The 144,179-nt window shown below is 42.5% G+C and overlaps 1 protein-coding gene across 3 annotated transcripts; it reads right to left on the bottom strand.

Moving 5' to 3' along the window:
• Positions 1 to 61,950: 61,950 nt before the first annotated feature.
• Positions 61,951 to 138,999, bottom strand: NNT (nicotinamide nucleotide transhydrogenase). Of its 3 annotated transcripts, none has more exons than XM_084881669.1 (22): positions 138,771 to 138,999; positions 132,683 to 132,884; positions 128,803 to 129,032; positions 125,227 to 125,444; positions 120,576 to 120,663; positions 118,104 to 118,192; positions 116,694 to 116,881; positions 104,318 to 104,451; positions 103,838 to 104,029; positions 102,245 to 102,398; positions 98,738 to 98,899; positions 97,360 to 97,470; positions 96,423 to 96,568; positions 94,805 to 95,000; positions 92,368 to 92,601; positions 90,760 to 90,920; positions 88,367 to 88,546; positions 80,436 to 80,595; positions 78,793 to 78,874; positions 66,234 to 66,352; positions 64,887 to 65,002; positions 61,951 to 62,905 (listed from the first exon to the last, which is right to left on the bottom strand). In XM_084881669.1, exons 2-22 carry the CDS (start codon positions 132,828 to 132,830, stop codon positions 62,756 to 62,758), a joined length of 3,258 nt encoding a protein of 1,085 aa, XP_084737795.1. In that variant the 5' UTR covers positions 132,831 to 132,884; positions 138,771 to 138,999; the 3' UTR covers positions 61,951 to 62,755. The 3 variants fall into 3 exon arrangements, with proteins under 3 accessions (XP_084737795.1, XP_084737796.1, XP_084737794.1); XM_084881670.1 differs by having other exon boundaries at positions 138,674 to 138,994; XM_084881668.1 differs by lacking the exon at positions 138,771 to 138,999 and adding an exon at positions 138,258 to 138,401.
• Positions 139,000 to 144,179: the final 5,180 nt, after the last annotated feature.

Genomic DNA, 144,179 nt, shown 5'->3' with positions numbered 1-144,179 from the left:
TTAGCTCTCCAGAACTTACTTATTTTATAAGCTGAGAGTTTGTACCCTTAGACCAACATTTCCATATTTCTTGGTAAATACCAAGAGTCTTGGGAATGAGTTAAGTATGATCGACTCAGAAATCTGAGTTACATAAGTTTGACTATTTTAAGTTTTCTCTATTATTTCTTTTTCTTTTTTTCTTCTAAATTTTTTAAAAATTCTAGTCTGCCTAATGTGGGCCACAGGAAAATCCAGTAGTAGGATTTTAGTTTAGACTTGAGTCAGAGATTTAAGGGAGGAGCAGCAAATAAAGGGGCCAACAGAGAATTGACAGCAGGGCTAGAAGGAGAACCTCGAGGAGATGGTAGGGTTGGCTGGAGGAAAGGGAAAGAGGGCACCTGCTTTCATAAAGTGTTGATAAGACAATAATTATCTAGTTTTTTATGAAACTTATTTTTTTAATACTAGGTAATACCATGATAAAATCACCATTAGAAAAATAATTTTAATTAAAAATCATGGGCTTTCAAATAATTTAAGCAAATATTATAAATATCTACCTATATAATAAAAGAATAATATGCAAATCGACCAAATGACCAGTCACTATGACACACACTAGTCAGTGCACTCCCATAGAGGGAGCACTGCTCAGCCAGAAGCCCAGAAGTTTGGCTCATGACTGGTGAGCACAACAGTGGTGACAGGAGCCTCTCCCATCTCCACGGCAGTACTAAGAATGTCCGACTGCCTACTTAGGCCCACTCCCAGACTCTGAGAGGGCACAGGCTGGACTCAGGGACCCCTCCCCCCAAGTGCATGACTCTTGTGCAGCTTTGCAGAGTGCCCTCTTGCACTCTGGGACTCCTTGGGGGCTGTCAGAAAGCCTGTTTTGGCCTGATCCCTGCAGGCCAGGGCGTGTCCATGCCCATCTTACCCAGTCCTGCGCCATCAGCCACCTTCTAATTAATTTCCTTTCAATGTGCACCAGGCCACTAGTCTGATTTGAAAGAAGGATATGAAGCTCAAGATTTAAATTTAGCACCAACTTTTTAAATTATATACATGAAATGTCATACCTACTCAATGTGATTATGCAGAAAGCTCACTTTATGTTATAGTTATCAAAACCACCTATAGAACAGAGACTGGGTGTCTCGAAAAAATACTTGGACATAGTCATAAAAACAATATCACAGATTTTTGCTATCAATAAACTGCTAGTTTATAATCTCCTGCATATCAATAAACTGCTAGTTTAATATTTATAACTAAGTGGTAGATGGAGAGTAAATGTATGGATGAATAGATAGATAGACAGGCAGATGGATAGATAGGTAGATAATCTGTCAAATAAATATTTTTTACTGTCATAAGAAATACATGAGATAGACCTTCTTACCAAAATTTTAAGTGTACTTTACATTATTATTATTATTATTATTATTATTTTGTTAATCCTCACCCAAGGATATTTTTTCCTATTAGTTTAGGTTGTTTTTTTGTTTGTTTGTTTTTTTGTTTTTTGTGTGTTGTTGTTTTTTTTAGAGACAAAGAGGGAGGGAGGGAAGAGACAGAAAGAGAAAAACATTGATGTGAGACCCATGGATTGGTTGCTATAGCCTGCAACCTGAGGTATGTGCTCTTGGCTAGAATCATCATCCTTCAGTCATCAGGCTGATGTTCTAACCACTGAGCAACCAGTTAGGGCTACTTTACAGTATTTATTTACAATCAATACAAACTTGAATAACAGATCTTCAAAGAGAATATCTTTAACATATATTGAATTCATGTAGGACCAAGTGTGTATATTTAATAATGCAATCTCTGAAAGTCAAGAAATTTTGTTCTATGCAGAATAGCTTTTTTTTCTTTACTGTCATACATCATTATTGAAATTTTAAAAAAAACCACCTCTCTAACTACTGGAGATCTTATACATATGTATTTGTTTATTCATATATTCCTATACTATAATATATATGTATATTTCCCTTCCTTATAGCAAAAAATATATATTATTAAAGACTTTTCTGATATAAAGGTTGAATTATTTAATAAAACTCATTAGAATCCCAAACCAATACATGTGAGTTGAGAACATTTTGAAGAATTTTTCTTTACAATGGAATCATTGATTCCAAAAATGGTTCATCTCTTAATATATCTGTTACAGTTTCTTTAATCTCTGAAAATTAAGCTTTAGCTCTAAGAATAAATACAGAAACAAATGGTAAATGATATTGTATTTTAATATTGGTATCTTTTGCTATTCTCTCAGATTTTTTTCACTTTCAAAATGTGTGCTATTTTGAAACATATGTTTTCACTGATCTGAATTCACGTTTTAGCTACATTTAGCTGGCATTGTTAGCATAAAAATTGGTTTTAATTCTCATTAGCCTCTAAGACATCAAGGTAACTTTCATTTTCTATGTCCTCTCTTAAGACATCTTAAGATTAAAAGATTCAAAGCTAAGTTTACCATCACCGTGACTCCAAATGTTATGGATTTGTGTTTTCAGTTAGCTTCGCATTAGAACATACAGTCTTCTGGGAGCAAGTTTCAATCTGAGAGAGAACCTATAATATCGATAAGCTGCTCTAGCCACTCAGCCCCTAATGACCATTTAATGCACTCAAGAGTCACATATTAAGAGATTCTCTGTCAAATAAAACTGTCCCAAAGTCCCTAAATGAATTTAGACCTTGATCACTTCAGACTAATTAAATGGAAAAAAGGGAGCTAGCAATCTGGGAAATGAAGCTTGCTAGACAGTCTTAAATATATATATAAAATAATGTAATTATAAAATTCCTTCCACCAGTCTCTAGACTCTAAAGATTTCAAAAATAATTTGAAGCATTCTATCCTGAATCTGCTTTTGTAGTAAGAAAATTGCATTTTTGGTTCACTGGTCACCTTACCCTATAAACCATGCAGATTTTGTTTTTCAGGAAATGCTACCCACCTAGCTGAATATCACTAGAACATTCCTTTTTCAGTAGAACTTTGATTTCCTGCATACAGTCTTTTTGAAGAAACAATTACACATTTGAGAATAAGTAAGAAATTAGTCCTTTATACTCATTTGACCTTCTCTAAGTTTCTAGCAGATAGCCAGTAATTAAATGGCTAACCCATAATTTCTGTCTGCAAACTTCTGAGTTCATTTTGCTTATTATTACCTTCTGTCATAAATAAAATCGTTAAAAGGTATAAAGTGCAAAAGGAAAGAAAAATTAAAGCCAAATCCCTTAAGGCCAAATAAAGTAGAATGATTTTTTCAGTATTTTTAGATATATCACTTATTTACTCATTCATTCACTCATCAAATGTTTAATGAACTACTATCATTTCCAAGGTACTATTGTAGGTACTGACAATAAAAAGCAATCAAGGCAAAATGTAATTCCTACTGTAATGGGGCTTATATTCTAGAAGAGGAGATAGACAATGAAAGAGTAAATAAATAAATGAACACTAACACCAGAAAAAAAATAGCTTTAATATATTGAATATTTAACATATCAATGCAAATAAACCTATAAGCATAAACATATAAATAGATATAATCATATATAAAAATAAACATGTATAAGAGATGGACATCTGCTGCTCTAAATGACTAGGATATCATTATCATCAAACATTTATAACTAAAGAAATGGTCTGGTTCTCAGGAAAGAAAAAAGGTTTAAGGAAAATGTCTCAGCAAATTTCTCAACTTTTTTTAAAAATGGAAAAATTAAAAATGAGAATATTTCTTCGGATTCTTTCAGTTCTTTGGATGATATATATATATATATATATATATATATATATATATATATATACACCTGCTTGAAATCCAACTAAATGTATTCATTATTAAGCTTCTCCTCAGTTGCTACCACCTAGACAGAATAACTTTAATGCAACTTAAGCTTGTAAGTGTAAAAATTTTTTATAAATATTGAGGAGTAAATAAGTGGCCAGATGCCACTTTTAGTGACAGTCTTCTATTCAGTGATATGCCTCCGCTGGCTCATATCAGCCCACAAAAGCCAATAGTTAAATTTTCAGAAACGTGGTCATCTGGCTGACTGCATGTTGGTGGTAGCTTGAATCAGCCACAGTGGTAGTTTGCAACACAGAAGTCAGCAAACACTAAAAATCAGGACCTTTTTTTTTAAGATCCACTTGTGAAACAATTACCACTTCTTCCAGTTAACAACAAAAATAAAAAAATCCTATATTAAAAGCTGCCATTTTTCAAGCCTAACTTAAATAGTCAGCATGCTAGGCCATGTCAAGTGATATGATAAGCACACATCCTAATTTAATATTCACAATTCCCATGTGAGCTGAGACTGTAATTTACTCCATTTCACAAATGAGAAACTGAAACATAGGAAGATAAGTAATGTGCCCAGTGTCACATAACTAGGTAATAATGGTGGCGAAAGGACTCAAACCTTCAGGTTCTATAGCCCTTACTCGTATTTAGCCCAAACAAATAAACTAAAGAAGTGACCTGAGTCAGGCTCTAAAGAGAAATAGCCTCTCGGTTCCTTTTCTTGACTTTTCTCCAGGGCTTGATACTAGAGCTCCAAAGATGTCACAGATATTGTTGATGGTTTATCCAAAAGCCACCCACCACCACCACCACTCACACGTCTATGTTAGTGCATAATGTGGCAGCATATGACATTGGCTGAACAGCTGTTGTAAGGAAAGATCAGAGAATGCTGAAAAGATCTTTAATGTACAAAATTTGCATTAGTCAAAAGTAATAACGCTGATATTTAAGAGGCCAATGTTGGGAGTTTTTAATTTTGCTTTCAGCAAACCTTTAAAAAGAAAAATAAACCCACAGGACTGGAGGGGAGAGAATAGGTCAAGAAATAGAAACAGATCACTAAGATCCAATCCCAATGCCTCAGTACCCAAACAATAGGTCTCCTACCTAGAAAGTCGTTTATTTAAAACATTGATTATTGGTATCACAGTAGAAGCCCAGTGCCCAAAATTCGTACAATGGAGGTGGGGATCCCTCAGCCGGGCCTGCGCCCTCTGGCAGTCCAGAACCCATTGAAGGATGACCGGGACACCTCGCCCCTTACCATCTGCCTGCTTGCTGCTCCTTACTGCTCGGCTCGCTGCTCCTTACTGCTCGGCTCACTGCTCCTTAGTGCTGTCACAGAGGCGAGAGAGGCTCCCGCCACTGCCACTGTGCTCACCATCCGTGAGCCTGGTTTCTGGCTGAGCAGCGCGCCCCCTATGGGAGTGCACTGACCACCAGGGGGCAGCTCCTACATTAAGCATCTGACACACACACACCCAGATGGTCAGTGTCTGGTCATTCCACTGTTTAGTCAATTTGCATATTAGCCTTTTATTATATAAGATTCCTCTGAGCAATTTCTACCTTAGCCTGTCTCTCATCCTGTCCTGTCTGTGATGCTTGTTTTCCTCAGATACTGTTATTATTAACCATCTATATAGCATTGTATCACCATTTAACCATGATCTGAGGTATATAGTTTAACTTTATTATTCTTGAACATGTTGAAAATAACATTACCAATGATCTTATCTTGATACTTCTATTTTAAAATATTAAAAACTGCCTGGTTGGTGTGGCTCAGTGGTTGAGCACTGACCTATGAACCTGGAGGTCACAATTCAATTTCATGGTCATTTTCCTCAAAAAATTAAAAATAGAACTACCATGTGATCTAGCAATTCCACTTCTGGGAATATATCCAAAGGAAATGAAAACACTTACTAAATAGATATCTGCACCAAGACATGGAAATAACCAAAGAACCTATCAACAGATGAAAGAATAAAGAATGTGGTACATATATACAATGGAGTAAAATTTGCCCATAAAAATGAGGAAATCCTACCATTTAGATGTAACTTGAAGGCATTGTGCTACATGAAATAAGTCAGAAAGAGAAAGACAAATATGATATGATTTCACTTAAATGTGAAATCTAAAAAGAATATAAAAAGCAAACTCACAGAAAAAGAGATCAGACTGTGGTTGCCAAAGGCAGAGAATGAGAGAAGAGGGAAATGGGAAAAGGTTGTCAAAATATCCAAACTTGTGATTATAAGATAAGTAAGTGCCAGGGATATAATGTACAACATGATGACACAGTCAGCACTGCTATATGGTATCTGGGAAAGTTTTCAAGATATTAAATCCTAAAACTTATAACAAAGAAAAAATATTCTTTTCTATTTTCTCTTCTTTCTTTTCTTTTTCTTGTATCTATATGAGATCATGGGTGTTAGCTGAACCTATTATAATCACTTCACAATATGTATAAATCAAGACATTATTCTGTATGCCTTAAACCTATACAGTGATGGCCCGGCTGGTGTAGCTCAGTGGTTGAGTGTTGACCTATGAACCAGGAGGCCCTGGTTCAATTCCCAGTCAGGGCACATGCCCAGGTGGCAGGCTTGGTCCCGGGTGGGGGCCATGCAGGAGGCAGCCCATCAATGATTCTCTCTCATTGATGTTTCTAGTCCTCTCGCTGTCACCTTTCCTCTCTGAAATCAATAAATACTAAAAAAAAAAAAAAAACTTATACAGTGATGTAAGTCATTTCTTTTTTTTTTCAATAAAGCTGGGGGGAAATTATTACCTCTTACAGTTTCTTGGGGAGAGAATTTGGGAAGGGAGTGGCTGGGAAGTCCTGGTCCAGGGTCTCTTAGGTGGTTCCAGTGAGATAGTGGCCAAAGCCCAAACACCGCGGGGGCTGGCCAAGCACCTCTGTCTCTCCCTGTGGTTTTCCCCTGGGTTAGTTTGAGCTTCTGCACAGCAAGGTGGCCTTAAGGCAATCAGATCCCCTTCCTGGCTGCCGAAGGCTGTGAGAATGAGCACACAGGCTTTTGGTTGAAGCAACGAAAGCCCACCTCCCTCCAAGGAGAGGGGCCATAGATTCTACCTCTCAATGGGAAGCGTGACTAAGAATTTGTGGGCATATTTTAAAACTACCACATCTTGAAAATCTTTGCATTATAAATGATTAATAAGTAAAGTGATGGCAGTGTGCTATACAATTCAAGATCAAATAAAAATTCTTTGGGGGGAAAAAAGCTCTTTGGATTCCATATTATGCAAACAATAATATTATGCCTCACTGCTTTTACTAAATATAGTCTGCAATAGCTGTGACTGATTTTGATTTTTGGTTTGGAAATATTTGTATATAACATATTACATATAAAAATAATTCTGTAGTTATTTTCATAAAAATGAAAGCTCCTATTCTAATCAAGAATAATCGCACCCTGATTTATCTCATGTGTCCAAATTTTAACTATGGAGTTTGATCCTTTGTCATGACCTAGAGGGTAGCACACTTTTGGCAAATTATCTGAGTGAATACTATACTGTTGTAAATTAAAACTTTTTGGTCATGAGTTATTAATTTGTTTATCAATGAAATGTAAAGTTTAGCTGATAATCAACAATTCTGAGCTACACTTCAAACCATGAAAAAATTGGGCAACCAAGTATTTGGAAAGTTCATTTATTTATTCCTCAGCTACTTAACCCCAGCTTACTCTGCCCAGCATTTAAACACTTATTAAGTGAAATCCATAGACAAGGAGCATATTATCACATAATATTTACTATCTATTAAGATATCAAATATTGTAAATCTGACAATGAAAGCCAGTTCAAGAGAACACGAGAATTTGAATCAGGCCTATGACTCATACAGCTTAGTTGTGACAAAAACCTTCAGTCCTAAAAGAGTCATCTTCTCTGAAACACATTTCAAACATTTAAACATTCCTAAATAACCCACTTATTACTTATTATACATTAAGTTATTTAAAGCTGTTGTTCAGTATATTTTCCTTCTGTAACTTATTCCCTAAATCCTTACTACTCTATTCCTCTTTTTCCTCAAGTTTATTGCTTTCACTCTTCAAGGAGCTTCCCCACTTTTAATATGCTGAAATATTAAGCCTGCAGGCAGTGAATCTGTCATTACTGAGAAACCCACACCCACCTCAGCTTCACCCACTTCAAGATGTGTCTGAATCTTCCTAGCCCATCTTCCTAAATTTGTTTCCTCCCCATGTTCATTCCTCCTAGCTGATGTAATTGCTTCCCCCCTTTCCCATCATCATCTCCAACAACCCCGCAGACCTTCTAAGGCTCAGAATTGAACATGGAACCATTTGGGACAGTGAGATAACTTTTTCTGTCTCTTTCCAAAACACTTTCAACAGGTTATAAACTAAATTTCCAGGGGCTCTTAAATTTCGGTGGAATGATAAGGCATCGATGGCTGGGAAAGGGCAGCAACAATAGAGTCATCAAGATATAGGCAATGTCCCAGTGCCTACTTTAGGCCAAGGAAGCAGATGTCCCATAGTTTGCATTCCATCAGAGCTTCCCATCACTAATTGATATCCTACTAATGCTCCCATTTTATGTTGCAGTAACTCATGACCAATTGCATGAATTCAGAGACACCTCCAGTAATAAATTCCAGATGGATCTTGTAGTATAAATTTCAAAAACATAATTCTAACCAAACTTTTTAGAACATGTGCAGATACAGAGGAGACAGGTCTGTAGACCTTGTGGCATGACGACTGCCTTATTCATCTGTGTCTATAGCACCCAAGGCTCTCCAGGATTGAATAGCCCTCATGTTGAATTTGTTAATTATTAGACAATGAATGTAATAACAAAAATAGACCTCAGAAATCATCTAATCTAGCCTCTTTTTTTTTTCAATGAAGAAGCTAAAATCTAGAGACTTTATCTTGGCAGAGCCTTGGGAACTTGCCCAAAATTAATAGCGAGGTAGTTGACACAACAATTCATCATTTTTCCATAACAGTATGCTTTATCTTAAAAGTTTTATAAAAACTTTGGTTTATATAACACTTTAAGGAGATAACTTTCCAAGCAATAAATATCCACACTGCATAATCTAAAAAATAAGCTCCCTTGAAACAACATATTAATTTAGTTGACTATGTCCTCAGTCTCACACATATTATAATTGCTGGTATTAAATTGGCTGGTGTTCTCCTCACCACACCCCCAACTCCTGCCCCACACAGAGTCCTGGACCAATTGCTCTGTATAATCTGGCTTTGTTTATTGAGCCTAATGATGCTGTGCCCAGATATTTTATGCATTACTAATCGTGTAATATGTTAACATTGACAAGGCCACTAAAATTTCAATAGAAATTCATAAACCCACTGAGCAAACACCATGTATCACTGTCATGTGCAGACCCACATTCACTGCTGTTGTGTCGGGTTCCTGTGCAGATAATTCTCTGCCTTAAAAGAGAGTAATTTTGAGAGCAATTAACTCAAACCACTTGAAAAAGTGAGATTCCATGAAGACTCATTTGAGTGCCTCCCTTGATCCTGTGTGTGCCTCTTTCCTATTCCCACTTTCCTCACTGCCTTGTGCACCCCACCCAACCCATCTCTTTTGTATGTGCTTCAGCAAGAAGTGGATGAGAGTGAAGGAGAGATGGAAATACAAGGCCACTGAGGGGATTTGAATCCTTGTCCTTTGCACACAGTTCTGAAGTATAGTATCTGCAAACCACTAACATCTGCCTAGTAACATCTGGGAAACAGAATTAACAGCATTGAAAAAGCCTCCAGATGTCACATAGCCCCTTGTTTTGTACGGTCCCTGATGATAACAAACAGTTAAGTATCTCCAAGGAAAGAGCTGCTTTAACCTCCTTTGATATCTATCATACTAACTATGATAAACTGATGGAGTGAGTGTGGTATAAGCCATGTTCTCATGATCCAGATGGTTCTCTCTCAACAAAACAAGAGTGTGGATGTGTTTTCAGAGGCATGTGCAAGAAAATACACAGTCTGGCTTGTGCAAGAGTTGTTAAGGGAGAAGAGGAGAAGGAAGAATGGAGATGTGGGGAGGGGGCTTTATTTGGTTAAACATTGATTCTCCTGTGACATCAATGTTTAAAAATGATGTGTCCTTACCTGGCTCAGCAAATACTATTGGGAGGTATCTATGTAAACAAAGGCAACCAAATCCCATACATTCTGGCCATTTACTGGTAACGCACCAGAAATAAAACAAATCAGAAGTCTCACTCCTCATAATAATAGATTCTATCAACTTGAAGTTTTGAGGGTTTAGCCGATATTTTATTTAAGGTAAAGAATAACTAGTTATTATTTTTTGTCCCCAAAAAAATAATAACTATCTAAGCTTTTAACGATATGGTAATGAGAGTAGCTTCCTCAACAGAAAATAGGTAACTATATGCATAAATCAGGTAAACAAATAAATAAAAATATGTGTTTTGTTGACTATGAAAGGAAAAAAACAAACATTTATTGAGTGTCACTTATTTTTAAACTGTGCCATTATATGGGGCAAGTACTATTACCTCTATTTTTACATAAGAAATAATTACACATTTGGTGATAAGAAACAGTGTTCAGATGAAAAATCTGGAGTTTCTGGTCTTTCCATGGCACCACACAGAAAAAAAATATATATTATTTTCTGATTTCTTCTTCAAACAAGAAGAGGGTTGTTTTTTAGTGAGGTAATTCTTACACTTTGTGGTTATTGGAAACTTACTTTTTAAAGTAGATTTATTAAATAAAAGAGACCAAAGTTTAGATTTACCTTTTGTGATACTGAAATGTGTTATCCCCTTGATTTACTACTTGATGCTTGACCAGGGAGTTATTCTTTTTCTTTTTATTATATTTTTATTTATTTCAAAGAGGGAGATGGAGAGAGAGATAGAACCACCAATGATGAGAGAGAATCATTGATCAGCTTCCTCCTGCACACCCCACACAGATGATCAAGCTCACAATCCTGGCATGTGCCCTAACTGGGAATCCAACCATGACCTCCTGGTCCATAGGTCAATGCTCAACCCCTGAGCCACCGCAGCTGGTCCAGGGGCTTATCATCAAAAGGATCTCCTTATTCTCTCGTCATTCTACATCTCACATGGAATTATGGAAAGATAACCTGGCCAAGAAGAAAAGGAAATGGAGGCAGAAATTTTCCTATGTGAATTCCTACCGTATGGGTAACTGGGGAGTTAGTAGCACTTAACATTCTAGCACATAGTCATTCAATGTCTTAGATCTCCTACTGTGCTATACTCCTTTTATAAGCAGGAATCATACCTTAATCATTTATAGATTCCCATAGTAGACATAAATAATCTTTTGAATGTATTCATTTTAGCCAAATAATTCTACAAAGATTGGTTGAATATTGAAGCAAGACTTTTACACCAAATATATATATGTTAAATCTAACCAAGTATCTTTTAAAGAGCTGCTGGTGCCCTGGCACCCAGAACTAAGAGTGTTTATTTCTAGAGTCAGCCACTTGAAAGCCTTTCTGGAGAAAGGAAGGCAGTAACAGTTGCAGATCAGTATTGAATGAATGTGTCAACCACAACATTTTTTTTTTTTAATGAGGACACCTTGGTCTCAAGAGGCTAAATAATTTGTTTAATGTCATGTAAGCTCATGGTGGGCCAATACTAAACCCAGGCCTCCCATTTAGGAATGAAGTGCCCTTTCTCTCCTGTGACTTGGATCATCATCCTTCTTCTCGTATTTCTGAATGAGTAAATATACTGACAAGTCTTACCAAATATGGAAGGAACTGGAAGAATACCATGCTATGGACTAACAATATCAGAGCCAGCCTTTACGGGAATATGATTTTGCTTCCCCAAAAGACATAATTAGATAAGTGCTATATAAGTGGATATTTATAATAAGCTACAACAAAATTATACTGCATTCCCCCGTTACCTTCATCTGTTTCGGTTACCTCGGAGGTTGGATTTGTTGTGTTCTTGCTTGTGTTTTTCAAAGATGCCATGATGACAAGTCAAGCTTCATCCAAGTTCCTGAGATGCCTCGGTACCCATGTCTGAAAATTACAAACCCCAAAATATGTTTTTCCTTCCTGCTGCTGCTTTCCTTCGATTCTGCAGGTTAGTTTACAACAGAAGGGATTCGTGAATCATGATTTGGGATGGAAAGTATACTATTTCAAGACATTCTCAGTGCTTTGTGGCTGCTGGGATGAGCATGAAACAGACCCTGGGAGTGGGGAAGACTGAGGAAAGAGAGGCTCCACTGATATGCTTGTGACTCCATTTGTTTGTTAGCAAGAAACAAGAAGAAAACCACAAAAGCCATAATTTGCAGGTCTCCTTTGCCAGGGACACTCTCGAAGGCAGCACATCCCACTGCCTTCATAATCTTGTGACTAGACTGAATTCCCTTGGGAGGATGGAACGTCAGGGCACCATGACGGGCGCCCCTGCTCTACCTGGGTATTCCTTTCTCATCCCCTTTTTTCCAACATTTACTAGCTGCTTCTTCATTCAATGTTGTTTTTCCTTTTGTCCTTCTTCCTCTACTGGTTCACCCTGGATCAAGTTGGCGGGGGGGGGGGGGGGGGGGGGGGGGGAATACTTCTTCTAATCCCTGCTTCAGGTCATAGCCTCTTTTTTATTTCAGTTGAAGTAACTGATATAAAAAGCTGCAAAAGAAGCAACTGCTGTAGAATCAACCTTCAAACCAGGAGGTCACGGTTCGGTTCCTGGTCAGGACATATGCCTGGGTTGTAGGCTCAATCCCCAGTGGGAGCCATGCAGAAGGCATCCAATCAATAACTCTCATCATGGATGTTTCTCTCTCTCTCTCTCTTTCTCTCTCTCTCTCTCCCTTCCTCTCTGAAATCAGTAAAAATATTTTTTTTTAAAGCAATTGCTATAAACAGAAATGACAGCGTTGAACAAAGCATTTTCTGAAGAGAAAGAAAACTGTTCTTGCATAGGTCACATTAATTCTAAGGCAAAGGTCTAATAGGCCACTATAAGCTATGTGGTTCTCTTTCCCTGGCTCATACTATATTATATTTCATAGCTTTCCTTGCATTTAGATGGGAAAATGTATTCAGTTCCAGCAAAACAGAAAAGGAATGGAAATTATATGTGCCACCTTTAGACATAACCTATGTACTAGTAAACATTAAATATGTCCCTCCATGGTTTTTTTGCCTCTGTCTGTCAGAGAAGGAAGAAACCACAATGATCTCAAGAAACGTGGTTGAAAATGCCAGCTCCTCAGTCAATTTAAGTCCCTGAGGAAAAGAGAGGCACCCTAAAAAAATCTACTTCTAGTATTTTTCAGTGACTGTACATTTTGTCTCTTTAACTAGTACATGTTTCTTTGTAGGGCCTATAATCAGAGAACAGATATCAAAATACCGATATATCACTCCAACTCCAAACTCAATACAAGTTTTTATACATTTTTATTGATTTCAGAGAGGAAGGGAGAGGGAAAGAAAGATAAAAACATCAATGCTGAGAGAGAATCATTATCGGCTACCTCCTGCACACCCCACACTGGGGATTAAGCCCCCAACCTGGACATGTGCCCTGGCCAGGAATCGAACCATGACCTCCTGATTCATAAATTGATGCTCAACCACTGAGCCACGCCTCATGCTGCATTAAATACAATTTTTACCTTAGGTTTATTCCTTCATTTCTTTGTATCTCCTAATATTTACTAGGAGTAAAAACAATAAAGGTAAATCAAAGAGTCACAGAATTTTAGTCTTAAAAGATCCCCTGGTCCAGTTTCATTATCATACAGATGAGAAAAGTGCAGTCCAGACCAACTCACCAATATGACAGATCTCACTGCCAATGAGAGGCAATGTTGGCATCAGAATCCAGGACCATTCTTCCAGTCCAGGTTTCTTTTCTCTAAAAGCTTATAGTGAAATGACCTCCAAAAAGGAATATTTCCATGAGCAGGAGGGAAGAATTCACATATATGTTAATTGGGATTCTATTTGTAGTGCTAACATTTAAATAAGTGTCATTTGATTTTGTAAGACTCTGTGCATTGATTATATTGTGCCTAACAGGACCCCCTACTGCATAGTAAAGGAAATGTTATGAATCACTGATTAACATTACTGACTCAAAAGAGAGTTTTTTAAAGTTATGCATCTTGGACAATAATGGCACAAAGAATTTTTTGCTATTTATCTCCATACTAATCAAATCCAAAATTCTGGAAAACAAATACTTGAGTCTTTGGACTATCTACAATTTTTTGAAACCAATAATCTTATTTTGTTGATGATTTATTCCCAAAATCTAGCAAAGCACTTGACACAAAGAATATCTTTGATAAATGTGTGAATGAACTCATTACATTTATCCCATAGAACTTGTATGCTATAAATATTTACATCACTATCATTAGCTACAGTAAACTATCCATTAATTATCCTGTGAAATGTAATAACCTGCGTTGCAAGCTTTTTTGCAGAAAGCCCAACACATGCTTAAATCAAGAGGCAAAAAAACATTGTCATGGCTTAAAACACAAACTAGTCAGACAGCCTAGATTTTCATCCCAATTCTAAGGATGACCTTGGACCCTTTATTTAACTTCCCTGTTCCTTAGAAGTCAAGTATGGGTGCTGATAATGATAGAACATACCTTGTTCAGTATGAGTATTAGCAGGAAAACAATGGCTCTCTCAGTATTTCAGGAGAGTTTAATGAAGAACTATTTATATATTTGTGAGCAAGGAGTCAGAGCACCCTGAGCTAGCAATGGCATAGAGGCTTTGCCACCCCTAAGTTTAAGTCTTTGCTATCCTGTTGCTCTACTCAAAAAAGAATAACGTAAGCACTTTCATAGTGGTAGACACTACTGTCAGAACTTTATGTACAATAGCACTTTTAGTCTTCACAAAAAAACTAGGCTCATTTTCTATATATCCCTCAGGATATTCTCTGTTCTTCCAGACACCGCTCTGTTCCTTGAGAGGCTGACCTTTGAGATTAATATTTTGTCTTGTGATTTCTGGTTGTGTTTGGCCAATAAGGGTTTCTAGCATGAGATCAGGAGGTGGAAGCAAAGTGAGGTCATGATACTACATTAGTTCCATCTTGTTCGAAGTCATGGTCCTAGTAAGAGGCAGAACTAGGACCATGACTTTGAGCAAGTTTTTCTAACATGGGGATAAAAACAAACACCTTGTGGAGTTATGTGATAATTAAGTGAATAATACATGTGAATAATTAAGTGAATAATACATGTGAATAATACATGTGAATAATTAAGTGAATAATACATGTGATAATTAAGTGAATAATACTTAGAACAGTGCCCAGTACATAGAAGCATGAAAACATTTTTATTATTCTGTTTACTCAAAAACTGTTGACCTAAATGAAATTTTGATTAATTCTGGTGCAACAAAACCTGAAAAACAATCTCTTTTCAACTGAAGTATTTCCCTATGTATTCCAAAGAATTGTGGAGAAGGCCTGTCAATATACCCAGTGCTACATTATCCAAGAAGTCAATGAAACACATGTTTAGGGCAGGCTCTATGTAGGGATAGAGAAAATAATGGGAGAAATAAGGTTAAAAGAGAGAGAAAAGTTGAGTTTTGATGGATTTATCAGAAAATCTAGAGAGAAGCCATACCTCTAAATTTCAGGTGACTTAGCACTAGTTTGTTTTGAATAATATACAAAGGATGGGAAAGGTGAAGGGCATAACATATTCTTTCCAGCACTTGAGGCGTCTTCAGGTCTTCATCTAGTGCTAGGACACCATCATTTGCCTAACCTGGTGTGTGTGTGTGTGTGTGTGTGTGTGTGTGTGTGTGTGTGTGTGTGATTCAATTTAGAGATAATGCAATCTCTTTTCAAGATGCAATGAAGAACAGGGAAGCCTAGATGAGAAGGGGATATAATAATTGGACACTATATAAAAGCCATTGTGTTGGGCTCTGTCCAACATGTAGACCTTTATCAGAATTGCTTTTATTTTTTATTTGGCAACGATTCTAAACAAATCAGCCCCTCACACTCAACTTTAAACACAGCTTCCCAAGAAAAATATCTCACTATTTCATCTTTCAGGAAAACATGCTACGCACAAGAATTTTTAAATACTTTGTATTTCAACAAACTAAAAATTTCAAAAGCAAACATTCCATGATTTCTCCATTGAAAGGGGAAGTGTACATTTTTTATAACTGGATGTTGGCATTCCCAGATCTCTATGAACTTTATGGTGACAAGAGAGCACACCTTTTAAGTGTGTGGGTATGCTTCTGCTGACCCTCTGATTAGTTATGTCCTTGTTGGCCAAGATTAAGAAAGGGCAATTAGATTGGGTGGGTATTCAGAGACAAAGTAACTGAAGAGTGGACTGGCCAAGCCTACACTGCAAGGTACCTACCCAGTTTGCCTGGAGCCCTGTCTTCAGCCTGGTCAAATACAGAACCTAAAATATTCCTATTCCTCTTTCTAATTCTTGGATACCATCAAGGAAGAAGCTCTGACCATTTAAAACCCAACAGCCACATACCATCTCCAAGGGAGGACTTGGGTCCCCTCATCTCCTAGAGTTAAAATTTTTTGAAATACATATTTTGAGTTCTTAAAAAAAAAAAAGTTTAGTTCTCAAAAACACTGTTTATAATAAATCATATGCCTCTGTTTTTAAATTGTAATCAACTATATGGTGAGAGCAGCTCTTTTATAAAAACTCTAAAATTAAAACAACCACTTAACACTCCAACCTAATGCCTGCAGTAAATCAAATGTCTTTGTTGTTTAGATTGTAGCTGCACAGGTCCATATAAAAAGGAGTTTTAGCACTATTTATAAGAAGAATTGTCTCTCCAAACCCATCCAACGATTTTTTTTTTTCATTCTTTAGGTAAAAACTTCAGCAGGAGCTTAAGTGGGGTATAGGCAGGCTACCAATAACTTTTTGTGCCAGAAGTTATATAACAAGGTCAAATTTTAATGTACACACAAATGTACAGCAGCTTAAAAGAAGCAGTTGTTCAAAAAGGTATCTGATAAATCATTGCCAAAGGGCTGGGAGGGGTGGCAGGGTAGTTGTGTTAAACCACAGCTTTGTCACTAGTATGCTGTGTGACCTTGGACATGTTACTTAACCCCTCTGCCTCTCAGCTTCCTCCTATAGGATTGCTCTACTACTCACCCTATAGATCCGACTCTTTATAAAACAGAACTTTGTCTCATGACTCTACAAATCTGTTCTAAGAAGAGCATTATTCCATGACTGTTCTATAGTCAATGCAGTTCAAGTTCACTATAATATGAGAAATACAAACTAAAACTACACTGATATCCTATTTTTCTCTCATCAGACTGATAAATATTTGAAATCTTGATAATATATTTTGCTGGCCAGGCTACAAATGAAAAAAGCTTGGAAACGATAGGCCCTAGTCAGTAGCAATGAGTAGCACAGCCAGTGCTCCATCTTGTTTGCTAAATACTATTCCTTACTTGATGAAAATAGAGCTGCTAAAGAAATTGCTGGCTTCAAGGTTGTCCAGGAAAGTAGAATATGAGCCTGAAATATCTTATTAGGTGATCCTCTATTGAAATGGGGAAAATAGTTTTTAAAGGGCATGATTGTGCAGTAGAAAAAGTTGAAGTATAAACCGTAGATTAAAGTATCATCTCAAAGTTTGACATCTGTACTACCTATAATAATAAAAGTATAATATGCTAATTAGACTGGATAGCTGAATGACCTTCTGGACATCATTCCAGACATCCTTTTGGACAAAACCATGTGGGGCCTGAGGCAGAGTGATTAGGGGCAATCAGGCAGGCACACAGGCAAGCGGTTAGGAGCCAATGGTCCTGGATTGCTAGAGGGATGTCCGACTGACGGTTTAGGCCCGATCCTGTCCATGTGGAATCGGGCCTAAACCCAGCAATCAGACATGCCCTGTGGGGTCCAGAATTACAAGAGGGCACAGGAAGAGCTGAGGGACCCCCTTCCATCCCCCCACTCGAGTGCACGAAATCTGTGCACCGGGCCTCTAGTGCTTATATAAGAGAATAGCCTTTTCCTTAGGATATACACAAGAAGATTATGGGAAAGAAAGGGACATGATGCATGTTACCTATTCTCAAATCATTTATGATAAAAAATAAATTATAATATTTTTAAATATACAATTTATCACATACTAGAAAGGATAGAGCATGAGGTTTAGACACAGCCTTTGGTTCAAATCCTTTCCTCTCCACTAACAATAACTGTGCCTAAATTATAAATTTAACTTTATCATAGGTAGGTATGTATAGGGGTGGGAAACCTAGTATATATGGGTTTGGTTCCATCACAGATTCAGGTATCCACTGGGGGTCTTCAAAAAAAAAGCCCTCATGGATAAGGAAGACTACTGTGATTGCTATTCAAGGAAATAGCAACCAAGTGGAACCTGGATTCTGATTTATTAATTTATGGGAGAGAACCTAATAATCTATGATTCCAGAAACTGTGCTGATATTAGGGATGAAAAGGTAGCTAGTGAGATAACTAAGAACTAAAGAGAGAGGAAGGATTGGGAACAAAAGACTTTTAATTTCCTGACTTAAGAGAAAGTGGATAGTAATAGACTAAAAATGGGAAAATGGCCACTCAGATAAAAGTCATGAAAAATTACCAAATAACTTGGAAGAGCATTCTCATGAAAAAAAAAAAAAAATGAGGAGGGATCTCTGGAGAAGAGTCAGACATCACTAAAGGCTTCTGGGTTTTTAAAACTGGAAAATTTCTTGGCTTCCTTTAGTGGCCTGAACGACCACAGATACCATTCTAAGATGGACTCTCAGTTTCCATGTGTACTTCAGGGCTTCACTTTTAGGAATGGTAACCAGGAGACAAGGGCTTTCTGCTAGCTTCTAAAGCACTATTTATAAGCTATAGTACTAAAGCTACCTCTCGGGTGGACTTTTCCCAGATGGGCTGTATGGGGACTGAGCCAATAATGTGTGATTTTTCCCATCCACTAATTTATTACCACCCCTTGGTCTGAGGATAAAAGTGATTAAGAAAGTTTGCAAAGTAGAAGACCAAATTTCATGGAACATTGAAATCCCTTGAACCAACCATGTAATTATAGGTTCAGAACAACTAAAGAAATTAAATGATTAAAACTGAACCCCAGAATCTTTGAAATATCATGTCCAGAGATATCACTCCTATTGATGCAGACAGTAGCACCATAATAAAGCAAGTCAAGTGTGATATGGAACCCAATGTTGAAATTTTGAAAGTACATTCACTTTCCAAATGTCAATATAACAATATTGCTGAGTCCCTCTTCCAATCCAGTTAGGAGAGGCCCAAACCCACTAGATTTCTTGGACTGCCCCAATCTCAGCCAGTCTAGAGGAGACTTTAGGAGAACAGACTTTTGCCTTTTCCTACACTATAAAGCTGTTTCTTTTAAGCAGTGATACCAATTAAAAGAATAACTGAAGCAATATTATGACATTATGTACTAATATTTGATCAGTCAACAGGAGAAGCAAAAATTTCCCAAGAATTTCCTGATCAAGTAGGCATGGTTGCATATACTTCTATATAACTGCCTCACCTCTTTCTCCTGTACTTTTTTTTTTTACTTGATCTACATTTCTTCCTTGTACTTCCTTTGAGGAGGTTATACAGTCACTCAACTTCGTCATAACTAGCCCCGTTCTTCCAATTACTTATTTATATTATCATTTTAATAGAGAGAGAGGTTTGGAGTCCCATTTAGTTAGGCACATATGTAGGCCTTCCTTGGTAGCAATGCAACACTTAACAAATAACCTTTTTTTAAAAAATCTTTATTGTTGAAATTATTACATATATCCCCCTTTATCCCCATTGACCTCTTCTAGCCCACCCCCACCCCACACCCCAGGCCTTCACCACTCTATTGTCTGTGTCTATGGGTTAAGCATATATGCATACAAGGTCTTTGATTGATCTCTTCCCACACAGCCACCCCCCACCTTCCCTCTGATATTTAAGCATGACAGTTTGTTCCAAGCTTCTATGTCTCTGGATCTATTTTGTTCATCAGTTTATTCTGTCCATTACATTCCATGTATGAGTGTGTTCATGTGGTACTTGCTTTTCCCTGACTGGCTTATTTCCCTTAGCATAAAAGGAATGTTTATGGACACAGAAAATAGATTAGTGGTTGCTTGGGCAGGAGGGATCATACTGGATGAAAATATTGTTAAACTGATTTATGGTTATGTTTAATGTTACTAAAAATCATTGAATTGTATATTTGAAATGGGTGAATCATGTATATGTAAAATATACCTCAGTATATGTAAAGCAAAAATAAATAAATAAATAAATCACCTTAAAGCCTTTTTGTTTTTGTTCTTGGGGTTTGTTTGTGTTTTGTTCTATTTTGTTTTGTTTTTGTTTGTGTTTTTTTGGTCCACATATTACACTCCTATAATCCTTTGGTCAAAAACTTTATAAGAGCTAAGTAGTTCTTGCATTATATCTTGAGATGCCAATTGGCATTAAGCTATTTCTCACTGCCCTGTACTTTTGTTTTGGTTTCTTGGCAAAGGTCTCTTTTCTTAACTTATCCTTCTACCTTATGCACTGATTTCTAACATACTATGAGACCTGCTTTTACATTTGATCTTACTCCCTGTCACATGGGACTCTCCCAATACCTTTGATCTGTTAACACTGGACTCTGGGTACACCAGACATTCTGTCCACCTTGGGCCAGTTAGAGAAACTAAAGAAGTTTGAAATCAGAGACAAGCTTCCAGGAGAGACTGGAAAAGGTAGAAAATAGGTCATACTGACAGAGTATTGCTAAGCAGGACCCTGATCTGGGTGCCCACTGCTTCACATACTTGAATCAGACCTCGAGCAAACCATGGTCATCTTTGTTTCCAACCAAGACAGCTGTATTATCAGCAATCCTAAAGATAAGAATTCCTTCTTGACTTTCTGGACCAAGAGATCATCATTCAAATAATGTGATACAGACCAAAGAAATGTTAATAGTCATAAAGTTCAGAGCCGAGAGAGGAGAAATCCACATTAATAAGAAAAAATTGAACCATCTGAAAAGGAACGATACAAATAAGTTACCTTATATGTAATACTTTCAACAAGAAAGATTTTTTAATAAGAAGGTACCTTTTAAGATGTTTAATTTAGCTGCTAAGCCATGAAAAATACCACATTCAGAGGAAACACATACAAGAAAATAAAAAGAGCTTCTAAGGTTCCAAGTTTCCAGCCAAGATCAGTAAGATAAGTACATGAAATATTATGGCTGTGAAATTTTAACCTTTTAACAGTTCAGCTAAAATATCTTGTGCTAGAAAGTGAATGATTCTGGAGCAGAAAACCTCAGGCCTGCAGCTCATGTATTTGTTCCCACCCATGTACAAGGCATTGTCAGTTCCCTGGAAAACCATTTACTTTAATTGTCAAATGTTTTCCTGTAGTTCTTTGAGAATATCATCACTACCCATGATTTTGAAGCAGATTTTTTCAAAAAATAAAACTGTTCTAAATTCAGTTTGGGTAAAACATACTGCTTTCTAACGGAGATTCTTTCAAGACCTCCATCTAACCCTCGTAATTCACAGGTTCTCCTTATTCTTTCAGAACTGGCTATTTATCAACCTAAAGTCAAGAGTAAACAAAATTAATGAAAGAAAAGTGAAAGCATGGGCTACATTAGTACCTAAGATACTTCCTAGTATGCTAATCATCAAAACCACAACCCCTAGCCTTCTTCCCACAACTTCATTCCTCACAAATTTATCTTCCATGATCTCTCTCTCTCTCTCTCTCTCTCTCTCTCTCTCTCTCTCTCTCTAAGAGTTAAACAACTTTATTAAGACCAGAAGAGTTGGGAGAAAAAAGAAGTAAAGCATGGAGTTTCTATATTTACTTAAATGTTGGTATTCCTTCCATTGGGTTTAAGACTCTGAGATGGAAGAATATTGCCATATGTAGGACATGTTTCCAAACATTCGGTTGTTGGGCAAAACACACCAGAATTTTCGTAAATCCTTATGGTTTCAAGTGGACAACGATGTCACCCCCATGTGCAGATCTAACACAGCCACCAGCTTCGCATGCTCACTGCCAGCAGGGTCCACTGCTCAGCACCTCAGAGCAGCGGCTGTCCTGGTTCCACCATGCCTGCCATTGTCCAGGCAACGTGAGCTCCCAGGAGACCTCCTCCATGATCTCTTATTCTTGAACCAGCTTTCTCCACAAAACCTATGCGATCAGACCCCAGCCCTTATTGGATTCCTTCATCACTCACTATATAGCAAACAGTGTAAAGATCCACTTTATGTTGGTCTTTAAGTTGAAGAAAATAAAACAAGTTTCTGTTGTCCATGCCAAGCATTATTGTTGAGTATAACAGGGTTTCCTATTATACTCATGGGTGAAAGGTATAGCTGTATTCAGAAAATTGTTTCATATCTATTAAACTCTATTCCTATATCACAGATATTTTGTTATTATTCAAAAACACACATGGTAGCAAAGCTTACCCTCAATATTCAACCCATCTTCCATGCCTCTTCTTTGAGCAGGGTCATATCACAGTAACAGAGAATCAGACAAGAGAAAGCAGGACTTCAGCTCTGGAAGATTCAGGAATATTGCTTCTCCCAGGCAAAAGTAGGGGTGAATCCCAAAAGAGAAAGCGTGGGTCCTGTGAAACAAACCCATTCTTCTCCCAGTACCCTCAAACCTTGATCTGGCTGTAAGTTTTTCATGGAAAAATGGCAGCAACCTGTGATATTGTGATTTATAATAAGAAAAATATATTTGGTCTTCATCCTTTTTATTTTTTTCTGGCAAAGAGCTCCTAAAAGTCTGGAATTTTCTAAGTGATGAAAGTAATAAAGGTGTCTTTTGTTATTATTAATGAGGTGGCTTTTGAATCTCCCTTAAGGATGGGGGCTGGTTGCCAAGAGACCCAACCATGTGATTAGAGAGTTTGAATTTGCAGTTCCACCTCCATACCACCACCTCCTGAGATTGAATCAATTATCAATGGTCTATCATTATTATGTAAGGAAGCCTCCACAAAAAAAACAAAAGGAGAGGTTCAGAGAGCTTCCGGGTTGGTAAGAATTGAGTCAAATGTGCCTGAGATTGCTTGGTGTTGAGCTGGAAGCCCCCATCCACCCTCACCCTACCAAAACCCTGCTGGTTGGAAATTACATCTCAGAGCACTGAAAGGAATCTGTACCCTTTATTTTCCTTTTCCCTCTTATAGAAAAAAAAAAATAAAAGAGAAATTTATAAAACTTAAAGATCCAAAATAATTTATTAAGTTAAGCTCACTCCAAGAAAAAGATTTTTTTAAGTACAAAAGAGAGATTAACCCTGTCTTGAGATTAATATGATATTGCATGAACTCACCCAATGGCTTGAGGTTGGAGAAAATTTTCCTCATCTCCTGGACCTGTCTTTTTTTCTTATCCCTGGATAATGCCCTAAGTTGTTGTTGTCATAATTAGCTAGCTAATATTAACAACTAGAGGTCCAGAGCATAAATTCATGCACAGGTAAGGTCTCTTGGCCTAGCCAGTGATTGAGGCCTATCAGGGGGGCCAGCTGGCCAGGGGCAGGGACCCAGGAGGTTGGCTGTGGGAGTGCACTGACCACCAGGGGGGCAGCTCCTGCGTTGAGCATCTGCCCCCTGGTGGTCAGTGCACATCATAGCAACTGGTCCACCAGTTGTTCTGGTCATTCGGTCATAACAGTCACTGAGGCATATATATATATATATATATATATATATATATATATATATATGCAATGAAGAGGCCAGACATAAACAATAAAATTATTTATATATATATATATATATATATATATATATATATATATATATATATATATATATATATACACACACACACACATACATACATATGCAATGGAGAGGCCAGACATAAACATGGTCATCTGGGCAGCTTCATAAGGAAGCTGCAACTTCATACTCCCCAGGGAACCACAAGTCCATTCCCTATAGATCACTGGGGGAAGGAATTGAATAAAGGAGATGGGCACATGTGCAGTGAAGTTGGGGTGGCATAGGGAAAGTACTTGCCTGTCAGTCTAAGCTGGGAAAAGGATCATTGGCTAGAGGGAGGGTGCTACTGCAAGTGCACAAAATCCTGAAGGGCCAATTAGCTAAGCTCCTAGGTACAATCCCCAAAGAGTGCTCTCTCTCTGGCACACCTATTTCTCATTTTCTCCATGGCCTGCACTCCTCCCTGTGCTAGCCTACCATGTGGCCTTAACCAGCAGCATGGCTCATGGGCATGTGGACCCCACACACAACAGACTACAACCGGGAACACAAGCCAAGCGAGCCAGATGCTAGACTGGACTGTGCTTTAATATGGAGTGGAGACTCTGGGCAGTGGCCTTAATTCTAGCCCAATTGAAGACAAGGCTAGACTTTCTGCATGGCCAGACAGAGGGAGATGGGGCCTTGGAAGAGAATCCCCTTAATGTTATATCATTAGTAAAGCATTCCATGATACCTCATTCTTCCCTGGGGGCCTCAGGAAATTCTTTTCCCAGCGGAACCCTAATAATTCCATTTCCACCAGTAACAAGTGGGGACCCAGAGGGCTCTCCACTGATAACAAAGTTAAAATTATATGTTTGCCTATGTCCGACTGCTTCAGCTAAACCTCTGTACTAATCCCTACGTGGGACCTCTGAATACCAACCCGTTTCCTCCACCCCACAAGGCTGCAGCCAACACTGAGTTCTGACACCTCAGTCATGGATTTGCCTATAACCTCTGCTCCTTTTGAACCTCTGAATATCCACCCCAAACTGCTCAAAATCCAAAAAAGCCCAGCTTGCCCAACCTCTGAGGCTCTAACCTCCAGTGTATCCCTAAGACTCTCGTTAGTCCCTCCACACTCAGCCTTGCCTTCTTCTGGCCCTCCTCCCTCCTCACCTAACAATGTTGACAGCTTACCACCAACTCCAGATGCTAACTTAGAACATTCAATGGGACTCTTCAGCCAATTCTCCAACTTAATGAAGAAATGATGAGAGGGCGAGGGATAGTTTCCATCGATTCCCACATCGAGCTGATGGGTTGAGAAGAGTTAGAGTCGATGTGATTTGAGGACACAATCGACAGAACCATATTTTTTGCCAAACAAATTTACCAGTTTGTAAAGTTGGGTTGTTTTCTTAATAATTCAAGGAGGGTAACCTAGCCACATGTGTCTATACTTGTAAGAATCAGGTTTTAATTATTGTTGCATTTTAAAGTGTCATTTTCACACACACACACACAAAAAAATGTTAATCCTGTTTAGGGAATTGGCATTACATAATCAGCAAATGTTTCACCCTCGTAGATCATTTAAGACAGTTTTTAAATCTTGCTGCATTCTTCCACAGTTTTCTCCATGCCGATCTTAACATCAAAGGTGAAATTCCTAAAAGTGTAAGACTTAGGCCTTTACATTAAGTTTTAGTAAGACCTCTACACAACATCACTAAATCATTTCTTCCTCAGAGTTCACCCCTGGTCTTGGCTGCGTGAATAGTGAAATATGCGGTGTTTTTGCAAATGGCACAATACTCCAGTGGAAGACTTAGTGCCTGAGCCCCTCATTCCATCTGCCTCTGGTTTGTGTCAAGCTGACACGCTGTAGGTCAATTCACTCATCCTTAATACAGTGTTTAAATATACAGTAAGAGCAATATTCATAGAGTGGTATAAATATCATACCCCCAAATTACAACAGTTTTATTTAAATACTTCCATCTTCTACAGAACTCCTGGAGACTTCAATGTTTCCATAGCTTGAGATTAAAACAGACCAAAAGAAATGCTCTGAGATGGATGATACAAAAGCCAAATATGACAAGAAACATAAGTGCTTTTCCTTTAAGTCTCCTTTTCAGGCATCATTGCTTTGCAACATTTGGAGGCATTCCTTGGGAATATATGGATCATTATAAGGGGTAAGATGTGGTTCTAGAAGCTACTTCTACTTATAAAATCCTTCTCCAATCCCACTGAGGAAGTCGGGGGGATGAAAACAATAGATGTTGTTAGCAATACCAGACTGCATTCATCATTGAGGCAACAAAACTAAGAATTAAACCTCTCCATGTAGAATGAAACTACAAAGGCTATTAATTTTCTGTGCTAACTTCATACAAGGTGAATTATTATAAACAACCAGAAAGTAATATATATTATTAATTACTAGTCTCACTAGTGCAAAGGACTCCCAATTTCTATTGAATATATCCCTGCTGTCTGTATTTAAATAATAGGAAGTTGATTCTGGATCTAGGGCGTGCTCTGAAAGGGGAAAAAGAATCTTAATTTTTATCACAAATAATTGCTAAGTAAATGTGTAACTTGGCTCAGAAATTAGAGAATGATTTTTAAGACTTTTCTTTTAAATGTTTATCGAAAATAACCCCCAAATCCAGAAAGGATAAGGTGTTTTCTACAATATGAGAATTTCTAAAGTCAATACCTGTACTTCTGTTTCAAAAAATTGCTATAATATTTATCATTATGCATAAAGAAAGAGATACTCAGTTGGAAAAAAATGTAACCAAAATCAAAATAAATGTGAATCTCAATATTTCATTTAATTATTAGTACATACATTACCCCTTACTTATGATCATTTAAACAAAGATGCTAAAATAAATAGCTTGACTGAAACAAGGCGTATTAAATGCTGTTTTATTTTGATGGGAATGCATGGCATAGCTTCACAAATGGTTTCAGTAGATGAAGTTTCCTGACATGAGAAATGGCAACAAAGCCAATAACACCAGGTAATACCGAGTCATAAACCAAAACTTTAGCTGAAAGCTTCAAAGCCCCAAAGAATTACTGGTGAATAACATTTAAATCCACTGATATGCGAAGAATTTCAAGTATTTTTCCAATGCAGATGTCTGTAGAATAACGAATTCAGTGAATACTTGACTTTTATTGAGAATTTTTTTTTTTTAAAGAAAACCCATCTCCCGATGGCTCAACAGCAAAATCAACTGAAATTCAATTGTTGTCCAGGGGGCTCCATTCCTCTGCTTTTTGTAACTGTGGGCAATCTAGACACAACATTTTCCTCAAGTGTAAGCCAAAGCCCCAGATGCCTGCCAGGATTCTATCTTTTCCAATTTACTTTGACATCCTTGGTTCCTTTCAGAGGAAATGAGCATTAGCCTCTTGTGCCTCTCAACTCTTTGGTGACGTCCCATCTGAAAGACCATCGTCAGAACCCAGCCAGTTCTTACCTGACCCAAGACACATCACGGAAATACGGTGCTACAGGTGTTTGGCAGATGAGCTGAGAGAGAAGCTTCTGCAATTTCCATTGTCATTCTGTAACCCTACTGTTTGGTTCTTCAATCATTTTTCCCTTCCTCTTCTTGAATGTAAGTGAATGTAAGTGAATGTTAAAACATTGTAATGTTTGCTATTTCTTGAAATCTGCCAAGTTGATGTGTTGTTTTCATCATTTTGCGACCTATTCCATACTCTGGCAAGGGCTTACTCCCAGTCTGACATGATGAGCTGGGCCATCATTCACGGAAGGATGAAGAATTTGTCTAACAATCAGTTCCCTTATAAGATGTAACGCCTGGTAGGATTTGGCCTGTCAGCTTCCGGAAAGCCAGTGAAAGAAAAAAGCTATATATTGGCTCCCTATGTACAAGTCACCTCTGAGACAATTTCCTTAGGAGCTTGCTGGAAATTCTCAAGGCAAAGTGACTATTTGTTCTTCTGTGGAAATTTTCATAGCCACAGGATAATGGTTTCAAAGAAAGGAATGGAAAATGATGAAATAGCAACAATGCTATTACCCTTTCAAGGAGAAAACTACCAGTATACTCTGGGTGGTCTAATTGTTATAAATGAATATTCATTTTTTATTTGTTTGTTGGTAGTGTGACTTATTCCAGAAAGAATTTAAAACAACTTCCAAATAGACTTATGATACAGCAAGATAAAATAACTTTAAAATAGATATGGAAATTAATAAGTAAAGGCTCAGAGGATAGAAAATGAGTGGGAGAAAAAAATTCAGTAAATAAAATTCATGTATATACTTTGTCTTGCTAAAGTATGCCATATATTATTACTATTATTCATTGTTGACTAACTATAAATTACTAAATCCACAAGTAACAGAAGCACTGCTTTTAGAATGAGGATATTGAAAACCTCTAAAATTTGTTCTTGAAATGAAGATTGTGGAATTCTTTGTAGGAGAGGCATCGGTGTCACTAACAGGTGGATTCATGTTACATTGGAAGCAAAGATGCATATGCTATGACTGATATTCACTTTTAGTCCCTAAATTCCTAAAAACTAAAGCTAATCAGAAAGAGTAGCTTTGTTGAAAGTTTATATTTATCTGTAAAGGACCATGGCTTGAAAATTCCCTACACATGGAAAACATAAGCACCCTATGTTCATTGCAGCATTATTCTTGGTAGCCAAGGCATGGAAATAACCAAAGTGTACTTTTATAGATGATTTGATAAATACATGTACATATATCCAATGGAATACTACTAAGCCATAAGATGAAATACTGACATTTGCAACAATATGGATAGACTTGAAGGATATCATGCTAAGTGAAAAGGTTAGACAAAAAAAGTTAAGAACCATATGATTTCACTCATACATGGAATATAAAACTAAAAGTAATAAATGAACAAACAAGAAAAACAATCAAACAAAAACTCATAGACACAGACAACAATATGGTGGTTACCAGAGAGATGGGGGTAGTAAAAGGTAAAGGGGAAACAAATACATGATGACGGAAGAAGATTTGATTTTGGATGGTGGGCACACAATGCAATCTACAGATGATGTGTCATGGAATTGCACACTTGAAACCTATATAATCATGTTAACCAATGTCACCCTGATAAATTTATTTTTTAAAGTATTCACAATTTGCATCCTAGTACTTCATGACAATCACAGAGGAGCAGTGGCACCATCAAACACTTGTAATGTGGACCCAGCTCTCTTTGTCTCCAGAGCAGTTCCTTGCACACCTGTGGACGAAAACTCATGACTGAATGAAGCAGTGGGGGTGGAATTACTTCTTTTCCAAAATGAGCCGTCAACACTCCATGGAGTTGGATGATTTATTACTCTGCACCGTGAAGTTGGCATTAAGGAAACTGACTCACTATTCACGGAAGTCTTCTCGTCGAGAATCCTGTGCATGATGTGTTCTGACAAGGCAGGGTGATTTTTCAGAGTCTCTGGTGGCTGTCTTTCCCTTTCCCCCAAGTGGCAAAGAGTTGAGAATTGTATTGGCTTCATCCCCATGGCTGCTTTCTTTAGGGCCAAACTGGACATGTACAAAATTGGACAGAGAGAGAAGTTTAACTGATTTTTAAATGCCTGTTGAGGTCTTCTATGCTACTCTATCCTTCCCTGACACCAGGGACCTTTCTATACCCACCAAAACACTGGCAACACTTTAGGCTAATGTTACCATTTTCATCTGAAGGCACTGGTGGGTTGCACTGGCCTTTTCCTTGGCCCCAGCGGGGCAGGGTGTCACATGCTCCAGTGAACATCAACATGCTGAGCAGTGTTCTTGGAAACAATGCTTCATTTCACGGGGTGGAATTGAGAGTTCCAAAACTGCTTCAAGATTGGTTCCGGCCCAGAGTTAGGATATGTCACAGAAGATGGCCAAGTTCTCTTCGCTATGAATGAAACACTCTGGTTATTGGAAGTGAAGTAAGTATGTCTCCAGAATCTCTCACTTTCACTTCCTGAGGCCTCTTTGGTGTATCAATGACCAGAATAACAATATACATACAGGCTCTTTCACCCTTATCCAAATTCCCTCATCTATCCCTTATATCTATGGAAGTAGAAACAACCTAGCCAAAGCTAATCAAAACACCAATAACAATAGCAGCAGGTCCTATTTACAGAAGACCCTCTGGTATGACCGGCACCGAACTGGATGTGTGACTGTGTTATTCCATTTGATTTTATTACCCTCATTTTACAAAGGAGGAAATCAAAAGTTAGAGAAGTGGGGTAATTTGTTCAAGATCACCCAACTAGGAAGTGCTTAGGTTTAACAAGTGTGAGGCTGGTTGAAAATTCCTTTCAACTCCTTGGAGAAATGCACCATTTAAATTATAAATTTTTTGAATCTTCTGAAAATTTTTTCCCACACCAACCATGAAATTACGAGGCAATAAGACTAATAAAACACAGAAAGCCACGTGGACAGCACAAGCATGGTCTCCAGTCCTCCAGATGAGCTGCCAGCCTGGGACTACATGTGAGGATCTGTTGTAGCTCGCTATTTGTTAGTCTACACCAGCGATTTGCAACCTTTTTCATCTCATGGCACACATAAAACTACTGAAATTCTGCAGCATCCCAAGAAATACATGTTTTGCCTATCTGACAAAAAAAAATAGGTATAATTTTGATTCTTTCACACCAGATGGCTGTTGATATGTTGGCTGTTGTTATTGTTTTAAATATATTTGTATTGATTTCAGAGAGGAAGGGAGATGGAGAAAGAGAAAAAGAGATAGAAACATCAATGATGAGGGAGAATCATTGACTGGCGGCCTCCTGCACACTCCACATTGGGCATCCAGCCCACAGTCTAGGCATGTGCCCTAATTGAGAATCAAACTATGACTTCCTAATTCATAGGTTGATGCTCAACCACTGAGCCCTGCTGGCCAGGCGGTTCTCTTTTTTTTTTTTTTTTTTTTTTTTTTTACAATCTAAGGGGAAAGAAGTCAGTGCCCCTGACTAAACAGGCAGATATTACATGTTTAAAAATTATTGCAGCACACCAGTTGAAAATCTCTGTTCTACACAGATTAGATAATGACCAACTAAGTTTCAGTGAGCTCCAGGTCTTCCCAGGAAGGTGGGGCCCACGGGGCGTAAGCCACAGTCATTTGTTCACTCACAACCCACCCAGATATCCAAACCAGCTCAAGCTGCCTGAAAACACCTTGTTTGTTTCAAGGAACCCAGCAAAACTCTATCCAACTGAAGGCTTAGCAAAATGCCTACAAGTAATCCAAGGCCTGCGGGTTCATTGGGAGCTAGTTTGAGAGGTCAAAGCTTACACACAAGGGAAAACAAAACACGTGCGAACGTGGCTGAATCTTTCCTTCCAAAGCAGTGCTGGACAACTCATGTAAATATACAAATACGCTGAGCTGTGTTGTGAAAGGAGCCATTTGTTTTACTAACACAAGTTGGTATGGTGCAAGATTTTTCTTGGCAAATAAACAGAACACAATGAAAAAATTTGTAAACAATGGAGTTTTCTGGCAATTTTTCGAAAACTGAATGGGCAGCCTTTCCAGAAGGTATAAACCTTTTCCTTTTCCTCAATCCCCCATGAGTTACTACTCACATATAATCACTTTAAAAGTCAAAGCAGATGAAGAAATACAGCTCAGTGATCCGCAGAGCTCGTTAAAAGGACCATTTGGTCCCTAATGAGCTAACCTGCCAAATGCTCAACGTGGGGACTATCTAGGCCAAGGCAGCCTGGCCAGAACGAGAAGGTTTTCAATGACGGTCGCATGCTACAGTTCAGGAGGTGAAGAAACCACTCCTCTTCCCAGAATTCCTCTGAAGTGTAGTCACCATCACAGTGACGGAGGTTCGAATGCAGAGACTACTTTAGTTACCGAATGTTACTACAGAGACCAAATGTTCTTGCATAAACATGGGTTTCATTGGGGAATATCGGCTGACGGTCAGAAACATAGAAAACTTCCCCACAGAGAAGATATGTGACATTTGCTTAAGAAATTTCAGCTTACAGCCGAAACCGGTTTGGCTCAGTGGTAGAGCGTTGGTCTGCGGACTGAAAGGTCCCGGGTTCGATTCCGGTCAAGGGCATGTACCTTGGTTGCGGGCACATCCCCGGTAGGGGGTGTGCAAGAGGCAACTGGTCGATGTTTCTCTCTCATCGACGTTTCTAGCTCTCTATCTCTCTCCCTTCCTCTCTGTAAAAAATCAATAAAATATATTTTAAAAGAAGAAAAAAAGAAAAAAGAAATTTCAGCCTACATATCACGAGCAGATTCCAGACCAAATGGGTGGTATCTGTCTTTAGCATGCTGTGCATCTTTCTTTCTATGTGGTCATTCAAATAGTTAAACGCACTATTTTGGAGTTACTGTCTGACTCATGACATCATTTAACATGATCAGAAAGTACATTTACCGCCGAAACCGGTTTGGCTCAGTGGGTGGAGCGTCGGTCTGCGGGCTGAAAGGTCCCAGGTTCGATTCTGGTCAAGGGCATGTACATTGGTTGCGGGCACATCCCTGGTAGGGGGTGTGCAAAAGGCAGCTGATCAATGTTTCTCTCTCATCGATGTTTCTAGCTCTCTATCCCTCTCCCTTCCTCTCTGTAAGAAAAGTCAATAAAATATATTTTTTTTAAAAAAAAAGAAAGTACATTTACAACATCCATGTGTTAAAGATACAAAGGACTATGAATTAAATCTTTTTTTAGATCGATTTATATCCAAGCATTTTTCATTGAGAACTTTCTATACTTCCCCATACTTAGTTGTACAAAGCTGTACAAAGCTACACAAAAAGATAAACATTAGGTTTTGCTATCCAACTCCAAAGCCCCCTCCCTAAAGCACTGGTCGGTAATAGCCCTTAGTTATTATGATAAGGAACTAATTCTGTATCCTCTTCTCTGTATTCCACACTAGGCTTATTCCACATGCTTTGTTGTAAGATATATCCTTACTTTAGGGTTTCTGCCATCAAAGTTCATAGATGCTATTTAAGTCTTATCTGCTTTCAACCAACTAACCAATATTGACAGTCTGTTAGCCTGTCTATATATTTTTATACTTTTGTGCATTCACATATAAGCACATATGCTTTGATTTTTAAGAATGAGGCTACATGCAAACATACAGACATACTTTTTTCTCACATAAAGGTATATCATGGAAATCCTGACAAGTATTAATTTAGTTCATTCCTGTAATGGTTGTTTCTAAGTTCATAGTACTAGTATTTGCCACAATTTAATTAATCATTTCTCTGTTGACAGTGCTGCACTTTGTTTATAAAGCAGTTCTATCCCATCAGAAGCACAGCACAATGGGATATACATAAAAGATTAACCTGCATAGCTGGGATATGTGAAGCCAACTACAAATGAAACACAAAAGAGGGATTATTCATACACACTTTCTATTCTTCTGCCCTCCTCATTGCAATAGTCCCCACCTGATCTCTCTGTTTCCACTCCTGCCCCTCTACATTCCATTCTTCACACAGCAGCCAATGAATTGTGAAGACAATAAATCATCTTATTTCATTCCCCTGTTGAGAACTTTCCAACAGTTTCCATTCACACAAAGAATTAAGTCCATAGCCAACCAAGTCCAACGTGATCGGGTCCTTGGCCACCTCTCCCACCTCATCACCAGACACTCTCCCCACACCCACCCCACTTGTTCCTTAACTGCACCAGGAACCCTCCAAATACTGACGTTTGTCCTGGTGTTCTTTGTGCCTGACGCTCTTCCCGGGAGTCCTGGGCTCCCTTCTCCAGTTTACCCAAGCCTCTGCTTCAATGTCCTCTCCTCAGGGAAGCCTTCTCCAACTATCCTATCTAATAAAAGGGTAATATGCAAATTAACCTTCACTCCATCACAAAGATGGAAGCACCCGTAGCCACAAGATCCTCTCAGCCCAATCCTTTCAGCCCCGCTGGAGTCCCCCAGTCCTGGGGTGGAGGAGGGGGAGGGGAGGCGGCCACTGAAAGGAGGCAGTGTGAGTGGCCTGATGGAATGCTTGTTTCGTGACCATGTCCGGCTCAGGCCACTTCCCAGAGCCGGAGTGGACGTGGACAGGGACAGGGGGGCTGTCCCACAGGCGGCCTACTGAACATGGTATTGCACAATGGGCTACTAGTCATATATAAAATAGCCATTTGCCTTACTTTGATATCACAGATCACTAGCTGACATTACATAATTATATAATTACTAGTACATCTTGTCCTCCTTTGAAATGCAAGCTCCATGCCCTGTCCTCCACAGTATCCCCAGGCCTTAGAATAGGGCATAGCATGTAGTAGGTGCTAAATAAAGACTTGTCAAACACAATTAATCAATCAGCAAATGAATGAACGTAAAGGGTTAAAGGTGGAACACTATGATATAGATATAATACCCATAGACTGAGTCTTTTAGGAAGGCAATAGTTGAAGGCATTTTGGTTGGATTGGTTCTGGCATGCATCATACATTAGTAACTTTTTGTTACTAAATCTTCTCCACAAGCATCAACAGTTAAAATTTCCCCTGAAAGTGGACAATTGGGTAATGGCCCTGAAGATTCATTATGCCACTTGAACTATTGCACACAGTTGCCTGAGCTGCCATTTAATTTCACCCTTTACGATCTCCCCAAGCATGAGCTATAGTTATTAGTGGAGACCAATGACAACACTGGAGAGAAAACAATCCCTACATGTGAAGGGCCTTCTGTTTCCCTTTTGGAAGTAATGTGAAAAGGAATGATGGAAAATGGGTGCTGACTTGTACTGTTTCTCACTTCCTTTGAATCAATATAATTCAATAAATAGATACTCCAGTTATCTCCTATTTACACATATGCATATGCATTTGAGCTTCAGTCAAAAGAGCTACTTAACTAGTAAGGTACAAACATTCTGTGAAATGGAAAGCGGCCAGGGATTCCATTAAGCAAAATAAGGGTATAGAGGGCTAGCTCTAACAATCTTCCATGGACCAGCCCTATGGTCAGCAAACTGCGGCTCTTTGGCCCCTTGAGTGTGGCTCTTCCACAAAATACCACGGCCTGGGTGAGTCTATTTTGAAGAAGTGGCATTAGAAGAAGTTTAAGTTTAAAAATATTTTGGCTCTCAAAAGAAATTTCAATCATTGTACTGTTGATATTTGGCCCTGTTAACAAGAGTTTGCCAACCACTGGACCAGCCTATCTGCTGACTTGCCATGATTTTACTGCTGTCTCTGCTCCAGGGCCTCCCTTCAGAGGCAGCACTCTGAGCTGACTGCCTCCACCACAGACTCTGCGGGGTCCCACCTCTTCTGCTGGAAAGATTCAGAGAACTTTTCCAGCTGATGGAAAGAAGTAGGTTCTCCAGACTTTGGAGAAACGTGGGGCTCACATGAGAACAACCGCCTGTGAATCCTCCACCGTCTACAACAAGGGCAGAGGGGCCAGGAGCTGTGCCTTTCCTGGCGGGGGTTGCCTCCATCCCTACCCCTACCTGAGGCATCTTTGGTGATGATATTGATTTAACTTCATCTGAACTAAGATACTGACAGAGAGTAAATTGAAACACATACATTTCCTTTTTACCTTATCTGAGTTAGATAGCTTACCATTTGCCAGACATTGCTCTAACAATTTAAAATGATATCTCATTTCATCTTCATGTCAACTCTGTTAGGTCAAAGGCATGATTAATTGGTCAACTGATGTGTCCAAGTCACACAGCCAGGGACTGGCAGACCCAGGAGTGGACCTAGCAGCGTGACTCCAGGGTCCACACTTACACCCAAGACTGCACTGCACTGCCTTGCACACCACCTGCCTCTGAGCAAAATCTCATCCACAACTTTTTTTTCAATCAAAAATGCTATGCCTGATAATTGTTCATTTAAAAACAGAACAGCAACTTTCTGTTTTAAAGCATATCTACTACTTTAGCAAAACCCAACTTGAGGAGGAAACTCTGTATTTGAAGGGAAAAAGAGGGTAAAGTATTCATACTTAATGTCCTGGCTGGGGGCTCCACCACAACTACTTGCCAATGGTAATTTCACTTCCACTGAGCCTTTAAGAGCCTGTTCCAGAAAGAAGTTCGATTTCACAGGATGCCCATTGATAAGCCTTGTAATCTGTGGCTAATTCCTCCAGGTTGCATTTACCCCCAATTTGTACAAACAAAATTAGGCTGGGTTTGTGATGTATATGCATTTGAATTGTATGTAATTAACAAAACGCATAGAAGCTCAGTTTTACTATTATAGCTAATATTATTTTGTAGCAATTTTTCAAAATGTTCTGTGCTGTGGGGCATTTGTCTCATGGCATGTGATAGGAGGCAGGAATTGAAACAGAAATTATATGATTTGGGAGAGGAAAATGTTAAGAAGAAACTGTTTAGAAAAATGTAAACTGAAAATGATGAGTTCAAGAATATCATCCCACTAACTTACATTTTATAGTTCCTCTCATCTCAAAGTCTGCGATTTCAAACAAAACCTGCTCTCTTTATTCCAATCAGGAAAATTTGGCCACAGATTAATCGGTGGAGAGTCTAGGGTGTTCTGACCAGCATGTGATAGAGGAAGGACTCAGAATTTCCACTAATTTAAAAAAATCCGTAAGAAATGTTTTCTGCCTTATCAAAACAGCAATAGTCCAAAGCATCCTTTTAAAGAAGGTTAGAAGAAATGTTCAAAAATTACTTGAGAAAAATTATAAAATTCTCTGCAACTCACAAAAGCAGAACAAATGGAAGACATACCATGTTCTTGAAGGGAACATCACATCGTATACATGTCATGTCTCCCTATTTATTTGTAAATTATGGAATTCAAATAAACAGAGCTCTCAGAAATTGTTTTTAAAAAACCTAGACAAGTATGTTATAAACTTCGGAAGAAGAGCAACAACAGTAAACATTAATCTTAAAACAAGGGCAATGAGAACAAGTGCCTTACATAAATTAAATATATTTTAAACCCCTGTAATTAAAACTATATGATATTGGTTCGTGAATAAACAGACCAGAGAAATAGAAAACCCAGAAATAGATCGACATACATATAGAAATTTAATATATCACAAATAGTCTGGGGAAATGAGTTCTTAATAAGTATTGTTTGGGGGAAAAACATACCCAGCTCTCACACCAAGTGAGTTAGGAATATAAACGTAAAACAAAACATAAAAGTACTATATGAAAGCATAGCTGAATTTCTGAATAAACTGGGAGTCAGGAAAACTTTCCATGACTGAAACCCCAGAAGCAGTCAGGGAAAAGACGGAGAGATTTAAGTATATGTTTTACAAATTTAAAAATAATAATAATAATAATAATAATACAATTGTCTCCCTTACCCATGGGGGAGCCATTCTAATACCCCCAGTGGTTGCCTGAAACCTCAGATCTATGTTGTTTCCTACCCATACACACCTGTGATAAAGCTTAACTTATAAATTAGGCCCAGTAAGAGAGTAACAGTATCTAATCAACGTGAATGACCTGTCTTGGCAAACCAGGATGGTTTGCTTTTTCCTTCTTCACAATTTCAAAGATCGAAGCTTGTTTCTTACCGGTTTTTAGCAGCTGCCGCCTGCAGTTGTTTCTCTTCCTTAGCAAGTCCAGAACGTTCACCTTTCCACCTGAAGGAAGCATCGCAGCTTGTCTTTGGTATACGTGAACTGCCAGCATCCCTACTCTTGTGCTTTGGGGCGACTATCAAGTAAAATGAGGGGGGCTGGACCGCCAGCACCCACTGGGTGCAGTCTGAGCACGCGCAGTGGCCACGCAGAGGAAGGGCTGTCTCGTGGACCAGGACTCGCGAGATTTCATCACAGGACTCAGAACGGCCTGCATTTAAAATGAAGAGTTGTGGTTTGTTTGTTTGTTTGTTTGTTTGTTTGTTGTTTGGGTTTTTCTTTGTTTTAATCTTCACTCGAGGATATTTTTCCATTGAATTTGAGAGAGAGAGAGAGAGAGAGAGAGAGAGAGAGAGAGAGAGAGAGAGAGAGAGAGAGAGAGAGAGAGAAGACAGAGAGATACATCCATGTGAGAGAAACGCATCAATTGGTTGCCTTCTGCATGAGCCCAGACCAGGGCCTGGGCCAGGGAGGAGCCTGACACCCAGGTGCATGCCCTTGACCGGAATCAAACCCAGGACACTTTGGTCCTCATGCCAATGCTCCATGGAGCCAAACGGATAGGGTTGTATGAGTTGTTTATCTCTGGAATTTTCCAGCTAATATTTTTGGGCCACAGTGGATGGCAGATGGCTGAGACCTCGGAAAGTGAAACCATTGGACAAGGAGGATCTACTGTAATTTTTGCATGGCAACACACTCCATAGGCAAAGTAAACAAGAACCAATAAGCTGGGGAGATTGTTTGAAATTTCTGTCACAAAGGGTTAGCTAACATCTTTAATATAAAAGGATTACAGCCCTGGCTAGTGTGGCTCAGATGGTTGAGCATCGTCCCATGCACCAAAAGGTGACCTGCCAGACTCCCAGTTGAGCTCGATCCCAGGAAAGGTTGCAGAAGGCAGCATCTCAAATCTATCCTGAGATCTGAGCAACTCTACCCTCCAGTGGTGACAATCAAAATGTGTCCAGATGCTGCCAAATGTCGCTTGGGGGTGAAATCACCTACAACTGAGGACCAACGGTTTCAGAAAATGAAATGCAATTGACCCTTGAACATAAGGTTATCTGCTCAATCCACCCACAGTAAGAGGAATGTAAACCAAAATTACAACATATCGCTCTAGCCGAGTGGATAGAGCATTGGCCCTCAGACTGAAGAGTCCTGGGTTTGATTCCCATCAAGGGCATATACCTTGGTTGTAGGCTCTATCCCTGGCCCCATGTGTCTCTTTCACATCAATGTTTCTCTCTGTGTGTCTCTCCCACTCTCTCTAAAAATCAATGGAAAAATATCCTCGGGTAAGGATAATAAATAAATAAATAAATAAATAAATAAATAAATAAAAATACTACAGCATACCATTTACTATGTCTAATATTGAATACAATCAAAAACTTGACTAAAAAAAAAATCTTTTCACAAGGCTATGGGGAAACTCCAACATGTATTACATGGAAAAAGCAAGGTACAGAAAAATATTTAAAGTATGCTACCTTTTATCCAAAAAAAAGGAGGAAATACAAATGTGTGTTTACATTTTTTTAATATATTTTATTGAATTTTTTTTTACAAAGAGGAAGGGAGAGGGATAGTTAGAAACATTGATGAGAGAGAAATATCAATCAGCTGCCTCCTGCACACCTCCCACTGGGGATGTGCCCACAACCAAGGGTACATGCCCTTGACCAGAATAAAACCTGGGACCTTGTTGTGCATTCTTTCCAAAAATAAGGACTTTTTTAAAATGCCATGGGATGTGGGACAAATTGTTAAAAATCGGGACTGTCCCGCCAAAAGCGGGATATCTGGTCACCTTACTTTTATTATATAGGATAATATATAGTCTGGGGTTTTCTCCCAGTGGGAAAGGAAAGCAAGCTGAAGCATGAGGCAGATATAAAATAAAATTGCTGACAATCTGAAGGATGGATATACTGGGGTTCAGTATACTAATTACCTTTGCTTTTATGGGTGTTTGAAAAGTACCTTAATAAAAAGATTTTTAAAACATTTGATCAAGTTCAGATATGACACTGTCAGTTATCAGCAGCTCCCCCCAGAACCTAACTGGCCTTCCCTGGTATGTCTAAGAAACATATGCCTCATGTACTGACACACTCACGTGATGCTCTGCCCTTACTCTCTGAATGTCCCCATTCTACATCACCTGCAGTCCAAGATATAAGGGATTTAATGCTTTCCTAAAAAACGGCAGGCAATGTGCATCAGCTGGCTCCACGAGCTAGTGAGATCGCAAAAGCATCTGGTGAAGGCCAGCCTGGGTTTAGGTAATATTGGGCTTTACTTTGTCATATGAGGGAGGTGTATTTGTCAGGGCCCTTAATGCAGATGTTCCAGAACAACAATATTCAGATCTCAAAGCGAAGTGAAAAATGAAGCATTCCCAAGATTCATAAACTGGATTTACAGCCCCCTTCTGACACCACTGCTTTCCCTAAGGACCACATCACAGGAGGATGTTATTAGAAATACAGCACACAGATGGGTCATGTGATGGCTTTTCTGTCCTCTGATGCTTCAGGGCTAGTGGGCTAGTTGTGCAAACAGCACCACCAAATAACCCCCAAACGACATCTTAAACCCTTTATGAAATACTTGGTGCTGTTGGAAAAATAAAATTGTGACACTAAGATTATTTGTAAGAACACTGTTTTACCATTTTAAAGGATAAAAATTAAACATCCAAAAATACACTGTCATAGAAAACACACAGATTTTTGGACTCAGGCCAGCTGCATTCAAATCCTAGTTCCATCACTCGCCCAAGTGTGTATTCCATGGGCAGGCTGCTTAAGTTCTCTGAGCTTCACCTACTTCGTTTGTCAAGTGGGTATGAAAATGACTATTTAACAAAGCTGTTGTAAGGATTAAACAAAGTTTACACACACACACACACACACACACACACACACAAATGTTTAGTAAAACACATAAAGAAGACTAAATAATAAGTATTACAGTTAAACTAGAGGCCTGGTGCATGAAATTAGTGCAGGGGGGAGAGGTCCCTCAGCCTGGCCTGCACCCTCTCTAATCCAGGACCCCTTAGGGGATGTCCAATTGCCTCTCACAGTCCTGGACCACTGGCTCCTAACTGTCCACCTGCCTGCTCACCCCTAAACCCTTTGCCTGCCTGCCTGATCACACCTAACTGCTTCCCTAACCGCCTCTGCCTCGCCCCGTACCCAGGACCCAGGATTCCCTCCTCCGGCCAGTCACAGGCACCCGAGACTCAGGCTTCCCTCCCTTTGGCCGGCTACAGGCACTAAGGACCTTGACCAGCTTTACCCAGGCCGCAGCCCCTGGTGCCCTGGACCTCAGGGCAGGCAGCTCGTCCCTTTCCCGGGCCACAGATGCAGCCGCTGGTGCCCTGGACTATGTATGGGGCATGCGGCTTGTCCTTCTCCGAGGCTGCAGCCTGGCTGGTCCCATTTCTCTGTCCCCAGTGTTGAGTGTCTGAGCTGTGACAGTATGAGGACATGATGACCATTTGCATATTATCTCTTTAATATAGAGAATTATTATATAGGATGAGTTGGAATGACAAAATGTTGTAGCCATTTGAGATGAGAGGCTCTAAACCTATCTGGCTACAAAATTAGGGGGGGAAAATGAACAAAGCATTTTAAAGACTACTTCAGATGCATAGTAAAACATGAGTATCTTTTGTATCATCTATCAATACTGAATACACATCTCCTCCCTTCCTCCACCTCACCCCCCAAGGTGATAGGAACAGATCTCTAACTCTACATACAGAGGCCAAGATTGCGTGACTGAAACGCCTTAGGTAAGGAGGACAGGTGGTCAGTGGAAACGTCAGTCCCATTTCCTGCTGCCTCCCAGGAAATGTCCTTTGGTCCGTTTGCCACATCACTTTGATTGCATCTCATTAATTCCGGCTCAGCCTGGTGTACAGTTCCTGTGGCTATGCCCACCTTGAGTGCTCACCCACTATCTCATCTCTGAAAGGCATTTACCATTTTCTTTGCAAATGCTTGCTCGTCCATTTTTTATAGCATAACTTTTCCTTTTCTTGAAACATTTCCTTCTCTTGCTTATGAGACATCACTGCATCTTGGTTCTTTTCCTACTTTAGGGACTCCTCTTACTCAGTCTCCTTTCCTGATTTTCCCTTATCTTCCAAAACTTTAAATGTTGGAGTACTAAGACCTCTTCTGTTCTCTATCTCTGATTCTGCCAGGTGATCTCAAGTATATGATTAACAGGGGGCTAATGAGTGTTAGCTTGGGCAGTGTGATTTAGTGGTTGAACACCGACCTATGAGCCAGGAGGTCATGGTTCAATTCCAGGTCAGGGAACATTCCCGGTTGTGGGCTGGATCCCCAGTGCAGGGTGTGCAGGAGGCAGCCAGTCAATGATTCTCTTTCATCGTTGTTATTTTTATCTCTCTCTCTCCCTCTCCCTTCCTCACTGAAATGAATAAAAATGTTTTTAAATATTAAATAAAAACATATTAGCCCAAAATGGAATTTTCTGCTTGATGTATTAGAACATCTTCTAGAAGGCAGTCAAGTATATCAGATCCTCACTATGAGTTGACACTACTTAATGATGTGTATGTACCACCTGTATCATCTTGTTTATGCTCCATCCTTTACGGCTGGGATGATCAACACTTAACCAAAATCAGCCCTACTGCCCTGGAGATAGAAGCATCAATGAGAGAGAATCATTGATTTGCTGCCTCCTGCACGCCCCCTACTGGGGGGAACGAGCATGCAACCAAGGCATATGGCCTTGGCCAGAATTGAACCTGGGACCCTTCAGTCCTCAGGCCAACGCTTTATCCAATGAGCCAAATCAACTAGGGCTGCCCTGGTGTCTTGATCTCCTCAGTAGATGTAACTAGCAGACAAACTGGACGCTTCCAGGGACCAGACGGGATCCACTTTAGGCCTGGACAAGGCCAGGATGGATACCGCCAATGGTTGTTTCTAAGCTTATTTCTATGCTTCCAAGCCCTTTTCTAGTGGTCAAATCTTTTTCTTTCACTGTGGAAATCATTTCATGAAGAAATAGTCAAATCTTTTCAACCAGGAAATAATTAGGTACCTTCAAAGTAACTTTGTAAATCTCTAATCTGATACAGTATGTATTTATTACACATTTTACCTCTCAGAAGACAATGTTATTTCTTTCTCATATTTTTAGAAGGTCATTCACTGTTACATGTGTTCCTACTATAAATTCATAATACTATGGAAATTGTTGGAGCAGGAGTGGGTAGGTGTATGAGCGGTGGCTGGGTCTAAGACGTAGGAGAGGCAGTGTTAGAATTCAGATGCATTGGCTTTCTCCATATGGACCGATAAGCAAAGCTCATCTAGGCAGAAGGAACAGCATGTGCAATGGTGTAGAATCATGAAAAAAAAATACAATATATTCAGGGATGGAAACTACTTAAATACAGTCCGGGAAGTGATGATTTCAATTCAAACAGTAGGTTGTCAGAGGACACAGCTTCTGCATAAATAACAGAACCCAAAACTCACACAGTAATAAATAGTATGGCGTAGAGGTCAAAGACATCAGAATTTGGGGTCCGATTTGGGCTATTACCTCGGCTTCAAAAATTATTCTTTGTATGACCCAGGGCAAATGACTTAGCATCATGCGCCTTCACTTCCCAACTTGTCAAATGGGAAATAGTACATAATTCTACCTATTTCATAGAGTTATTACAAGGGTTAAATTAGACAGTATCCTTGACCAGTGGTTCTTGACTGTGGGTCATTTGGGCCCCTGGGGACATTTAGTAATGTCTGGAGATATTGTTGATTGTCATGATTCAAGAGGTTGCTAGTGGCATGTAGCAGATAAAGGTCAGGGGTACTGCCTAATACCCTACAATGCACAGCACAACCCCCACAACAAGGTTATTTATCAAAGGTGCTTAGCTTGTTTAATGCTTAGTTTCTAATGTTCAGTCAAAAAATGCTATCCAGAAAGAGGAGGAGGAAAAGGCAGAGGATGGAGGATGGATGCTGCCATACAAAGGAGCTAAGTTCACTGCAGCTGCTTCATGTTATGGGGAATGTCAAGCCATCCAGACCTGCTGTCATCAGTGCACCCTCTAATCCCAGAGCCAGCTATCTTTCTACATGGACAATTGGTCCTAGGGTGCCGAAATGAGAATTACAGACTAATGGGCCTAGAAGAGCAGTCAAGCATCTACCCACAATGAAGTTCTTTAACACAAGGAGTCACCAAACTTCCTGGCCCCTCTAACACACAGCCACCACCTCCTGTCCCATGGACAAGTCTCTCAGGCCTAAGAACAACCAAATGACAAGATCTGGTAACTACGGTTGGCAGTTCACTCGATCCACTAACCTTGATATAATGCTTCATCACAGCTTAGGTCCCATGGACCAGATCTGTATTTTAAAAAGAACCACAGCACACTGTCCAAACAGGTCTTACATATAAAACCTGAGAGGCTCAAATACTTCAGATGATTCCCCCAATCCAAGGGCTAGGAATGGCTGCGATGAGAATGGAGGGTGCCTGATGAGTGCAGGGTTAGCTCCAGCTAACCACACTTTGGCAGAACAAAATACAGAAGCGAGCCTGTGCCCACAGAGGCTGGAGCCACAAACCCAGAAGCAATCTGCATGTATACACGATGTGGAAAGAACTGCTTGTCAGATGTTGGTTTTTCTCAGCCACAGCCTCGCAGGCAGTGGTATCATCTTCAAATTATGAAGGACAGTTTGAGTCTTTAACTACCCAGGCATGAGAGAAACTAATGAAGGAGAATGCCCAATGTTGACAAGTTAATGTCTCAGCAGGGAAGGCCAATTAGGAAATGTGTCATTTAGGGTGCTGCCTATACTACCGGAATCCACTCCAACAGCTTCTCTGTTTGAATTGGCATCTCGGGGTAATAGATAAACGCCGAGGCTCTGGAGCCAGACAGAGCAGGGGTTGAAGACCAGCTCCGCGGCTCACAGGCCGTGTAATATTTTCTCGATGCTAGAAACAGGAGGAGAGCAATGGCTATTTCACTGTGAAGATTAAATGTGATAGTTCGGGTGGAATTCCAATCACCGCACCCAGTCCAGAGGTACTCTTGGTTAAATTGTGCTATAGGCGTCCATCAAAAAAAATCACTTACCTTATTTTCACATATCATCTTCTACATTTGGGAGCAGAGGACAGAAGTCCGGTCAATCATATCCATGTAGATAACTGTGAATTGGGGCGCAGGGGCACATGTAGAGAGAGCTGTAAACTAGAACTGTGACTCGTGAATTTATGATTCTTCCTAGTGGGGACATAGCCCTTTTTATGTTTTGATATATCTACTTGAACATTTGTCCTCCTATGTTCTTTTTCACATCCATATGGCCACCATTTTGAAAAGAAAAAAAAAGTTTATTTTGAATCATTTCTTCCTCATACACTTTTCTTTCTTTGCCATGATATTGAGCAACCATTGTGGTACTGCAGATATGTGTTAGCAACTGAAGTTCCACTTGGAGAAGTTGGTATCCATCAGTGCAATGATTTAATCTCAGGGACTATCATGAGAAAACAAAACCATCTTTTCCTAAAATTCAGAAGAAGCTAAGCTACAGTCCCAAATACCACATCTCAGAACATTAATGTTTCAATTTGAACTTTAAGGGACAGTTTGCTCCATAAAGAAATGCTTTTGCCCTAGCTGGTTTGGCTCAGTGGCTACAGAGTCAACCTACAGACTGAGGGGTCCCAGGTTCAATTCCAGGCAAGGACACATGCGGGGATTGTGGCTCAATCTCCAGAAGGGGGCGTGCAGGAGGGAACCAATCAATGATTCTCTCTCATCATTGATGTTTCTCTCTCCCCTCTCCCCCCCCCCCCCACTTCCTCTCTGAAATCAAAAAATAATTTTTTTTAAAGAAATGCTTGGGAAAATATTAGTCAGTTTTGTAGATGAAGCACAGGAGGAATAGATTAGACTATTGCAGTGAGAGATAGGCAAGAAACATGAATTTAATGAACTAGGCATTTCTTGAGACAGATCTGTGACTACGAATGTATCAGAGTTCATTAGTAAGTGAAACCTAATGAGAAGTGACATGAAAGTTAACATGTTTTGGAGGGCTCACTCTGTGCCCGGCACCGTTTTAATCTTTATGTGTATTGTCACAACAATCTTATGAGATGGAAACTGTGGCGCCCACATTTGGCAAGTAAGAAAGATGGTTAGAGAGATGTATCAAGATAACACAGCCAGTAAGTGGCAGACCCGGGGTTTCAACTCAAACGGTGTGAGTCCGAAGCATTCCCTTTGAATTTCCACACTTTAATGCCTCTGAATCAAAGAAAGAAAACATTGCCTATCTGACACCATTCAAAATCTATACACCAAAATCCATTTCAGCCAATCACATGATGAAATGAAACGATGCTACCCTCATAGAACAACTCAAATGGCTTTGCTTCCTGCCAAAGACAAATGCTGTATTTTAACGAGAAGAAAGAGAAAATTTTAATTCACTGAGTTTAAACAGTGACTCTACAAAACATTCAGGATTTGGTAACTGTAATGATCTTAACGAGGTGTTTTTTTATTCCAAGTGTTTAACATTTTTACTAGAAAGAAAGATGACATTTTCTCCAAGTAGTTGAACAACTATAATGGGCTGTTTTAAAGTTTTCTGATTTTTTTCATTGCCTTATTCTATTTAATTCACAAATTTCCCTTGTATCCCCTGAAGTGAATAAAGCATAAATTCAATCTTTTTTTCTAATTGGTTCACAAGCACCATCTAGTGAAGAAACAGAATAATTACAGAACAATTCCTACTGGAGATCACGATTTAATCTGTACCGAATACAAGCCTCGACATGCCCTAGTTTACCATTGTTCTAAAACAAAATGAGATTTGTTGAATGCGAGCAATGTGGATGAGGTTAAAAACAATATGTACTTGAAGTTCTGTTATTGTTTTGAATTTTTAGAAATTGAGAATTAGCTTGCTTACTTTATCCCACCCCCACTGGCCTTTCTACTACCAATGATGTGGGTGCACAGGAAGCAGTGCATTCATTTTTTTAAAATATGTTTTTATTGATTTTTAGAGTGGAAAGGAGGAGAAAATTATCAATCAGCTGCCTCCTGCATGTTCCCTACTGGGGAACAAGCCCACAACCTGGGCATGTGCTCTGACCAGAATTCGAACTGGTGACCATCTGGTGCACTGAACCAACTGCACAAGGCCACAGAGAGCATTTTAAATGGCAAATTTCACTGTACCAATATCTAGAGTGTGTGTGTTTTTTTAATTTGCTTTTCTGTATCAGTCCAAACTCTGCTTTCTCTCTCCTCCTTTTCATTTATCACACTAAATTTTTTAAATATATTCGCCTAATCATTAATCAAAGGCAACCTCTTCCCTCAGGAAGCGCACAATCCAGTAGACAGAGACTTTAGGGAAATAAAGTATCACAGGTGTTACAACAGAGCACAGTACAGAGTAGAGTTAGTCCATTCTAAGGGTCAGGAAGAATGGCTACCACTTTGTAATTTCTTTGGAGGGCAAGGGGCACATCTTTTTCTACGGCAGGAGCTCTCCTAGTCAACCTCCATTTAACCAACCCGCCAGGTTAACCAGAGCTGTCCATCCCATCCCATGCCCATGGCACGCTGACCACAGAGGCCTAGCAGGCTACTCTAAAACATTGGTGAACTTCTGTCCCCACCAGCTGAGTAGAATGCTTAATGAGAGGCAAGTGAATTTTGTTCCCAAATACATACATACATGCCAGTTTAAGTTGCAGTTACACAATATTAATTACATCATTTAAGTAAATACTCTGTCAGTTGATCAAATATAAGTTAAAAAATCGGTCTCAAATTAAATACAGAAGATTGGAGAGGAATCATAAAAATCTGGAAGGAGTCTGCATCCAGTTTGATTTGAAGATGTTTTTAGATTGATTCTTGCTCTAATTTTTTATTTTTAAAACTAGAAATCTTAGCTGATACTTAAATGCATGTTTTATGCAAGCAAGACAATCCACAGCATCGCTCGGATCTCAAACTTTAAAAGGAAGTGGGGGGGGGGAAAGATGACAAAAGGATTCATTACCAAGAATAATCTTAAAAAGGCATAGAGGTAGAAGAAGTGTGCCAAAGAAAGCAACAGTACAAAATGAGCTCAAGATTGTGGAAAAATAGAACAATAAACTGGGCTCTTTAAATTGTATTCAGGAAAAATGAGCTCATGAGAGGCCTCTGGAAAGGATTGCCATAATAACAAGAAGCAGAGAGAAGGCTGATTTCCTCAAATCCTATTCTCTTCTCTTCTTCGCAGAGTGAACTTGATCTGAAAAAGATAGAAGAGAAGACTTTATAAAGAACCTCTTAACTCCTCCAAATGTGATTTGTACATGCAGTTTCCGAGTACAACTCCAAGATGTGCCTTGAGGTGACCAAAACTGTCAGGCCTTTTTGAGGAATCTAGATAAGCAGGATAAATGCTAAAAGAATGATAGTAACCTTCCAAAAAGGGCAAGAAGTATACACTAAGTGGCTAGATTATTATGATCTCTGAATGCATAATAATCTGGCCACTCAATATAATAAAAGGCTAATATGCAAATTGTCCCCTCAACCAGGAATTCGACCAGCAGGCAGGCCGGCCAACCACCCAGGCCAGGCTGGCTGGACCCCACCCATGCACGAATTCATGCACTGGTTGATATATATATATATATATATATATATATATATATATATATATATTCTAATACATATATATATTCTAATACATATATATATATTCTAATACATATATATATATTCTAATACATATATATATATTCTAATACATATATATATATATTGAGTGGCCAGATTATTATGCGTTCAGAGATCATAAATAATCTGGCCACTCAGGGTATTTTGCACACGATGGACTAGAAAATATGCTTACCATCCTCAACCTCATTCTGAACAAACTATTAAAATCACAGGCTACAAACATTTAAAAAGGGAACAGTGTTGGGTGTGAATCATGATTTGTTCATAGGAAACAACTCCTACCAAAACGACCTCATTTGTTTTTGTATGTTTATTAGGTTAGTCAGTTTCCTATTTCTGTGTATGTTTAGAAGACATTTGACAAAGCTTTTAAAGTTACCCTTCTGGACAAAAAGTGAAGAAATTGCAGTTTGTATCTAAATTGGCCTGAATAACAACAGATCAGAGTCAGCCTTGGAAAACAGTGTGTAGTGTGGGCTGTCCAGTTTTGTCCTGAGCCCAAAATAATAAGAACATTTTTTTCCTCAATGAATTTAATAAGGAAATTGATGCCATGCTTGCAGGTGACACAAAGTTAGGGCTCGTCAACCCATTTAGATGGCAGACTCAGGATCTGATCCCAAAGGATAGACTATGGGCCCAAATGAGTCAAGATTTAAAAAATAAAGTAAGAAAACTCTAGCATATAAATGGTACAGACATTATCAGCAGTATGTGTGGTGAAAGAGTTGAGGATCTTAAGTCTTTTTTTAATTTTAGGAACAGCGTCAAAGAGGTCATATGCTCGTAGACTGTATTAATTATGGTAGCAGTACCCTAGAGCTGACATTTTCCATAGTGGCTGGTCAGTGGTATCAAATGTTACGGAGATGCCCAAGAAAGTGAGTTCTGAGATTTACATCTGGATATACACAGGCCATTGTTGACTTCCAAGAGAGTGATTTCAGCTAAGTAAGTAGGTCAGCATTCAACAACAAAGGCTTTTGAGGAATGTAGAGAGTGTGAGCAAAAATAAACTACCCATTTGAGGCTTTTGATTGGTAAAGGAAAAAAATAGCTTTTAAGTAGAGAAGATAAAGTAATATTGAATGAATGTCAAGTTCTCCTGTTTTAGAAAACTTGGGTAATTTCATGTAATTAAGAGCAAAAATTATAATTAAAACTCAAGAGCTGTCTGGGTAGTGTCCTTAGACTATTGTCCAGCTTCAGCTATGCTCTGCCTCTAAAAACAATTTTTTGTATTTTATATTATTTCTACATTTATTATACAAATAAGCATACCAGAAAGACTAGCTCTGGAATAATATAGAAGACCTAGACTATAGAGCAGAATTATTGGGCTAGTAAAAAGACATTGAGAGTGGTTTAAATTATGAGCGATTATAGACAGAATGACAATTTTCTGCAAAAACTCAATCAACTCTAGAGTAGAGAAATGACCTCTCCAGGGAACATGGACCAATATTAAACAAAGGAGAAGATCAGACAGTGATGAAGAACCCAGATAACAACAAAGAGCAAGATCAGAAATAGAGGCAGGATGAAGATGCTGTCCCCACCAGACTGGACTACTGACTCTGAAACTGGCTAGTAGAAAGGAGTGGCAATCGATACCACAAATATGATGTTTACTGGTGCTGGATTCAGAAACACAAGATTTAGTATTAAAATTAGACTAATTTTTTAAAAATATTTTTGATATATTTTTATTGATTTTAGAGAAGAAGGAAGAGGGAGAAAGATAGAAACATCAATGATGAGAGAGAATCATCGATAGGCTGCCTACTGCACACCCTCTATTGGGGATAGAGCTAGCAACCTGGGCACGTGCCCTTGACTGGGAATGGAACCAGTGACCTCTGGTTCATAGGTTGACACTCAACCACTGAGCCACACTGGCTGGGCCATGATGTGATTTTGTAGTGGAATTATTTGTAGTTTGTTACATGGATATGTATGCTAAGTACAATAAGGTCTACAGCTACGCCATTAAAACAGAGAGAGAGAGAGAGAGAGAGAGAGAGAGAGAGAGAGAGAGAGAGAGAGAGAGAGAAGAAAAGGAAAACTCCAGAGCAGCCAGCACTGGAAAATGAGTAGCTCATCCTAGAGTGAAGCACATGAGTCTTCTCATGGCACCTCCCCAATATGACAAATTCTGTATTTCTAAAAGGTGAAGAAATCTCTTGGAAAAACTGACTCTGCCAAACACATGCATGAAGTTAAGCAAATGTCAAATTGGTACATTAAGCTGTGCTTCTTTGCTTCTTTGTTTAGCAACCAAAGCGTTCACAAATTACAAGTAGTTCCCAACTTACCAAGCAGTTGTTTTCTAAAAGTTCGTTGGCAAATCAATCCGGTGACAGCATCGTGTTGTGGTTCAGAGTGGAGCCAGGCCGCCCAGGTTCAAATCCGGACCCCACCACCTACTTCATTTACTGGACTCCAGCTTCCACCGCTACAGAATGGGACACCTACTCAAAGCATTGTTTTGTTGGGATTAATGACATTGAAAGTTCTTAGACTCTGGCCTGGTGTCTAGTGAGTACTCTAGCTTGTTGGCTGTTGTTATCATTAGCACATGTACAGGCACTCAGGAACTAGTTCCTACAGCCGGGGGGATCAGAGGGACCACAGTTACGGAGAAGGATGGAAGAGAAATGTGTCCCCAGGGGGTTGGTAAAATGTCTGTACCTCTCCACATGCATAAGAGGAGACTCCTCTCTAGTTTACTTTTCCCAGCGTGTTTAGCAAAACACATTTACATTCCAAAGAGAATGTTAATCAAAAATAAATAAATAAATGTAAATGCTTAATTAAATTTAAAAGTTCAGTAATCAGATGGCAATGAGGTATGTTGTCTGTTATATCCTTTCCTCTTGGAGAAACCAGTTTGGCTCAGTGGATAGAGCGTCAGCCTGCAGACTGAAAGGTCCCGGGTTCGATTCCTGTCAAGGGCATGTACCTGGGTTGCATGCGCGTCACCAGTAGGGGGTGTGCAAGAGGCAGCTGATCTATGGTTCTCTCTCATCAATGTTTTCTAACTCTCTGTCCCTCTCCTTTCCTCTCTGTAAAAAATCAATAAAATATATAATTAAAAAAAAAAAATACTGCCCTAGCCAGTTGTGTTCAGTGGATAGAGCATCGGCCTGCAGACCTAAAGGTCCCGGGTTTGATTCCAGTCAAGGGCATATACCTTGATTGCAGACTCTTCCCTGGCCAGGGCCCGGGTTGGGGTATGTGCAGGAGGCAATGAATTGATGTGTTTTCTCACACTGATATTTCTCTCTGTCTTTCCCTCTCTCTTCCACTCTCCCTAAACATCAATGGAAAAAATATCCTCGGGTGAAGATTACAAAAAAAGAGAGAAAAATACTGTTGAATATTAACTCAGTATTTTCTAAACTTTTGTGATCATCATATCCAACTTCCTCTTACCTGCGATTAGCGCCACATTGTGGGAGGCGCTTCTATGGGTCAGTTGCTTCCCAGATATTCTCAATTAAAGAATGAACGGCAGTTATGCCTAAGGAAATAAACGTGGAGGCTTTGACTCAAAAGCCTCAGAGAATTGTGAAAATGCTACCCATAATTTGAATATTGCTTAAATCACGATTGCTATTCTTGCTCAACCCATCCAAAGTCAGAACAGCAGTGTTAAAACAAAACATAAAGCTCCAACATTTCCTTCTCTCTGTTCATTGTAGCAAATCCACTTTATATAATTTTTCTGTTTCATTTTATGGACTTTAATGAAGATAAATCTGAGAACTCTAAAGTGCATTGATGCATTATAATTCTTCCTTAATAAATTCAGAATTGTTTCATTTTAAAAGAAAGGGAAGCTTTTAACTATAATTGCATGGAAAAACAGGTAATATTAATGACAGCTCAGTGAAGTTTTTACAATGCATTCTAGTACTTACGCTAGCTAGCTCCTACTAGTTTTCTTGCTTCTGGTAAGTTTTTTTTTTTATCTATGGGTGAGAATTAAAACGAATCAGATGTAGCAAGGGGGCACACATTGCTCCAATAAGCCTTAGTTTCAACACAACTCTCTTAGCTTTAATTTCCCCTTTTGAAACATCTCATAGATGTTTTAGAATACCATGTGCCTGTTTTTCTGCCCACGGTGGTAATAAAACAATAAGCCTAGGCACAAAAATTTCTAACATAAGAAGAGAGAATTTGATTGTTCAGAATCTCAATTCATTCATTTTACAAATACCTGTTGCATGCATTCCATGTGCTAGAATATATACTTTTTGAAATACTATGGCAAACAAAAATAGATAAGATCTCTAGCCCCTTGAAGCATCTAATCCCAGAGGGTGTATATATCTGTATGTGTGTATATATATAATATAATTACATATAAAAATATTTATGTGAAATTGCTCTGAAGAAGAGATATTTGGTTCTATGAACACCTATAATAGAAAAAAATTGACTTCATCAGGAGGACCCAGGACACCTCCCTAAGAAAGCATTAATGTAATCAGGAACTGAAAGAAGAACAATCGTTAAATGGGGACAAAAGAGAGGGAAAGCCTAGCAGGCAGAAGCCTACAAATGGGCAAGACCCTGGCAAGCAAGGGCCTGGTGCCCATCCCTCTCACTTAGCCATTTCCTAGGAAAGGAAACTGACAAGCTGACCCTGACTCAATGGGGAGTGACAAAAAATAATGCCATGTGTCCAGAGGTAGTTGCACTTTCATTCTTGAAGACGGAGAATCTTAGCTTGATAGTGGGAGTGGGGGGGGAGGGGTATATTATAATTTAAATAATGTTGAGGCTTAAGGTACTAGCACAGGCTGATAAGGAAGCTATTCTTGAGTAAGCAGGGCTCGAAACTAACACTGCCTGGAAGAATGACCTTCTTGCTCCAATGGGTAAAGAGGAAGTGGAGACAATGGAAAGAAGGAAGAAGGAGTCTAAGAGGTGGAAGTAAATTAATGCATAGATTTAAAAAAAAAAAAAAAAAAAGATAAAACCAAGTTTGTTATTAATGCTCTGTCATAGCTAGTTTCAGACTTCCTCTACTGTGTAACAAACCGCCCCTGAACAACAATTTACTTCTCAGATCTGGTGGTCAGGATTCCAGCAAGGCTCAGCGGGGTCCTCCTGCCCACGGAGGCAGCTGCCTTCAGCTGGGAAGTCCAAGACAGACTGGAATCCTACCAGACTCTCCAGGTTGCCTCTCGCAGTTGGGTCCAAGCTGCGTTATACAATGGCAACAGGCTCCCAAGAGGAAATTTTCCAAAAGGCCCCGCCCCAATGCTCAGCACTAATCAAGCCTCAGGCTGCATGTCACTTGCTAATGCCCCACTGGCCAGCACAAGTCACAAGCCCAGGGTTAAAGAAGGGCTGATGCACAGATGCAAGAAAAAGAATTCCGAAATGGTGCCTTTTTCTGCATGTGTACAACTATTATTGTCAAAGCATCGTTGAAAAGCTTTAGCCTTGCTGAAACTGGTTTGGCTCAGTGGATAGAACCCCGGCCTGTGGACTGAAAGGCCCCAGGTTCAATTCCAGTCAAGGGCATGTACCTTGGTTGCGGGCACATCCCCAGCTGATCAATGATTCTCTCTCATCGATGTTTCTAACTCTCTATCCCTCTCTCTTCCTCTCTGTAAAAAATCAATAAAATATATTTAAAAAAAAAAAAAAAAAAAAAAAAGCTTTAGCATTCTCCTTCTATCATATCTGCAAACATTTTCCACCCACACACCCTCCCTGCTACAAAGAAGACAAATCTTACAGGGTATTTAAGTCCCTTGTGGCATTAAACTCTGCTCTTTAGAAAAAAAAAAAAAAAAAAAAAAAAAAAAAACACAATCATTTATATGGGAGAATCACCAGATCAATTTATCACTGGATTCATTTGTAAAAGGGGGTGAAATCGGAGTCACCCAATCTGGCCATTTGGGAGGAGAAATGGTTGAAGTTATTGAATACGATGTTTAATCGCCTGTGATTTCAATGATTCATGCCATCCCAGTTCCTTATCACAAATGGGCTGTGCTGGAATTCATGACGTGTGATCGGGGAACTGGGCCAGCTAAGGTTCGATCCAGGAGGCAGAACTGCTGTGAGTGAAAGGGGAAAAGCGATTGGCTAGGGATCGGCTCCACAGGAGTGCTAGTGCCGAGGACGAAGGCTACAGGCTCCGCCGTGTGCAGGGACCAGGACAGCAGGACTGACCCCTCAACAAGCACCTATTAGGCTAAACGCCACCTTATTGCCCACGCCCTCCCTTCCAATCAATTCAATTTCATGCTCAGGTGATGGCATGGAAATATAAAAATCATGGCAGTTAGAAACATATTTATCTTCTTTGTTCTATTTTAGCTCGCCTTCCTTGATTTCTGTGGAGGGAGAAAAAAAAATATTACTCCAGAGGAGCAAAAAGCTTACGCATAAAATAGGAACCATGACATTTTTTGAAATGACCAAGCACTTGTAATTTAGAAAGAAATATAATTAATTGGCAGAAAATATGGTTCTTGTTGTTCCATCTGCCACAGGGTAATTAGGGGAAGATTGTGATATTTGTTTGTGCTTCAAATTCTCCAGTGAAAAGTACAATTAATAACATATACAGAAATTAGTATTTTTTAGTGTATATTGTATTAGTACAAAAAAATTAGATGGGCTAGGAACACTAACTTGTGAGCTTAAAAAGACAATAATTATCAAAAGAGCTGAGCTTAGACTTTTTTTTTTCTTTGTTTCAGATGTGCTCCAACTATGAATGAATGGTTCTTTTCAACTTCTGGCTATAGATTTAATACCAAAGCACTGCAGATAGACTAGTAGAAATTGGACGTTAGAGCATTTTATTATTCCTCACAGAGCAAGGGGCAAGGCGAGAAGGCGGGGGGGGGGGAACCTTCCCAAAACAACTCAATGACTCGCTAAATTTTTAAAAATACAGATATCTGAAGCAATTCAGTTAGTCTCAGGAGAACAAATGGCTCTTTCAAATGCTTTGACTGAAAGCATTTGGCTCAATTCCCTTTAAAGTTATTTAAATGATAGGGCACCTACTACTTTCTTTGTGGAAATAACATTAATATTCTATTCTCACATAAAAATCTTTTAAAAGTTTCATCCTAGAACAAAGAGATACATACAGAGGCAGTAAAGCATAGAACAGACTGTCAAATTACAGCGGGAAGGCTGGGGAGTGCTGGGAAGAGGGGGAAAGAGATCAACCGAAGGACTTGTATGCATGCATATAAGCACAACCAATGGACACAAGACACTGGGGGGATGGGATGAGGGCATGTGACAGGGGACAGGGGAGGCTGGGGGAAGGTCAACGAGGAAAAAAAGGAGATGTTTGTACTATTATATGTAATACTTTAAACAATAAAATAAAAATTTTTAAATAATAATAAAAACAAAAAAATAAAAAGTTTCATCCTAAGTATAGATAGTGGTAACGGGATGTTTTATATAGTGAGACTGCCATATCCTCTACTTTATTGCTCTAAACATCCTGTAACATCTTTCTTCCGTTAAGGCCAAAGAAGAATATGAGATAGTAACCAAGACTAGATAGGACAACATACATCTCAGAGGATGCCAGCCTGGACAGGTGAAGACCAAGCACCCAATCACTCCACTCATCCTTTGATGTTGTATAATCCACTTTGCCTCTGAATAAAGATGTGTCCCCAGGAGCAGGATGAGGAGAATAAAACACCCTGAATGAAGGTCAAATTTCCATCACCCAATAAATGGGCAGAAGACCTAAATAGACACTTCTCCAAAGTAGACATTCTAGTACAAATGGCCAAGAGACATATGAAAAAAAATGCTCAATGTCACTAATCATCAGAGAGATGCAAATTAAAGTGACAATGAGGTATCACCTCACACCTGTCAGAATTACTACCATTAACAAATCAACAAACAAGTGCTGGGGAAGATGTGGAGATAAGGGAACCCTAGTACACTGCTGGTGGGAATGCAGACTGGAATAGCCACTGTATAAAACAGTATGGAGTCTCCTCAAAAAATTAAAAATGGAACTGCCATTTGACCCAGTGATCCCACTTCTGGAATATATCTCAAGAAACTGGTAACAACAATTGGAAAGGATATATGCACACCTATGTTCATAGCACTGTAATTTTATACCTTAGATCTGGAAATAGTCCAAGTGCCCATCAGTAGATGAGTGGATAAAATAAGTTGTGGGACATTTACACAATGGGACACTATGCAGCAGTAAAAAGAAGGATCCCTTACCCTTTGAGACAGCACAGAGGGACCTGAAGAGTATCTATCACGTTAAATGAAATAAGTCAGTTAGAGAAAGACAAGCATCACATGATCTCACTTATATTTGGAATCTAATGAATAAAACAAACTGATTAATAAATAGATCCAAAGACATAGAAGCATAGAACAGACTGCAGAAACTCAGAGGGAGGGAGTTGGGGGTTGGGGAGAGATTAACCAAAGAGCTTATATGCATATAGGCATAACCCATGGGCACAGACAATAGTGGAATGAAAGCCTTGGTGAAAATGAGATTGGGAAGGAGGGTCAATAGGAAAAAAGGGGGGCATCTATAATATTTTAAACAATAGAGATAAATTTTTAGAAAGAGAAATATATATATGTGAAAAGTGTATATATATATATATATATATATATATATATATATATATATACACACATATATATAAATATACACACACACGTATTTGTGCGTGTGTGTGTGTGTGTGTGTATTTTTTTCAAATAGTTTGGTATAATATGGCTCTTCCCTTCCATGAGTGGCATCCTTTCCTTCCCTATTTTTAACAGAGGTCAACAAAGTGGAAAGTGGACCTTGCTAGCAGCCAGATCGAAGTTTGTCTCACTCTGCTGTTTTCCATTGATGTGTGGACAGGAATTTGTTTAGCACAAGATTCGTACTCATTAACTACAATAGTAGCTACTGTTACTATTCCCCACCCATTGAGCAACTAACATGAACAGGGGCAGTCTTTCTATCTTTAATTTCTTGAAAGCTAAGGTAAACTTTCAGTTAATGATGAGAACTGCCTACAAGAGGTCAATGTGGAACACACATAATAATGCATTCCCCTTTCCCCACCCTGTATGTTATCAGAAGGGAGATATACACTGTAGAAATGTGTAACCAACAGTGATTCATGATGTGGAAGCCAGCAGCACCTTCAGGATGATGCCATCATCCAACTACTCATCGTGGGCTCATCTCTAGAATCCATGCTTTGGGGCTGCCTATCGAGTGTTCTGGGTAAGATGCATTACAGCAAAGACCAAAACCCGTGCAGGCACTCTGAACTTCTTACACGTACAGCATCCTCATAGGGTTTTTTGTTTCAGCCTCTGAGCGTTCTATTGGTCTCATTTACAATGATGACTCTAATCGCTATAAGACCATGCTTCCAAGTTACTGCATTTATACCCAACACGAATGAAGCAGTTCTCCCCAATCAGGGTGGACCTGAAGGGTGTCTAAATGTGTGTCATGCCCATTTATATTTCAATGGGACAAAACCACAGAGCTAGCTAGCTAGCTAGCTACCGTTTGCAAGAACAAAATGTTCCATGAAATGAAAGCTTTCAAAAGCCTTTTCCAGGAGTAATTTCTGACACATAGTATTCCAGTAAACTTGAAGAGTGTGGTAGTCCCCACTAATCCAAGAGGGATATGTCCCAAAACCCGCAGTCGATGCCTAAAACCATGTATGTTATCAAACCTATGTAGACTGTTTTATCCTATACGTGCATACCTTTTCACTCAAAAGGACTTTATACCTTCTCTTTGAAATATCTGAATTGCCAGCGTCACCACTCTTGGGCTCTGAGGCCATTCTTAAGTAAAATAAGAGTTCCTTGAACACAATGTCAATCTGATAACCACAAGTCACAATGTGTGCAGAGTGGATATGCTAAGACAAAGGGATGATTTGCATCCAGCAGGGGGGGGGGGGGGAGGACCAAAGTGGGACCCTCGAGAATTCATCCCGCTACTCAGAACAGCACACAATTTAAAACTGATCAACTGTTTATTTCTGGAATTTTCCATTTAATATTTTCAGACCACAATTGATTGCAAATAACTAACTCCATGGAAAACGAAACTGCAGATAAGGGGGGATGACTGTAGTGATAAAACATTCTAAAGATAAAACCGTGACATGGTTCCATGCCGTGGGGAGAAAATCAGCTCCCTCCTGACATAATAAAAGGGGGTGATTTAGTCACTCTTTCTCCCAGGTCTCTGGAGTTTCAGGTGTGGCTGCTCACACTCCTTGGTGAGGCTGCTACCTGTGTGTGTGGCCGGGGACCAGACTCACAGTGTCTGAAGGGAATTCACGGGGCACAGACCTGCTGTGCTGGTGTGAGCGCCTGCTCTTGTGGGAGGTGCACTCCCTCCCTGGGACAAAGAAGGGGAAACAAGGCTGGCTGAGAGCCACTCACTGGCTTCGGGAAAGCAGTTCCTGAAAAGGGCTGGTTTATAAAGAAGTTCCCTGGCTAACCCTAGTTGTCCCCTTCTGGGAGAAGCTTCCCAGTTCTGCTTTTCCAACAGTAAACCAAGAAAAAGGAAGATGAGAACAATGGCCTACTTCATGGCTACATGGTCCCTTCCCATGGATCATTGCTATTCCCTACACCGCATCCCAGTGCTGCAGTGTGGTCTTCATCTCCCGGAACCCAACAGGAAAGGGGAAGAAAAGGGTGGGTCTTCATGTGCCACCTTTACAACAGGAGGGCTAGGAGCACCTCAGACCCCTTTCTCTGATCTCTCATTTCCCTTTCACTTACCTCCACGGTGGGGGTCAGGAACTAGTCACCATCATCCCACGTCACCCACGTACTCCAAATCCACAGCCCTCCTCAGTTCTCAAAGCCCAAGGCAACCACTTCTGCTCTACACCAGCCTATTGCCACATGCGCACTTGCCCCTGAACTCGGGCGCCTTGCGTGGCTGCATCCCTTTGCCCTCTCCATGCCTGTCCCTCCGTGCCTTCGCTATTCACGATGACCCGAGCAATGCCACCCACGGACCCGGCTCCCTGAAGGTCTGGCTTGTGTCTGTGGGTGAATGTGAACTGTCCAGCAACAAGCCAGACTCCGCATCCTCCCGGCACCCTTTCCATTGGTTTTATTCTTCACAAATAGGCTTCGGAAAGAACTGGAAAGCAAAGTTCAAGGTTGCAATCTTTGGCAAGAATATGAAGTGCAAATATTTTATACAGAACAAGGCTTTGACATCAACATGACAGAGATGTAGTATCTCCCCATTAGTTAGGGCCCAAGCTTTCCAAGTTCTCCATAATCTCAAACTGGTCTTTCTCTACCTATCCAATATGATTTTCTACTCTTCCCCCAAAGAAATTATCTACTCTGACCTAACTTTTTTCCTCCCACTATCTTAGTCATTATATGTAAGGGTTTCGCATATCTAATCACTGTCTCATCACCTACATCATTCTTTTACCAGCATCCAAAAGATTTCCATCCAGAATTACAGTATACACCATGTTAAATATCCATAACCATTTAAGTAGTAGGAAAAAAAAAAAAAAAAAAAACAGTTCAATTCCTTAGCCCAATATGTAACTTCTAAGAAATAAGAGTTTAAGAACAGCTATCTTGAGTGCTTTGAAATTCAAACGTTACCATTTCTGCTGCTTTACTAAACAAACACTTTAAAAGTTTCACTTACAAAAGTATTCTTTTCTCTTTGTTAATTAACTTAATTCTTCTTTCTTTTGAGAATCTAAAGAGCAGCTGGATTATGCAAGTTGCTGCCACTGGAGTGAAGAGTTTGGGGTTGTTGTTTTTACCATTCTGACCCAATAACATTTGTTGGCAAAGACTCTCCAAAACTGGCAAGAGCTATAAATTAGATATTTGAACTATTCTCCCTAGTTGCACGACAGAGCTCTCCAACTTTCCAGTCCTAAAACGCTTTCATTCGCAAGACTCATGTCTTCAGGGACTAGAAAATGTGCCTCTAAGTCAGATGAACACATGGGTTATGGGTTATTAATTATACAGAAAAGTCTATGGGATCACATAAATTGAACTAAACCCTAAAACTGACTGGTGCATAATACTTCCCATATTTGCTTTGGATGAGACCATAGCAAAATCTAAAAGTCAGGGTGGTCATGACTCAGATAGAATCCACAAGGCCAAGGCCCACTTTCCACATCCATTACCACAAATTTAACTCTATCCCCTGACTCGGTGAAGGCTGAGCACCCCCTGCAAGAAGAGATTATTCCTCTTTCTTAGTCCTTTCTATTCTAATCCCGAGAGAAAGAAAAAAAAGAGTTACAGCATAAGGTTTATATACCGGAAAATGTCCAAAGTGACATAAATAGGTAAATAGAAACATGTATAATGCATAAATACTTATACTTTACTTACATATGCTCTTTCCTTAAATAAGTAACTCAAACACAAATTCTCAATTTAAGACAAACAAGAAAAAATAAAGGACAATTAGTAAGACCTAAAAGACAAGTCAGCAATAGCACTTCACTGCCTAAGTGAAATTCCTATTTTTTGATACCAGACTACAGGGTACAATGGAATAAAAAAAAATGTATTTATATCTAAAAGATATAGTGAACAATACAAGAATAAAATTAAGTCATTTATTCTCAGTTGTATGACTAATCAGAAAAGGAAGGATGATAAATTGGATGGGTAAAAATTATCTTTGTTGATTTAAGACTTCACTGTAATTAATAATCTAAGACCACCAACCTTTGGTTTTAAGAAATTATGTTTCAAAAAAATTTCAATATCCTATCCAAAAAGTAAAATAAAACCAACTACATCATAAATTTTCAATTCAATTAACACAAATGAATGAAAAGGATTACTATCAAAGATTGAGATCACCCTAAATTTTAAAAGTATTTACTATAAATGATGAAAATAAATTTAAAAATCTAAGCATAACTATTTTTTATTTAAACTGAATGCAGGAATTTCTCCAAGAAAAAATTTCAAGTCACTGCTTTCCAGGTCTATCTACAACTAGAAAAGAAAAAGGGCATACAGATACTATCTATTTGCTTCTAATAGGACTTTAATTATATAATTCATTCTTGGGGTTCTTTATAACCTGAGTCCCATTAACAAATTGCATTTATCCCTCAAAAATTAAAAGGGATCTTTTAATCTTTTCTGCTTTAAAGCACACATACACACACACACACACACACACACACACACGATCTTAATTGCAAGCACAGCAAAACAGAAATTGATTACCAAACCAACAAATATTGTGAGTTGTAAATTCAGTAAACATGAGCATCACAGTAAAAAAATTTCACACCAGTTACTTATTTTTCTGGTTTAGAAATCATTTTTAGGTGTTAATAATTGTTTCAAGGAACTCATCACACATTCGTCCTCTATAGAGCTCTTGGCAATGTAGCAACATCACAAAGGAAATATACACTTTTCCTGCAAAAGACATGGTCTTGACTAGTGCTTAAACAAAGCACTAGTAACTAAAGGGGGGAAAAAATGTGCCGCCATTTCTCCCAAATGTGATCAGTTACGTAAGACCTCAAAGCACACTCTGATTTGTGGGTGGGGGGAAAAAAAGTATTTCTTGCGGACCTTAAGACAGATTAATTTCATCTACTTTATAGTAGCAAGTCTTCCCCGGATATTACTAACAAGCAGAGCTATTCAATGTTAGCATTTTGTCGCCAGAGACAATTGCTACATCAATGTGCAAACATAATGAACTCATTTTATTAGGCAAATAGTTGAATTCCATTCAAGTGCACTTAGTACAGTACTACACATTATAAATTGATTGAAATTAAAGAGATCTCCGATTAGAAATGGGGTTTTAAAAAATACAACTAATACTGATTTCACATTATGTTTCATTGGTGTCCTAATGAAACAGACAAAGCAAATGGCTTAACTGTTTCCAGCATCTCTGGAAGGTTACCTAGTCCTTGAACGTATTAAAATAGAAGTGAGAAAATACACCCCTGAAATCGACAATTGAAAGTACAGTTTGAAAAACCAAACCCAATTTGATACGGTTGGTTCAGGTGATAGTTAAAGGTCAGAGGTCAGCTCCGGAGTTGATGCAAGTTTCAAATTAGTCACATTTGTTGGAAAAACCATCGACCCAGGTGCCTGTAATGTTTACACTGCGTCAGATTTTTCAGATCTGTGTTTGGTTAAGTCCCAAATGCTAGACTTAATGTCTTAAAACATTACTGGCTACCGAGCAGGAATTTTAAAAAATCTAAACAGATTACATTGAAAATGAGGCTGTTCTTTCTCCTTTTATAAAATGCTTTTGATTTACAACACCAAAAAAATATGCACAGAAAGACATGTCGAATTTTTTCAATCCTTTTTTGAAAATGCTCTTGAAAAATCTCCCTGTGTTTGCTTTGCTTTCTTCAGGGTCTTCCTTTCCGTGCAAGAGCTTTGCACCAGCGGTCTAGAGTGATACTTCCGTTGCCTGTTCCCACAAGTTCCCCCGCTGCTAGACAACCGCTTGACCTTTGAGGTTTACTTCTGGTAGGATTCTCGAACTTTCGCCTGCAGTGCATCACAGGTCTTCTTGGCATCGCCTAGCAGCATGGCCGTGTTGGGCTTGTAGAAGATTGGATTGTCCACCGCAGCATAGCCAACGCCCAAGGACCGCTTCATAACAATGACCTGGGAACCGAAGATGAAGGGAGAGAGTGCATGTAACATCTGGACTGGGTGCTAGGCACACAAACATTGCCCTGCCCGCACTCTGAACAGGCATCTGCCTCTCTACCAGTTCTCTAGTTCACAGACTCTTAAAATACACAAGGAGTATTTTTTAAGTATATTTTTTTTTCTTCAGAGAGGAAGAGAGAAGGAGAGAGAGATGGAAACATCAATGATGAGAGAATCATTGATCGGCTGCCTCTTGCATGCCCCTATTGGGGATCGAGCCCACAATCTGGGCATGTGCCCTGACCAGGAAACAAACCGGTGACCTCCTGGTTCATAGGTCAACGCTCAACCACTGAGTCACACCAGCCAGGCCCAAGGAGCATTTTAATGCACATTTACATTGCATTAACTTTAATTTTTAAAATGTACCATACTTTTATATCAATGAAAGAAAAGGTCATGTGAACAATCATTTATCTCTGAGTGAGCAGACTGCTACTTTCTTCTTAGTGCTTTTGCCCACAAAGACTATGTGCCTCTTTCCATGAATGGGCTAAAGAGAACAAACACGGTGATTAAGCTTCTACTACAAACTTTAAAATAAAGGTAGCTGAGTGGGAAAATGGTATCAGTCCTGCTCCCTCACTTTAAGGGAAAAATATTGATACATCGGAAAGTTCTAACACAGAAGCCCAAAGAGCACCCTAGCTGTCACAAGGAGAGGCTCAGAGCTAATGCTGCGGTGTCTCTGACGCTGATGTGCTACAGACATTTACAATTACGCAGATCACAGCTGGTGCTGTCCTGCTGAGTATCAAGTCAGGTCTCAATGAAAATAAAGCCTTCCCATGGTCTAGGTCCTGCCATCTCTCCAAGAAGGAAAGCAGTACAAATGTGTTCACGCTTCAAGTAGCATTCATACGACAGTGTACTCTGCAAACTCTTTGTTTTGTTTTGTTTTGTTAATCCTCACCCGAGGATATTTTTTCCATTGATTTTTAGGGAGAGTGGAAGGGAAGGGAGTGAAAGAGAAGACGAGAGAGAGAGAGAGAGAGAGAGAGATCAATGTGAGAGAGACACATCAATTGGTTGACTCCCACATGTGCCTGGACTGGGGCAGGGGCCAAAGATTGAACCTGCAACCCAGGTATGTGCCCTTGACTGTGAATTGAACCTATGACCCTTTAGGGCTCAGACCAATGCTCTAACTGCTGAGCCACACTGACAAGGGCTGTGCAAACTCTCCAACATTAATGACCAGTGCAATCATTTCTCATACCCCATGACCCAGTGCATGGCTTATCTGCTCACATACCACAAACACTAAGTTTTGACCTCATGTGTACAGTAAAGAGAAACAAAACAAAGGGGAAATGTACGTTCTGTAGCCATGGTTCTGAAAACGCAGATCTGACCTAGGGGTGGTAAAGAACGTGCCCACGGCTGGGCAGAGGACAACGGGCCAGCACCGAGCTCCCCACGACCTAGCAGCCCGCCCTTCGGGAGCGTGAGCACGTGCAGAGCCTGCTTCCTCATGCCACACTGCTGTCCGATTTCCAAATCACCTCCCTTCCAGACACCCCATAACGACATGCAAACTCCCTTTCGATAACATTGCATGAAAAAAATGTGCTCGTCTTCATATATGGAGGCGAGGAACTGACTCACTGTCCCGGAGGGAAGCCATCTGCTCCACGGGACTCGACCTGGAACTCGGCCAGACTCATTCCAAAAGCCCTTGTTCAGCTGCGGTTACAGATCCCATTAACGCAGCTGCACAGTCCCCTCTGGTTCTGCCGTGACCGAGGCATCCATCAGATTCCCCAGGGGCCACAGAGCACAGAAGCTGCCTCGGGAGAGCCGGGCCTAATCCTCCTCCAACTCCTGGGCCTCCTCAAGCCTTCGTCACTGCTCATCCAGGGACGAGGGAAAGCTCCGTGCGTGCATTCTAAGAGTTTTGATGGCTAGGAGGAAGCACGAGCCTGCAACGTACCTGCTTTGACTTCCAGACCTCAAGAACCGGCATGCCTGCAATAATAGAGTTGGGGTCTTCTTGAGCCGCTGAATTGACAGTGTCATTAGCTCCAATTACAAGGACCAAATCGGTGTCTGCATCGTGAAAGAAAAAAAAAAAGAGGAAATATAAAACTCAGGGGAGTCACATGCACTTCTTTCCAGGAAAATGAGACTGATCTGGCTTTATAACAAGGATAATAACAAAAGCTAATATTTGTAAGACCCACACTTGTGCCAGACACCGTACTGAGGGCTTTATCAGAGAGGTTCAGGAACTTAGCCAATGTCACACAGCTGAAACGCAACAGGCCTGCATCTAACCTGAGCATCCTGGCTGGAGCTTGCGTTATTATGCTTTCCTTTCCCCTAATGTAACTTTATATAGTTCTTTCATTATCCCGAAGTGATCTTGCCAATTACAATATTTTATAATATCTGTGTTCCATTTTCAACGTCTAAGATGACCACATAAATGCAACTTGATGTCTAAAAGAAAATGGTCTATGAATCTGTACTATATTAAAGCTGTGTCCATAGTTCCTGGAACTGGCAGGTTTCACACATAATTTAGCAACAGTGAAATCTGAAAAGGAGGCATAAAATTAAAAATGGCCTAAATTCCCTCTTTAAGCATTATAATGTGAACTACCTTAGAACGTTGCCAAAATGCCATGTGAATCTAGACATACACACGGTTTCATTATTTTTCTCTAACAAACAGTTTGTTTGTTTTTTATGTGAACCGTGGACACTTGCCAGAGGGAACTGGTTTAATTTTAACAAGCATGATCTTGGGCCAAATATCATTAGCATGCAACCCATACCCATGACAGCCACACAGGACAGCACCATGTCCAGTGAAGTCTAGCACTTGAAAGGGGACAGAAAACTGCCATTCTGATCCCGAGTTGGTACAACTGGAAACCAGTAAACACGGCAGAAATCACACTGAATGTTCAACAGCAATTTGATAAATGAGGAACCTGAGCCTGAGTAACTAGTTCAAGGTCATGAGAAAGAGAGTCAGGGCCTGGATTCCAAAGTGTTCCGAGTCCCCAGGCAATCCACCTCCCTACATCGCCTCCCAGGGCCTGCTCCATCCCTCAGCTCTCCTCACGGGAGCAGAGTTACCTGTGCTGCTTACAACCCGGTGAACCAGTCAGCACTATTTCATTTATGTCATTGCGACTGCACCCCCACCGGGGGCAGGTTGCCCCCCATCTGACGAGCAGGTCTTCCGTGATCCCCCAGTTTCTGCCCTGGACTGGCATTGCTTTAGTCCCTCTCAGAACGAGTCAGTGTCATCATCCGCCCCATCACTTACCTGGGAAGTCCTGGTTGATCTCGTCCATTTCCAGCACAATATCATATGGCACACCGGCCTCAGCCAGCAGCACATTAAGCTGGCCAGGCATCCTGCCTGCGACTGGGTGGATTCCAAACCTAGATGGGAAACGAACGAACAGCTGGCCTTACTGGATGGGCCAAAACGTACAGAGACCCCGAGATCACCTCCCGATCGGCACAGTCTGTTCTTGGCCCCTCTGCTCCTCCTGGTACTGCCTCGTCTCTGCAGGCAGAAGTAGAATCAGCACGGATATGAGGTCGATTTACAAATATTGACGTTGGAGATTCGGAATCTCAGTATCACACACACTAGGACTCCCCTCGGAAAAGTAAGCATAACTTTGGAGCCTGAGTCCTCCATATCCGTTTGAACTACAATGAACTTCCAACAACATTCCTATGTAGTATCACCTTACGTTCCATAAGAATTCTGCTTTCATTATACTTTTTGACATACCTTGAGTCTTTAAAATAAATAAATAAATAAATAAACATACGTAAGTCAGCATGGAATGAAACATTCGCCATGAAAAATCAACCCTACAGTCAGCTTTCACTTCTATGTTCAAAAGTGGGGAAATAAAATATTGTCCTGTGCATGAGTGAATGGCCCACATTACTCCATGTCACAAAAGAAATATGACAGAAACACGCTGCAGTGTCCACAAGGCGGAAGTATATAGAGAGCAGAGCTCCACACTTTATCAAGAAAAAGGAAACCCAAGCAACAAGCAATTTCTTCCAGCCCCGGCCATAGAGGATCTTACAGTCATGTAATCCTGCCTCTTGCCTGTCATACTGACCTGTGTCTCCTCAGCATTGGGCACAGTCCTCGTCATATAAGAAGAGCTCAATAAAAAGCAAACGCAGGGAGCCGAAACCGGTTTGGCTCAATGGATAGAGCCTCGGCCTGCGGACCGAAAGGTCCCAGGTTCGATTCCGGTCAAGGGCATGTGGTTGCAGGCACATCCCCAGTAGGGGGTGTGCAAGAGGTAGCTGATCGATGATTCTCTCTCATCGATGTTTCTCTCTATCCCTCTCTCTTCCTTTCTGTAAAAAATCAATAAAATATATATTTTTTTAAAAAGCAGACGCAGGGAAAAAATGAATTTTATAGAATCTTCTGACAGGGATCCATCCAGTCTCAGCTTAAATACCATCAGTGACCAGAAACAGACTCCTTCCTAAGTTAAGGTGACCAGATGTCCCACTTTTGGCGGGACAGTCTGATTTTTAACAATTTGTCCCGCGTCCTATGGTGTTTTAAAAAAGTCCCGATTTTTTTCCAAAAAATCGGGACTTTTTTAAAACACCGCGGAACAAATTGTTCAAAAGCGGGACACTGGTCACCTTATCCTAAGGTCTGCTGCATTACTAGACAGTCCTGATATTTACACAGAACACATGCGCCCGTGCACAAGCTCACACTCGTTGCAGTAAGCCGGGGAGAAGCCCCATCTCGTTGCTCGTCAAGGTCTGTGGTTTTGCCATCTGCAGCCACGAGCCTACTCCCTCTTCCCTAGGTGGGCCCCTGTCGGCCATCCTAGGATGCCTACTAAGCAAAACATCCTTGAGTCTTCCAACTATTCAATGACCCTCGGGATGTCCTAGCTGCCTGTTCCTACCTCCACTGTCAGTGCCCAGCTCAAGCCCCAGCCCTCACAGAGAACACAGTATTGCTGGATGTGATCTAGATGACAAGGCCCAGCAAGCAACTCACATCCTCAGATCCACCACTGGTGCAGCCTGAGCCGCATGAGCACTGACAGCCGGCACAGCCCATCGCTGTCTCTGACAAAACGCGTGGTCATTGGAGATGCTGTTACTTTCACAGGAGCTGTTGCCAAGCCAGGCCTCCCTCCCCACTCCCAACACGGTCCTATAAGGAACAGACTCAGGCATAGGAACTGACCCCTCCCCAAGCAGACCTGCAAAGAGCTATAACATGGCCATTTCTATCACCCAGATAACTGATAAACACTTTTCTACACCTTTAAAACTGATCATGACGAGTCTGGATTATTGGAAGGCATATCATTGGGGAAAAAGAAAGACATATAGTGACAGATATTCTCTTTACCAGATTCCCCTTTGCATAATCTTCCTTCGGGGACCACGGAATGTTCCTCAATGACCAACTTATGTTTAAAAAAAACAGAAACTCAGACCAAAAGGGGGGGGGAAAACAGTTATCTCTAGGTGGTTGTACAACAGATCATAGCTTTTTTTCTCGTGTTTTTAATATTTTTCTAGGAGAATGTACAGTTTAAATTAACTCCATATAAAATAAATTAACGCTCCATGCTTTTATGTTATGATATAACTTAGAAGTGGTTTCTCATGTATTATCTTTTTCTGGCCCAAACAGTCCCCATCAAGATTTAGAATTTAGGGCAGCTGATTCAAATCCAGTACTTAGTTAAAGAGATTGGGTTTTAGAACTGCATTCTGTTATCTATTATCTAAAAAGAGTGAGCAAGAACGTATACAAGCGGGGCTGTCATGTACTCGAACACAATGGCTAATATTCACCCTTCAGGATGTACTATGCGGTGTACACAACTGTCTTAGTAAATGGTCACCCTGGGATTCAAGAGTCTGAACTTTTAACTACCATACGATATAGTCAATCGAGTCAATCAATTTAAGAGATGGTTTTGTTTAGTTAACAGTTCAGGTTAACCAGCTGTGTGATGTGGGGCACGTCACTTCATAACTCTCCCTCCGTCTCAGTTTCCCCATCGGTTGAAACCAGCTGTTACCATGAGGCAACAGGCCGAAGGCTATAAAAACTCTCAGTAGAAGAGGTCTAAGAAATACCTATTTACCTCTGCTTGAATGGGTGCAATAAGGCGTTCCAAGAATCCAATTTCCAGTGTGCTTTGAGAAAAGCTGAGAGCCAAGAATTGTTCAACAATGCTACAAGCTATAAACAATAATTAAGTATTTGCATGGACAAACAGACACAGGAGGAAACAATGCCTCTTAGTATGCAAAGTGCTACAACAATGCAAAGCATTGACCAGCGTCCCCTAAGTGCTGGGGGAGTAGATTTTGAAAAAAATGACAAGTGTGAGGTAGAAATGAACTGGATAAAATAAAACTATTAATAATTTATGATTCATTTAAAAGGAATTCCTCCCCTCTTCCCTCAGTGGGCTGTCTGCAGTCCGATTTTAATGAGAATAAAATTAAAGACAGTCAACAGTTTACTTCAAGCAGTGCTCCCCAACCTCACTGCCTCATCAGCTTTCAAGTTCTCTTTTTTTATTACTATTATTATTATTCGTTTTTAGAGAGAGGGGGAAGGAGAGGGATGGAGAGATAGAAACATCTAGGAGAGAGAAACATCATCTATCAGCTGCCTCCTGTACACCCCCTTCTAGGGACCAAGCCCACAATCCAGGCATGTGCCTTGACCAGCAATTAATCCTTTGACCTTTTGATTTCTGGGTCAAGGTTCAACCACCGAGCTACACCAACTGGGCAGCTTTTAAGTTATTCACCCATAGTTTCTCTCCTGTCATTTTGGGGAATGTAACAGTTCAACACTTGAGTAAAAAATTTACAATGATGCACCCCTATGTTCATAGCAGCACAATTTACAATAGCTAAGATTTGGAAACAGCCTAGGTGCCCATCAGCAGATGACTGAATCAGAAAACTATGGTACACTTGCACAATGGAATAGTATGCTGCCATAAAAAACGAAGGAATTCTTACCATTTGCAGCAATCTGGATGGAATTGGAGAACATTATGCTCAGTGAAATAAGCCAGTCAATGAAAGAAAAATACCACATGATCTCACTCATTTATGGATAATAAAGAACATTATAAACTGTTGAACAAAAAAGATAGATACAGAGACAGAAAGCATCAGACTGTCAAATTACAGCGGGAAGGTTAGGGAGAGGTGGGGGAAGTAAGAGATCAACAGAAGGACTAATATGCATGCATATAAACATAAATAATGGTCGCAAAACTCTGGGGGGTGAGGGCATGTATGGGAGTGGGGTGAGGTGGGGCCAATGGTAAGATATGTACACATATAATACCTTAATTAAAAAAATGATGAAAAAATTTTTACAATGTTCTCTAAAAAGAAATTTTGCATTTTTTTTTTTTTACTAAACATTTAAATGCTAATGTCATCCTCTTTTCCATATCAGAGCTTTCAATCACTCCTGGAAATGAAGGAAATTAGACAAAATACTGACAACTGATGTTCACACTCTCCCTGTAGAAGTGCAAGCTACAGTCAGCACAACCGCAGCCATTTTCAAACTGTCGCTGAGAACACATTTTCAAAGTGTTATGCAGACTCTTTGGTTGAGATATCTCTTTAAAACTGTGATATTTTTACAATAGCAATAAAACATTTTTTAAAAATTTCTCCAGGTACAAAGCTCATTAAATGATTTATTATTACTAAACTCCAAATCTGAAAATAAATATTATTTTAATACTTTAATAACAGTATTTTAAGCATTAATATAAAAATAGATTGGGAAAGAAAATGTGCATGTTAAAATCACCAAATGGCCCTCACTGGTTTGGCTCAGTGGATAGGATGGAAGTGTCTCAGGTTTGATTCCGGTCAAAAGCACATGCCCAGGTTGTGGACTCAATCCCTAGTGGGGGAGAAGGGGAAGGGGGGCGGCGGTGGATGACAGAGGCAGCTGATCAATGATTCTCTCTCATCATTGATGTCTCTCTCTCTCCTCCTCTCTCTTTCTCCTCTCTCTCTCTAAAATCTATAAAAATATATTTAAAAAGAAATGGTGACCATGTCCACTCACCTATTAGAAATGAAAAACAAATTTTAGTTTGAAAAGCTAGTTTCACATTACAGAGGTTTAAACATATTATTAATCAGCTGATTTCCATTCAAGGTTAATGCCCATTTGCATTTCAACTTTGTCCATTTCAGGTCAACACTCCAAATTAGCCCAGGGTTGCTTTCCCAGATTCACGCACAGGAGTTTTTACCTCTGTCACCGACTAGACCTAATGACACAACTAAATAACCAGATTGAGTTCAGGGAGCTGCTGCTCAAAAGCATCAGAGGTTCAGAAGAAACACAGAACATCCAATGACTTAGAAAATAACACGCTCTAAGTGAAAAAAGATCAGCTGGCTAGAAAAATGGCAAAACTATTTTCAAGCAGACCAAACAAAACAGAAGTTGACCAAAGAGTCCTCATTTTCTTTACACATAATAAAATAAAATGATCTTCAAATGCAAAAGGAAGAATTGGACTTAAAAATTTAGAAGGAAAAAAAAACACTACTTTCTGTTAATTTAAAACAAATGCCCCAGTTAGAGGATGTTTCAGGCTCCTTCTCCGTGGATCAGGGAAAGAGAAGCTCGGGAATCTGAGCTGATGCACTCGGAGTGAAGAGGAGTTCACAAACAAATGCGAAGGACAGCTGGTTGGCATTGGACATGATCGAGACAGCTGCAGCAGCTGGGACAGCCTTCCAGGTATGGGAGGAGGCAGGGGATCATCAAAGGTCTGAACTACCCGCAAGAGAGGACCAGCTTAGGTGGACTCAGGACATCCAGAATAATGTAAGATATGCTCTGTCTCACTCCTATAGTACTAACTGCCACCAAGGACTCATCTGAGCTCCTCTGAGATGGTAACAATAGTCTTGAACATCAAAAACTTTCTCTTGCCGAAACCGGTTTGGCTCAATGGATAGAGCGTGGACTTGGGGACTGAAAGATCCCGGGTTCGATTCCGGTCAAGGGCATGTACCTTGGTTTCGGGCATATCCCCAGTAGGGGGTGTGCAAGAGGCAGCTGATTGATGACTCTCTCTCATCGATGTTTATAACTCTCTATCTCTCTCCCTTCCTCTCTGTAAAAAAATCAATAAAATATATTTTAAAAAAAACTTTCTCTTAATCCCCCAGCTCTCTGATCACCAGGAAGTATTTCTTGCTTCCCCCAGGTCCTTTCCTCTTCCCAAACATGGCTGGTGAGACTTAGAGAAAGACTGAGCGTCATACTTCATGACACTCGAAGTCTGAATTAATTTCCCATTGCTGCTATAACAGATTACCTCAAATGTAGTAGCTCACAGCAACACAAATTGGTAATGCTGTTAGAGTTCCGGAAGTCAGAGTCCAAAGCCCATTTCTCTGCACTGGAATCGTGGCGCTGGTGGGACTTAGGAATCCATTGCTTGCCTTTCCCAGCCTCAGGAAGCTGCCCCCATTCCTTGGCTTGTGGCTGCATCACTGTGACCTCTCTTTCCATTGTCACTTCTCTGAGTCGGACCCTTGGGACTACATGGGCCCACCTGAATAATCCAGGATATCTCCTTATCTCAAAATCCTCACCTCAAATCTACAAAAGTTTCTTTTGCCGCCTGCCATGTAAGGCAACACAGATTTTAAGGATTAAGAGGTGAACATACTTTGGGTCATTATTCAGTCTGCCACAGACTCCCTTTCCAGCCCTAAAGTCCCATGAACTAGAGTTGCTATTTTAGCTGAGTAGACCAACATACACCTCGTGATTTACTTTTGGATTTCGATTTTGTAATCCTCTTTGACTCCAGTATTTTTGTTTAATTTTAATTTATTTACTTGTTTTTAATTCTACCTTTGCTTATCTTTAAATAATCCACTGGCTATCGCCTTTATGCTTTCACTGAGGTGTCATGGACCAAGTTACAAATCAAAAACCTCTAAATGTATGAGTTACTATTGTAATATGTGATTAGCTGCAGACTTCATAAAGATGATTTTTTTTTTAAGCTAGTTGCAAAGGGTAAATAATCACAAAGCTAACCAACATGTTATGCTGAACATCCCAAAGGGGAGATCACTTTATATCTGTTTGTATAGTAATTTATTATACTAAACTTTTAAGACACTAAGATTGGAGACAAACACACACGAGACTATTATGAGAGAATGCCAATGTTTTGAGAGAAACAACAGAACACGCTACATTTGTAGAAATATGTATGTGCATGTTTGATGAGGCAATGGGAGTTTATAACAATCCTGGCCCGTGGAACTGGCTGATCTCCAAAGTATGTATTAAAGTTAATTGTATCAGACATCGGTTGGCCAAGACCGGCAATTTCCAGGAACCTACGGCCAAAGCTCATCAATGACCCATCATCACATGAAGAATATCCAGAATTCTGAACTGCAAAGCCTACTAGCCTTTTGGTTCTTCCCTTTGAACTAGAAAAAAAATTATTTTTATTGCGTACATGCTTAACAAAACAGAGCCGGCTGTCCCTGACCACAACAAGATTCTACAGAAGGGAAAGAACTACTAAATGAGATCACAGGAAGATCTTGCAGCCGCCACACTCTTTCCTTATGCAGTTCCTCCTTTTGATGGCTGCACCCTCAGGCCAAGAGCTCCTTAGTATAGGAACCATGTTAATGTATCAGAACCTGGCACTCGATTCTCGGTGCTCAGTGAAAGGTGTGCCTAGCATGGCAGGCTTACTCATAAACTTCCCACATCTCCTTTTAGAGAAAGAATTTGGGGAAGCAGCATAGACAAGCAGTGAAACACTCCAGAGACCCACGGCCTGGGTTCAAGACATTTGGACAACTAACTTCCATGTGCCACCCGTTCCCCATGTGAATAATGGGAGTGAGGATAAAACCTCTTCAGAGAAGTACTGTGAGATTTAAATGAGACCATCAGACCCACCGCCTGGCACACATACGGTAAGCCTTCAATAAATGTAACCTGGAAATTATATTCAAATACTTTTTGGTAATTTAAATGTTCATCTGTATCTTTCAAATACATCCACATTTTAATGATCACTTTTATAAAAAAAAAAAAAAAAGAAAAGAAACACATATTTTTACATGAAGACAACAATGTTGGTCTGAAGCCAACATTTTCTAAGTTGGTTTTCTAATTTTTAACTTGAAATCCTAGTTAATACCAATGTAATCCAACAAAAGCCAGAAACTGTTTATACTCACAACTACATCAAAAGACTAGAGAAATCGCCCTAACTGGTTTGGCTCAGTGGATAGAGCATCAGCCTGTGGGCTCAAGGGTCCCAGGTTCGATTCCGGTCAAGGGCATGTACCTTGGTTGCGGGCACATCCCCAGTAGGGGGTGTGCAGGAGGCAGCTGATTGATGTTTCTCTCTCATCAATGTTCCTAACTTTCCCTCTCCCTTCCTTTCTGTAAAAAAAAATCAATAAAATATTTAAAAAAAAAAAAAAAAGACTAGAGAAACGATACTCAACAGAGACTGAGGCTAACAATTGTGAAGACTAAACTCATTGGGAATTTGGTCATAACTAATATTAGAATACAGATTTACTTTAATAGAGTCAAATTTCAAAAGGCCATCTTCAACCCTTCCACAGATACCATTAGGCAAAGTATTGTTTCCTGCCCAGCCGGTGTGATCCTGGAGGTCATGGGTTCAATTCCCAGTCAGGGCACATGCCGGAGCTGTGGGCTCGACCCCCAGTGTGGGATGTGTAGAAGGCAGTGGATCAATGATTGTCTCTCATCGTTGATGTTTCTCTCTCTCTCTCTCTCACTCCCTTCCTCTCTGAAATCAATAAAAATATATTAAAAGAAAAGATTCTCTAACCCAACTACTTCCTAAGGTACAACTCCTTTATTCAGAATTACAGCATGTAAACATGTACAAACTGTTGAGTCACAAAACAGGCTGTAATTCCGCTTTGAGGCCAGAATAAGTTCCCATATGTACTACACATGAAGGATCCTTGATTGTATGTTTGCACGTGCAATGCACCATCCCGGAAAGGGTCCATTGAAGTAATAAAAAGATTTGTTACTACTTTCAATATTTTTTACTAATTGTGCATTTTACCTGTGAAAAATAAGATGGGATCTGAAAAAGGCAGGTTTCTTTGGTGTATTACATCCTGATCAGAATTTCTAATTGACAGTTACCGGTCACTTACACAAAGCGCAAGAAAAAGCTATTTTGTAGTAAATGTCGTTCAAAGAAAAATTTATAAAATGTGAAGCAGGGAAAATGGGAAATAAATTAATCCTTACTGATGAAAAGGCGGGGACCAGCTGGGTGGGGTCAGCCCGTCCATTAGAGGAGGAACCTGGTAAGGAGTGGGAAAACTTCCTGACAAGGCAGACCGTGTCCACACAAACTGATTAATGAGGGAAGCTACAGAATCAACTTTCTGGCCAAGCTTCTCAGGCAAAGCATAGACACCCAGCTTTCTAAAATTGTGAAAGTCCTTCCGACCAGCAGCGGTCCAGACGAACTCACTCACACGATTCCAAATGAAAAGAAAATGTTCGTCTCATGTCCTAGTGCTTTCCAACAGCTAGAACGAGAGAACATTATGTGCCTTTCTCTTCTTCTCTTTTCTTTTCTTTTCCTTTTTTGAAGGCAAATAAGGGCCGAGCTGCTACTCTGATCAGAAATCTGGTGTGCATCCACGGCCTGCCTTTCTTCGGGAAGAAAATGACAAATTTGGTAAAGAGCTCACAATGAGGTCCCAGGGGCTCCATTTTTTTCCTAGGACAGAATTAATACGACCTGTTCTATGACGGATGAGGCTATATTTGACAAAGGGCGGCGGTCACATCTCCCATGGGCACATGTGGCCTGTGCCACAGAGGCCACCCAAAGAATGAGAAGTCTTCCAAACAGGGTGCGATCGGGCGATCTCGTGCCAACACTGACCATGTCACAGCACGACCTTGACCACAGGGAGGAGATTACCACAGATTGGGCCCACATAGGGCTCTCCCATCCCTGAACCAAATCCAGCTACCAGACCCAGGAGAGAAACAGAAGGACTATGAAGCAACTGCATTTCAAAACAGCCCATTAGGCCATGAAGAATGACATCAGAGACAATGCTAAACATCTACGTTGCCACTAATGTTCTGGAGTACTATATTCTGACAGAGTGCAGAGATGTGGTAGGAACTGTACCTAATTTCATCTTTCTGTCAGAAGCACTAACGCTGCTGCTGAGTGGCTCTTGAAGTGCAATGGCTAGTGAGCAGCCCGAGACACACACTGTAAGGAAGACTTTGGACCAGAAATGAGAAGAGGACCTTTGTTTATTTATGTTTTCTTGAACCCCATTGAAGAGAAACAGCTCAGAGAGTTCCTTCTCACTAATACTAGGACTCAGAACCCAACGTCACCCCAGTGGTCAGAGGGCTTCATTGGCTGTGAGTTTTTCCCTCGGACCACAAGGGCTTCTAAGGGCGGAGTCCAGAATGCACGGCTTTGCAAAGCACCGAGTCACAGGCTTTTAGCACAGCCATGCGTGCTCTCCTCACACCAATAGTCAGGGGACAGTCTGCAGCCCAAGAGAGTCTGGCCAACAGTCAGAACCCGCGAGAAGAGGCCACGTCCTAGGAGCACAGCAGATCCCTTCCACCTGAGAGGTTCCTGGCGACTCTGCACGTAGGTTGAACTCAGACGTGAATGAAGACACAGACTTTGCTTTGGTTTGATTCCCAGTCAGGGCATGTGCCCAGGTTTTGGGCTTGATCCCCAGTAAGGAGCATGCAGAAGGCAGCCAATCCACGATTTTCTCTCATCAATAATGTTTCTATCTCTCTCTCCCTCTCCCTTCCTCTCTGAAATCAATAAAAACATATTTTTTAAAAAAATTAAGCAGTGGTTAATTATTTTTTAAAAAGCACAACTCTTCCTAAGAATTAATTATTCATTGGCGACACCTTCTCTGCTATATAATGAAAAGCCTCTCATAGCAATGCAAAGGCTGGGAAATATCAAGAAGACATGTCTAGCCTGACCGGCATGGCTCAGTGGTTGAGTGTCGACCTAGGATCCAGGAAATCACGGTTCGATTCCCAGTCAAGGCACATGCCCAGGTTGTGGGTTCAATCCCTAGTGAGGGGTGTGCAGGTATGTCACCACATCTAGATGCTGGGCGGGAGGGGCCTGCGGCTCAGAGCTCCTGAGCCAGCGTCCCGCAGCTGTGCTCCAGGAGCCCGTGGGGGCGCCCGGTGAGGAAAGGACCGAGGTACCGCAACTGCAAACACAGTTTCTCCCTTTAGAGAACAGGGTAGCCACGGCAGCAGCCTCCTGGTCAGACGGAGGCCGCCTCTGTGAAAGGCAGCCAGCATCTAACGGATCAGCACAGTCCCAACCTCGTAAAGAAAGCCTGTCTCCTGTGGAAAGACGGCGGCACCCGAGGCAGAGTCAACCAAGTCCCTATGATTCCCTTCAAATAAGTAAGAGATTCACCCAGGAGAAAGGAAAATGATGGTAATCCACTGTCATCCTGTTAGCAAGAATCCTTCTCTTCCATTTAAAGCAAATGCAAGATTTGCATAATTTGTTACAAAGCCAGTATTGAAATTTCAATCTATTAGAGCAGTGGTCGGCAAACTGAGGCTCGCAAGCCACGGTTTGCCACTCTGTTGACTAATGAGTTTGCCGACCACTGACCTAGACTCTCGGTTCCAATATTTACAGGCTGTTGTTGTTCCTTGTGATTAAGCCTCTATCCCAGTGGTCGGCAAACTCATTAGTCAACAGAGCCCCAGTTTGCCAACCACTGGGCTAGGGCAAGCAATGACGTGTCTACTGCACAGTGTTGGCCTAGACTAGGGAGGAGAGGATCTTTTTCTGCCAGGCGGTCTCTGGACATTTATAGCATCATCCAAAGGTCATACAGAATTATCAACTTAAAAATTAGCCTGCTGCCCTAGCTGGTTTGCTTCAACAGATGGAGCGTTGGCCTGCGGACCGAAAGGCCCCAGTTCGATTCCGGTCAAGGGCATGTGCCCGGGTTGCAGGCTCTTTCTGGTCCTGAGCCCTGGTCTGGGGGAATGCGGGAGGCAACCAAGCAATGTTTCTCTCGCATCGATATTTCTCTCTGCCTCTCCTTCTCTCTTCCACACTATGAAAATCAATGGGAAAATATCCTTGGGTAAGAATTACAAATAATAATAATTTTTTTTCTTAATTTGGCCTACTATGTTTGGTCAAATATTTAATGTACTCACCCCTAATGCCTTTGCAAAGCCAGGCCAAATGATTTCACGGGCCTTAGACACCCGCAGGCCGGCCGTTCCTCACCCCTGGCGTGCACTTTGACCTGTTCACCTCGGGCCTCGGGAGCGGTGTCTGAGCCCAACGCGGGACCAATGCTCCCGTTCCTACCGTTCAAACCCATGGGTAGGGAGCCTGGAACCTCTGGGGGCCGCCCCTGTAGTTTGTTATGGAGGAGTTTCTCTGAGCATATGGAGCAGCAGAAACGGGGGTGGCTGTTCAAGCGTCGACTTACAGCTCCGGCCAGTGTCCCCACCACATAAAGAGAACGGTGAACTCGGCCAAAGAGGGGCCGTCTCTGGGTAGAGGGACTGTGATCACTTTTTGCTTCTTCCTCCTCACTAGCACTACATATGTGTTTTTCTGGTTGTATTCAGTAAGCATGCATTCCTTTCTTATTGACTAGAAACTGCAGGCCGGATTACACAAGAAAGGAAACAGGCATCTACAGAGCGGCCGTCGGCGTTGCTTGCACACGGGACGCACCTGACTTTCTTGCCCTGCTCCGTGAGCATCTTCACCAGGTCGGCGATGGGGTACTGCGCTTTGGCCGCACACAGTCCGTAGCCTGCAGGGGACACCAAGGACACGGGAGAATGCGGTTTTATTTTGAAATTCCTCTTGGATGGAAACATTGTTAAGCCAAAAAAAAAAAAAAAAAAAAAAGCAATCCCTAAACAGGACTAAAAAATGAAAGCAAACTTATCACATGGAATTTTTTAAATACCGGCCTACATTTCAACTTCAAACTCTAATGGTCCCTCCGCAGTCCTGTGCAGGTCTGACACCGCTGGGCACACCCGCCCCAGCACACCACCCACACGGCGTGTTCCCTTTGGCTCTCTCTCTGTCTCTGTCTGTCTGTCAGTCCCTCACATCTTCCCACCTTCCCACTCCAGCACCGCCTCTCAGCAGGTGACGCCACGCCCGCTGTGGGGAAATGATTCTTTCTGCGGGAATGTCCCAGGCATTCTAGCAAATGCAAGGCACCTGCTCCCACACAGAGCAGGCAGCAACCGCCCGGTCGCTGAGACAGCCAAACCCCAGCCCCTGTCTCCAATGTCTGCAGAAGGGGATATGGCCCAGGTGAGAAGGCTTGTACCTGAACATCCAGTTATGCTAATGCTTACTTATATCTTGGTATAGAACCAACCTACAACTAACTACCCACATGTCAAATCAACAGATTTTCTTTACAGAAAATGCCTATGACGTAACAGGACAGCGTTAAAATCTTAATCTGCTGCCTGTAATGCCACAGTGAAGAAGAACTAAAAACAACTTCAGAAAAGAAGGAAACTGCCCAGCTAGTGTGGCTCAATACTTGAGCATCAACTCATGAACCAGGAGGTCACAGTTCAATTCCTGGTCAGGGTACATGCCCAGGTTGCAGACTCGATCCCCAGTAGGGGCATGCAGGAGGCAGCTGATCAATGATTCTCTCTCATCATTGATGTTTCTCTCTCTCTCTCCCTCTCTCTCTCTTTTTCTCTAAAACCAATAAAAACATATTTTTTTTAAAAAGAAACTGAGGCCTGAAGAGTACAAAAGACTTGGTCAATGTCATGTCGATTGTCAGAAACTGAGGCCTGAAGAGAACAAAAGACTTGGTCAATGTCATGTCAATTGTCTAAACCAAAGTGAGAGGCAATGACTCCCAGACCAAGCGCCTCACTAGGCGACATAACCTCACCTTGGTGGAAACCACAGGAATCGCAGTGATTTTTTAAATATTTGTTTTTAAAAAGAAAGACATTAACATTTACTGAGCAAGTTTAAGAGTGAGCTATTTTCATATATTATATCTAACTGTATCCTGACAACAGGCCCAAAAATTATCAATAAGGAATAAACAACTAAGACTTGAAAATAATTCAGCATTTGTACAGAATCACTGGAAGGCATGGCTAGCACCACGTCCATCAATTTATAGAATCTCTTATGTGTTCTCCAAAATATTAACACAAGCTGGAAATTCTCAGTATCTTTCACTATACAACAACAGAGTTGCTTCTAAGTTCCCATTATATTTTTAAAAACAAATAAGTGCCGATTAGATGTTTTCCTATTATAAGAAATTGTTAATGTAATCAATGACAATGCCTTTTTTTTATTTTTTTTTTTTGTACCTGGAGTAATAATAATGCTACCAGCTTCTCGAATCATGTCGATGGCATTCTCCAGGTTAATTTCCGTATGTGTGCCAGAAATTTCCATGGGTTTTCCGCCAGCTGTTGAAGTAGTACCATAGCCTCCAAGAATCACATTCGCCAGGGAGCGATTCATTGCCTGGAAAGCAAAATTATCCGCTGTGAGAGTTTAATCCACATGACTTTTGGAAAATGATCTGAATATACGATATTCAGAAATATTCCATAAAGAGGTATAGTTGATCATCTAAAACATTTTAACCACATAATTTTATCTAGCTTCTGGAAATTATTTCAAAAGTGTAAATGAAGATATCTGGGGAACCACATTCTTTTTCCTATAGAATCAAGGACACATGAATATATTTTCAGCAAGAGAGTCAAGTTTGTTAGGGCATTTCAAGGAAAGTTACCAGTAACATTAAGAAATTAATGAAAAACTCAGACCTGGTTACTATCACCTGTACATGGATCAAGCAAATTGTACCTCCACATTCACCTGTATTTCAGGAGAACAAGGAAGGCACAGGAATAGGAAGTTTTACAAGGTGACTCGAGAGAGCGCTCAGGTGAGTTCCGCTGCCAGCTGCAAGCTGTCCAGAGGCAAGCCGGAGGGGAGGGGCAGGGATGCTTCTCATTTAGAACTCTGCTGCCCTCTGCTGTCCAGAAAGATAAATGTAGACGCTGACTTTCTAAATCAGCTCTGTGAAGCTATAGAAGTGACTGGACTCATCCCTAGACTCCTAAAATGTTTCATTTCCAAAAAGCTAGATGAGTGAGCTTATACACTTTTTTAGTAAAATAGACACCCACCCGTTTAACCAGAAAAAAAAAATTATATTGGGGGGGAAAGAAACAGTAGGAAGGCACTTCTAGTTGCTCCTTTAAAAAATCACCCAATGTCCCATTCAAACACCACCACAGAAACATGCTGATAACTGATCGGGTTCTGAAAACAGTTCAGGTATGGCCTTTTCAAGGCAGGTGGTGGAAGAAGCCATATGTTCTGAGGGATCCACTACATCTTAAGACTTCAAATCTCTGTACATGATCAAAGCAGTCATTCCACATAATCACAACAGAATTTCTCACTTCAACAACAACAACAAAAAAAATTACTAAACCCTATTTTAAGAGTTGTAATAAATATGGCCAAAACCGGTTTGGCTCAATGGATAGAGCGTCGGTCTGCGGACCAAAAGGTCCCGGGTTCAATTCCGGTCAAGGGCATGTACATTGGTTGCGATCACATCCCCAGTAGGGGGTGTGCAAAAGGCAGCTGGTTGATGATTCTCTTTCATCAATGTTTCTCTCTATCCCTCTCTCTTCCTCTCTGTAAAAAATCAATAAAATATATTATTAAAAAAATAATTGTAATAAACATATCATTGAGCCACTAATAAGCTATATGAGTATCAATCTATTACTTTTTTTTTTTTTTTTCAAAAAGACACATGATTATTTAAAAGCAAAAGGCACCTGGAGATTTGCAGTGACAAATACGATAACACATCAGAGAGAAGCACATGACTGCCCATCCAAGGACAGCCCACCGGTTGCCACATTCAGGGGACAGGCCGGTGAGCTGCTGAGGGAACAGAGAAGAAGGGGCAGAGAGCCACACTTGACCAAGGGCAGCATGCCAACAACCTGACTTGCAAAGATGATAGATCAAAATGTCATAATTTTTCAAACTGTTCTTTTGACCTAAGTTCACTGATGAGTACAACATTCACATTTTACAGAGCCCAAAGTCTAGTAAACTTGTCTAAGATCATCCTATATAATAAAAGCCTAATATGCTATGTGTCCCTCAACCAATCAAAGCATAATATGCTAATGATATGCTAAGGCTACTCAACCAAATCACTATAATGTGCACTGACCACCAGGGGCAGACACTCCGACCAGTAGGTTAGCTTGCTGTTGTGGTCCAGCCAATCCGGACTGAGTGACATGGGCCTGACATGACCTGGAGCCCTCCCGCGGACCCTCCCCAGCTAGCCAACCTCCTGCATCCCTCCCTGGCCCCCATCATGCACCAGTGGGGTCCCTCAGCCTGGACTGCACCCTCTTGAAATCCAGGACCCCTTGGGGGATGTCAGAGAGCTGGTTTCAGCCTGATCCTACAGGCCATGCCAAGGGGCCCCCCTGGTGCATGAATTGACGCATTGGGCCTCTAGTAATGTATAAAATAAAACTCAGGATGTTTTTATGTATATTATTAATAGATAAGAAGGGCAGAGATATATTAAAGTAATGCTTTTACATTCATAGTCCCCACCTGACATGAAGTTTAAATGCTGAACACCACCTCCTCTACTTAAATCCAAGGTTTAATGAAAATCTTCATAGCCATAGCCGAGACTTCCCAAACATTCAATATTTATTGATTTTGATCAATTCTATCTAGTTTTAAATTACAGGATTCTGAAAATAAATAACCAAAAATAGTTTCCACCATTTTTTTTTTTTTTCCCTTAAAAACTGATTCAAAGACCTATTTCAAACATTGAGATATTTCTGTCATAGGTAACTATCTTAATCCTCACCCAAGGAAGATTTTCCATTGGTTTTTAGAGAGAGTAGAAGGGAGAGGGAGAGAGAAAAACATTGATGTGAGAGAGACACATTGATTGGTTGCCTCCTGCACACACCCTGACCAGGGCCAGGGAACCTGCAACCGAGCTTTGGGCCCTTGACCAGAATCAAACCAGGGACCCTGCAGTCTGAGGGCTGACACTCTATCCACTGAGTCAAACCAGCTAGGGCCATAGATAACTTTAAAAAAAACAACAACAACAAGTCAAACATACAAAAAGACTCCATCCCCTACATCACACAGTCCTGTGCAGGGACAGAGGACAGAGGGACATGACGCGGAGAAAGATGTAGGTGATAGAACCCTTTCATCAAACCCAACATCGCATTTGGACTTAGGAGGAACCATTTTTCATTTCCTATAAAACTGAGTGGAGGAAAAGAAAAGAATATCTGAGGACGTTTCATTAATGTGGACCCATTCCGGATGGCAACTTGGGGAGGAAAACAGGGAACCACACAGTAGTGTAACAACCAAAGTCTACTTGTTAAACACGTATCCACAATTATATCACCATTAAGCTAATTCCATGTGGTCTCTTAAAAACGAAATTATTTTTCATCTCTGAACGTACCATTGCAACATCCTATTTTCAACAAATGTTTAGGGTTTAGGGCTTTGTTTTGTTTTGTTTTCTCTCTTTTTGGCTTGCCTAAGTGATTAATGAGACTATCCTGTGACCACTGACCCCAGATTGAAGAGCTCCCAGCTCCGAGACAAAGCATTTGCAGCCCAGGCCAACACTGTGCCTTTTAAGTGATTAAGCCCCATAATGAAAGTTGTATGCTGCTTTAAAGAGGTCCTCTAATTCACGTAATTCTAAGCAAAATGTAAGAAGAAAACTCTGAAAACAAAGGTCACGACATGGAGCAAACCAAAGCAATAACAACACTATACCGTTGACTAGCATCTCTCATTTCGATGCTTTGTAGGTGCTGATTAATTGGTTGCAAAGCAAAAGAGAAAAGTTTTTTTTAGTTTGGCTTTGATCCACTTAATTCTGTTCTATTTTCATTTTTGGGCGGGGGGGGGGGGGCGGGGGAGGGAGAGGCAGCAGAATGCAAAAATCAAAAAATTTGGTCTGAAAATGCCGTTCCATTTTCCAAGTAAACAGACCATAAAATCATAAAGAGGTTAATGTCTAGCGGCATCTGGATATAAAGCACAGCGTCCATTTGCGCTGGTGGTTGGGACGCTGTGGACATTTGTCCGTTTTTATAATACTGGGTGTTGTGTAACCACGACATTAGGCTCCGAAGACACCCACAGGGATTCTCTGTCAGAAGAAAATCCAATTCCAGGGGCTGTTCCTTAGCCACCCCGGGTGCATTCCACCCCCTCTGGCTTAACAAAAGCGTGCTGGTTGGGGTTGGCCTCGCCCCTCTCCTTCAATAAGTACTAAAGCAGCGAAGGTAAACATGCCGCTAATAATACTAGATATCGATATTTGATAGTATATCTGCTACCACAGCCTATCCGGAGAGGATTCCAAAATATGAAAAGAGCTAACAAATAAAACATTCACCTAATCGTTAATTTAACCACTGTTGTATTTATTTGAATGTGCCCGGTGCATGTGAAAAGACTACAAACACAAAAGCGAATAATGCATGATCTCTTAAAAGACCTTCCTTGCAAAAGGAGAACAGAATTTCCTACCTCCAGAGTTGGCGTGGGGAGTAAGTGAGCTAATATTTGTACAGCACCCAGCGCCGCAGATATGTCCTTTTTATTAGTATTAGGAACACCCAGCAGATATGTCATTTTTATCAGTATCAGGAACCGCTCTGAGCTGCCAGTAAGCACCAACCACGAAGAAACAACTGCGTATCACGAACAAGCACAGAATCCTAAGAATTCTTGAAGATGAAGGTGAAAAGTCAGAAAGCCAGGAAACTGTAGAAGTGGAGACCATTTCTGTCTTCAAAACTGAAAACCACAGCAGCCCTGCTTTTGTCGTCTGTTCTGTAATAAGACCGAGGAGCAGAGGGTTCAGTAAAATGCCAGCTCCACACGTCACCCACCGGGAGAACTAGCACCGAGGCCTCCGTGGAGACCCCTTTATCAATATCAACAGCCACCTTGACCAAGTGACTGAACGTAAAGACAATAACCAAAGATGCCCAAGGAGAATGCACCGCAGGGAAAAAAGGTAAGAGCAACTAATAATATGGACTTGGGTATGATAAAATACCATCTTAGCAGACACCAAAAATTGTTAGAAAACTATGTCATATAATGCATTTAAACATAGGCGTGTGAAAAGACTATCATTAGAATATTAAATGTGGACAGTTACTTGGTAATGGGATTATAGATTATTTTCTTTTCTTATTCATCCTTACCTATTTTCTGCCAAATTTCCCACAATAAATGCCTTTTATTTTTATATTTGCATAATTTTTAAGGTTAAAACTTCAGCTATCCCTGAGCCCAAAGGACTACAGTTTGCTATTACAGAGCATCAATCTGACCCCGTGTGATACTTGTGGTCACAGACAGCTATAAGAATAGCTTGTTAACCTTATACACAGCACAGGAGTAACAAATAACTGAAGCCCGCTGGCAGCGGACAGCATGCCTGAGGCAGAGGAGATAGAAAGAACGTTAAAAAGAAAACAGAATAAGTAGAGAAAACAGACTAAGAAAAAGGAAATAGAAAAAATTTAAGAAAAAAGATGATATAATACATAAGTGGACACAGAAAAGAAGATGTTCAACTCCTGCCTCTTCTTACCTTATCTAGTTGTAGAACTGCTACTATCAAAGCTACTGCAGTTACTCTAAACCAAAAAGAATAAGGAACTAAATGAAGAAGGAAAGGAAATGGAGATGGAATAAAAGAGGCACAGACAGACGAGACTGGGCAAATAGTGCTGATACATTTAAGAACCTGAAGAAAACCCTGTAAGAAGAAAAGGAGAAAGGCAAGAAGGTACCCATGAAGGTATCCAAGACCTAGGTACAAGTCCTCGGTCCTCTGCCCCACCAGAATGCCAGGAGCGGTGTTAAACTTCAAGCCTCATTTAATTTTAAAATCAGGGCTTTTAAAGGTATTAGTGAAAATCTGCTGCCCCCTGCTGGTTATTTACATTCACTAAGTGAAGCAAAGCCAAACTAAGGGTTAAAGGTTCATTTTTAGAGAAAAATATTTCTACTATAACTGAATAAATATTTTCTTCTTCATAAACATTTGGGTTAAAAAAAACAACACAACTCCAAAGCCTAACATTTTTCAAATAGGAGACACAGAACCTCCCAATTTCCAAAATTTCCTCAACAACTAGACTCTAGTTACTAGAGGGATTTAATTTTATTTTTTTAATATATTTTATTGGTTTTTTTTACAGAGAGGAAGGGAGACGCATAGAAACATTGATCAGCTGCCTCCTGCACACTCCCTACTAGGGATGTGCCTGCGACCAAGGTACATGCCCTTGACCGGAATCAAACCTGGGACAGTTCAGTCCGCGGGCCAATGCTCTATCCACTGAGCCAAACCAGTTAGGGCTAGAGGGATTTAATTTTAAAAGCTCTTAACTTGGTTTTAAACTTGGGCTATCAAATCTTTTGTTTTACAATATGACCGAAGAAAACTAATTTTTTATTATAAAAAGCATTCAATTAACAATGAGTTTTTTCAATTAAAATATAAGAAAAAGTCTCAGTTGTCAAGTAAGGGTTTTTAAATAATGTAATAAAAGAATGGAGGTGGGTTAAGTATTCTTTCTGAATTATTAATCAGTGTGAAGTTCACATGCTGATTTCACTCAGTCTCATGCTTGTCCTTTCACAGTCATTCAAAATGATTATTTAGAGAATAGCATCTATAATTAGAAAAAGGTTCCTAGTCAAGCCTTTAATTATTTGCAGGATATCTTCTTGCCATCAAGAAGAGAATTACAAACAAAAAGGAAGCTAGGAAGTATTTTTCTTGTTAACTTTTTTTCTTTTCTTCTAAAACAAATAAACCATGCTGACCACAAAACTTGAGGAGGGCACTCTCTCAGATGACCAGTGGGAGTGTCAATTGCAGCAAGCCTTCCCGAAACAGCATGGGGATGAGCAGAAGGAGCCCCTAAAAATGAGCACACCCTCACCTTTCTAAGAATCAATCCTTGCCGAAGCCGGTTTGGCTCAGTGGTAGAGCGTCGGTCTGCGGACTGAAAGGTCCCAGGTTCCATTCCGGTCAAGGGCATGTACATTGGTTGCGGGCACATCCTCGGTAGGGGGTGTGCAAGAGGCAGCTGGTCGATGTTTCTCTCTCATCGATGTTTCTAGCTCTCTATCTCTCTCTCCCTGCCTCTCTGTAAAAAAATCAATAAAATATATTTAAAAAAAAAAAAAAAAAGAATCAATCCTAAGACAACAAATCAGAAGTGCCAACAACGTATGTATGTACAAAGAGAAATAAAAATCACACAACCTAACAGGTACAGCATTAGGGAAAAATTAAATATATTTTTATATATCCATGTAATAGATTAGTTCTGAAGTCCCTTAAAATAATACCAAGAAAGCATTTTTAATAAGAAAATGGCAAGAACATGGTTTGTAAGATTTAAAAAATTAAATGTGAAAGTGTACCTGGTGATCAGACAAGGGAATACATTGATATGTAATTCACAAAGAAAGAACAAAAGGAAATAACCCAAAACCTGAAGTAGTTATTTCAGGCGGAGTCAGAAGATTTTAGTTTTTCTAATTATCTACACTGAGTACTTTAAAAACAGCCTTGCAAATATCACATGATCTCACTCATTTATGGAATATAATGAACAACATAAACTGATGGGGGGAAAAATAGATCCAGAGACAGAGAAACATCAATCAGAACGTCAAACCTCAGGGAAGGTAGGGGACAGTAGGGGTAAGAGGGAGAGATCAACCAAAGGACTTATATGCATACATATGAGCCTAACCAACGGATACAGACAACAGGGGAGTGGGGCATGGGGGGGGGGGAGGGGGAATAAGAACACATATGTAAATAATAATAATAATAATAATTTAAAAATAAATAAAAAATTAAAATAAAAGTAGCCTTGCAAATTTATTCAAAGGTTTACACACTGGTATTTCTGCGGAAGAGAATGAAAGCTGAGGTGGTCCTTTTTACCGCCAGTAACAGAAATGACAGGCGCACCCTCATGTGCAGAACCCCATTCCCGGTCTGCCAAGCGCGTGTCTCTTACCACACACATGATGTAGGACTTACCACACACGTGATGTAGGACTTACCACACACATGATGTAGGACTTATCACACACGACGTAGGACTTACCACACACATGATGTAGGACTTACCACACACATGATGTAGGACAGGATGGCGCCGGAGGAGCCGATGAGCGCGCCCACGATGGTCAGCAGGTTGTTGTTGAGCAGGAAGCCCTCAGCGCACAGGGCCCAGCCTGAGTAGCTGTTGAGCACAGTGATGACCACGGGCATGTCCGCGCCCCCGATGGCCGCCGTCAAGGTCACACCCTGGGGGGCGATAAGCAAAGCACAACTCAAAACAAGTGCAATACACACAAAGCCTCGGCCCTCAGACACCCCCGTTCTTCACCATCCCGTTTTCCAAAGGCGATCACTACATGCACGTGTCTACCTGCCCATGACCAGGCACCTCCTGTCTGGCCACGTCTCTCGCAGATACAGCACGCGTCAACCCTGACCCGCCTGCCCCACCAGGGTCCCCCCCACCCCTACAAGGCAGGGATGAAAAGCCGGCAGGAACAGGGGAGGAATCCACACTTGGAAACCAGGGGCAGTGCTGAGTGTGTTTCCCGGTTTTGTTTTGTTTTTCTGTTTTTAATATATTTTATTGATTTTTTTTACTGAGAGGGATAGAGAGTTAGAAACATCGATGAGAGAGAATCATCGATCAGCTGCCTCCTGCATGCCCACCACTGGGGATGTGCCCGCAACCAAGGTACACGCCCTTGACCAGAATCGAACCTGGGACCTTTCAGTCCGCAGGCCAATGCTCTATCCACTGAGCAAAACCGGTTTCGGCACGTTTCCCAGTTTTTATGGTTTAGCCTAAGGGCAGGCCCTGCTGTGCCACGTGAAACAACTCAAACAAAATACAGCCCCACAGCCTCACTGGTCTGAAGATCGGAGGGTAGGGTTTAGGGAGACTGAGGCAGTTCGGGAAGTGAGAAAGTAAGTTCAGCGCAGGAGTAGGCTAGAGAAAGCCAGCCCCACGTTCTGGGCATGAACTCTGCCCACGTCTCCGGCTGACTCCTGAGCAAGGGGCACATGCGGGCAGACTCCAAACAATCCTCCTGAAGATGAAAGGACAGTAGATTGCGGAGATGGAAACGATGCATAGGAAAGACAGTCCATATGTTGGAGTACCTGTGAATGGTGCCAGGTGGGTACTTGAAAAATCAGGGGGGAGCACTGGGTAAATTGTCTAACCGCTATGCTGTGCACCAGAAACTAAGACAGAGTAATACTGAATGTAAAGGCTGGTTGGATTTTTTTTTTTTTTTTTTTTTAAGATGGCAGCTGCCCTCTGCCACCGGGGAGCTAGAATTTAAAATCTGGATCCAGCCTGGTGAGCTGCCTAAAATCCTTATAACCAGTACTCTTTGGAGGAACACAACAGACTCCAAAGTCTCTGTCATTCACGATATCCATGATGAAACCCCAAATCACTAAACTAGAGAGGAAAAGGGCTTGTGGAAAGAAAGATTTTTGCTTTTTATTCCACATATTCCTATATACCCTGAGTTTGTTACAATGTGAATGTATTCATGGATTGCTAAATTAAGTGAAAACCAAATATATTAGGCCATGAAACATTTTACTCATTCTCATAGTCATTAAGTATTTTTAATCCAATGCACCTCTCCTCAAAAGTAACAATTTTTGGAGTTTTACATTTCAATGCACAGGTTTGATTTTGGCACTTTTTTTTTTTTTACTTCCTCTGCTCTGTTAGATTAAAAAATAAATATATCAAAACTATTTTTCTTTTGTTCAAAATAAAACAAAAAATCCATGCTATATAAGTCAAAGTAAAAATAGATCACCAGTGGTTGTAAATACATAGAATTTTAAGTTGCTGCGTGTTCTAAAGGTTTTGTGTTGAAATCACAGCCAAACTCCTAGGATTACGTAAAAATCGGTCTCATTTTGCCCAGCTGGTGTGGCTCAGTGGTTGAACGTCCACCCATGAAATAAGAGGTCAGGGTTCAATTCCCGGTCAGAGTATATGCGAGGGCTGCAGGTTCGGTCCCCAGCACGGATCGTCGAGGAGGCAGCCCATTGAAGATTCTCTCTCATCCTTGATGTTTCTATCCCTCTCTCCCTCTCCATCCCTCTCTCTGAAATCAATTAAAAATACTTTTAAAATAAAATAAAACATATCTATCCCATTGGGAGGTCTTTTTTTAAAAAAATATATTTTATTGAATTTTTACAGAGAGGTAGGGAGGGGGACAGAGAGCTAGAAACGTCGATGAGAGAGAAATATCGACCAGCTGCCTCTTGCACACCCCCTATTGGGGATGTGCCCGCAACCAACGTACATGCCCTTGACCGGAATCGAACCTGGGACTTTTCAGTCCACAGACCAACACTCTACCACTGAGCCAAACCAGTTTCGGCAACCATTGGGGGGTCTTAAAGAGATAGAACTCTAACTAGACTGTACTCTGATAAAACACGAGTTCCTCTCCAGCTCTTACCATGATGGCAGAGAGCGCCGAGACGGAGCCCAGGCAGAGGATGCCGGTGCCGAAGCTGGGGTCCAGCATGTAGGGGATGATCCCGCCCAAGCTGGCCGCCAGCAGGCCCGCATTGAGCATGTGCCTCCCGGGCAGCAGGAGGGGCGCCGAGTTCAGGATGCCTGCAATCAAGCACATATAATAAATAATAATAATAATAATAATTTTTAAATTTTTTAAATTAAAAAGAATTGTACAAAAACCCATGCTATATAAATCAAAGTAAAAACAGATCATCAGTGGTTTTCCATAGATAGAACTTTAAGTTACTTATTGTCTTAAAGGATCTGTGTTGAATTCCCAGCCAAACTCTTAGGATTACGTGGAGAATCTCCTGCTCACAGTGTCTGTCCTCTAACCCTAAGCTGCCAGCATGCAACATTAGAATTAAAACATGGCATTCGAAACATCACTTCCTCTCCCTAGATGCTGAGCCATCAAAGCCAGTTCGAGTTCCTCCTCATAGCAGAAAACTAGCGGACACAGGAAACACGTGCCTCCACGGAACTGTGCTCCCCTCCCCCTCCCCCCCCCCTCCAGGGTCCCACTGCACCCCTTCCCTCTGGCCACGGAACCCCGGAAAGTCACTCCCCGTGGGACCAACCCAGAGGATAAACGCTGTTTTCTCCACTGAAAACTTCGGAAGAAGGTCCCAGCACACAGCACTCCTGTTCCATCCCCCGAGTCCGGGGAGGAGGGGCCGGTGTGCTGGCTGTTTCTGAGGACAAAGGGTCAGGCAGAATGTCTCAGGCCAGCGGTCGGCAAACTCATTAGTCAACAGAGCCCAATGTCAACAGCCCAACGATTGAAATTTCTTTGGAGAGCCAAATTTTTTTAATTTCTTCTAACGCCACTTCTTCAAAATAGACTCGCCCAGGCCGTGGTATTTTGTGGAAGAGCCACACTCAAGGGGCCAAAGAGCCACATGTGGCTCGCGGGCCGCAGTTTGCCAACCACAGTCTTAGGCGGGCAGTTCTTCCTGTGACGTTTAAGTTCCGTGGAAGTTCTCACTGAATTTTAATGAGTTGGTTACTGAGATTTTTGAATCACAAACTAGTGCCTCTCAAGACTCCTGCTTTCATGAAAACGCCGGAAGCAGCCTCGGTGGGGGGTTTTCTTTATTGTACTTCTGTTTTCCTGTGTGGTGTGAGCGGTAGCAAACGTTGCCACACGAGAGCCCAGAAACGTGTATTTGTTTCCAAGTGCCGTATACGAATCACACAAATGCACTCAATGAGCTTCCCTCTGTTCTGGAAGCCAGGGGTTCTAACGATGTCACTCTGTCCACACGTATCAGTCGATGTCAGTCATGTTCCTGCGTCCGGGGTCCTTGCGCTCACTGCAGCTCCCGAGCCGTACAAGACTTCAGCAGACCTGTGAGGATCCCTGGAGGGAAGCACCTCCGTGGAGAGAAAAAGGGTTTGTGTATCCTCAGGGCTACGCAAACTCTGCACCGAAAAGGTTGCCCTAACAGGCTCTCCTGGTCGCCTGCTTTCTGAAATGGTCCCAGGCCCTCCTGGCCCCGCTGAACAGTAGACACTCACCTCCCTGTGCTGCCCGCCCACTTACCCTGCAGTTTCCCGTAGGCGATGAGGGAGCCGCTGAAGGTGACGCCGCCGATGTAAGTCCCCAGGTAGGCCACGATCTTGGTGAGGTTGGCCGCCACGTCCGTGGCGAAGTGCGGGTACTCCACAATGTACTCGGCCACGCAGGTCAGCACGGCCGCCAAGCCCACCAGACTGTGGAAAGCGGCCACGAGCTGAGGTAGGTCCGAAATCTGGATGCGCTGGGCAATGGTCAGTCCTGTCGGGAAACGCAGGTCGAAGAGAAATGACAACGGGACAGACCCTGGAGGAGGAACCGCTACAAAGACCGCCCATGAGGGGCTCCCTCTGTGTCCCCAGCCGAGAAGCGTCTGCTTCCTCGCATGGGCTAACGGTAAGGATGCTGCTACATACCCGTATTTTTCGACGTATAAGACGACCCCCTAATTTTTTACAGTTAAAACAGGTGTAGGCCTATATTCGCTGTATAAGACTACCCCCCACTTCAAAGAAAAGACTTACTTTGCCATCAAGATCTGCAGGTCATTTTTGTGCAATTTTGGTCTTTTGCCCACGATTTTCGGTTGACTTTTTTTCATTTCAAAAGTCGCCTTATACACCGGAAAATACAGTACACTCCTTCAAAGCAGCAGGTTTTCTCACCACACCTAGCCAAGACCCAGCTCAAGAGAGCCTCCTCCCTGCACAGCCTTCGAAGATGGCCCTGGCCTAGCGCATCCTCAGATCCCCTGAAACTCTCCCCAGGGCATGGGCACCCCAGGCTCGGCACACGAGAACCAGCTGGACATGAAGAAGGCCTAGGTTTTCAGGTGGATGGACAGGGGCTAAGTCCAAAAGTAAAGAAATGCAAATATCTGGGTAATAAATGTCCAAGTCAGGCAATTCTGAAGGAGTTGCACAGTTCTGGCCCGGTGATGCAAACATGCTGAGCTCAACCTATCCTATATAATAAAAGGCTAATATGCAAATCGACCAAATGCAGAACGACCAGTTGCTATGATGCGCACTGACCACCAGGAGGCAGACACTCAATGCAGAAGCTGGGCTCACAGCCGGTGAGCACAGCAGCAGTGGTGGGAGCCTCTCCTGCCTCTGAGGCAGCGCTAAGGACCCGAAGGGGCTGTCCAACTGCCAGCTTAGGCCTGCTCCCCGCACCAGCAGTCATTCCCCAAGGGGTCTCAGACTGCAAGATGGTGTAGGCTGGGCTGAGGGATACCCCCCTATCCTCAGTGCACAAATGTTGTGCACTGGGCCTCTAGTGTCTAAAGGTTTTCCTGCCTGAACCCCCAGCACAGACACCTTCCTTCAGGGTCTTTCTAGGGACATTCAGGACAAACTGGGCCCAGAGCTAATGTACTGAAAACTATTAGCTACCAGCTCCTCGGGATAAAAATATTCGTGTGTATAAATACACACACGACTTTTTACTCATATCAATGGAATGGAGCACTCAGTTTTCGAATAATGATGAAGTAAGTATACAATACTCTTGACTGTAAATTCCACACGGCCGATTGATTTTCACAGAATGCTTTTGTTGATTTTTGCCAAGCTGGTGCTGCAGCCAACCTCGTGTTTGACGATGGAGCAGTGTGGTTCCTACATGAATGCTGGTTGGTAGTTTTGTTAACAGTAACAAACAAGATGAAGGTGAAGCGAGAGGCATGTGAGAACTTGGCTCACTGTCAACCGTGTGAGCGGCGACTTCGCTGGGCCTGGTAAAGGCTTGCACACACTGGAAGGATACTGGTCCCATTTTTGTACTATTCACAATATAATGGCTAAGGACCCAGCACACTCTTTAGTTGAAGCTGCATTATCAGCACTTTCTCCAGTGCTTTCCCAGGTCTGGGCAGTCAACACAACAGTTAAGTGAAACCACGGCCAACGTTAAGCCACAAGTGTGGTCATTAAACATGGCGTTGGAAAGAAATGAACATTAGCCCATCATTAGACCGTATTTCTACCAGAGACAATAAGCACAGACGACCTCAAGAGCCTCGATAACAAAATCTAATAAATTAATTAAAAAGTATAGATAGCATTATTACCTTGGTTTTTACTATAATTTATTTTTTAATATATTTTATTGATTTTTTTACAGGGAGGAAAAGAGGGACAGAGAGCCAGAAACAACGACGAGAGAGAACATTGATCAGCTGCCTCCTGCACATCCCCCACCAAGGTATATGCCCTCAACCGGAATTGAACCTGGAAACCCTTCAGTCCAAAGGCCGACGCTCTAGCCACTAAGCCAAACCGGTTTTGGCAACTATAATTTATCTATTTGGTTTTGGTGACTAGTCATCACAGTCGGTATAATTCTCACTCAAACCCAAACCCTAAAACATTTACAGAGTTTTAGTACATCAAACTGAGTCAAAAGCGGGCTGAGAAGTGAGCATGGGTTCGCATGAAGGCAGAAGCCCACATGTGCTTACCAATGGTGCCGCCCAGAGCCATGGCTCCCGACATCTGAGCCAACAGTTCCGGGTTCGGGTTCAGGCCTCCAAGGGTGGCTGCCAGGCCCCCAGCCACGCCGATCATGCCCAGTGCATTGCCAAGACGAGCAGTTCCCTGGGTGGAAAGGCCGGCCAGGGCACCAACACAGCACAGACCTGAGCCCAGGTACATGATCTTCCCAAAGGAAGAGGGAGGGGAGAGAGAAGAAGAGGGAGAGGGAGAGGGAGGGAAGAGGGAGAGGAGAGGTAGAGGAAAGTGGAGAGGAAGAGGAAGAGGGAGAAGGAGAGAGAATATCAAAACTTTTGGTCTATTAACATAGGAAAGGCCTCTCTTAAGGAAACGTGATTCTCTAAAGACAACTTTAAATGCAGACAATAGAGAGACCACTATGAGCTCTTGTTTTAATAGTTCGATATATTTTCCTACCCATTAGGGATACTAAATACCCTCCATTGTACTTGCAATTATACCATTTGTGTAAATTGGTTTCTTCGTGACTTGATGCATGCACAAAGGTAACTAAATCTAAATTATGTCATGATGGGATCTAACCAAATGCTCGAAAAGCAGCGACTGCTGACGCTGCATGTGCCAGGGGACCTGGCCACACACTGCACAAATGTTGTAACTCAGTCCCATGAGATCCACGGGAGGAAAGAATCTTAAGCCTCATTCACAGAAGAGAAAACCAAAGCTTAAAGAGGTTCCATAATTTTTCCAAGGTCAGCTGACCAGCAAGCAGCAAATCTGGGTCAGACATGGGTCTCTCTGACTCACCGCTCCAACTCTTCTCAAAAAAGATGGTGCTCATTCAACAAATGCTACATGTTGGAAGCAGGAGAAACCAGGGAAACATGATTTGCCTGCTATCTGGGAGGTTTCAATCCCAGTCATTGCGAAGAAACAGAAAACACCATGCCCAAAGTTGAGTATTATAATTATACTAGAGGCCTGATGCACAAAATTCGTGCAGCCGAGGTGGCTTGCCTCGGCCCTCACAGCCCCGGCTTTGTCCAGAAGGTCGTCGGGAAGGACATTGGAAAGGATGTCGGGAAGGCCTTTCAGCTGTTGGTCCCATTAGCATATTACATTTTTATTGTTATAGATATAGACCTTTTGAAGTTCAACTAGATTATTTGTTTTGTTATAGAGTATTCATTTTTAAACTATCTTTTTAAAATTAATGGGCATAACACCTCCTGATAACAAAAGATGATGTACTGGATTTTGGGAAGGGGGGGGTAAGAAAAGGACTAATAGCACTTAATTAATATACTTTTTCAAATTTATTACTGATTATTTCATTGCATCCCTACACCAATCCAGCCAGGTGCGAAAAGAAGGTGCTAATAACCTTCTCGGCTGTTTGTCCATGTGGGAAAACTTGGGGACCCACAGGGGAACCCACGTTTGCACATTCAGGGAGTGGGTCCACCTGGCTCTGGAATCCAGGGTCCCGATGCTTTATTTGACCAAGATGTTTCTAGAGTCATTGTTGCTTCTGCATGATAGAGTGTGGATACTGGTAATGAGGATGTCACTCCAATTGAGAGAAAAACAGTGGCAAAAGCATAAACTCCCCAAAGAGTCTCTTACTTGTTCAATGTTATACCCGCTGGAGAGGGCAGCTAAGTATCCACCCACGAAGGTCCCGGCAGGGAGCAGATAAAGGTAGTTGTACTCCGGGGGGTCCGTGGGACGCTTAAACATGTCCAGCATCCTCTGAGTCACCAGAAAGCCACCTTATCAAATAAATATAAAGCAGAGGTTATGTCATTGAGCAACACGATTGTTTTAAAGTGCTACGATTTTTCTATTTTAAGCACCTTTATCGTCTATGGATAAATATCATGTTAAGTAACAGGCGGTCAAAATTAGAAGCTATTTTATTATTTAAGCCAGTTCCATTGAAGGAGGAGGGGGGAAAAAAACAAAACCTAAATTTGCTATCAAGACAGAAGCAATTATTGCCACATGACTACAAGGAACCAGCCATTCAGACGGTGTGGGAATGCAACCCATCAAAGGCAGGGTTTATTTTCTAATAGGTTATCCTGTTTGTTAAAGCCTATAAAATACCACATCAACAGACACCAGATTTCTTGGACCCTTACAGCATTTTTAGCTACAAAATAGCATCAAATGAGGTTCACGCACAAATTATGTGCTAAGCTTTCAGTTTTTAGAAATAAGCACAAGCAAAGCTAAGGCAAGAGACTAAAATTTTTTATCTCAAATTAGACTCTAATCTAGAGATATTATGGTGATAATAATTCATCAACTTAATGCCCAGCTATGCATTTAATAGCTTTCCAGCTAACTTGTATTTGTTTTCTTTGTGTTGGGACCTTGACAGTTTTATCAAAGGAGTTTCTAAAACATACAGACAGGCAAAGTAACTAATTCCCCTTCATAGAGGAATGAGTGAAATAAGTGAAACATTTTTAATGGAATGTCTATTTTCTACTCATTTATATTGGCTTCTCATGCCCCCATTCCAAATAACACTGTGGCTCTGTCTCCGCCATCGTACCTGCGATGTTGACCGAGGATATGAAGGTAGCAAGAGCAGCAAGGCTCTGAGCCGTGGAGGTGGGGTACAAATGCCCACCCATCAGCGCCAGCCCACCAACTGCAGTCAGCCCTGCGGAGAAAGCAGCAAGATGGTAAATAGCGCCCTAGCAGGCTTGGCTCAGTGGATAGAGCTTCAACCTGTGGACTAAAGATCCCGGGTTCGATTCCGGCCAAGGGCACATACCTGGGTTGCAGGCTCTATTCCCTCCCAGTAGGGGATGTGCAGGAGGCAGCCAATCAATGATTCACTCTCATCATTGATGTTTCTATCTCTCTATCTCTCTCCCTTCCTCTCGGAGATCAATAAAAATATATATATTTAAAAAAAGAAGATGGTAAACAGCCACAGTGGCATCACCAATCAATGTCACAGCGGAAGGACGCCGCAGGCACAGGTTCATAAAGGAGAAAGTCCTCACACAGCCTTCCCACCGAAGTACCATTTGGGCAAAGAGTTAACAGCACCCCTCCCCTTTTGCATACGATCCCTGCCCTTCCTTTGTCTTTCTATCTCCGTTCCCCTGCCAACGACATAAGCCAAAAAGGCCGTTAGCTAACGTTGCGATGGTGAAAAGGGACCCCCCCCCCCCCCCCGAGGGACCAGGCTGCAACTGAAATGGAAGGGACAGTCCCTGGACTAGCACACGTGATGGTGAGGCCATCGTTCGGGGCTCTCTCCTGAGATGCTGCTTCTGGGAACTGGACATCCGCCCTGCGGAGGTCCCGAGAGCTGTGCCTATGGCCGCGTTATAGGAGAGGCCCACAGCGGTCAGCACGCATCCAAGCAGGGCGGCTCCTCGTGTGTCCCATGTGGGCCTCGTTCCTCGGATCCAAGCTCTCCCTGGGACCACAGGGAGCAGCCCCGGGCAGGCTGTGGACTGCGGCAGGACCCTCTGTGAAGACTGGCACCCAGGGGGCCGCCCATGCTGCCCTACTGGCCGCTGGGTCCTGCCCCATAGCTGCAGGTGACCTCACACCAGGGGCAGTGGCTGTGGGCTTGCTGGGCTGCACGCTCAGCCAGATCTAAGAGCCCCAAGAGGAGGCTGCCCACGAGTCTATGGACCCCTGCTTCCCAAATGCTATGGGGGGGAGGGGAGAGGGTGTCCCCTTCGTCCACGGCGCTCACAGCGAAGGGAATGACAGTGGCTGCGCCGCTGGAGGTGGAAACAGCCCAGCCCAACCCCGTGCCTGTGGGAGCCCCAGCCACCACAACCACAGCCCCTGACGCCACGCCAGACCATCTGCACACACAGACTTCATAAACCTCCTGGAAAGCACTCCATAAACCCATGCAAACCCGAGCCGGGGGGTGAGGGGGGAGAAAGGGAGGGACAAACCTGAGATCGCGTTAGTCACGGACATCAGCGGCGAGTGGAGGGCGGGGGTCACTCCCCACACAGTGTGGTAGCCCACGATGCCGGCCAAGCCGAACGTGGTCACCATCTGGGAAAAGGCTAAGTTGGGAGCTGAGAGGCCCAGGCCCAGAATCCCGGTGAGACCTGCAGGAGGAGAGGAAGGAGGATGAGCTGACAGCTACGCATCGTGGCGAGATGGAAAGCACATGTACACCCACGTACAAGCAAACACGTGGAATAGCCAGCGCTTTTAAAGTCCACACCCTTGCCGGTCATGAGCAGATTTTTTTTTTTTTTTTTTGAGACATATCATGGTTGGGAAGGGAGAGAGAGGAGGAAGAGAGGTATTGTGAACAGCGTCCTGGCCACCTGCCCCCAAAATAAAATAAACTGTAAAATCTATTCAAAGTGATGAGTCACCTGAGCAGCAACGTGCACATTCTCCTTCGTGGGGCCTGTTCCCTGCCCTGTTTTAAGTGTCCCCGACAATGTCACGTGTGTTTAGACAAGTGTTTTTCTTCCCCAGTGACAGGCCTATGAATCTCCCCAAGCATCTCCCACTCGGGCAAGACGCCAGCTTTGTGTGACAGGGCCCCTGCGAGGCCAGTCCGGTGTCAGCTCGGATGTGGCTGAGGGAGGGGGTTTGAAACGAGTGGGAAGGGTTTCAGTGCCTGCGGCACCTCCCAGGCATGTGGCTTCCACCCACCCGGGCCCCAGTTTTGCAATTGCTCCCGAATCTGCGCCTGGACCGCGGGCCGGCCCGGCAGCGCCAGCCTCAGCACCAAGTCAGCAAACAGGATCGTACAAAGGCAAGGGAACGCGGCCAATTAAATTAAGAATGTCACAATACACACAGCCGGCTCTGGACATACATCTTCAATTATCACCTCTCCTAACAGCAAACATGTGGACGGCTGCTGGGAACAGAAGGAAGGGTGACCCCGTAGTCAGGAAACGCGGGATGAGAGCAGGCGGCCGGGGAGCTGAAGAGGGTCCTGGATGCAAGCTATTTCTTTATAAGTGAGCGGTACAGGCAGAACATGTAGGAACTGACATTAATTTTACCTTAACTCGTTCAGTAAGACTGTAGTTTTCATTTTTATGTTCACACACACACACACACACACACACAGAAGAGTTCCAGTGCAGAGAGAGTTAGACAGGATATTGTCTGATGCTCCAGCTAATCTGTAGAGAAGCTGCATGGGGCTGTGGTGAAGAATACCTTTCCTCCAGCCAGAGTGCCTGCATCAAATCCCGACTCGGCTGCTTGCTAGCTGTGTGATCTCAGACAAGTTACTTAACATCTCTGTGCTACAGTATCCTCATCTGTAAAATTATTAGACCTTGCTCTAACCGGTTTGGCTCAGTGGGCAGAGCGTCGGCCTGCAGACTCAAGGATCCCAGGTTTGATGCCGGTCAAGGGCATGTACCTTGGTTGCAGGCACATACCCAATAGGGAGTGTGCAGGAGGCAGCTGATTGATGTTTCTCTCTCATCGATGTTTCTAAATCTCTATCCCTCTCCCTTCCTCTCTGTAAAAAAATCAACAAAATATATATATTTTTTTAATTTATTAGACCTTTGTCCTCATGTGGGAAGATACAGAAATCACATCTGCAGCTTTTCTTATCAACTATTTAATAAACTAATGTGTTTTCTACAATACACGTAATAATGTCAAATGTCCAATTTCTATAGTCTGTGTAACAGAGGAAAAAGAAGAGAAAGGCAGAAGGCAAAGAAAAGGGGAGGGGGATAAAATCAAATTCCTTGAAGTATGCTATTCAAATAGATTCCTAACACGTATGCGATAAAAATTACTTGTTTTCATTACAAAGAAGGAAGTTCAAGGTAGAGAAAAACACATACGGGGCTATCCTTTTATTCACTGGAATATGTCCTTGTCATACCTATTAAAATGCAATAAACTTTAACTTAACATACATAAGAAAAACCTAGAAAAATGAATCGTTAAATTTCCTCATGAATCTCAAACAGAAATGGCAACTAGCAATCCTACTGATACATACACGTACTCTCCGTGTACATGACAATAATTCGGCTTCATTTTTTTTTTTTTATTAACAAACAAGTGAAATAAGGACACTGCCCATTTACTCACAACGTTCACACCTAGAGGTTCTTTCAGTCATTTCGCTGAGATTTGCTCTTTTATTCAAGGAGAGTTACATACTGGGCTTTCAAACATCTGGACTCACATGGGAATCGGGGGAATGCTGAGGCTACAAGAATTCTTTGCCTGGTGCTGGTCCTTAATCCTTCAGAGTTTGCTTTTGTTTTGGGTTTGTTTTGGCTCTAAGCAGATCTAAACATTTTTTAATTTATTCTATGAGAGAGAAAAACCAATAAAATATCAAATATCTATATGTCAGACTCAACAAGTCATAGCCAGAATGAATATTTATCCTTATGTTGTAATAACTCTTTAGTGCTTTCCCAAAAAAACAATGAATTTAAGCCAAAACCGGTTTGGCTCAGTGGATAGAGCATCGTCCTGCGGACTGAAAGGTCCCAGGTTCGATTCCAGTCGGAGGCATGTACTTTGGTTGTAGACACATCCCCAGTGGGGGGTGTGCAGGCGGCAGCTTTCTCTCTCATCGATGTTTCTAGCTCTCTGTCCCTCTCCTTCCTCTCTGTAAAAAAATCAATAAAATATATTTTTTTTAATGAATTTAAAAGCAAAGGCTGGATATTAAATTGTAAAGAAAAGAGATAAGCATTTAAACATTGAATTTTTTCGTAGGAGGTGGATAATTTAGCATGTTGGCCAGATGTTCTAAGGCTATGCCTGTAGTGCCCACTCTTCCGCGGAAACATCTGGTTCCCCAGTGTTCCCCGGTCTGACCCAGCTGTGCAGACCATCAGAACTGATGTTTTATAAACCTTAAATAAACAACCATGAATACACACTTCACGGCCACACCATCTGACATACATCGCTCCTCAATATAGTTGACCTAGATAAAAGTATGAACAATCATACTGGTATTTAAAAATATTCATGCCAGCTGAAACCGGTTTGGCTCAGTGGTAGAGCGTCAGTCTGCGGACTGAAAGGTCCCAGGTTCGATTCCGGTCAGGGGCATGTACATTGGTTGTGGGCACATCCCCAGTAGGGGGTGTGCAAGAGGCAGCTGGTCAATGTTTCTCTCTCATCAACGTTTCTAGCTCTCTATCTCTCTCCCTTCCTCTCTGTAAAAAATCAATAAAATATATTTTTAAAAAAATAAAAATAAAAATATTCATGCCAGCATTTAGCATGGTGCCTGTCAGCTCCTGAGGTAGCAAATCTACACCATCTCCAGCTCCTCCGGGTGGGACAGATCGCATGTTCATGGAAACCTGCTTCTACAGGCCCCATGCCTAACGGAATCCAAAGGTGGGCAGAAGCATTTCACTCACTACTCCTGACAGGACTATCCAAATGCAGATCCTCCAGACCCCCTCCTGGCGAGCGGGCCTCACCTGCGGTGTATGCCGAAGCCGTGGTCATGGTTTTCTTGAAGGGCGTGACGGTGGCTGCCTTCTCAGCCTCCAGCTCAGCCACTGTCTTCGGCTTCTCAGGGGCGCCCTGAGGAATGTTCTTCGGAGTGGGAGCTGGGAAAATCACCTCGCCATCCTAACAGAAATGAGCAAAAACACATTTCTTAAGTCAACCCAGTGTTTTAAAAATCTGTCGGAAGGAGAAAAACTGTTCTTTTAAAAATAATTTTTAAATAAATGTGTATAGCCCTGCCTGGTGTGCTCAATGCTCCAAGCGTCAGCCTGCACACCGAATGGTTGCGGGTTTGATTTCCGGTCAAAGGCACATATCTGGGTTGCAGGTTCAATCAGGCCCTGTCTAGGTGTATGCAGGAGGCAACCAATTGATGTCTCTCTCTCTCTCACACACCTCACCCCCTTCTACTCTCTCTATAAACATCAATTTAAAAATTTACTTGGGTGAGGATTAACAAAAAATAAATAAGTAAAAATAAGTAAATTCATATAATTTATAAATTGTCATCTATAAGATATCTAAAACCCTAAGCGACCATTATGACCAGTCGACTTCAACCAGTTGCTATGACACACGCTGACCACCAGGGAGCAGATGCTCAGTGCAGGAGCTGCCCCTGGTGGTCAGTGCGCTCCATAGCCAACCTCCCGTGACGGGATAGACCAACTTCCCATGATCCTTCCCCACCCTCCCACTCCAACCCCACTGGGCTGGCCGGCCCTATCAGCCCTGATCAGGACTGGGCAAGATGGCCCCACTGGCCCCAATGGCCGGCCAGGCTGAGGGACTCCGCCTGTGCATGAATTTGTGCAACAGGCCTCTAGTTTTATATAAATATAGAATGCATGTTTATATAAATATGTTTGTGTTACACATATATGTATAGATATATACCTTGTATGTGCATAGAACACATATAAAGAATATAGATCAAATCCTTAAAAGCAGCTAGGTTTGAGAAACATTTCATTTTCACTTTATTCAATTCTGATTTTTTGTTTTGCTTGTTTTTGTTTTTAAAAAGCTGTGCATATTTTCAGTGTTTCATGTGTGTACAGGCAGTCCTTGGGTTACATCAGACTCGGCATATGTCCTTTCATGGTTACATCGCCATCTCCCATTTATTTATTTTAAAAAAAGTTCCGTCCATATGTGCTTTATGTTTTTAGTTATTTATTTACCACAAGTAAAGGTCAGGAATTGTTCTCTTTCTTTTAATTTTTTTTTTTTTTTTTTTTACTGTTTCACTTCATTACTGCTGTGTATGTGCTCCATGTAAGTAACGGAGGTGCTTATGTAGGTGGGTTCTGACTTACAGAAAAAAAATCACTTTATGTTGCACCGTAGGAATGGATCTCTGACATAACCCGAGGACCGACTATATTTAAGTCTTTGCAACATTTAAGTCATTCTGCATGTTTAAACAACTTTATTGGCAAAAAAAAAAAAAAAGGAACACATCACTACTTTATTAGAACAGACCTCAATTCTTCCATGAGCAGTCACCCTACACCAAGTTTGCAATGGAAACTCAGGGAAGCACAGATCTCTGTACCCACCTTCATCACGACGGTTCCTCTGATGACGTGGCCCATCGTGCCAAAGTCAAAGTCATCCTTCACTTCGAAGTGGAAGTTGTCCTTGTCCGGGCTGATGGCCTTCAGGAGCTTGGTGATGTTGTTGGAGTACAGGGTGCTGGCCTGCGTGGCCATGCGGCTGGGCAGGTCTGTGTAACCTATGTGTGTCACCCCCTGCAGGAACCAAAACACGGTCAGAGAGGCCTGTGCGTGTGCTCCCCCTCTCTCCCAGACAAGCCACAGTCACAGGCAAGGCCACCTTTCACAATCTGCGTCTTTATAAATGCATACACAGACTCACAAACAAATACACATTCCAAAAGCAGCTCTAAGCGTGCCCATTTTTTATTTTTAAAAATGTTCAGGCTTCAGTGTTTCTAAATAGACAACAAAAATAAATGCTCACACCCATCGGCAGAGATGTGGGAACTGGTTCGTAGGAGAGGGAGCTGTGAGTGATACCTTATGGACATACAGTTCTCCCGGCTTCGTGGTCTCAAAGTTTCCACCAGCCTCTGCAGCCAAATCCACAACCACTGAACCTTCCTTCATGGACTCGATCATTTCTCTGCTAAACAGAACCGGCGCTTTTTTACCTAGTAAAACCAAGGGAAACAGTACAAATTACCTCATAATCTTTTAAAAACTATATCCTGAGTATTACAGTCGTCTCTGGGAGCTCGGGAACTCAGCAACTGAAATTTAAATTCTTTCAAGAGACCCCTTGCCGAAACCGGTTTGGCTCAGTGGATAGAGTGTCGGTCTGCAGATTGAAAGGTCCCAGGTTCGATTCCGGTCAAGGGCATGTACCTTGGTTGCCGGCACATCCCCAGTGCGGGGGTGTGCAGGAGGCAGTGGATCGATGTTTCTCTCTCATTAATGTTTCTAACTTTCTATCCCTCTCCCTTCCTCTCTGTGAAAAATCAATAAAATATTTTTTTTTAAAAAGGAGACCCCTAAAGTCCATACCACAGGCGAGAGCGGTCATTCTCTAAGGAAGCATAGGACGGGAGATGGAGCTAACGGCTCAGCATGGAAATCCCAGCACTGCTCTTCCCAAAGCGTTACCTCCAGCACCACTCATGAGGGAGAAACATGTTGCTTGGTTTGATTTAAAAAAATAGAAATAAAATTTTTGAAAAGCATAATAATAAGCTATTAAGGAAACAATGTGCACCCAAACTGGACGATTCATGAAAATCACAAATGTCAGGGGAATATTCAATAGTAATGTATGAATTACAAAACAGAAGCTTCCTAATCATGTTAGCAAACATCGCCAGGTATTCCTGCATAATATATTCATCTATCCTGATTTAGCACGAGATTACTCTGAGGAGAGTCAAGAGAGTGGCATGGCCCTTTGCGGTTTGGCTCAGTGGATAGAGCATCAGCCTGTGGACTGAAGGGTCCCAGGTTCGATTCCGGTCAAGGGCATGTACTTTGCTTGGTTGCGAGCACATCCCCAGTAGGTGTGGAGGAGGCAGTTGATAGATGTTTCTCTCCCATCAATGTTTCTAACTCTCTATTCTTCTCCCTTCCTCTCTATAAAAAAAAAAATCAATAAAATATATTTTTTTTAAAGAAAGTGCCATGGATGCATGGTCTGATGAGGCAGCCCCTCCGGCTCAGTGGAAAACGACTATGGAGGCTCAGAGGACTATGTCCAAAAACACAGAGACCCTGACCCCAGCTAAAGTCAAGCAGAATGCTTTTTTTTTTTTTAATGGGAAACAAACAAACAAAAGAAATCAAATGACCTTTATTATACAAATACATTTATACTGAAATGTTGCCTAAGAACAGGTGGTTAAACCCCAAAAGACTCATAAATTTATCTGGTGGGCAAATGGTAACTCAAGCAAAGTCCTTTCTCTGTGAGCTCCACCCTTGGAACCACAGGAAAATGTTCTCTGCGTAATTAATTACTTGTCAAGGAACCACAGGAAAAGCCAGGCCAGCAAAAACTTGGGTTTCACAAATCAAAGGTCTGGAGATATTCCTCAGTGTGCTGATGCCAACGAAACATATTGGTCAGCAGCGTATTTTAGGAGATTGGAGAACTTCCTAAAGAGCTGTTTAAAGAAGAAACCTAAACACAAGCTTTTACCTAATAATTAAAAAACATACTTATTTTTTAAAAATGTTAAGGATTATGTTAATAATTTACCTCTCCTAGCTGCAAATTTCCATGTAGCTAAAAGTCAACATTTTACCACAACTCTATAAGCTATGGAAATTCTCACAAAACAATCTACTGCACTTAAATGGTAACATAAGAAAATGTATAATATTCTTACATAAATTATAACATTGTGTGCCTTCCACTATATGTTAGATGTACATTAGCTACCAAAATCCCTAAAAAATTAATCAATGAGTATTTATCACATATTCTGATTTTACCAGTTAATACAAAATGATTTAAAGGTTATCTTTAAAAACAGAAATAATACTGTTTATTTCTTAGCCATTCAACTTAGCTCAGAACAAGATTAATTCATAAAAGAGCCTCATTGGCTCAGCCGGTGTGGCTCAGTAGTTGAGTGTCAACCTATGAACCAGGAGATCATGGTTTAATTCTCAGTCAGGGCAATCGAACCCATGCCTGGGTTGTGGGCAGGATCCCCAGTAGGGGGTGTGCAGGAGGTAGCCAACCCATGATTCTCTCTCATCATTGATGTTTCTGTCTCTCTCTCCCATCCCTTCCTCTCTGAAATCAATAAAAGTATTTCTTTTTTAGAAAGAGCCCCAATGAAAGGGTTATCTTCATAAAATTCAGGTAAAACACAGGTCAGCCATGTTTCTCCCCAGGGAGACCCATGGCAGATTGCCTCCAATGGGCACTGGTTCTGTACCCTCACGAGTTCATACAGAGCCTGACAACCTCAGAGACCACCTTCGACATTCCACAGAGTCCTTGAGAACACGTGACTTCCAATTGCAAAGGTCACTGGGCATTTTAGTCCCGAGTACTGTTTGCAAGACCAGGTGTCACCAAAGGAAGGGAAGGGAATTACGCTAATATTCTTCAGGTCAGACCCTACAGAGGGTGTTTCCTACATCTACTCCTCAAATAACTCTGCCAGGTAGAAATGTTCACGCACTTTCAGAGATGAGGAATCTGAGAGACACGTCTGCCATTAAGCAGTGGTACCGGGAATCTCCGTCTACTCATCTGCCTCTGGGCCAGGATCTGACCCCCAACGAACACACGAAATGCAACCAGACAAAATGGCAAAGTGGGGAGGAGGAAAGAGGCTCTTAGCTGCTCAACAAGTTCACATTTGTGGCCCCAGAAAATTCATGGTTTTGTTTTTAACTATTTTTTTTAATTTAAGTAGAGTTGGGTTTTGTTATATAGTAGCCCTGGAAGGCTAATAAAGAGTTCTCGTCTTCCCGAGCACACAGCGAGGCGACCATCCTCAGCTTCCCTCACAGTGAGATGCGGCCCCATGGCTGACTCTTAGCAAAAGAAATGTGAGCAGTAGAGCGTCAGCCTGTGGACTGAAGGGTCCCAGGTTCGATTCCGGCCAAGAGCACATGACTGGGTTGCAGGCTTGATCCCCAGTGTGGGGCATGCAGGAGGCAGCCAATCAATGATTCTCTCTCTCATCATTGATGTTTCTATCTCTCCCTTCCTCTCTAAAATCAATAAAATATGTTTAAAAAAAAAAAAAAAAAAAAAAGAAAGAAAGAAAGAGAGAGAGAGAGAGAGAGAGGGAGAGAGAAATGTGAGCAGGACTGGTGTGTGCCACGGCTAGGCATCCCACACACTGTCCTCCTCGTCCCTTTCCTTGGCTGGCTGGAACAGAGGCAGCGCCCAGATGACCTCCACAGCTTCCTGATGGGGATGGCCACATTGTCACGCCTGACTGCCCCAGGGGGCCACATGAAGGAATGTGTCCACCATCCATCACCGTTAACTCAGCAAGAAGTGCGTTTGTAGGATGTCTGAGCCATTACACACGTTGGGGCGAAGTTGGGATGCAGCTAGACCCCGCTAATAGTAGGCACAAGAGAGGATGGGGAACGTGGGATGCAGGAGACACGGAAATGCACAGGGTGGGGAGTCCTTGTTGTTAGCCCTAGCCGGTGCTGCTTCACCTAAGGCAGCCTCCGCCTCCCCATCCTTCCCACCCTTTTCCACTCGGTGAATCCCAGCAGGGAGCACAGTGCTTCCCGATGTTGCAACATACTTTTGGACAAAGAACAGGCCAAACCAGAATTCCGTAGCACACATTTTCCTAACAGAACACTTGTTAAATTTAGCCCAGTCGCTCACTAAATGTGCTCAGACAACACTCTAAGAAGACAAGACTGATAAATGGAAACAGAAAACTCCCCATTTTGGCGCCCTCCTCTCGATGACAAGTCGCCCTGTGGGTGTTGAAATCTACCCAGAGGTGCGGAGACGGCCGATTACCAGCCCTTGGTAAGGATGTTGCAACATTTAAGCATTTCTCTCTGCCTTCAAAACCAATGAAACTTTGTAAAAGTAATGTTATAAAATTCTATACAACCATTCTACACAATTATATTTAAGGAAGAGGAAGATGGTAACTGAATCTGATTACTCAGTGAAAAAAAAAAAAAAAAATTAGGCCCAGTGGTGTAGCTCAGTTGGTTAAAGTATCATCGGGATACACCAAGGTTGCATGTTCAATTCCCAGTCAGGGCACATTAAATAGGTGGAACAACAAATCGATGTCTCTCTCTCTCTCTCTCTCTCTCTCTCTCTCTCTCTTTCTCCCTCTCTCCCTCCCTTCCTCTCTCTCTAAAATCATTTTTTAAGTTAAATAATTCAACTAAGTTGGAAATCACTGCTCTATATAGTTTTGTTCTGGAAGAGCATAATGCTTACAGAAGAAGGAACAGTCATCTGAAAACAAACCTTTACTTTAGAGCAGGGGTGGGGCATGTCCGGCCCGAGGACCATATACAGCCCTGGAAAGCATTTGGTCTGGCCCTGCCAAGGCATTAAGGGTGAATTAATTAGTTTGACCAAGTGGAGCAAGCTAATTGTCAAGTTGATAATTCTGTATGGCCCACAAATGTTGCTATAAATCTCCAAATGGCTGTAGGCAGAAAGAAGGGTTTCCCCTGCTTTAGGGGGAAACTTTGCTCATTCATCAAAACAAAATTATCTTCGTGGAATTTCAAAAGTGGAGAGTGCATCACTGTATTCATTCTCTTGTCTGAAAGAACACGTGTGAAAATCAGTGTGGAAAGTTATGCTTTTGTGCTATATTTCTACTCCATGTAAAAGACACGGCCGCATCACTAGAGAGCCCGTGCTGGTTGTCAGGAGAGCTCTCTCAGGCTGGGTCACATGTGGAAGGCCCTGGCATATCAGAGGAAACCACCCCTTCCCACCTTTCAGCCATGTGAAATCACCACAGGGTCCTTTAAGGGGTCTATTCACTGACCCCAGCTGGTATAGAGAGAAAAAACAAAAGCACTATTACCCCTGTGGGTGATATAGATTGTGGCTAAAAAGAGGTCCAAGTATAGATGCTCTAAAGCCGTGGTCGGCAAACTGCAGCTCGTGAGCCACATGCAGCTCTTTGGCCCCTTGAGTGCGGCTCTTCCACAAAAACACCACGGCCTGGGCGAGTCTATTTTGAAGAAGTGGCATTAGAAGTTTAAGTTTAAAAAATCTGGCTCTCAAAAGAAATTTCAATCATTGTACTGTTGATACTGGGCTCTGTTGACTAATGAGTTTGCCAACCACTGATCTAAAGTATTACAACTTACAATCAAGCAGTGAATATCTTCCTTCTTAGCTGATCGGACACTTTGCACCTTCTAAACAAACCTGCTACTATTTCCTATTCTTACCTCCTGACAGGTCTAACTAGCCACCTCGTACTAAAAACTGGGCAAGTTTTGATACTTAGGAAAGTTAGGTTTGCAGTCTTTTTTTACTAAAGCATAATTGGCACACAACATTATATTACAATAGTTTCAGGTGTACAATACAGTGATTCAACATTTATATATCTTACGACGCGATCACCACACTAAGTCTAGTAACCATCTGTCACCATGCAAAGCTATCACACTGTTACAGACTATATTCCCCTTCACCTTTCTCATCCATCCCCGCCCCCACCCCATGGTTTGTTCTTTGTTTCTATGAGCCTGTTTTTTTTTTGTTTTGTTTTGTTTTGTTTTTGTTTGCTCAGATTTTTTTTAATTCCAAGTATATGTGAAATCATGTGGTATTTGTCTCTCTGACTTATTTCACTGAGCATCATACCCTCTAGATCCACCCAGGTTGTTGCAAACTTCTTTCATTTTCATTGCTTAGAAATATTCCTGAGTGTGTATGTGTGTCTTCTTGATCCATTCATCTATCTACGAACACCGAGATTGCTTCCCTGTCCTGGCTAGGATAAATAATGCTGCAATGAACATCTAGAGGTGAAGGTAACTTTTCTGTATTAGTGTTTTCATTTTCTTTAATAAATGTTTATGAAAATGAACAACCAGAAAGAGAAATTAAGAAAATAATCCCATTTATAACTGCATCAAAAAAGAATAAAATACCTAGGTATGAATTTAACCAACTAGGTGAAATACCTATACTCTGAAAACCATAGACATTACAGAAAGAAATTGAAAAGGACATAAATGAAGGTAAAAAAATATACCATGCTCATGGGTTGGAAGAATCAAAATCATCAAAATGTTCATACTACACAAAGCAGTCTACAAATTCGATTCAGTCCCTATCAAATATCAATGGCATTCTTCTCAGAACTAGAACAAATAATCCTAAAATTTATATGGAAGTACAAAAGATCCCAAATAGTCCAAAAAATCTTGGGAGTGGGGGACTTAGAGATATCACACTCCCTGATTTCCAACTATCGATATATTACAAAGCTATAGTAATCAAAACATTTTGTGTATTAGCACAAAAACAGATGCACAGATCAATGGTACAGAATAGAGATCCCAACTAATCTATAACAAAGGAGGCAAAAATATACAATGGAGAAATAACAATCTCTTCAACAAGTGGTGCTGGGAAAAGTGGATACATGAAAAACCATGAAACTAAACCACTACCCCACATCATACACGAAAATAATCTCACAACAGGCAAAAGACTTGAGTGTAAAACCTGCAAATATAAAACTCCTAGAAGAAAACACAGGCAGTAAACTATTTGTCAGCCGTCTTAGTAATATCTTTCGGGTGTGCCCCTCAGGCAGGGGAAACAAAAGCCAAATAAACAAACGGGACTTCTTCAAATCAAAAAGCTGTGCTCAGTAAAGGAAACCATCAACAATCCAAAACAGGACCTACTGATGGGAGAAGATATTTGCAAATGACACAGCCAACAAGGGATTAACACCCAAATTACATCCGGAATGCGTACAATTCAGTGACAAAAAAATAAACAATCCTATCAAAAATGGGCCAAGGAGCCCTGGCCAGGTTTCTCTGTTGGTTGGAGTGTCCTCCCATACTCCGAAAGGTTGCAGGTTTGATTCCCAGTCGGGTGAGTACAGGAGGCAACTGATCTCTCTCTCTCTCTCTCTCTCTCTCTCTCAAATTTAAAAAAAATAAAATGGGTGAGGATTTCAAAAAATGGGCAAAGAACACAAAGACAGTTCTCAAAAGAAGACACACAGACAGCCAGCAGACATGAGAAAATGCTCAACATCGTGGGAAATTCAAATCAAAACCACAATGGGATTTCACTTCACCTGCAGAACGGCTGTCATCAATAAGCCAACAAACCAGTGTTGGCAAGGATGTGGAGAAACAGGAACCTTGGTGCACCGTTGGTGGGCCTGCAAATTGGTACAGGCACTGTGGAAAGCATTATGCAGATTCCTAAAAAGACTAAACACAGAACTACCCTACAGCCCAGCAAACCCATGTCTGGGTATATGTGGGAGGAAAATGAAAACGCTAGCTGCCCAGTCTTACGTTACCCTCTGCAGTGTTCCTACCCAAAACGGAGCCAACAGAGCATTCTCCCTCTTTCCTTGAATAGCCCTGGGAAAATAAAGGATTGTACCAACCGAGACCTACGGAAGGCACCGGGACCATTAGGGGGGCAACACCTGCTGAGCCAGTATTGTGTGCCAGGCTCTGTGCTAAGCACTCACCACCACACCACACGAGCTAAAGCCAACACTCTGGCTGAGAGCACAGGACGCAGTGCAACTGAGAGCCATGGGAGCTGAGGCTGTGAATGAAGGCGAAGGAGGGCTTACCACCCCAGGGAGGCGGCAGAAACCAAATCTCAGAGGAAGTGTTAACTAATGAGCAGGCTTTCGAGGGGCAGGACAGAGCCCGGATGCATTGCAAAGAGAGAGAACAGTGTGCCAAGGCCTGAGAGTCCTTGGTCTATTTGAGGAGATCACCGTGGCCAACGTGACTGAAATCCGACCCGCAGAGCACTGCATTGCTTCAACCTGAGCCCCAAAGCCAAATCAGGCCCCAAAGCTAAATCAGGCCTGAGCACTACAGAAACACCCTGCCCAGCAGTGGCAGCAAAGGCTGGGGGCGTGGGGGTGACGTGACCCAATCCTGATCGTTTCAGATGCCTTTACCGAGTGATGCCGGGAACTCGGTGCATTAAGACACAGCCATCATTATTAAACAAAGCCCAGGCGTTTCAGTGGTTCCGGTTCCATCACACAGCGAGGGTCAGACCTGATGTGGGGCGGGGACTGCGAGAAAGCTCCTGGTTTTCCATGAGGCGGCCGTCAGGAGAAGGCTGTTCCTGGCAGGGAGACTTGGCATGTGCTCCACAGTGCTCCCTTCTCACTGGCACTTAGGTGGCACCTGCCTGCACACGGTCAGTGCGAAAGCACCACGCATGCTCCTCCCTCTCCCCTCTCTCCCCCCCTTAACTCACTGATCAGACCTTCAGCCTGATTCAGCCTCTTCCTGGTCAAATGTTCCAAGTCTATTTAAGTCTCGCTAACCGGTTTCCAGGGGCAGGGCTGAGCCCGGATACGTTCGGCCCTAGCCAGTTTGGCTTCGTGGATAAAGTATCAGCCTGCAGACTGAAGGGTCCAAGGTTCAATTCCGGTCAAGGGCACATGCCTGGGTTGCAGGCTCGATCCTGGCGGGGAGAGGTGCGGGAGGAGATGGGTATGCAGGAGGCAGCGGATCCATGATTCTCTCTCAATGATGTTTCTATCTCTCTCTCCCTCTCCCTTCCTCTCTGAAATCAATAAAAATATTTTTTTAAAAGAAGTCTTGAGCTCTATCACTCACTTCAAGCTTTATGATCAATAATAATCCTGTACACTGTGTCCAAAGGACCTTTCTGTAGCGGGAAGATTATGAGCGCAGCTGAGCATGCCCAGTGCGGGGCTGCCTTCCTTTCTAAGTAGTCTCGAAGGTCCAAGAGCTGGACAGGAAGGCTGGGAGCTGTCCTGTGTGCACAGCACCACGACATGGGACAGCCCGCGAGGCCCTATCCTGAGGTTACCTACATCAAGTGAAATTCCAGCCTTCACCCGATCGCCCATCCCACTCCTGGGGTCCAGGTGATGGAACTTGTATGTGGTACAGAATCCCAGGCCGCACAGTCATTAGCTGGCTCCAGAAACATTTCATCCCACATACATCCCACACGCGTGCAAGGTCACTGCCTTCCCCGGCCCCCTGACCGATGTGCCCCTGGGAGAAAGGCAAGGTTCCCGAGTCCGTTAGGTGGTAACCCGAAACAAGCTGGCTGGCCGTGTCCCTCTCAGCACGCTCATCCACCCGGGCCTCCAGCACGGCCACGAGGACTCGGTCTAAGGAATCTCAACTCGGAGAACTTCTGACATTTAACTTAATCTCCTCTGGACCCAACTCAAGAAAAGCCTTAGAATAACTCTGCCCTAAGATCTTTCAGGAGCTGGACATGCCACCAGGTGACCCGTGCAGAGGCTCAGGACATAAACCTGCAGAGGTCCAGGCGAGGACACTGCTGCCCTAAGGGCATTTGGGCCTTCACGTGAACTTTTCCTTCTTTTTTCTTAGTGCTCACGCTTTCCAGTTTCAGTCCCCAAGGGAGGTAAAAGATGGTCAAAAAGATCACCTTCCTCCTTATAACAGTCTCATTAACATTTCTTTTTTTGTTCTCAAAAGAAGAGAAGTAACAGAAAGTCCTTTTCAGGCCAGCTCTCCAAGTGTGAGCTCCGGACCAATGCACGGGTCTCTCTGTCCATCTAAGGTGCTGAGGCGATCATAGCTTCAGAAGAGGAACAGAATAATAAAACTTCTTCAACTGTCTGCTTTCAGACTGTCATTCTGGGGTGGCTCCATTGGTGAGAGTGTAGTCCTGATACTACGGGTTCACTCCCCGGTCAGAGCACATACAAGCAGCAATGAATGAACACATAAATAAATGGCACAATAAATCGATGTCTCTCTTTCTCTCTCTCTCTTTCTCCTTCCCCCTGCTCCCTCTCTCTAAAAATCAATAAAAACATGTCCTCAGGTAAGGACAAAAAAAAAACTTGTTATACAATTTGACTTTCTAATAAAGTACACTTACTATAAACTACTTATTAAAAAAATAAGAAATCACAGGGGTTAGGCCCTAAAAGTCAGTATGTGTTTTATATGAGAAGTCTTCTCAGTGGATAGAGTTTAAGCCTGCAGACTGAAGGGTCCCAGGTTCAATTCCGATCAAGGGCACATGCCTGGGTTGCGGGCTCAATCCTCAGTGGGGGGCAAGGCAGGGGAGGGAGCGGGGCGGGGGGTGGGGGAGGAAAGAGGTATGCAGGAGGCAGCTGATTAATGATTCTCATTGATATTTTTATCTCTCTCTCCCTCTCCCTCTCTGAAATCAATAAAAATATATTTTTTTAAAAGAAGTCTTGAGCTCTATCACTCACTTCAAGCTTTATGGTCAATAATAATTCAGTACACTGTGTCCAAACTATTCTGTTCTTTAGGAAGGTCTGGCTTGACTACATCTAGCTTCAGGGCCTCCGTTACTCCCTGAACCAATGTTCTAGCACCCTCTACTGGCCACTTGTCGCATCTAGTCAGCAGCTGCCTTTCAAAGGTCAGATGGCACAGCAAGGCCATCCACCCCTCCCCCAAGCCACCTGTGCAACAGCCGAGCCAGGCCAGGCGCCACTGCCACAGAGGACAAATCCTGGGCCTCTCCCGCACTGCTTGTTCACGAGTCCTGTCCCGCTGGCCTGGGCCCCGGGCTGGCCTGCTCTGCACGCACCTCCAGGCCTCATTTCTACACACACAGGCTCTTCAGGTGCTGAGCGCACAGGGGGCCTCCTGCCGGCTGCTTATCCTGCCATCTCAGGTGGGATGGGGGTGTCTGGAGAGACCAGCCCACCTGTCAGGTCTCAGCTGGACACACAGGACAGAAAGAAGAGTGGGAGGCACATATTGCCTTACAATAGGGGTGTCGAACTCAATCAGAGAAGGGGCCAAAATCTAAAATCCAGCCTAAATCTCGGGCCGAATGGTTTACTGAACAGTCATAAACTGACAATGTCATAAACTGACAGCGGAGTGCAGTGATGACAGCGCGGTGCGGGCCACATTGCAAGGCCTGGCGGGCTGGATTTGGCCCGCGGGCCTTGTGTTTGACACATGTGCCTTACAAGTTCATGGATATGATCAAAGTCTTGCCCTTGGGATTATCACAGCAGATTAGGAGGATGGGAGGGGTTGGAAGGGGAAGGGGATTAGAAGAGAACTTCTCCTTTCCCAGGACTTAGGACAAAGCAACTTGTAATTGCCCAGTCCCCCACAGAAAGCGAGGTTCCATTAATAGGACCTAACACAAGGAGCCATAAGCCCTAAAAGATTTCAGAAAAGAAAAAAATTAGAGTCATCACAGTATTCTTAGTCGATAACACATGGAAAGAACATAAGAAGAGAAGAGCTGCCCGGCTGGCGTGGCTCAGTGGCTGAGCATCAACCTATGAACCAGGAGGTCACAGTTCAATTCCCGGTCAAAGACACAGGCCCAGGTTCTGGGTTCGATCCCCAATGAGGGCCTGCAGGAGGCAGCCAATGAATTATTCTCTCATCATTGATGTTTCTATGTATATAAAAGAAGACAAGAGCTAAGAATATAAAAGGTGGAGAGTTTCTTCACTCCCCTATCTTGCTAGATCAAGTGAGTGTTTATTGAGTAATAAGTGCTTATTAGTTTGACACCATCATCTGTTGAGGGGAAAATATTCTTTAGAAGAGGATGTAATTACTAGAAAGTAATTCCTGATATCCAAAGGGCACACAATTTGGTCACAAAGACCAAACATGTCAAAGGACGTAATTAAAAGTGACAAAGTGCCATATCCTTTAGTAAAAATGCATGTACTGGAAGTTACATAAATATACACACAGCCAAAGCTCCTCTGTCTTTCTCTCTCACATAGGAAAAAATGATCATCAAAATACTAAAAATAGGCTCATCTCCAGTGGGACTTCCGATCTGTACTTCTTTCCCTCCCTATTTTTCAGTTCCGTTTGAATTTCCTATAATAAAAAGGCAGCATCTCAACAAAAAGAACAGAAATAAATTAAAAACCAATTTACCACGGGTATAAACATAGAAAATTATGTACAAATACAACCTTGTAATAGACTGTGATCTATGAACACAGATAAAAATACACAGAAAAAAAAAAAGACTGGAAGCAAATAAACCAAATTACTAATGCCCGCTGCTCTCTAGGGCTGTGGTGATTTTGTCTTTCCTGCCTCTCCTGTGCTTTCTTACTTTCTACAAAGCAAGTCGACCTTCCCTTGAAGAAAGGCTCTCATGCAGCAATGACTGACCCTGGTCCGAAGAGGTCCTAGCACAGTGCTGCGGGGCCGGGGCTGCACACACCTGGGATGAGGGCGGTGCTGATGAGAATGTCCACCTCCTTGCACTGCTGAGCGAACAGCTTCATCTCGGCCTCGATGAACTCCTTAGACATCTCCTTCGCGTACCCGCCCTGGCCCTCGCCGGACTCCTTCAAGTCCACCTCCAAGGGCTCGGCACCAAGAGACTTGAACTGCTCCAAGGCCGCGGCCCTGGCGATCGTGGAGGGAAAGCAGCGGTTATTTTAGGCCCTTAACGCGGAACCAAGGTCATCATTCACGCAGGCATTTGTTAAAAGAAAAACTGTATATTCAAAAGTGGAGACTTCCTTTTGATGTCTCTGATTGGACTGTTTCAATGTTTTTCTAAAGGGAGTTCATGCTTTCATGATAAGAATTTTTTTTGAGAGAGGAAGAAAAAACTACAGAGAATCCCAAGTTCTTAGTTAACTTAGAAAAGGAATGTCACTATTGCCATCTCTAAGAATGGATTGTCTCAGGGGCTCCATTATCAATGATGATGGGAGTTCTGACCTACATTAAGATTTGTCTTCATTCAAATCAGTCAAGTGGAGGTTTTCATCTGTAAATGTTCTGACTGAGAGGGATTTTTCCCATATAAATGACTTTTACTTAGGCATGTTTTACAGGAGTGATCTTTGCCCATAGTCCTCATTAAATTGTGTTTGAAAAAAGCAACCTGTGAATGGTATAAATGGCAAATGTAAAAAGCCAACACATTCGAATTATGTAAAAATGTATTTTGTTATTAAAAAAAAAAAAAAAAAATGCTGGCCAAGCATTGCACACTGGCTAGAAACCCAGAGCCAACAGAGGTCTGAGCTCTGTGATAGACAGTGTTTAACACAACGACACCCATCCCTGGTGAGTCCCAAACTTCCCTGGTGACAACAATCACCGCAGCTGCCTGCTAACGGTTCACATTCCCATTAAATGGCAATCTCAGCCCAGGCAGGGCAGCTCAGCTGGATAGAGCATCATCTCAATAAACCAAGGTTGCAGGTTCAATTCTTGGTCAGGGCACATACAAGAATCAACCAATGGATGCATAAATAAGTGGAAGAACACATCAATGATTCTCTCTCTCTCTCTCTCTCTCTCTCTCTCTCTCCTTTCTTTCTCAGATAAATAAGTAAAAAAAAAAAAAATTTTTACAAACCTGAGTATGGTGTTAGTTTTCATAAAATAAAGCATTTTGTTTTATTTTGTTTTTTAAGTTATTTCTGCTACACCAAGTCTCAGTCCTTACATTTTTTTTTCCACTAAGTAATACTTTTCCACTTGGAGCTCACTTTGAAAAAACTGGAACTATTTAAAGAGCTTATAGAGCAGCTTTCAACATGCTCCTTAAATTCATAAACTCTACGGACAGCACAACATCCACCTGGACAGCTCTCACCAGTGGGGCACTCACCTCGTGTCGAACCCTCGAACAATGGCCCCCATGGACTTGGCTGCACCTGCAGAGGCAAGCCCAGCAACGCCACCACCAACTATCAGAATCTAGGAAAGAGGGCAGAACCGGTGTCTTTTCAATGAAGTTCATTGTCAACGGATTCTGAAAAATCACCTGCTGGTAACTCTAGTGTCTGGTACACAGTTAGCGCTCAATGGTAAACCAGGCAGTGCTGGTGGCGACCATCAGCCCTCACTCAACTTCCCTCCCTCCCTCCTTCCCTCCCTCCCTTCCTTCCTTCTTTCTTTCCTTCCTGCCTTCTTTCTTTCCTTCCTTCTTTCCATAGCAACAAGGAGTTACATTCCATTGACTGATGATAGACATTCCATTCTAACGACAGACAACTCTTTAACTGAAGGCCACCGCTTTTTATTTATTTTTTCCTTTTTACTGAATTGATTGGGGTGACGTAGATTAACATTATACTGGTCTCAGGTGCACAATTAATTCTATAAGACATCATCTGTACACCGTATTCTATAAGACATCATCTATAAGACATCATCTGTACACAGTGCGTTCACTGCCCCAAGTCAAGTCTCCTCCCGTCACCATCAATGCCCCTTCTATCCTCATCCTCCTCCCCCCAAGCCACTGCCGTAAAATTTATCAAAGGAACACTGCTGGCACAGGCCAACGACCTTCACTGAAAATAGCCTGAGAATCAGCAGCTCAGTGTCAAAGCTCAGCCAGCAAGACCCACAGTATGTGTGCAAAAGGTTAACGCGCTTCCACCCACAGTCCCAGTGTAGCAGCATTCTAGCTACCCCTCCCTCTCCAATGCTCAGGTCTGACTGTGCTCATCAAGTATCAAAATAAGTTGCAAAGATGGGTACAACCTCGGTGAGCCAGCTCTCTCCAACCCCGATATGAGCTGAAGAGCAGGTGATCAAGCACCTAATTTTGAACCAATTTGAACGGATTGTAGCTGAAACATAAAGCAATGTAATTAACCTCCCTAACCCTGGGAGGACCCGAGCCAAGAAAACCAAAGAATTCCTCAGAAACAAGAGTCTCCCCTGCTTCCTAAGAAACAAAATAAGGAAAATGTCTGTGGTGTGAAAAGTCCTATTATGCTTCCCAGTCAATGGAATGTAACTCCTTGTTGCTAGGGAAGGAAAGAAGGAGGGAGGGAGGAAAGGAGGAAAGGAGGAAGGGAGGGAGGGAGGGAGAAGCCACACACAGAAACTGAAGTTTATAAGTTCCTACCCACCCATCATGCCCACTCTTCCTTCCCCCTCTTTAAGACTATACTAGTCAACTGTGCTCCAGTTTGTTGGGGGGGGGGGGGGGGGGAGCGGGAGAAGGGGGACTCTACAGAAAAGGTGCGGGGGGGGGGGGGGGGAGACAGGAGGGAACAAACAGGCTCTGGGCTCCAAGGACACCCCCCACACACACACACACACACACACTGCTACTACAATAACATGAAAATCAGTGAAAATCACAGGAGGAGGCCAAGTCAGCTCAATCGGAAATAACAAAAGACTCGAATTTAAAAGAGGGAATGGCACTAGAATAAAGCGATGCAATCTTAGAGAAGGAATGTATTCTTTCTCTCCACCTGAACACTTGTCATTCTCTCCTCCCACCTGTTTAAAGCAATTAACTAGATTTCTCAAAGCTGATATTGGGGGTTTTTGTTGTGTTTTTTTGTTTTGTTTTGTTTTGTGGTGTGGTTTTGTGTGTGTGTGTGTGTGTGTGTTCATTTTTTTAGGTGTTTTACTTTGTGTGAGAACTTTGGGTTTATAATGACAAAGTACTTTAAAAGCAGGAAGCACCTTACAGACAGGTACACTACAGGTGGCTGACAACAGGTCAAGTCCTATTTCCTGTACCTTGCTGAAACCGCTTATACTGTCTGCGTATGCAGTGTTCAGGAGTCACACAGAACCCACTCTTTCACCTAGCCATGCCCACCTCTCACCCCTCTCCTCTGCTCTCGATGAAAGAAAGTGTACCGTGCCCCTGCCAAATATCCCAGTTATACCTCCTCCCATTTCCTGTCCTCATGACCCAACATTCAACAAAAAGTGAGGAAACCAAGGCAATGTTTTCAATGAACCAAAATCTCGCAATCATTGGGAAATCAAGAATTTTCTGGGGGGGAGGGGGAGAATTGGCTGAATGGTATCTTGAAACTGTTTTTTTTTAAATAGTAATAAATAGACTCAACAAAATCCCTTTTAGAATGCAAGTTAGTGCATCAAAAGCAGAGAGAGGACTCACGAGAACATCTGGAAACATCAACATGCTTTTTCTCGAGCAATCTTAAGCACTTGGCGGCTTCGCCATCCATCTGCACATGCCACAAGTCAGCCGTGAGAAGTTAACACGCAACAAACATGGGGAAATGGCTGTCTTCCTAATACACATACCCCCGCCTTTAACTAATTCATATGATGAAGAAACAGCAAACGTTTTCTCTACCTTAGCTGGAGGGACCTTCCCGGCAGCGGTGATCTGACCAGTAAAAAACCGTCCAAAGTGATTTGCTGCTAGGACCACGGCCTTGTAACTTAAAAAGAGAAACAAAGGCATGAGTCATTCCATCAAATGAGCAATTCCATCAAATGAAAGGCGTGAGGCTCATATAGCATCGTCAGTCACCAATTCCATGCTAATCATCAGAGGATAGAGAACATTTTATATGGCACCTGCTATGTGTCAAAAAACAGTTCCAAGTATATACACATATATACGTACACCTTTGACCTTCATGACGTCGTATGGATAGGTACAATTATTCTCTTCACTGCACAGGTGAATAGACTGACACTCAGAGATGAAGAGACTGGCCCAAGCCCCCAGCCAGTTTGGCTCCGTAGATAGAGCATTGGCCTGCGGACTGAAGGGTCCCAGGTTTAATTTGGTCAAGGGCATATAAATGCCTGGGTTTCAGGCACAGTCCCCAGTGGGGGCGTGCAGGAGGCAGCTGATTAATGATTCTCTCATCATGGATGTCTCTATCTCTCTCCCTCTCCCTTCCTCTCTGAAATAAATCAAAATACTTTTTAAAAAGAGAGAGAGACTTGCCCAAGGTCCCTCAGCTAGTAACCGGCAGAGCCAGAAATATGACCCAGCGTCCTGCCCAGGAGGCATATGCCAATCCAGGACGCTCCCAGGCCTCTCTCTCACAGACACGGCAGAAAGCTTGTTGTGATAAATGAGACATGAAGGAAAGACAAGAAACCGCTCCCATTGGTTTTCTTTGCGTGCTGAGACGACAGGTATTTCAAACTTTTTGTTTTACTTTATTAGATTGTCCACAGTTTCTTTGGTGACTACATAGCAGGTATAAGAACAAAGGGAAAACTTTAAAATTAAAACATTAGATTAGCAATGTGCTTGTACATAATAAAATTCCAATTCCAGCCTCAGGACAACAACAACAAAAAAACACACTTCCCCCGATCTCCCGGATTGAAAGCGTGGGATTTTGCGACAGTGACTTCAGCTCAAGTCCGGTTCTACCGCCCACGTGCTCTGTGACCTTGGGCAACCTTCTTGAATTCACTAATCCTTGGTTTCCCCATGTATAAAGCGGGGACAAAAATAAAACAAAATAAAAAACAGCATCTCTTAGTGTTGTCATGAAGACTAAATGAGATAATGCAGGCCAAGCACTTACCTGCGGCCTATCACAGTAAATGCTTGCTAACTACAAGTGTTTTTAGCTAAAGAAATACTCTATGCAACAAGAACTAGTAAATTATACCATCTTTTATTTAATAGGATATTTTTATCACATAACATTAATTTAATTTTCATACCATTTTACACTTTTGCACATTCTCACTCGGTAATAAAACACTCTATCTTACTCCTGTACAACTATGTAATGATAAACTCCACCCACTAGCTGACAATGAAACCTTTCCTTAATAATATCTTTATAAAATACTTGACATAATAATTGGTGCAAAAACATGCACTATTTTAAGTTAAATTACATTAAAAGCGGGAAATAATATTTTAGAGATTACAGGATGTGTTCATCTATTTCTGAATCCAATGATAGAAATTTTCAAAGAGCAAACGTGATAGTGATTCAAAGGCCACTGCAAGAATTTAATTTTGGAATTAATATTTTAAAAGATTCAGTTGCTATACTGGAAAAAATAACAAAAATGAAGCTGATTACACAGGAAATGTACAAGAAAGTGTTGATGGTAGGAAAAAATGTTAAAAGTGGGCCTGTTTTTTATGAGAATAATAAAACTCAGAATGAACATCAGTGAACTGAAACGTGTCTTCAATGTAAAGTAGCCGTGTGTGTGTGTGTGTGTGTGTGTGTGTGTGTGTACTATATGTGATTTAGACAGAAAATGACTTATCACATGTTGTGTAAGTATACTAGATGATTCATCTCAAACTATACCCTTCGCATATATCAACTCAGGACATAAGTAGTTTTTATTTAAATCCTGTTCCAGGGGTCCCCATAGATTTACATTGCAGCCAGCTCTGGGCCACAGTGAGTGGGATGGAGAACAGACATGTTCTGGACCCCCATCATCCCTCAGTTCATCTCAGGCCACTCTGCTCTTAGTGCAATTTCTTCTGTTGACTCATAATATTTCATTTGCTCAAAAGATTCTGCAGCTAAAATCCACTGATCTAAAGCTACCGGTTTTGATAAAGACCTTCTCAAATGTACATTTCACATGACAAAGTCAACTGCACCCTTAAAAGCTTACATTGTAGCCTGGTTAGTGTGGCTCAGTGGTTCAGGTCAATCCAGGAACCAAGAGGTCATCAGTTCGATTCCCAGTCAAGGGCACATGGCCAGGTTGTGGGCTTGATCCCCATTACCCCATTAGGGGGCGTGCAGGAGGCAGCCGATTGATGACGTCCCTCTCTCATTGATGCTTCTATCTCACTATCCTTCTCCCTTCCTCCCTCTTTTTCCCCTTCCTCTCTCTCTCTCTCTCTTAAAAAAAAAAAAAAAAAAAGGCAATAAAAACATATTTTTTAAAAGATTACATTGCACATTTTCTAAAAAAGTTTAAGTCCCTCATTGCCTCATTGCATAACATAACTCTTCTACAAACTAAATAAATATAACAAAAATGTATTGTGCTCCTTGGTCTATCATTTATATCACACACAAAAATGTCTTTAAACCAACCACTTGCCATATTACACGAAGGACAACAAAACGTGTTTTTACCTTTTCATTTTTGTTTATTGTGTCTTATTTACATCCACAGTGAATGGCTGGCACTCAAAGCAGAGTCTGTGGCATATCTGATACACTACACCTAAGATATAAAATCTAAGAAGGCTTTCAGCTCATCGGTCAGAATTTACTCAGGTTAGTCTTTATTTTATTTTTTTTAAGCACTGTTTCTTTGTGGGGTTTTTTTGAACGTTTTCACTTGTGGGTGCCTCATTCATACTAGCAAATTGTCACTACGAATAGTTTTCATGCTTAAAATCTAATTGAGCCGAGACTGGTTTGGCTCAATGGATAGAGCGTCGGCTTGGGGACTGAAGGGTCCCGGGTTCGATTCCGGTCAAGGGCATGTACCTTGGTTCCTGGCACATCCCCAGTAGGGGGTGTGCAAGAGGCAGCTGATCGATGACTCTCTCTCATCGATGTTTCTAACTCTCTATCTCTCTCCCTTCCTCTCTGTACAAAATCAATAAAAAATATTTTTTTAAAAAAAAATCTAATTGAGCTCGTTTCTTAGCTGAGCTGATTTCATAAGCACCATCTGATTTCCAGACTTTTCACCCTCTCCAGCCAAGTGAGCAACACAGCGCCGTCGGGGAGCTATTCCTGTCCCTCCCCCGGGGCAGGCAGACTGTGCAGCCAGCCAGTCCTCCGGGCAGAGCGGCCCTGGGATCCTCACACAGCACTGCGGGCAGCTGGCACACGCATCGGCGCTCTGGCAGGGCAAGTTCACTGCCCTCTCGGCCTCAGAGGTTAGAGGACACAGCTAGCCTTCAGTTAGCAACACGGGTTTTGACACCAGATGTCTGCAAGTGCAGACATTTTTCCTATTCATTAAATATTTCATGAATTTATGGAAGTGAAACCTAATTAAAATGGTGAATCTGCTAATGTGATTCTGCTATACTAGACTGAAGCATGAAACTGTCAACATCCAACCATTTTTACTATAAAACAGCAATTGATGTTAACTAAGCTGATTGTGGTAATCATTTCACAGTATATATGTATCAAGTCATTATGTTTATACCTTAAACGTATGCAATATTATGTGACAATTACAGCTCAGTAAAGCTGGGGGGGAAAAACCAGTAATTTCAACCTAACATATGCATGTATACACACATATATGAAATACAGTAAATTCTTCATACAAATAATCTGACAGTCATTTTCTTTGCTGCAAGAAAATACTACTTGGCCCTAGCCGGTTTGGCTCAGGATAGAGTGTCAGCCTGCGGACTCAAGGGTCCCAGGTTCGATTCTGGTCAGGGGCATGTACCTTGGCTGCGGGCACATCCCCAATAGGGGATGTGCAGAAGGCAGCTGATTGATGTTTCTCTCTCATCGATGTTTCTAACTATCTCTCCCTCTCCTTTCCTCTCTGTAAAAAAATCAATAAAATATATTTTTTTTAAAGAAGAAAATACTACTTGCCTCCTGCCCAGGAAGATGACAAAGGAGAGTACAACAGAGTACAGTGTGAAGAGCCGTTTCCTACCTGATGACGGGGAAACAATGAAAAGAGTCTTGCCCAGCCAGCATGACTCAGCAGTTGAACATCAACTTATGAATCAGGAGGTCCCGGTTTGACTCCCAGTCAGGGCACATGCCCAGATTTCGGGCTCCATCCCCAGTGTGGGGCGTGCAGGAGGCAGCCCATCGATAATCTTCTCTCATCCTTGATGTTTCTCTCTCTCTCCCCCTCTCCCTCCCTCTCTGAAATCAATTAAAGATATATACTTATTTCAAAAGTCTTAAAAATAACTGCAGTACACTCTCAAAGGCTGCACTCTCCACCAGTCCCCACAAGTACAACCCCCCCAGGAGAGAAGAGCTACAGTGAGCACCTTCTGTAACGTCCACCATTCTGCTGTCCAAACGAAACAGGAGGGAACCTACCCAGCGATGTTGGCCATGGAGCTCAGCGCGTCATACCCCTGAGCAATAGTGACTCTTGGAACCTGGTCCATCGCCAGAACGGTCGTTTTCCTTTTGGAAAGTTTATCTAGCAAGTCTGGGTTCTGGGCTGGATAAATGAAGCTAATCAGTGTTCCCGAAGACTTTAAAAGGTCGGCTTCGTGGATATCTAACGTTGGATTAAGCATGGGGGCCCGCACCTGAGAAAAGAGCCAAATCACCGATTACAAAGGCAAATACCTTTATCAGACTTTGAAGTAAAGAAGATTTAAATAGCGTGCCAGGAATACTCCAGGAGTGATCTTTCAGCAATAAATGTCTGGCTGCATTCCTGCGCTTGGTAAGGCACACGGAGACCTGTGACATCTACCCTGGACTGAGGAAAGAGCACATGCTACTAAAAATAGTGCCTCGGCAGGTTAAACAATGAGCTATGGAGCAGTGGCAAACTATGCAGGTCACTCTGACATAATTAAGACACATTGGCCGACACCGGTTTGGCTCAGTGGGTAGAGCGTCAGTCTGCGGACTGAAGGGTCCCAGGTTCGATTCCGGTCAAGGGCATGTACCTTGGCTGCAGGCACATCCCCGGTAGGGAGTGTGCATGAGGGAGCTGATCAATGTTTCTCTCTCATTGATGTTTCTAGCTCTCTATCCCTCTCTCTTCCTCTCTGTAAAAACATCAATTATATATATGTGTGTGTGTGTGTGTGTGTGTGTGTGTGTATATATATATATATTTTTTTGTTTTTTAAGAGACATTGGAATAAACAGGAAGTTTGGGCTGTGTATTCAAAGATGCAATTCTTGCAGATTTTGAAAAACACAAACTTGTGGGGTGTTGAGAAGTTAAGAACATTATAAACTAAAATCTCCTGCTGTACGGATAGATTTATGTTGCCTTAAAATTGCAGGTGAAGCTGAAACCGGTTTGGCTCAGTGGATAGAGCGTCAGTCTGCAGACTGAAAGGTCCCAGGTTCGATTCCGGTCAAGGGCATGTATATTATTAGCTGCGGGCACACCCCCGGTGGGGGTGTGCAGGAAGCAGCTGGTCGATGTTTCTCTCTCATCGATGTTTCTAGCTCTCTATCCCTCTCCCTTCCTCTCTGTAAAAAAATCAATAAAATATATATATTAAAAAAAATTGCAGGTGAATATTTATAGGTGAAGGCAAAGCGGTAGCCTTGCTGAACTGGGTTGAAGCAAAAAGCAACAATTAAGTCTCTTCTGTTAAGAAGTATCAAATCCATCAATGAATGCACACACTCCACCGGGCCTGAAGGTTCCAAATGTCCACGTTTTAAATTCCATTTTACAAGTGTTTTGAAATGTGTTTTATATCCAAGTTCAAAATCAATCTTCAATGAATGTTTAGCTCCCAATCCACAGTAGTGCTTTTAGGCAAGTAAGCATAGAGAAAACAGCGTAAGTGTTAAAGGAAATACACCCACCAACACTGGGTCAATATTTTCATTTCACAGCATTTTGTCTCAATTGACCTATGAGATCCCTTTGTCTGTTATTCCCATTTCCGTTGTTGATCTTGGATGCATATGATTTCAGGTTCTGGTCTTTAATTAAGACAATCTGACAAGGTCTATCTCTCCTCAGTGAGAATCTGTACTAATAAAAGGGTAATATGCTAATTAGACCAGATTGACCAGACATCTTCTTGATGTCCGACTTCCTTCCAGACAAAGCCATGGTGGTGGGGGCCAAGGCAGAGGCAGTTAGGGGTGATCAGGCTGGCAAGGGAGCAAGCAGTTAGGGATGTGATCAGGCCAGAGAGGAAGAACAAGCAGTTAGGGGTGTGTTAAGGCCGGCAAGGAGGAACAAGCAGTTAGAGGCGAGATCAGGCTGGAAGGGGAGGGCAGTTCGGGGCAATCAGGCCGGTGGCGGAGGGCAATTGGGGGCAATCAGGCCGGTGGGGGAGGGCAGTTGGGGGCAATCAGGCCAGCAGGGGAGCAGTTAAGTGGTGATCAGGCCAGTAGGTAGAGACAGTTAGGGGCAATCAGTCAGGCAGGCAGGCAGATGAGTGGTTAGGAGCCAGTGGTCCCAGATTGTGAGAGGGATGTCCGACTTCCAGTTTAGGCCTGATCCCACAGAGATCCCAGATTGGAAAGGGTGCAGGTTGGGCTGAGGGACACCCTAACCTCCCCCCGCCCCCGACCCCCAGTGCATGAATTTTGTGCACCAGGCCTCTTGTCTATAATACAGATTTAATAAAAATTAGGGGACAATTTTACATTGATTCTACCAGCCCCTATCGAATGCTGGGCTGAAACTGTCGGCATTGGAGTGAAGCCAATGGAATGTTCCCTTGAACGTGCTTTCAGACCACTGGTTTCTCAGGACATTAGCAAGCTTGATGGAAAGAGAAGCCCCCGGATCAAGCCGTTTATTAGTGCAGGGGTAGTGTTTCCATATCACAGGATCCCCAGTGCCTTCAGCATGCTCACACATTGCAAATCCCTAAAAGGAAAACAGAGCATTACCACACGCACGTGCGTCACACGGAGCCTTTGGTGTGAGACATCGCAAAACGTTACCATCCCCAACATCCACATCGGAATGGGTTTCCGTGAGTTTTCTATCTTTCCTAAGCTTCTTTACTCTACCAAGTTATATCACCAAGTATCTGCACACCTACAGAAGCTTTAGCTAAATTACAATTTGTCTCCATGTCATGCATTTTACTTCTCATTTTCTATAGAAAACAAAACAGTTTTTGTGTCTTCTGCAAGAACCACTACTTAAGACCCTATCAAGAGAGTGAAGTTTTTGTTAAAAATAAAAAAAAATTAAAAAAAGGAAAAAAAAGTGTGTGTGTGTTCCTGAGAAATTAATAAAAACAAACAAAACAAAAAAAAACTGGTCTTGAAAGTGAGGAGCTTATTTAACCTGATAACCATGCTCATAGAATCCATACTTCCCTGCCTGCCTTGGTTGCAGGCTTAGGAATTTAAGTTAATGTTCAACTCTAATAATTATCCCTGCTACACTCATAACACAGCCTCTCTGCCTTTCCCTATATGAGATTTACTGCTCAGGTTCAGTCGATTTCTACTACATCTGAGAGCTTTTTTAATAAAGTAGACGGGCTCCTCTCACTCGGCCAGCTGCTGCTTTCTCCAGGACAATCCTGCCCTTCCTAAAAATAGCACTGACGTCAGCTGAAACCTGGCTCCTTCCCAAGATCGCTGCACAGTCAGTCCCAGGAGGAGCTCCATGACTTCTTTCTCCTTCAGCAGCTGTGGGCAGCTCACCTGTGCACATTTGGGACACGTATGACCCCTGGGGTGCAGACGTCCCTCGCCAGTTAAAAGGGGACTTCCACACAGCCAGTGTACAACGGAGGATCGTTTTTCCTCTTTTCATGATTAAATACAGAGCACAAGGCCTGAACATGAATATTCACAACATGCAATCATTTCTTGAGAAAAAGGCATCGTTTGAAATGTGAAAAGCTCTGACCATGGACAGAGACGGTTAATATTTCCATGCAAAGAGTCTGGAAAGTCCCCATGCCATAACAGGGGGGTGGGGGAGATAATTACTTTGACCACCAAATCCGAGGCCAGCACTTCCTTTGTCCCCTGGATCTGGGCACCTGCTGCTCGGTAGTGATCGTCTGAGAATTTGGACGCTTCGCCAGCACCCGATTCCACCACAACATTGAAGCCCTGCTTGACCAAGGCCTGGACGCCTGCAGGAGACAGTGCCACTCGCTTCTCGTTTTGGAAAATTTCCTTGGGGATTCCAACAGTCAGCTGCTTATATGGAATTCCTAGACAAAGATAAAATAAATTAAAAATTAAAAAAGGAACATCTGGTAAGCAATGCTTCAATAACAGAGTTCAGAAAATGGATATGGGTAAGGTGTTCAAAGTAGACTGTACCTACAAATCACTGTTCAAAATGATGTTCCTGATTCAGAATCTTGACTCTTTGACCTTTTTGTTTTGTTTTGTTTTGTTTTGTTTTGTTTTGTTTTGATAGGTAAGTTTTTATGCTCACTCTCCTGAAAACTCTAGATATCTTATTTAACCAAATGGCTCTCTTCAAGACACATGACCAGTTTAGACCACTCAACATGCTAAGTCCACTCTTCAAATTAATTCCAATAAACAAAAATAAAATGATAGGCCCTAGCCAGATAGTGCAGTTGGTTAGAGCATCATCTCCATGTGCCAAGATTGCGAGTTTGATCCCGTCCTGACACATACAAGAATCAACCCAAGAAAGCATGAATGGGTGGAACAACAAATCGATGTTTCTCTCTCTGTCTCCTTTCCTCTCTCTCTCTCTCTCTCTCTCTCTCTCTCTCTATATATATATATATATATATATATATATATATATATATATATATATATATATATATAAATAAATAAGATTTTCCAAAAAAAAGAGAAATAACCTGACTGGCTTGGGTCAGTGGTTGAGCGTTGACACATATGTAATACTTTAATCAATAAAGGAAAAAAAATCCAAAAAATAAAGAGAGGAAGGGAACTATAGATTAAAAGAGACCTAACAACAAGGAAATGAAATACAACATATGGACCTTGTCTGGCTCATTATTTGAACAAAGCATCTGGAAAAAAAGAAAAAAAAAATTTAAAGTGAAAATTCTGAGAAAATATGGTGACTGGAATGACTTTTCATGCTTTTCAATATGATAATAAAATTGTGGCCTTATTAAGGAAAAATAAAATCCTTGTATTTTATTTATATTTTTAATATATTTTATTGACTTTTTACAGAGAGGAAGGGAGAGGGATAGAGAGTTAGAAACATCGATGAGAGAGAGTCATCAATCAGCTGCCTCTTGCACACCCCCTACTGGAGATGTGCCCACAACCAAGGTACATGCCCTTGACCGGAATTGAACTGGGGACCTTTCAGTCGGCAGGCTGACATTCCATCCACTGAGCCAAACCGGTCAGTGCTGTGTGTGTGTGTGTGTATGTGTGTACATATATATACATATTTTACATATATATATAATAAAACACACATATATATAATTTTTAATTGATTTCAAAGAAGGGAGAGGGAGAGGGAGAGGGAGAGATTGATTGAAACATCAATGATGAGAGAATCACTGATCGGCTGCCTCTTGCATGCCCCTAACTGGGGATCAAGTCCGCAACCCGGGCATGTGCCCTTGACTAGAATTGAAACCGGGACCCATCAGTCCACAGGCTGATGTTCTATCCACTGAGTCACACCGGCTAGGGCAAAATCCTTATCTTTTAAGATAAAAAGGAATTGCCCCGGGAAATAGTCCAGAATCAGAAATAAAAAATAAACAAAGCCTTACATATCATGAATACAGAGCTGTGGGTGCCTGTGCGTTTACTCACAAGGACCACTGTCAGGCCCACAGTGCAGTTATTTCCTTTTACTTTACCCACGACTGAGTCACACCGGGTAACCTGGCTTTTAGGAGGTTATTTCCTTTCCTTTACCCATGTCTGTGTCACACTGGGTAACCTGGCTTTTAGGAGGTTATTTCCTTTACTTTAGCCATGACTGTGTCACACCGGGTAACCCGGCTTTCTAGGAAACAGCTTTAAAATCTGAAGCCAAAGTGGAGGACTCCCAGGGGCGGGTGCCCTGCCAACAGAAGTCGCTGTGGGAGAACATGGAGAGGCTGTGAAATCCACTCCAGCAGACGTGAGAATCCCCAAAGCCCCGGAGGTTAGGGGTCAATGCGCCATGTCAGTACTACAGACTTACCCTGAAGAAGGTGTCCTTCCGCCTGGCGAAGACCCCTGGGTGCCCCCCGGATGCCCATCCTGGCCCTCCAGCTTAGAGACAGATGCCATTTTTGGTTGAGAACGCTGCCATCTGGGATGCAAGACGAAGTGCCCACGTCTCCCTGGCAGTGCCTATGGCCACTGGTCCGGGTTCTGGCCGGTGAGGAGCAGCCAGAGCTGGGAAGGCCTTTGGGGACGGTGCTTACAGGGATCTATCTGACTCAGTGAGCAAGGGCCCCCCCCTTTTGACCTGTCATCCCCCTGGCCTGCCCCCCTGAACAGAAGGGGAGCTGTGGAGAGCACAAAAGGGCTTCCGCTCTTACCCTGAATGAGCTAGAAAGCTAGAGGCAAATTTTGAGTAGAAGAGGGATGTTTTCATTTTTAAAAAGAGTACGGTCGCTGTCATTTACGGAACAGACTGCAGGGGGACAGAGGCAGAAAGCACAGAGGTCATCTAGAAGACCGGTGACAGCTGATGGTGGCTTGGACCGGAACGGCAGCAGCGGTGGCGGGGAGGAGAGGACAGATTCTCCAAACAAGGCAGGGCTGACCTGCACCTCGGGAGACTCCAAGGTTTCTAACTGAGCAACTGAGCCAACGCTGCCGCGTACTCAGCGGAGAAGCGCTGCTTCAGATGAAGCAATGCACTTAGTTCCTAATTCTTGGGCACAGATGTGCCTCCTATAGCACAATCCTCCAATACTGACCAGGAGCCGAAATCAGTTTGGCTCAGTGGATAGAGCGTCGGTCTGAGGACTGAAAGGTCCCAGGTTCGATTCCGGTCAAGGACATGTACCTTGGTTGTGGGCACATCCCCAGTGCGGGGGTGTGCAGGAGGCAACTGATCGATGATTCTCTCTCATCAATGTTTCTATCCCTCTCCCTTCCTCTCTGTGAAAAATCAATAAAATATATTTTTTTTAAAAATACCGACCAGGGCAGGGAAAGAGCTGTTAGGACAAGTGGTTACTGTGAACAATACTTCCCGGGGCTCACTTCCACTGGTTTGCCCTTTTTCTTTCTCTATTTATTACCTTTTCTCCTCCGTTAGTACCGACAATCTGGAACTTCTCCTAAGAAAAAGGCTCATTAGCTCTTTTTTTTTTTTTTTAATATATTTTTTATTGATTTTTTACAGAGAGGAAGGAAGAGAGATAGAAAGCTAGAACCATCGATGAGAGAGAAACATCGACCAATTGCCTCCTGCACACCCCCTTCCGGGGATATGCCCGCAACCAATGTACATGCCCTTAACCGGAATCGAACCTGGGACCTTTCAGTCCGCAGACTGATGCTCTATCCTAGGGGTGTCGAACTCAATCAGAGAAGGGTCCAAAATCTAAAATCCAGCCTAAATCGCGGGCCGAATGGTTTACTGAACAGTCATAAACTGACAATGTCATAAACTGACAGCGGAGTGCAGTGATGACAGCGCGGTGCGGGCCACATTGCAAGGCCTGGCGGGCTGGATTTGACCCGCGGGCCTTGTGTTTGACACATGTGCTCTATCCATTGAGCCAAACCGGTTTTGGCTCATTAGCTCTTTTTATGCACATTGACGGTCCACAGCTCCAGGCTGGAAGCAGCACGCTCCGCCTTTCTCCGCCCTCGGAGAGCTACCTGCTCCGGGAACGGGGAGGCTTGCGGCACGCACGCCGAAGTGAGACTGTACCTGGTTTGGCAGGGGATTTACACCACAGCGCCTGATGCGTGTGGAAGGTTCGTAAAAACTTCTTCCCGGGCACAGCCTTACAGGAGCCCAGACTGCCGAGGAGAGGGCACGAGCAGCCGGTCACCACTGTTTTCAGGAGGTTGGCCATGTTCTCAGCGGTCCCCAACTTGCTGAGTCCCCCAGTTTTCTTGAAGGTAAATCACTAAGAGAAAAGAGAATAAAATATTTATGTGCTGAGAAAAACATACTTTGTTTTTTGAACATAAAAAAAAAAACACACACATTAAAAATAGACTAATCCAAAGTGCTTGGAATAATACAGTTCTATGTGGGCATCTACAATGAATTTCTTTCACCAAGTCTTTTACTGACTTCAAAGGTTTGTTCCCAATCCAGGTATTGAAGGGTTGAAATCCATTTTCCCACTTAAATTGTTATAAACTCACTCCTCGATGCAGAGCTTAGATCACATATGTGTAATTGATCCTTAATGTAGCTGGAAAGTCTTTTTAAAAAATTGCCATAGAGTCCAGTCCCCTCTTCCCTGAAAGTTATTTCTAAGTCTGCATGTCCTACAAAATAATGTATATATTCAAAGTTACCCTTGACTTTTCCTTCTAATATCTAAAATACTGTGCGGTGCAATAGTAATTTGTTTATTTTATTTTTTAATATATTTTTATTTATTTCAGAGAGGGAGGGAGAGGAAGAGAGATTAAAAACATCAATGATGAGCCCTAACCTTCCTCTCTGTAAAAAAAAAAAAAAAAAAAAAAAAAAATCAATAAAAATATATTTAAATTTTTCGAAAAAAATAAATCAATGATGAGAGAAAATCATTGACCAGCTGCCTCCTGCGTGCCCCACATTGAGGATCAAGCCCGCAACCCCAGCATGTGCCTTGACCTCCTGGTCCAAAGGTCAATGCTCAACCGCTGAGCCAGGCTGGCTGGGCAGCAGTCACTGGTTTAGATGCACATGGCACAGCAAACACGCAGTCCCACTCAGTGAGGCAGGATGCTCATCCTGTGCGAGCCCTCAAACTGAGACTGGATGGATGCAAGACTCATAGCTGCCAGGTGCACGTCTCAAGAAAATTAAACATGAGTGGGATAATACTCCAATGAAAAAGAGAGAAATTCCAGTGTGTGCTTGGAGATTAGGGTGTAATAGGAGCTCTTCTGACGGTGATCCTCACAAGTGGTCACTTTTTGCCAGCTCTAACCAGGCTGAGGGACGTGCCATTGACCTTGGCTGTTATTGAACTAGGCTTCAGGGCTATCTCCATAGCAGATCCCCAGGGGTTCATGGAAAGCTCCTCTCATCCCCAGGATTTCTAATATCCCCCATCTTTCTTCTCTTTTCCTTTAAAATTGGCAAGAAGCGGAGGACCTGGAACTCTATCAGTCAAGCTCAGCTGATTCCGCTAACTGTCCGTGGACTCTCTGCACCATCACATGGGCCCCCAGTGCCCAGCACCCAGTCCCAGCAAATCCCATAAACATTCCTCCCACCTCCAGAGGAAGGGGGGGGGGGGGGCGTCCTAGAACTCTGCCACAACTCCCAGAAGCATCTTCTTGCAACACTGAGAATGGAACTCCTCAATCCAAGAGGTGCTGATTCTTAAAATGACCTTTCATTCAACAACCATGTACCGAAGGCTGAACCTCAGAGGCACAGCCATTAGGAGCATCTGAAGAATCAACTGGTCATATATGCTCAGAGATAAGAAAAATCAACAAGTAATAACACTCCCAAGCAGAGTAACACAAGTCCAAAGTTCTCGGAGGGATCAAAGGAAATCATGTCTTCCAACAGGGTGCAAAAAGGAGAAGGGAAAAGCCCCGGCCAGGTCGGTCAGTTGGTTAGGGTGTCATCCCGAAACACCAAGGCTGCAGGTTCGATTCCCAGTTGGGACATAGTCAAGAGTCAATCAGTGAATGCATTAATGAGTAGGACAATAAAATCAATAAATGAAACCAATAAATAAAATCTCTCTCTCTCTAGTGGGAAGAGATCAAAGAACTTGTATGCATATATGCATAACCCATGGACACAAACAATAGGGTGGTGAAGGCCTGGGCTGGGCGGGCAGGTGGTGGGAGTGGGCTAGAAAGGGCCAATGGGGGGAAGGAGGACATATGTAATACTTTCAACAATAAAGATTTAATTTAAAAAGAAAATATCTTTCTCTAAAAATCAATAATTTATTTTAAAGAAAGGGAAAGGCAATCGAGATGGGAGAGAGTAATGTGAGCAAAAAGTTAAAGCAGAGGGAGCATGCAAGATGTGTTCAGACATGCAGTCAAAAATGCACAAGAAAAAGCCTTCGCATTTTAATAGGTTTTATATTTTCAAAGTGTTTCCACATTATGTCATTTCATTCCAGTCCTAAAGCATTCCTGAGTCCCATAAATACTCTCCTCACTCACTCATAGGTCACTGCTGGTGTCATTCACAGCTGAGAACGCAGAGCAAATGATTCAAAACACTCATTCATTGGAAACATTCTCTGAATCCATGCCAAGAACCAAGGGAGAAACAAGGTATATAAAAGATACTTCTTGTCTAAAGGGAGATTTTCTAGTCCTCTCCTAACCTTCCCTTATTGCAGCAGTTCTCAACCTGTGGGTCAAGACCCCTTTGGGGGTTGAACGACCCTTTCACAGGGGTCGCCTAAGACCATCGGAAAACACAGATATTTACGTTACGATTCATAACAGTAGCAAAATTACAGTTATGAGGTAGCAATGAAAATGATTTTATGGTTGGGAGTCACCACAGCATGAGGAGCTGTATTAAAGGGTCGCAGCGTTAGGAAGGTTGAGAACCACTGCCTTATTGGGTCACCCTAATCCCCAACAAACTCTGTCCTTCGGGGGCTGACAAAGCTTGCCCAGACCTCATCTGCGAAAACACAAAGCTAGCAATCATAGAGCCTGTCTGCCACTCACTCACTGTTTGTCCTGATTCTGTGCCTCCGTCTGCTCCTCTATGGAAGGAGCACAGCCCTAGCCGGTTTGCTCAATGGATAGAGCGTTGGCCTGCGGACTGAAGGATCCTCGGTCTATTCCGGTCAAGGGCACATGCGGGGGTTCTGGCTCAATCCCCAGTAGGGGGCGTGCAGGAGGCAGCTGAGCAATAATTCTCATCATCGACTTTTCTACGAAACCTCTCTCTCCCTCACCCTTCCTCTCTAAAATCAATAAAAATATATTTTAACAAATAATAAATAAATAAATAAAGCATAGGAAAGCTCCTTTGTTAGGCTCTAGAGTCTAGACAATTTATTTATGATGAGATGAGATTTTGCAATATGTTAAAGCTGAAGACCTACTTCGTGGCCTGGAGTCTAGAAGATTTGCCCTGCCTGCGTGGAAAATGGAAGTTTAATGTTAAGCAGATCCCTGATCAGATGTCAATGGGGCCAAAGCCTTCAGAAGTCAATTTCTCCCAAAACCCCACCTGATTCGAGTTGTGAACATGCAGCACAGTGTTCAAGAGCAGTCCCTCTCACTAAGCCTAACTCAATACAAAGGACCCTGGAAGATGCTCAGAGATTAAATATCTGAACCCCGTTATCGCAAGCTGTCACTTGCTACCAAAGATAGTATTCCCCTGTAATTACCACACTGTCTCCGCTTTAGAGCTCTCTGCTGGTTTATTATCCGTGTGCTTCTATGGCTTTCAAGCAACGGGGGAAAACTTCCGACTCAACACTGGAAAAAAAGGGGGGTTAGTGTGGCAGCCACAGGGGCCCCTTTAATGGAAGCTGTTTGGGTAACTATCTCCCCTAAAACCCTGAGGTTAAGCACCCGAGAGAGGGGACGGCAGAGGTGCTAAGAGGGTGAACTGGGGATCAGAAGCCCCCCAGTCCGCAATACACTGGCTGTGTGGCCTCGGCAAACCAGTCCCTTCACTTCTCTCTACTCGGTGGTCAGCAAACTCAATAGTTAACAGAACCAAATATCAACAGGACAACGGTTGAAATTTCTTTTGAGAGCCACATTTTTTAAACTTAAACTTCTTCTAACGCCACTTCATCAAAATAGACTCGCCCAGGCCATGGTATTTTGTGGAAGAGCCACACTCAAGGGGCCAAAGAGCCGCAGGTGGCTTGCGAGCAGCAGTTTGCCGACCACGGCTCTACCTCATCTTCAACATGGAAATAATAACAATAGCACCTACCTGATAGGGCTGTTGTGAGAAATAAAAGGATACAATATTTCTATTGCTCGTTTTATTCCTTTTGGTATTACCTCTGGCCCAGTGATCTGCACCAGATAGAGGCAGTCAACAAGCAGTTTTTGGTTGAATGAGTGACTAGCCAGGGATAGGCGCCTTGAACCCCGGGTATCTATGGGACATGGTGTCCAAGGAGTTTCAGGAAGTTTCCTTTGAAAATGACATGCTGTGTAGCCTTGCAGGAAACTAATTCTATCAGCAAAGGTACGCAGCCTAGGTACCCTTGCTGATCAGTAATCCTAAACTGTCCATGCAATAAAAATTAAAAAAAAAAAAAAAAAAAAAAAAAAAAAAACATCCGAAAAGGTTTGCAAGTGACAGGGAAGCGATGGAGAAAGGGGGTGCGTTTTTTCCCATTTTTTTAATTTTTTAATGTATATTTTTGTTGTTGATAGTATTATAGATGTCTCCCATTTCCCCCTTGACCCTCCTTGGGACTTATTTTAAATAACAGTAGCCACGCAGGCCCCACGTGTCCGGACGGAGCCTGTCCTTACGGGACTCCCTAAAACGGCCCCGGGAGGGCTGCCCAGCACCATGGGGCGAACAGAGGACGCCTGCACCGTAAACAAGTGGAGCCTCTGAAGCGAGGCATACCAACCAAGGACGCAGCACCCTGCGGACTCAGGGTGGCAGCTGCCTGGCCTCGCCAAACCCACCGCTACCGCCCCTGATGGCACCCAAACTGCCCGGGGCGGCCGGCGTGTGCCCGGACCGCTATTTATAGCCTCCGCCCGGAGCCCATGCGCGCGGGCTGCACAATGTCATCTCGCCCCGAGTTCAAATCCCCCGCCCGCCGCCCGCGCCTCTCCCGGCTCCCCGGCCCGCAGGCCAGAGGCTTGGCCCCCAGGTGCCCAGCACCCAGCAGCCGCCCGATACACCTATGTCCCCAGCTGGCCACCCCGCATGCCACCCAGGGCCAAGCACCACTTCGGCGGCCAGCTGCCTCCTCTCTCTCGGTGCACCCCTATGGGGAGTCCTCTGTGACCTCCCGCCTTCCTCCCAGCTGGCGGGCCGAAATGACCCCTGCAACCTCCGCCGCCCCCGCCCCCCAAAGCCCCAAGTCCTGTGACCAGCACAGCTGCCGCCTGGCCCCTGCTCCCTGCGGGGACCCATTCCCGCCCGGTCCTCCGGCCCCGCGGAGAGAGGAGAAAGCAGGCCCTGCGGGCTCTGTGCTTCCCCTCCGGGCCGCAGCCCCCGGCCAGCGGGCTGGTCCCGGGTCCCAGCCCACCCCGCCCCCTTCCCCTTGACAGGTCTCCGTCCCGGGGGGACCCCCCGATCGCCGCCGCAGCCCCGCGCCCCCTCCCCGCTGCGCCCTGGGCGCGCTCACCTCCCGGGAGGCCGGGCCGCGGCGGGCGGCGCTCGGGGGCCGCGAGGGGACGGACGCCGCGCTGGCCGAGCCGGGCTGGGGCCCCGCGCTGCTGAGCTCCAACCCGGAAGCACAGCCCCAACCCTGCGGAGGCGGCCACGTGACGGCGACACGGCTGCCCCTGCCACCCGGCCCCCGCGCCCCCTCCCCGCCCGCCCGCGGCCCGCCCGGCCCCTCCGATGGCCCGCCCGCCCGCCCGCCCTCCGATCGGTGGGTCCCGGCTGCAAAGCGACCTCACCAAATGCCCTGCAGGGGCTCCACGGCCAGGTACCCCCCGGGGCCCGGCACCCTCCCGGGTGGCACCGTCCCCGAAAGCTCTTTGTCTGGGCGCCCCCCGCCCCGCCCCGAGCTCCCCGGGCCCCGCCTGCCAATCAGACCTGCAGCCGGACCCGGCGCCGGCGCTCGCTGGGCTGCACTTGATCTCCCTCCCCGGGGAGCCGCTTACAACGTGTGATTTCCTCCCCAACGTCCCACCTGGAACAGGAGAGGGTACTGTAACCCCAGCCCGGCGCCTGCGATCCGCCACCTCTCTAGGAAAAAATCAGGATTTCTGCAACCAGAGAGGACGAAAAGGAAGTGGGAGGGAAGCCAGGGGGTGGGGAAGGGCGGGATGGGGGCGTTTGGTGTTTCCTTTCTGGCCGGAGAAGGAGAGCTAAGCTCCCGAGGAGAGATGTGAGGGCCTGAGAGGGAACGCACATCTGTGCCCTCCAGAGGCTGGGCCAGAGAGAGCCGCGTGCTAACGTCAGTGCCCGGTGCCCTTGGGGGCCGGGTGTCCCCGCCAGGCCTCGGCTGGGCTGGGCGAACGCACTCAAGGACTCCGAAGCGTAAGACTTAGTTGCTCTCTGCACAGAGTTCTGTTACTTGGTCTGCAGGTGTGTTCTGGTTAGAAGTAGGGGGAGTGAAATAGAGAGCATAAAATGGCTCGTTGCCCCTGAAGCTGAACCATCCCGAGGCGTCAGTGAGAGAGGTCACTGCTTTTCGCTTTAATTGGCATATCTAAGAGGAGGGGGAAAATTATGAATCTTGCCCAGCCTATAGGCATCGACCTATGAACCAGGAGGTCGCCAGTTTGATTCCAGGTCAGTGCACAGGCCTAGGTTGCAGGTTTGATCCTCTGTAGGGAGCCTGCAGGAAGCAGCCAGTCAATGATTCTCATCATTGATGTTTCTATCTCTCTCTCCCTTCTTCTCTGAAATCAATAAAAATGCATTTTTAAAAAGTATGAATCTAAAACATATATTCCATATTCTTAAAGAGAAAAAAATCGCAGAGAAACCCTTATTTTGAGAACATCTCTTGTGTTTAACTAGCCCGGAGGTCATTCAACTAATGGACTCTCACTGCCATCTCCCTGTAAAACATGGTCCTGTCCGAGGAGAGGTCACACACAGGAAGAGACGCAGCCAGGTGTTCTAAAATCATAATGAACCATGATTAGTGCAACCAGAGGGACATATGCTGCAGGTACAGTGAGTCAGGAATAATTGATAAGGATTAAAACTAAGATCCTTTCACAATATATGTAAGACAAATCATTATGCTACATAATTTAAACATGTACAGTGCTGCATGTTAATTATCTATATATATAAAAGGCTTAGTTGACTCATGCATGTGGGATACATAAAAAGCTCTTACTGGTGCCAATCAGACAATAAAATTGGGGGGGAAACTAAACTCATGTTTTAAAATACGTGCTTGCGTGTGTGTGTGTGTGTGTGTGTGTGTGTCTTAGGGGTTTGCTTTTTTCTCTGCAAAGCTTAAAAGTCAGTGGTTCGACGAAATGAGTTTGGCTCAGTGAATAGAGCGTTGGCTTGTAGACTGAAAGGTCCCAGGTTCGATTCTGGTCAAGAGCATGTACATTGGTTGCGGTAAGGGATGTGCAGGAAGCAGATGGTCGATGTTTCTCATCGATGTTTCTAGCTCTCTATGCCTCTCCCTTCCTCTCTGTAAAAAAAATCAATAAAATATATTTTTTAAAAAAGAAAGGACATATGCACCCATATGTTCATAGCAGCACAACTCACCATAGCTAAGACTTGGAAACAGCCTAAGTGCCCATCAGCAGAGGAGTGGACTAGAAAACTGTGGTACAGCTACACAAAGGAATACTACGCTGTGGTAAAAAAGTTCTTACCATTTGCAGCAGCATGGTTGGAACTGGAGAGCATTATGCTAATGAAATAAACCAGTCAGAGAAAGATAACTATCACACGATCTCACTCATTTATGGAATATAATGAACAATATAAACTGATGGACAAAACTAGAACCAGAGAGAGAGAAGCACTGATCAGACCATCAAACCTCAGAGGGAAGATAGGGGAGGATGGGGGTAAGAGGGAGAGATCAACCAAAGGACTTGTATGCATGCACATAAGCCTAACCAATGGATACAGACAACAGGGGGGTGAGGGCATGAGTGTGGGGGTGGGGGAGAATAGGAGAGGGGGATAATGGGGGAATAAGGACACATATGTAACACATATGTAACACCTTAATCAATTAGAGTACACTTTAAAATTTAAACCCTCTGAAATTTAGGAGACTCTGTACCCACAAATGCTTAAGAGAGTATAACCCATATTTAATATTCAGAGTCCTAATCTATCAAACGCAACAAAGATGAGGTCTTTAGAAGACTGTAGCACACCATTAGGGTCTGTGGAGATGAAGGTACCAAGGGAAGCAAGGAAAACAGAGCTCCTTCAGAGAGAAAGATGCCTCTGTGAGCAGCGAGTCCCCCTATGTACACCTCCCATCCATTTGCCTGGATTAACCGATCACTCCTGTATTTCACTAGAGATGGGACCTTTTCCTGACGACCCAAGATTGAGTGAGGGGCCCTCCCATTAAGGCCCAATTGTAGCATAATTATAACATTTAAAGTTCTGTATTACTGCTGGGACCAGTTTGGCTCAGTGGATAGAGCGTCGGCCTGTGGACTGAAAGATCCCGGGTTCGATTCCGGTCAAGGGCATGTACCTTGGTTGCGGGCACATCCCCAGTAGGGGGTGTGCAAGAGGCAACTGATCGACGATTCTCTCTCATCAATATTTCTAACCCTCTATCCCTCTCTCTTCCTCTCTGTGAAAAATCAATAAAATATATTTAAAAAAATAAAAAATAAAAAATAAAGTTCTGTATTACTATCACCTGTCTGCTTGCCACACGCAAGCTTCTTGAGGACAGACAGTGCATTTATTTACTGATATGCCATCAGCACCTACAAGACTGGCTTTGTCAGGTAGTCAACAAACATGTGCTAGAAGGAAGAAAAACATTGTGAGTGTCCTGGAGGTGCTGCGACAGAAAGAAGCTGCTGGCTTTGACCTCACGCCAGCACACGGCATGAATGTACTGTGCCAGGGGGGTAGGGAGACAGAGCATGCCGATAGCAAAAGACCATTACTTGACATTCATCCATTAAACATCGAGGTTCCTGATTTTCTTTCAAATGCCCGGTTTGGACTCTGAAAATAGCATTCCCAGCTATTCCATTGCCTTGCTGCTGGCCAGCGAGCACTTCAGTTCAGTCGGTTGAATTGTGCAATTACTAGGATAGTGCCTGTTGTAATTATCCACCCAGAACTTCCTCTCAAATATTCAACTCACATATCTCATATTCCAAGCATCACTTTCTTATTTCTAACTCTTTTTTCTCTCTGAACGATGCTCCCACGAATCTATAGTAACATGCAAGCTGCTGTGATGATTTGGGCAGAGACGAGTGAGCGGAAGGACCTGGGGGGAAAGTCAGGGGTGATGGAATAAGGTGTATTTATATGTGTTTGGTTTTTAAAACTGTTCATTTTGCTGGAGGCTAATCCCAGCAGGTCATAATTACGCAAGACGTTCATCAGAAGGCTGATGGATACTGGGGCTTCAGCCGGGCTGAAAATCTGCATATATTACCTGCTGCTGGAACAGCTGACGGCATTTCCCCTAACCTGATCATCTTTTCGTGTTTATACCTGTTTGCATTCCTAAAGCGCCAGTGTGTTGCCCAGCCAATAAAAAGCCGTGGGCCCGGACATTCCGGGCCCCCACTTTACTAGAAAGTGGAGCTTCCCCTGAATTCCCCCAAAATGCCTTCCAATTTTATGTTTCATGTCCAGGTTAGTTAATTTACATTGCAGCCCCTTCTCCAGATTCCTGAACCCTTGCAGCTGCGGAAATACCCCCACATTATTTAGAGATAATTGTAGGTACACAGGCAGCTGTAAGAAATAATATGGAGGGACCTCCTTTACCCTTCACCCAGTTCTCCCAGCATCTTGCATAACTCTCACACGCATCCAGAAATGTGATCATATACAACGCAGGGGGGTTGTGTGGGGGTTTGTGCAGGAAGGATTTCACAGTAGGAATCTGGGTGATTCTTAGAGAACCTGTATTAAAGCTGGGGACAATGAAACAAGAAGGGGCCTGGAATAGAAGAAACAGCAGGAGGAGAAATAAGCCTAGGCTGGGCTGCTTTGGCTCACTAAGAAGTCAGCGTTCAGGGGCTTAGCTCGGGATGAGCTGGTGCAAGTCTCTGGGATCCCTTAGAGTTTAGCAGATATGTGTGTGTGTTTGTGTGGGGGGGAACCAGCATGCTTCTGGGAGGGAGAGCATTTGCTGAGACCTTCATTTTGAGGTCCCACCCCAGGATATTTTTCCATTGATTTTTAGAGAGAGTGGAAGGGAGGAGAGATAGAGAAAAGTATCGATGTGAGAGAAACACTTCCATTGGTTTCCTTCTGCACACACCCTGACCTGGGCCAGTGAATCTGCAATATCCACTGAGCCAAACCAGCAAAGGCTGTTCTTAGGGTTTCAAAGGCTGGGAGTTTAGGAGTCATCTTAGTGGAAAACCAATAGACTACTCATCAGCTTTATGCAGATGTGCCTAAATGAGTTTTATTCTCTTAACTTCATCTGTCCTGGGTCTGGCTGACACAAATGGCACTAGTTGGATTGCTATCCTCTTCTTTTTTTTTTTTTTTATTTTTTTTTTTTTAAATCAATCTTTATTGTTCATATTATTACAAAGGTTCCTCATTTCTTCCCCCCTCCACCAGGTTCCCACCCCACCCTCCGCCCCCTCCCCATCCCCCATTGTCCTCATCCATAGGTGCACAGTTTATGTTCAGTCTCTTCCTCCCTCCCTTTCCCCGATAGTAAATCCCTTTTCAGATAGTAAATCTGTTACTTAGCATTATCTCATATCAATAATACCTCCACATGCCCAATGATACACTTCACACAAAAGACATTTCCAAATAGGTCAACCAGCCTCATCCAGGCCCCACCCAAGGCACTTACAGATCAACACCCCAGCGCTATACTAACTCAACACATCCAGATATAAGCCTTCATCACTTGATTCAGCAGACCCTCAAGTTTCCGCAAAAGTTTCCAGCCATGTCTGAGAGGCAGCCGTGGGCAGGTACAGGCGAGGAGCGAGCTGTTTCGGGCCTGGCTGCTCCGGGCCTGGCCTCTGTTGCTCTGGTTCGTTCCACAACCAGCTGCTCCGGGTCTGGTCACTGCCGCTCCCGATCTAGTTGCTCTGGACTTGGCTGTTGCTGCTACAAGCCTGGCCGCACCCGACCCAGCTGCTCTGGGACCGGTTGCTCCGGTCCCGGCCGCTCCGGGCCTGGCCGCTCCCAGCCTGACAGCCGCTGCTCCGGGCCTGGCTGCTCCCAGCCTGGCAGCCATTGCTCCTGGCCTGGCCGCACCAGACCCGGCTGCTCCGGGCCTGGCCGCTCCCAGCCTGGCAGCCGCTGCTCCTGGCCTGGCCGCACCAGACCCGGCTGCTCCGGGCCTGGCCGCTGCCAGCCTGGCAGCCGCTGCTCCGGGCCTGGCCACACCAGACCCGGCTGCTCCGGGCCTGGCCGCTCC

This window comes from Pipistrellus hanaki (assembly GCF_964339955.1).
Source record: "Pipistrellus hanaki genome assembly, chromosome: 4".
Taxonomy (NCBI): domain Eukaryota; kingdom Metazoa; phylum Chordata; class Mammalia; order Chiroptera; family Vespertilionidae; genus Pipistrellus; species Pipistrellus hanaki.
This window is presented reverse-complemented; position numbering and strand designations above follow the sequence as displayed.

Excerpts from the sequence above, each read along its gene's own strand:
- NNT (XM_084881669.1), bottom strand. The coding sequence starts at position 132,830 with ATGGCCAACCTCCTGAAAACAGTGGTGACCGGCTGCTCGTGCCCTCTC. Across the intron at positions 104,452-116,693 it reads CAGCACCGCCCTCATCCCAG|GTAAAAAAGCGCCGGTTCTG; the intron begins GTGTGTGCAGCC and ends TGGTTTTACTAG. Across the intron at positions 102,399-103,837 it reads GAGGAACCGTCGTGATGAAG|GATGGCGAGGTGATTTTCCC; the intron begins GTGGGTACAGAG and ends CATTTCTGTTAG.